The sequence below is a fragment of the Populus nigra genome, chromosome 17 (genome assembly GCF_951802175.1).
Source record: "Populus nigra chromosome 17, ddPopNigr1.1, whole genome shotgun sequence".
In the NCBI taxonomy this organism is placed as follows: Eukaryota; Viridiplantae; Streptophyta; class Magnoliopsida; order Malpighiales; family Salicaceae; genus Populus; species Populus nigra.
In genome coordinates, this window is record NC_084868.1 from 14102622 (window position 1) to 14238601 (window position 135980).

Sequence of the window (135980 nt, forward strand, 5' to 3'; positions counted from 1 at the left end):
AGGTTAAAGCTTAATTAATTATCTTTTATAGCTAGGTTAAAGATTAATTAATTAAGTAATCAATCAATCAATCACGTTAAGGGAAAAACCCGTTTACCAAATCTTTAAGCATATATGTAGAGCCACAGACACATCTCATAAAGTGGGCAGAAGAACACAAGTAACTCTCTCTCCCTCTCTCCCTCCCTCTCTCCCTCTCCCTCCCTACATTTTCAAGCCTGCCCTATCTATTCCCATCTACGATATCCAATCTCCCTTGTTTGAAATTATTGAAACAATGTTTTTTCCATTGCATCCCCTTAATTTGTTTAGGTTCGGCACGTAATCTCTATCAATCTATATATATCACTAAACTAGCAAAAGTAAATAAGCATGAGTTTAGTCCATTGATGTTAAACTCCGTTAACTTGATGGATTAACATGAAACTCAACTAATCAGCCATCAATCCAAGTCAAGTTTTAAAAAAGGTTATTATAGAGTTGACCTGATTTAAACTTGATTAACCTGACAAGTTAACCCATGATTGTATTGATCCGGTCAAAACCGATTAATTTAAAAAAAAAATATTGATCTAGTTCAACCCACAACACCCCATTTAGTTTAACTTGTGATCATATTAATCCGTAAAGAATTTAACATTATGAAGACTCCTAATCAGTTTAAGAACGATTTTGGCAGCAAATTAAGGGGTAGGATAAAGAGGGCAGAAAATAGCTCAAACGGGGTTCAAAAAATATTTTTTTTCTTCTCTGCTTTTGTCAATTCTTCATATGGGGTCCAAAAATGAGTAATAACAATTACTTTCAGATGTTGGCAGGGGAAGGGAAAACAAACAATGACTCTCCCTTTTCACATCAAATACAAAAACAATTTTCTTCAAAGTGAGCCATTCACCGATACATTTGTCATATGACGAAGGGATTCTTCTTGCGGCAACTTCATTCCATCCAACAATTTTCATTTCCAAGTTGCTGACTCAAACAACTCGACTTTAATGCAATGGTACATATAGAATTCTTTATGTGAGCGAAACTTGGGCTTCGAAAATCTCATAATCTTGTATCGTAAAGGTTTTGACCTTACAATCATTAGACCGGATTCTATAGTATCATATCGTGTCTTTGGATTCAGGATCTTTTGCCATTGTTGGATAGAAGGGTTACACATATAATAACATAGTTTATTATCTGCGCGATAAGGTAGAACTCCTTGATTTGTTAGTGACATAATATCCACATGTTCAGGAAGAAAATCAAAGGGTATTTTAGTATGAGGCTTCAAAGCGTCAGTTGAAACAAAGAAAACCTGATATTCATTCCTAATCATGCTTTGGATAAAGAAATCAGAGACAATGTTAGTTCTTTGACTGTATAGCTTTGTGAAAAGGGACTCATAGGTTAACTTATTGTACTCTTTAGAAAGAAGCCTACATTTCCCCCACAATCTCCATTGATGAGCACATTAGCAATTCACAAATGGCATCTCGGCACAAATCATCAGCTGAGTCCATTGTGAAGCAGAGAATCATATTACCACAAGCTGTGTTTCTGGATTGGAGGCTTAAGTAAATCTTCCTTGCTACTATCAAATGTCGGTAACTCTTAACTCTGGCAAGGAAAACAGAATTGCAATATAACAATAAAAGTGGTTATTATCATAGTTTTAAAACTTGACTCGGGGATCGATCCGAGACCAAGCCCGGGTTACGGATCAGGCTGATCATTGACTCAGGTCAATGTAAAATTGTTATTATAATAGTTTTAAAACCTGACTTAATGATCGACCATGGGCCAAGCTCGAGTCACAGGTTGGGTTGACCATTGACCCGAGTCAATATAAAGATAAAAATAGTTATTATCACAGTTTTAAAATCCAACTTGCGGGTCAACCCGGGGTAAGGTCCAGGTCATAGGTCTGGATGGTCAGCTTGGGTTGACCCGAGACAACATAAAAATAAAGATGATTATTATCATAGTTTTAAAATATGATTTAGAGGTCAATACAGGACAAGACCCGAGTCACAAATCGTGAGGGTCAACATAAAAATAAAAATGGTTATTATCATAATTTTAAAATTCAACTTGGGGGTCGATCCAGGATAGGGTCTGGATCATGGGTCAAAAGTCAGCCCAGTTTGACCCCAGTCAACATATAAATAAAAATGATTATTGTTATAATTTTAAAATTATTTTTTTTTATTATCAACATGAATTGATGACATTATATTAAATATATGGCTGGCAGAAAGGTAGTAAAGCATCTATTATTTTTATGACCTAAAGTATGTATAGTAACATAAAATATGGTATTTAAATATAAATTGACGAGTAAATTTATCAGAGTGTTAAATATTTGGTTGAACCCCACCATTAATCGAAGAGGCACACAAGGCTGCTATTACAAGTGTGACACCTCCATAAGCAGTCAGTCCACCTTTACAAGCCTTCAATTTCCAGATCTAACGGCCAATCAAACATCCACATCTAAGAAACTTATCAATAAATGTCGGTCCAAAACCATCCATCCCACACAATATAGCCTAACAAAACAAATAATAATAATTTGTTTATAATATATAGTATGAAAATTAAAATTAAGCTCAAACTTCCCTTTAGCCAAGCAAACTTTCCAAATTTCCTTATAACTCTCATCATCCTCTTCAAACCCTACCTAGCTAGCTAGCTTTTCTCTCTTCTTCTATATAAATTCTTCAAATTCTAACCCCAAGTTTTTAATTTTTTGTAATATTTATTTATACGGTTCATAAAATAATTAAGCCAAACCCAAACCCAAACCCAAGAGTCTTTTGGTAAGTTTAGGGTTCATGGCTGATTCAGACAATGAGTCTGGAGAGCAAAACAACAGCAATACAAACTACAGTACTGAGACTTCACCAAGAGAGCAAGACAGGCTCTTGCCTATAGCCAATGTCAGCAGGATCATGAAGAAAGCTTTACCAGCTAATGCAAAGATTTCAAAGGATGCTAAGGAGACTGTGCAAGAGTGTGTGTCCGAGTTCATTAGCTTCATCACTGGAGAGGCATCAGATAAGTGTCAAAGAGAGAAGAGGAAGACAATCAATGGTGATGATCTGTTGTGGGCCATGACAACTCTAGGGTTTGAAGATTATGTTGAACCTCTGAAGATTTACTTGCAAAAATTTAGAGAGATGGAAGGAGAGAAGACTGCGGCCATGGGAATAGTGAGGCAAGGTGATCAAAGAGATGTTAATGCCGGAGATGGTGGTGTTGTGAATAGTGGAAGTTCTGGGGGTGGGTTTGGTGGAGGTGGTGGGGGCAATATGTATGTTGGGATGCAGTCAAGTATGGCGATGATGGGACATCACCATTATCAGCACCGTCATCCAGGGAATATGTATGGTCCTGGTGGTGGAGCTTCTTCTGGTAGGCCAAGCTAGTAATTAGCTAGGGTTACAGTTGTTTTTACTACTTTATTATATTTTTCTCTTCTAATTATCATGTCAATAGTAAGGGCAAAGATAATGCTTGATGATGCTTTCCATGGTGTTGTAATTTTCTTTAATAATTAGATATTAGTGGTTGGTTTGATGGTCCATTTTGTGAAACAAGGATGGTGAAATGGGTCTAGCAGGATATGTGGAAATATAAATAAAATGTTTTTTTTCTTTTAACTGATTACTTTTTTATATATGTGTGAAAAAAACTTGATACACAAATGATAATATATATATATATATATATATATATATATATATAAGGGATAGAATATTTGTGTTTGATATTAAAAGAATAAAGAGAAAGATATAAAAATAAATCTATTTTTAAAATAATGTTTAAATGAATTTATGTTTTTTTTAAAAAAAAAAAACAAGAAAGACATAGAAACATATCTCCTTTATTTTAATTAATTATCTATGTTTGTTATGTTCTAAAATAGCAATAATGAATAAAAAAACAAACATGATTTCTTTTGGTATTTTTGTATAAGTAATAAAGGATATTGAAATTTGAAAGGAAAATGCTTTTTTTATATATTTTTTTATTCTTTGTTTTTCTACATATATAAAGGATAACATGAATTCTTTTTGTTTATCCACAATTTATCTGATTAATAGAAAGAGCCAAACCACCATTCCTTTCTCATTTGTCTCCTTTCGAATTAATTTGGCTGCTTTATAGCAGAATTATTCAACTTTTTTTCTCCACATACTCATTTTTCTTCCCTTCCTTTTCAATAAAATTACAGAATATATTAGTTTGTTGGCTATGCTAAGGTTTTTATTTTTAGATTAACATGGGTGTTCGGGTTAACTTGTATGTACCTCAACTAATCCCATTGGTTCTAAAATTAACGATCATGTAAGCTTCCAGTAGCCCTGAAAGGACTCGAATTCGTGACCATTAGGAAACAAACCCAAGACCTGACTAGTTGAACTACCTCTCAGAGTTTGGCTATGCTAAGTTTTGCATCGGATCAAAGTTTTTTCGAACATGAAAAAATAGTATGGCCACATGAAACTATTTGATATAGTTATTAAACATAACCTAGTAGTTAATCTCACAATCTCTCGACCCGATTTTTTATCTAGTCCGGGATTAAAATTAATTTGTGTAAGAGTTGCCTTGAAATGATTCAATCAATACCGTTAGTCCAAAAAAGCCTAGATGATAGGTAACATGCATGGTCTAACTTTAAAAAAATCAAAATAATATCTTTTTTTATTTTAATTTTGAAATAATGATATATTGGATTGAAATGGACTTCTAGACTTAATTTACCAAACTCATGACTCAAATCATGGACTCCACTGGTTTAATAAATTTGTTTTTTGTTTTTTCTTTGTAAATTATTTTTTATTTAATGATATAATAACAAAAATAGATATTTGTAAAACTAATCACCAATCAAATACTAGGGCATTTGTTTGAGAGTGCAATAATCTTATAAAAACAAACTAAAAAAATATGAAGATATTCAAAATCAACTAAACGATAAAAAATAAAATTGAAAAACAAAAGCTAAAAATGATCCAATCAAAAGCTAAAAAAAAATTGGAAGATGAATCTTTTTTTTTTAAAAGGCCTAACTTCGTTGGGTCAATTATAAAACCTCTCAACTCGACTCCTTACCTAACTTAGATTTAAAATCAACCCATATAAGAGTTGATATAGGTCCAAATACAACTCAGAAGATCAGGAAAAAGCAAGGATTGGCTTTAAAAAAATCTCAAGTTGACGTTTGTTTTTAATATTGAGACGATGACATATTGGATCAACCATGCATACATAAATTTAAGTTATGGCTTATTAAAAATTGAGCACCAATAAAATATTGGGAAGTCTATTTAAGACGACGATAATTTTATAGAAAATAAATCAAAATAAATTATGTAAACTAATTTAAATTTAATAAAATATTAAAGAATAAAATTTAAAAAAAAAACTAAAAATAAATAAATTGAAAAAAAAATAAAGCATAGAATTTAGCAAGAAAAAAAATAAGATATTGTTCATAAAAAAGTAAAGGAGCTAGGGTTTTTATCGTAGTTCTTTTAATAGAGTAAACAACATCCTTCTATCTGTTGTATTAATTATATATATATATATATATATATATATATATATATATATATATACATACACAGACACTGTAATCATACTCATACGTACATAGGCAAGAGCTTACTTCATTGATATGAAACTAAGTGCACTTTGTGACTGTATTCTACAGCCAACAAAACAAATAATGCGTTCCCTCTATACTAAGAAATTATATATATGAAGTAAAACTTCCAGCATCTGGCCTATTAGCTCAGTTGGTTAGAGCGTCGTGCTAATAACGCGAAGGTCGCAGGTTCGAAACCTGCATGGGCCAATTTTAACATCTTCCTTCCCCTTTTTCTTGGTGTCTAAGTTCGCATCTTCTCAAAGCCTCACCAACTCTCTGTATGCTTTCCTGCCAAGCTCGAAGAAAGACTCGTAAGATATATATTTTATTCTTTAGCATGGCCTTCTTTACTCACAAACAGATTTGGGAGTTCGAGCACGGCCATGGCTAATGTAACCAGAGATTTTTGTTTTATAAAGTGGCCTCAAAATTAATGGCTTGTAGCTTTTGAAATCTACAACTCATAGTGACAGCAGTAGTTGCTTTTGATGCCTAATAGAGGATTGTCCATAACCAAGACCAGAAGAAAAACGCCAAGCCAGCCCAGGCAATATGTAGCTCTCATTGTTCAAATTTCAGAAAGAGAGATGATGTGATGATGAACAAGGATTTTACTAATTGATAATGGCAGCCCGTAGAGCAGCAGTGTACAACTAATGGATCAAATATTGCACTAATACAATCACTAAATTACTTTTCTTTTCTAAAGAATGCATGACAATTACAACGTTATTGTTTGTTCTAAAAATAAATGAAATTACAGATATTGAATCTTCTCCTTGGTATAATTCTGAGGGTCATTCAGGCCATGCTGTTTCCTAGTATATTTCTGAGTTGTGAGAGACATTCAGACCTCACTGCCTTCCAGGTCTCGATCATTCAAGTACAGAAAGCTTTTCTGATCTGGAAGTTTTGATGCGATGGGCACCGGAGAAAAGCCAAAATAGGTTTCATCTTCTTTTGCTTTGCATATGTCAACTAACTGCTTTGAAAGTTCATGCTTTTGGACGAATGGCTGCGCTACATAATCATCCCATGGCATCCACTGCAATTGCAAGTATTAATGTGAGGGTTTCTAGCTAGAGCAGCTGGCATTCAGGTTGTTCAAACATTAAAATGCATAATATCTATTAGTATAGAATATATTCAGCTAAGTGGAACAGAATCTGCAGGGTTTTTTTTTTTTTCCTTGATTGGGGTAGGAGAGGGGTTTCTGTGGAGCTTTTGGCCACCACAACCAGTCCTCTGCTCCCTTTGACAACACTTTTGTATTGGAAAAACTTCCTTGACAAAAAGTCACCTGAGCATCCTCTATTTCTGACTCCTGCTTCTGGATGTCAAAGGAGAGGGGTCGTAACATGCATACAAAGAATAAATCTGACTTCCCAAAGAATGATTTGTGGCTTTGCCTGCAAGTTACATGAAGAGAAAAGAAGTAAATTTCAGAAAAAGACCAGTTCCAATTCCAAAAGACAAGCTTTCAAAGCGAAAAGCAAAAATATTGTTTATTCTCTGATCGAATGTTGCTTTCAGATGCATGTTCAGGCCAAAATACTCGCTAAAGGAGTTTGTTGTGCCACATGAAAACACGTTGTTTCCCTTTGCAAGTTAAACAACTATCACTGGTAATAAAACTAGCTAATACATGCTCACACAAGCCGCATCACAAAACCATGGAACCAAGGCATGGAGAAGCAAATATAAGGAGCACCTTAAATTGAAGGAATGCATTGATGTGGTTTGGATGCAGATGATAAATAATATTCTAGTAAATTGCTTACCAGAATGCTAGTACTTCCACAAATTCCGTATCAATCTGTCAAGACAAAAAGAAACATGGAATTTCGTTACATCATGTCAGGGAAAAATATGCTTCATTCATATTAGCGATAAATGTGCAACTCATTTCACTTGAGCATACAGGTTAGACAACAGTGACTTACTGCTGTCTCTTCTTTGACTTCTCTCATTGCACCTGCACATATGTCTTCTCCCTGGAGAATAGAAAGTTCTTTAGTGGTGACCCCACACGACACTGTTATATCTGTGATGGAAAAAAATTAAATCGTGAACCTACCTCGTCCACAGCTCCAGTAGGGAGCTTCCATATACCTGTCCCTCGAAATATGCCACATTTCTCTTGGACCACAAGCACCTGGGAACGAAAATTGCAATTATATTTTGAGAAAACAACATTCAGAGACCCCCACAGTATCAACTGTACTGTATTCTTTTCAAATGAGAGATCAAATAATCATTTCACACCTACTGTAGCATCGGAACTTAGATTGTAAGAACTGGACAAAGCAAAAGGTCTGAAATGTAAAAGTATGAAGCAAATGCAGGAAATGAAATCTATCAAACTTAGTAGTGGTTCCCACTCCCTCAAGCACACTTCTGATGAAGGATCAAGATTTCTTATAATACAAGGACCCCTATGTTTCCAACATAGCAGCAGCACCAGTAGCTGTAGCTATTAGTTAAGGTCAACCATATGTGGACTTTTAGGCTTTAGCAAGAAGCAAATGAAACTTTGATCACATCCACACAAAGAGCACTTCCCATGCAAACCCCTTAACTTTATTGCAACAAGTTATCAAGAAAAATAGATATGAAGAATTACCTCTCTCTTTTTGTTCATGACAAATGCACCAATACTCACACGGTGAGAGGCATTCGCTGGAAGAGTATGAGAACCTTCAGGGATCCAGAAAGCAAGCATTAAGTATTTCGGCTCTGCATGGTGGAACCAGAACCCTTCCTGAACAGTAAAAAAAAATTGGAGGTTAATTGACAAGACAGGCTAGCGATACCGGTTTTTTTTTTTTTCTCTAATCTTACTTGAGCAACTTTAGAGCATCGTGAGCTCGTGACTGCAATTTATACAGGCAGAAAAGTTACCTTGACAGCAGCTTCTACAAGATTGACCAGTTGAATAGGTACTTTGATCCAAACGCCCCTCTTACCCTGCAAAACATGTTCAAGTGCATTAAACATTAAAACCAAAACAGCGTTAGACAGAAATGCATCTAATATACACGGAAAACAGACTTCAGTTGTCCATGCAGTGCACTCTTGAGGTTTCTAAGAGCATATGCCCTATAGCCCAAATTTCGAATTGGCCTGTCTCCAATTCTAAAGAAATCTTAAATTTCACGTACACTTGACGACTCTAGTCAGATGAATGCTAAATTGACACTAGTATGCCACCCCCCGCCCCCCCCCCCCCCCCCCAAAAAAAAAAAAAAAAAAAAAAACCTTGGTGATTCATTTTACAATCCCAAAATATCTCAGATGCTTTCTGTACACTCAGTAATAAAAAGCCAGAACAGAGAAGAAACAACCCCCCAAAAACTCCAAATTCAGAATCAATAACAGCACACTGATGCTAAAACATTTATCAACAAGAACCCAACTTTAAAACGCAACAGAATTGATAAAACCAATGAATACCTGACTTCTCCATAAAGTAATTGAAGCTTTAAGCATTGAAGCAAACACCTTTAAATCCATAGCCTCGCTCAATTCCACAATGACACCTCCAAAGTCATCATTGACAGAGTCAAGCAACTTAACCTGTTGCACTTCATTCTCAAGCAACACTTGCTCCATTCCAGATTTTGAACACACCAAACCTGCCATTGAACTTGCACCAACAGCAATTCTAGCTCTAACCCAGATGCCAAAAACTAAAACGGAATGAACTTTACACACTACAACAAAAGAAAATACAAAACAAAGCAAAACCCGGTAATTAAATTCAAAAAATCAAACATTTACACAAGCTTGGACAGCTAAACACAAGAATGATTAAGATTTTTACCCGCTGACGATTGTAGGGTATTTCTTCCGAGAGGAAAAATGGCTGCTGAAGAGAGGAATGAATGAGGAGAGAAGCATCTGATCATATTTTTATAGTGGGAGGAACAAAAATCGAAGTGTTTAAACAAAAGATGGGCCTTTTCCTTTACATTTACATGATTAATATCGTGGGTTTAGGGCCTAAAGACTTTAATTTTGTATCTTTGTTGGGTATTATATGGAAAACATTGAGTGTTTGAAGGAGATAGATTATGAATATTTCATACTTTGAATATGACTCCAAACTTTATTTCAACATAAAAAAACTGCATTGCTTCCTACACCAAGTTGTTTACTTTTACTACATCATACTTCTATTTTTTTTAATAATGTTTTCTTGGACGAACTTATGTGTAAACTAATGTATGATTTCATTCGAGTTTCAGATGATTCATCTATACTTGTTCATGGAAATTACTTTGTAATCATCTCTAATTACAGGAAATAGCGTCTTATATGAGTCTCAAAGTAATTATATTATATTGTTTACAAACTAGAAATAGATAAAATAAGATATTCAAGTTGTGAGAAGTAAAATTTTTATGAATTAGTAAATTTTATGTGTATTTGATTATGTTAGAAAGATTGTTTAATCGAGAAAGTGATTGTAATTATAAGATATTTTTTGACATAATTTTTTTTAAAAAAAAAACTATAAAGATATGAAATACTATTATTTATAAATTAGAAGTATTTTTAAAAAACTTGACTAAGTGGAGTGACTCGAAATCTAGACCGGGTTGAGTTTCGATAAAAATAGAAAAAGAATTGATCCAATTAAAAATTCAAGTTGACTCGTGATTCAATCAACCCGGAAAAAACACATTCAAAATTCTTTGATTTTTTTAATTTTTTTTCAAATTAATATTATTTTTATTTTTTTATAAGATAAAAAAATTAACTTGATTTAACTCATCTGACTCGAAACTTTCCTAGATTAATCTTAAATTGATTTTAAAAAATATAATTAAAAGTGAATAACATGAGCTATTGTTTTGGAGTCATATTAAAAATATAAAGTATTGTTTAGAAATATATTTTATTATCAAACATTGAAATTTATAATGTTTAGGATAAGTAATGTTGTTTTGATTTTTTTAAAAAAAATTAATAAATTAAAAATTAAATTTTATTCTAATAACTGAGTTGTGAGTTAAAATATATTTTTAACTGGATTAAACCAAATTAATATCATAATTTATGTTTTCTTCAACGGTCAACATTCTCAGTCAAACCTCCAGGCGATAATCTATTTGAAAAGAGACCCAGGACAAAACTTGTGTAAATATGCAAAAACAAGAAGGCCAAATATATAAATTAAAAAACCCCTCCTTTTTATTTTTTTTACCTCCTCCTTTTATTTTATTTTTTACTACTGCTAAAACCTCACATTTCACCTTCTCCGCAGCCAAAAAAAAAAAAAACTGAAACGCCGCCAATTTTTTTAATCAACAGTAAAAAATGGATTTATTAATTACCGGTGACCGGCAAATACAAAACCCTAACGACTTTCCTCTTCAGATAACTCCATTCCCGCCCACCGGCAACTTTACTATCCCCACTTCAGCCGCAGCTCCTTCGGCGGCGGAGGCGGAGGCGGGGTCGAGTGAGGCTGCCAGCTTGCCTCCGCAGAAGCTCCGTCCGATTAGAAGAACTGACAGAGTTCCGTCGAGTTCTAGGGAGGACGGGGGAGAGAGTCTGAGGGGTTTGGTTAGTGGACAGCCGAGTGAAGTGGCGGCTGATGGTGGTGGTGGGTCGGGTGGAGGTTTATTTGATGATGAATTTAGGTAAAGTTTAGATTTTTTTTTTGTTAGTTAATTATTTTTTTCTTTTTTTATTTTGCTTTCTGCAAAGTTTTTTTTCATTTATTATTAATCTTTAGTCATTTTGATAATATTTAAGATTGACCCTTTTTTGAAGATATTAAGAAAAGGGTTATGGTAATTTTTAAGGTATAGTTTGCTTAGAATGTTAGGTAATGCAATAGTACATTGAGACAGTTTGATGTTTCTAATTAAGGTAAGGAAGGGGGCAATTTGTATGTTTACGTAATAGTGATTAGTTTGACGTTTCTTATTAAGGTAGGGAAGTGGGCAATGTGTATGTTTATGCAATAGTGATCAGGTTGATGTTTTCGGATGATCGTGATCCAAATGCATATGCTGTTTGTATGGGGTTGAGGATTGCTATGATGGTAGAAATTATTGGCTCTTTGATAAGTTGAGGGACAGATTGATTCAAGAGTGTAAACCAAACCCACCCGGGATTGTGTGAGTGCAGTAGTAGTCGTAGTAGTAGTCTAGATCCAACAAGTGTTATTTGGAAACTGAGTTAATGTGGTTTTGTTTGTTTTCAGCTTATGTTCGAGTGATGGAAACGATGATGATTTATCGGTTGGTGTGGGAGAATCTGTTGGTCAGAAGAGAAAGAGGAAATCCAAGATTGAGAAGTTTTTGGAGAGTTTGGTGATGAAAGTGATGGAGAAGCAGGAGGAGATGCATAAACAGTTGGTAGAGATGATAGAGAGTAGAGAAAGGGAGAGGGTGATAAGAGATGAAGCTTGGAAACAGCAAGAGATGGAAAGGATGAAAAGGGATAGTGAGGCTAGGGCTCAAGAGACTTCTCGTAACCTTGCTCTCATTTCCTTCATCCAGAACATGACGTCAGGTCATGTTATCGAAGTCCCTCAACCATCAATGACATTCTCACACATGGTGAACGATAGAGGAAATGCCGATGCCCCCATTCAAAATGATTTTATGGGTGACCAAAGTAATCAAAGATGGCCAGAAGCTGAGGTGCAAGCACTTATAATGCTTCAAACTGCTTGGGAACAGCAGTCGCAAGTTACAGGCTCCAAAGGGAATAATATTTGGGATGCAATATCTGCTGGAATGTACAATATGGGCTACAACCGCACTGCGAAGAAGTGTAAAGAGAAATGGGAAAACATCAACAAGCAATTCAAAATGTCAGCCCCAAAGAAACCATTTCAAAATAGTACAGTGAGCCCTTATTTTCCAGAATTGGACACGTTATACAATGACGATTTTGTTAATCTGGGAAATGGCTCTGCCAATACAGACAATCAAGCTAACTGCGCACTGGGTAAAGGTTGAAAATCTCAAACTGTTTCAAGTCTTTGGCTGTCTCCCAGCATCATCAAAAGAACAACCAGGGACCTGAAATTTATATTTCTCGAATCTTACCTTGATGTGATTTCTGGTCCATTTATGCATCTGTATTAACTTAGAGTAGAACTTCATTGAGATGTTATTGACTGTTCTTGCATTAGCTATGCATTGCAGGGGAAAATTATGATTGTATGAATTGTTCTTCCAACAATATTCATAGGAGCATTCTAGCCATTTGCTTCCTTGTGTTTCGAATCCTTATTCAACGAGTACTGTGATTTCTTTAGCTTTCATGGAGATTCTTTCTGCTGAATATGGTTGTGTTTTGATATTCATGGCAATAGATCTTCCATGCTATATATTCAGTGGTGATAAAAATTTTGGATTTTGCATATGTTACAAGCCAGAACCGAAAAGGTGTTTTATTTTCCAATTGATATGAAGATATCAAAACCTGACTCTTCGCTGAATAAGAGAAAATGGGCACAAAATATAATGAGAAAAAAGAGAATTAGCACATCAAAACAAAATTCACTATCTGATATCAATGTGTTGTTCAAGTGCTATCGCAAAAAGCCATAAAAAAGAAGGAAAAAATCAAGAGAAAAGGAGTCGCATCATGTCAAATGGGTTCTTTCCTTCCTTATTCAGCAAGACAATACGCAACAAGATTCACTAATTTCATCAAATGCTATAATGGATCTTCACTCTTCATGGCTGCTTGAATCTTGAAAAACTCGTGCAGTTCAATAGACTAGAATGTGACAGAATTCATCATGGCAAACCAACATCACCACACAAACAGTGCAAGGACAAAAGAATATAAGAGGGTGAAGAGAGGAATAATTGAAAATAGAAAAATCAGTATCTCAGGTGGTTCTGGCTGAATGTAATATGGAAATACCAATATGGATGATGTTATCAGTAAGGCCATGAGAAACAAAGAAAAGATTCTAGGACCATTAGCCATGCCAACAACACACCAGAAAAGAGACATACAAGTCTGGTTATACAGATGAGAGGGTTACAGATCAAACATTTAATTCACACTTCGGTTATATTTTGAGAAACAGCAATGACCCATTTAATGCACAGGCAAGAACTAAGCAAATTATCCTCTTTGGATCCTCTCATGCACCAGTTATAGGATGATGTGGGAATGTAAATCTAACCCTAATCAACATTAATGATAGTAATTATGGTAAATGAGGGAAGCACATGCAAGTAAAAACCATCCATGTATCAACCTGTTGCTAAACTCGTAATATTTGAGTCTGAAATGACATGGCTCTTGCAAAATCATAGTTTCTTGTAATTGATGTGCCAAAGCATAAAGAACAACTCTATTTTCTGATATGAACATGGGCAGGAATATAAATTAATTACTGATACAGAAGACATTTTCTTGGACACATTTTATTTCCTCTTGTCCCTTTTGTAGGAAGAATTGATGTTTCATATAACTCAGTTCGGTTTACAGGAAAAAAAAACTACGTAACTTAGAAATGCAAACATCTCACTAAATCTCATTACCTCCCCAGAGAGAATGCACAAGACTGAAACTCTAAAAGCAGAAATAATTGGTGCAGTGACTTTCTTGACTGTGTGATATCCACATCATCATTCGAGTTTTCAATGTTGATTATGGTAATTATGGTAAATGAGGGAAGCACATGCAAGTAAAAACCATCCATGTATCAACCTGTTGCTAAACTCGTAATATTTGAGTCTGAAATGACATGGCTCTTGCAAAATCATAGTTTCTTGTAATTGATGTGCCAAAGCATAAAGAACAACTCTATTTTCTGATATGAACATGGGCAGGAATATAAATTAATTACTGATACAGAAGACATTTTCTTGGACACATTTTATTTCCTCTTGTCCCTTTCGTAGGAAGAATTGATGTTTCATATAACTCAGTTCGGTTTACAGGAAAAAAAAACTACATAACTTAGAAATGCAAACATCTCACTGAATCTCATTACCTCCCCAGAGAGAATGCACAGGACTGAAACTCTAAAAGCAGAAATAATTGGTGCAGTGACTTTCTTGACTGTGTGATATCCACATCATCATTCGAGTTTTCAATGTTGATTTATCAACTCGCCTTTTCACTTCTGCATAACCATCTTCTGAGAGTTGACAGGCAAGGATTCTTCACCTTTTTCAACATCGTCTATTAGTTTGGCAAAGAGCCAGTTTCACCCAACTGTTCAGAATCTTGAGACTGTGTAGTAGAACAAATAATTATCAGCTAAGTACTTCCCTTGATTAAGGATGAAAGCAAAATACCTGATGTACAGTATGAAAGACCAAGAAAAAGTTTTATCTTTCTGGAAAGGAAACAAGTTTTGTGGTAGCTATAAAAAACAGGAAATCCGCACACTAACATATGCGTGACCATCAGCAATGACAGTTAAATAAGACTTCCTGCCATTGTTCTGATTTGCGTCCATCATTTAAATGAATTTATCACAAGCCATGCCCAACTGAAATCAGATGAAAGGGTGGTAATCAGTCTAAAAGAACCTTGGTGGGCATCCAGTTCTGTGTCTTTGGTACACAAACAGTAGACACGAATAAAATGGACAGAAAAAAAATTAGAGCCACTTTTCTCATATATCACCAAAGTAGATGATTATTTCAGGAGAGGTGGTACTAGCAGTAAGTAGACAGTAATATCTCACCTTGGGTTGCAAAACATCAGATACATCAAGTAGGATCCATGCCCAGGCTCTTTCTGACTGTGGAGAGTCATTGATGCAGAGATTATTGAAAAGGGAAAACTATATGTACTTTAGTTGTGTGTACTTCATAGTCCCCTCTGCTTCATCCACAAAGACCATTTAACAGCCTCCAAGTATTTATCATTCTGCTGCAATGCAGTAATCAGATTGGTGTAGGTTATCTTATCAGGTTCTATCCCATTTTGCCTCATTTCCTTAACCAAACACACACAATCTTCAACCGTTCCAGCAATTCCATATGCTTTTATCAGTGTGTTATAGCTACACAAATCAGGTCTCAGTCCACATTCTCTAAGTTCTGTCAGCACACCTGCAACTTCATCAATTGATCCTTGCTCTCCATAGATATTCATCATAATGTTGTATGTATAATGGTCAGCAGCACAGCCCGATTACTTCATTCTCTGAAAGACACTTCTAAAACTCTCCATATGACCTTCTTTCCCATAGGCATCCAATGTGCAGTTGTAGGCATCGAGGGAATTTGAAAAACCATCAGATTGCATAGAGTGTATGGTTTATGCCATATTCTTGAAGTCTTGATGTAAGAGAGTACATCAACCAAACCTCGTTTTCTAGCCATCATGAACAATTCCCTAGCTTTATTGAAAAGCTCAGCCTTTGCATAAACATCAAGCATGTCATTGAAGGTGATAGTATTAGGATTAAAACCACGCTGAAGCATCTCATTGAAAAGTCTGGAAAGTTCATCAACTGGAAGAGCACGAGCACAGCAGTTTATGAGACAATTATACAACTCCTGATCCCAAACAACTCCACTCTTCAAGATCTAGCAACACAGATCTTTTATCTTATTCACCATTCCACACTTTTGGTAAATGCGAAGCATGTCCCGGAACATATAATGTCTGGAACTATGTCCTTTTCCTTCTCCATTGTTTCTAGAACAGAGCGAGCATCTTTCAAAGATCCAGCCTTGACACGCATTCTTACAACACTGCTGAAAGCGATCACATCTAAAGCAATTCCAGAAGATTTTAACTTTTGATAAAGTTTTTCTCCCTCTTTAAATTGACCCATAGTAGTGTAAATGTCAATCATAGTACATGAGATGTGCAAATTTGGCCTACCATCAGATTTGGGCATCGAAGTGTATATCTTAACAGCATTCTCAAGATGGCCCAACTCCTTGCACGAGCAAATTAACAAACGATACAAGTTATCCTCAAAAACCGGATCATTCCACTTTTTGTCCTCCAGCACTTTTATAACCTCATCAGCCAATGGGTTTTTTACACAAGCAATGAATTCTGGTTAATCATAACATGTTGATAGAACGAACCTTTCAAAAGAAGAGGGATTTTAACAATCTTTCCGACCTTCTCATATGCTTTCAAAAGAGTTCCAAGGATTGAGGAATGCTGGCACACCCCATCTCCAGCATATCATCAAGAGTTCTGCAAGCACCCTCTTCATCCCCATGCTGAGCTTGCAAATTTATTAGTGTACAAGTTGGACGAATTAGGCTTGAACCCCAACCGCTTGAGCACCTTATAGTACCATTCTGCCTCCTTGTAATTGCCAACTCGACCCAACCTTCAATCATAGAACGGTAGGTTGTTTCATCAGGCTCTAATCCAGTATTTTGGATGCCTAAGAACAGCCATTGCGCAGCAAACATATTGGATACCTTTCCATAACCAGTAATCAATATATTGCATGCAACAGTGTTAGGGGAAAACTTGGCTTCTTGCATAGAAACCAACACCTGCTCGGCCTTCTCTAACTTTCCTTGCAGACTATAAGCATTAAGCAAAACCAACCAATTCTCCAAATTTAACACCACCTTATTCTCTCATCAAACCAATAACCGCTTCTGCCTTGTCAAACAAACTTAAACGGGTATAAATAGAGATCATAGCAGAGTATGCAGAGTGCAGACTGACATATTATCCCAAAACTCCTCATTTCAGAGAAAGCATATTCTGCCTCCTCAACATTCCAATCCTTTTGGCAGAGCCCCATGACCATACCAAAAGTAGCAATATTTGGCTGAACCCCAAGTTCCAACATCATACGAAACCATTTCCTACTCCACTCCACATTTCCCCGTTTCGAGCACGAGTAAATGAGAGTGTTAAAAACTCGGCAATCCAACTCAGAACCAAAACTCTCACTCATTTCCCTGATCATCCTCTCAGAAGAATCCCAATCTTCCCTCCTACCCACCACTCGAAAAACAACGTTGTAAGCGTTAACATTCTTTTCAAGCTTCCCAGTACTCCACATCCACTCAAAGAACCTCAAAGTTTTTCAATCACTGCTACACTTCTCAAGCCATTTCAAAACATCATTACATTTCTCTAAGCTCAAATTAGACCCAATAACAGAGTAACTAACATCCAAATCACCATCATGCACAAAAAGATCCTCCCTTTCTAATCTTCTACCATTCCTTTTATAACCAAACTTAAAACCCTCTTCCCTTTTAGTCCCTTTCTTATCACCCCTATACTTAATTTTCCTCTCCTGTTTAAAATCTATGTCCTTTTGCTCATTCTCATCAGCCAAACCTTCTGCAAGTGACAAAAAATGATCCTTTACAGAAAATTCAGTTTGGATTCTAGACGCCTTAACAACACTAAATCTACCCAAAGAAACATGTTTTTTTTTTTTTGTCTCCAATGTCTCTATTTCTATTTTTTGTCTCTAAATTGTAACCAAACATTACATTACAATAAAATTTAAGTATATTTATAATTAACATTTGATATTATAAAAACAACTAAAAAAACTGGGGTTGGTTCAACTATTCATATGAAGATTAAACCATGTCAATATATAGTTTTTAATTGTTTTGATAACAATTTAGTTAGTTATCGCGCAGGTTTGAACATAAAGGCCATGAGTTCAAGTGAGATGCTTGTAGCACTATTTTTTTTAGATGACAGGTATATTTTATTCTCCATTAGGCACATAACTCTTTTTTTTGTTGGCTTTTTTTTTTATCTTTTGTTTATTTTTTAATTACATATTTTAAATATAATATTTTTATTTAATTTTATCATTTAGTATTGGATAGATAATAAATCGATTTTTGTATTTTTTATTATATAACAAAATAAAAAAATTATATTGACCCAATGAAGTTCATAACCTCATGATAAATTATTTTTTATATTTTTTTATTATATAAAAAAATAAAAATAATAATTAATTTGATCCAATAAAGTTGCCCGAGTCATGCATTTGGCTACTTGATATTTTTTTTCTTTGAATTTATCCAATCAATAAGAATCATCAAAATATCATTACTTTTATTAGTGTATTTAACTTGCATTAGCAAGATTATAAGAATAAATTTAGCTTATAAAATAAAAGTTTGGTTAGAAGATATCATTCATTAACCATAGAATAAAAAAAAATGTGTCGCAAGGAACATACCATAAAAAAAAGTGAATAACATTTAATATATTGAAATCAATAAGTAAAAAAATCTTAAAATAAAAAAAAATGTTGATTAATTAATTAATAAAAAACACAAAATTGAACCAAAGAAATCTTATATTTACAAGTGGCTCAAAAGTGGTTATCTACACAGAAAATTAATGGCTCAAATCCCTTAAACAAAGAGAAGTAATTAACTGTAAATACAAAATGCATGGCAACGTGCTGCCCTACCAAGCCAACCGTTGCCTCCTTCCACCAAGAGCCACCATGCAACTCTATATATTCCTCTCCCTTTTCATCATTCGATGATATATTGCATTTACACCCACAAAACTTCTGCTCGTCCTCCTTGTTTCTACAAACTCTGCACTCTACGCAGTCTTGGTTTTGTTCTGATACAAGTTTAATGAATCTTGATGCATGTTCAACAACATGATGGAAGAAGATTATGGATGGGGAACTTGTTCGACAATGGTTCTCTTGATGGTTGCTGCTATTCTCTTGTTTGCTCCATTGGTAATGGATTCTTTGGGACCTCCTTCTGCTTTGATGATACTTCTTATTCCAGTGATTCTGGTGGCCGTCCTTTACTTCCTCCATGAAGCCTCTGATTAAGTGAAGATCAAGAGATTTCAATCACCTTTTGCTTTTTTTTTTCTCCATTTTTTTTTTTGTACATGTAAGTGTATGGGGGACCAATTTGGGTATTGAGTTATGTTTTTTCTTTTTTAATTTTATGCATTAAAAAATATAAAAATCTTGTTTGTGTAATTGATGATGATTTCTTCTTAATATACTAGATATTATTTATGTAAGCGTGATGGATTTTCTTATTTATTTCTTGTGTTGCAATTGATGTAAGTCATTGCTTAAATAATTAAGGTTGTTTTCCATAACCAATTAAAGCAACAATTTATTAGTTTTATCATTTTCAGTTTGATATGGTTTTTTTACTTATAAAAACAATCAAATTAAAATTTTTTAAAATACAAAATTTAAAACTGAAACCAAAACCAATTCCAATCGACTGATTTCGATTCTATTCAATTCAATTCTGTTATTTTTTATTAAAAACCAAAACTCAACCGACTGGTTTTGGATTTAACCAGTTCGGTTTCGATTCGGTTATTTTATATTAAAAACCAAAAACTATATTGTTTTTTGGGTTTTTTTTTACTTTCTGATGGGCTTGATTTTGGTTCAATTTGGTCTTTTTTGGTTTATTTTTAACTGAATCAGTTCAGTTCAATTGAGGTTTTTTTATTTCAGGCTTATGAAACCGAACCAAATAGTTTTTTAAATATTTTAATTGGTTTAATCGATTTTTTTCATAATTTAGTTTTTTTAATTATTTATTTATTTTTTCAGTTTAATTGGTTTTTTAGTTTTTTTTTTTTTACCTCTAATTTTAACGCTGGTAAAACACAATGCCAAGTCCCTCGGGTTGAGATCCAAGCATACGAACCCACTTTGGCTCGATTCAAAATTGAGTTGATTTTTAACTTGTATGGACATGAAGCCCTGCGCGGACCGGATCTGTTTATATCAATGAACAGGGCCAATGGCTGAAATGCAAGCGTTGAGGGAGTGAATTAATTAACAACACTAATATCCAAGCAAGCAAGCTAGCGTGCCTGTTTTTCTGGTCTGTCATCGTGGGATACCAACGTTCTGCTGTTGACAGACTAAAAGCCTGTTCCTCTCTGTCTGGTCCAAGTAAATTTAAGACTATTATAGCAATTAATTAATTGTAGCTCTAGGATCCTTCGTGTGCATCGCCCCTTTCCCAAGTGGTTCCACCCTTTGGCTCTATAAATATTGACACTTGCCCTTGTTTTTCTTTTCAATCTCATCCAATTTTCACTTTCTAAATTCCGTTAGAGCTAAAAAAAACAAGAGATTTTAAGTCCCACAGAGAAATGGACCGTGGAGGCTTTCATGGCTACCGCAAGCACCCCAACACAAGCTCGGGTAAGTTCTTATCATTCAAGAAGACAAGCTAGCTGTGACACCTATGTATATCTTGTTCGTACGCATCATCTTCGATCTTGCATGCAAAGAAAGTGTTTTTCAGTTTCTTTTTTCACTCTAAGCAAGAAGATAAATATGTATATGCACTTCGCGCGTTCATTTTCGCATGTTAATTTTGATTAGTTTATGTATCTTCTCTTTTCAAAAATTTGTTTTTCATGTGATTGCTTCTGCTTCTTCTTTTCCATAAACTATTGATCTATCAAATGACATGCAAACTCGATCTCTCAATGGCTTAATTTGATGTGTATATCCATGTGCATATATAGATATCATGTATTCTCAATCATCTATGTATGTTGATCTTCAATATATATCTTCTGTAGTGAGATAGATAGTGTACGTCATGGTCAAGGTATCTGATGCATGAGGCTCGTGATGATGTAATAGTTAGCAACAATGGTAAACGCATAGCTTTATGTACAAGTGGCACGCACTATTCATGCAACATATGAAACAAGTGGCTTCCATGCATCCTGTCTCAGGATTCAAAACGCTTGCTGCCTTTGTCTCTGTCCACTTTTATCTCGACAATAAATTAACTCCCTTGTCTCTTGGCTTGTTTGAGTTGGAAAATCCACCAATCAAGTGATAATGTATTAAAAATATATATTATTTATAGAAAAAAAAAGTTTATTTGTCCAAAAAAAATAGCAGATTAAATAGCCACACAAAAAAAAGTGGTTAAAATCTGATCAAATGGGACTATGGGAAGCTGTGCCTATAAGCCTAATGAAATTCATTAGCTAGCCATTGATTGATTGATTTCCGAGAAATATTTATTTTCTTTCATGTCTCTCTCTTGTTTTGTTGCAAAACAAATTGGGAATCATAAATCATTAATTATGGAATTGTTTGCAGTTAGCCATTGATTGATTGATTTCCAAGAAATATTTATATATATTCATTCACATCCCTTTGAAATAACTATCATCAATACAATTGGATCTGGTATCATCATCAGAGATCAACATGAGGCTAGCTGAGATCAACCACAGCACCACCAACAAGTTTCATACAACCACTGATGACATCGGTGAATGTACTGTAAGGGAGCAAGACAGGTTCATGCCAATAGCCAATGTTATCAGGATCATGCGCAAGATGCTGCCCCCACATGGGAAAATCTCTGATGATGCCAAAGAAACAATCCAAGAATGCGTGTCTGAGTTCATTAGCTTCATCACTAGTGAAGCCAATGAACGCTGCCAACGCGAGCAACGCAAGACGATAACAGCTGAGGATGTGCTTTATGCAATGAGCAAACTAGGGTTTGATGACTACATCGAACCCTTGACCATCTATCTTCACCGATACCGCGAGCTCGAGGGCGAGCGCGGCTCGATGAGAGGTGAGCCACTGATGAAGATCAGGAATAGTAATAATAATAATAATGTTGATCAGTATGGAACAGTGGCTGGGGCTGGTGCTGGTGCTGCTTATGCACCAGCATTTCATGTGAGCCATCATCACCATCCTCATCATCATGGATTCTTTGGTGGGGCTCCTATAGGAGCTGGATTCATGACTATGAGAGATGCTAATTCCAATGCTAGTTCCTCCCATTCTGCTGCATTGGCTAACGTTGAAGCATTTGCTCAGCATCAGTAAGAGATTGATCAGAAAGAGATTAACGCCACAATATTGTAAGGCTAGATGGAGCTAGAAAGCTGGGAAGGCTGCTAGAGAGGTTAGTGTTTGGAAGAAGTGGCTTAATGTATTGGTAGTTGAATTCTGTTTAGGCCGATGGTGTCTTTGATGCTCGACAGAACATGCAGTTCTAGCTAGCTAGGACCATCTTATTTATTTTGCATATTTCAATTCTTAATTAGGTGCTTGATTTCTGTTTTTACATTAATTTGATGTGTTGTTGTGTTAAATTCCGTTTTTCATCCCATTTAATATTATGAGCCCTTATATAATTTCAAATTAAGGGAAATGTCAAAGCTTAGTTAATCTCAATTAATATTTCCTAAGTTAATTAGTTAAATCTCATGAAGTCAGACCTCGTACGTACGTACATATACAAATTGTAGAGCAACGTCATGGTATTTTCAATGATATTAAATATTGCTATGATCGATTTAGCAATTCTAAAAAAATAAAATATTATATTTAGGCTCCGCCTTAACAGGTTAATACTTAATATATACCAAAGAATTTTATAGAGTTTTGAAAAAAAAAATTAAGTTGTAACTGACCTGCTTTGCTTAAATTAATACATTAACTCGTAATTTAATTAGAATTTAGTTTGTAGAAGTAAAACAATATTATTTTAACTATTTTTTAAAAAATAAAACAAATAAACTAGATTTAATGCACGTAATACATATATAATTCTGACTTTAAACCTGGTCATAAAATGAACTGGATTTAAATAAATTAGGTTTAACAACTTTGCTTGGGAGTATACGAAAAAGATGAAGGGGCATGCAATCCACAAACACCATTTTCAATGATATTCATTTGTGACTTTATTAGAGCTTAATGACCAAAAAAAAAAGGGGGTAAGTATTCATGAATCCTGAACCATTAAATTAAAATTTTAATGTGTTGACATTAAATTAAAGACAATGGTATTTTTGAGAGTAACCCAAAAAAAAATAGAATTAGAAATTAATTAACATGGGGAGGAAATGAATTTAAAAGCAAAGCTCCCAGCGAGGATCGAACTCGCGACCTTTCGCTTACGAAGCGAACGCACTACCACTATGCTATGGAAGCAAGATGCTCAAATCGTTTTTACATTATTATATCAACATTTCATACCTCTTGACTGCTTAAACCGCCAGATTCAGACGTACAAGATAACGGAGGGAGTGGCGTGGTAAGGGTTGGCGAAGGTTGATCCATCAGAAAGCTAGCAATCAACAAAGGATGGAAAAGGCTATTCCAATTGACAATTTAATAGCAGCATATGTAGTTAATGGAAAAGCAAGCAAATTTCTCATTGAAGAGATCAATTGGTATTTTGAGTTTTACAAAAGCATGACCAGTCTTCTGCAACTTTTTTTTTGGGGGGTGGGGAGCTGTCTTTTGACAATGTTAATGTCTATAAAGATTAAAACGCAACCATTCAAGTTAGTTCTGCTGTGTAGAAGAAACTTCATCGCATTGCCTTTTCTTCTCGGATGGCTCATTTTCGTCCTCCAACTCTTCTCTATCTACTCTTTCGAGTTCTTCTGGATCAATTTCACCTCTTTTCCTTTGAGGAATTACTTGAAAGAAAGAAGTTTTCCAATCTTTTGTTTCCACAAACTTGAGCAGGATCTCTACCACCTGGTTCACAGTGAGTACCTGCACTTGAATGAACAAAGAAGCAAAGAGTTAGCAGAGAAAGACCATGAATTTTGAGGGCTTGAGGTACAAATCAACGAGAAACACAACATGGGGAAAATCTCCTATCCCAAGTTGATGCCAGATAATGAATCGAAGAGTTGTCTTGGTTACTTCAGCCACAACAACATCAATTTTTGAAACAAATGCATTTCTGCGCATGTGAAGTACTTTCCTTTTTTATTGCAAAATGCCCGTAGCAATGAAAACTCTCCTAATAAATCATCTTAACTCTATGCCTGGGAGCAATGGGCTGGAAAGATAAGTGTTTTGTGCACAACTTCATATATTGAGACCCTGTCCTACACTCTTTGATAAAGCAGTCACCCCATGATCATTTAAGTCTACCCCATTGTCCTCAGGAATTGAGACACTGTCCAAAACTCTTTGGGCACCATTGCCAGACATTGGATGGCAAAGAGTACAGCTCGCCCCTTGAACATTTAAAACTAGCCCTCTTTGCATGCAATTTTGTGTAATGGCAGTGCCACATTCCCAGTCCCGGTTTGCTCTAATACATGCTCTACAATCAATGTGATTTTGATGCACAAGTGATACAAAACTAAAAGAAAAGGAAAACAAAATAAGCACAACACAATTAAACCTACATAGTCAACATTTCAGGTCTTGAAAGAAAAACAGGCACATGCCAAGACAAAGATCAGTCATACCTGAGAACTTGACATCTTCAAGTAACTGCTTATAGGAAGTTTTGCTGTTTGGATTCCTTGCTCGTTTGCTTTCTTCATGGTTAAGCCTTTCCACCGATTCCGATCCACTAACCCACCAACAATATATATTTTCTTCAGATCAAGTTCGTCTAGCACTGTTTCAGAATCTGCTGTAAGATACACCAAATTTTCCTTTTGATCTTGCAATGCTTCAATATATGATTGACTTTCCTTCTCAATACTCCATTTATCAAATCCTGGGAGCCTTTGCAATTGGTTCTCCATTTCCCCCCTGCACCCAGTCAACCAGAGGTGACCAGGGGATGCACATCTTCCATTCACAGCATAACAGTAAATGATCTGCCATTTAAATAGTGATGGTATAATAGTCAGCCATTGAAAAGCATAAGCTTGCATTTGTTAAACAACCCTATACCTTCCACCAACTACACAATTGTTCTCCAACAATGCCAATTGAACTACCCACACTCTTGCCTATTAATACAAAATCAATTAATTAACCAAATAATCTCTTCAATACAAAGTTTCTTGCAAATGGCACAGATTACTTGTAGCCAAAATTCTAGTATAAATATGCAACTTAAAAACTTCGTTGAAATGCCATAAATCTGACTTATCTATTGTATCTATTACGCGAATACTCTGACCATATTACAGGGTTAATTCATTCCTCTTAAGTCTTAAGAACGATATCACCAACCTCTTTCGAGCGGAGCTGTGTTGAAACTCAAAAATACAGAAATTCACTCATTTCTCCACCCTCATAATTCAGCCATCTAAATTTAACTGAACTGTTAGCAACAATTCTCACTTCAAATGAATCTAACACATCCTTAAGAACAAATTCGCCAACGCCATTTCTATGCATTACAGTAAAGTTCTTAACAATGTATCACAGCTCTATTCCTATACAAAGCCCTATTGAACCAACATATGAAATCAATCATTTCTCCAAATGGGTCATCCTAATTTGACCCAAAAACTCAATCCAGCAACTATCAAAACCGATCTCTACTCAAAAACCAATCCAACACTAACATTATAAAGATAAAACCATTATTAAAAACGAAAAAGTTCTAAACTTTAACACTATAAAATTAAAGCTCACCTGTTGAACAAGACTATGAATCTCAATGTTAGTCATAAGATCAGCAAACTCAAGATCAATCACAATATTCTGACCAAATTCTTTAGCTTTCCTAATCCTCTGCGTCTTCTCTTCTTTCTCTTCTGCCCTCTTCCCCATTCTCTCTTTCCTTAACTCTCTCCTTGACTCTATAAGCTTCAACCTTTCTTCTTCACTTGCACAGCTTGATAGTTTCTCTTCCCATTCTTTTCTCTTCCTCTCTCCTTCTTTCTTTTTTTGCTCCTTCATTTGTGCCTTCTTCTCTGCTTTCTTTGCTTCCCATTTTTGCTGCTTCAGGAGTTTCTTCTTTGCGTTTTTGGAGAGTGTGGTGTGCTGTGAATTGGGTTGGTTCTCTAGGGTGTTTTGGTCATTTTGCTTTGTTTCTTTCTCTTCCTCCATTGAAGCAGAAGGGGAGCGTTGAGGGTTTAGTTCAATTTTCAATTAAGGCTTTGAAGGGGAAATGGTAGAACGATGTCGTATTTGGCACCATGAGGATTATATATTGATCATGATGACTTCTTGGCTTGTTGCGGACAAAGGCCTAAGGTCTAGAGGATGTTTGATGGCTAATGCATGGTAATAAATGTGTGGCAAAAATAATCTAATTATTAAAAATTAGTTAATTGGATGCTTAATCATTATATGTTTAAATAAAATCTTGCATAAAAATATTTATTTTTTCTTATACATTTTAAAAAATTTAATGGCGAGATATGTTTTAAAGCTATTTTTTGAGTTTTTTTTTTCTAAAATACTTTTTAGAATTTTATTTGTTTGTTTTTTTGTAAAATGTTTTATAGAAGAAAACAAGTAAATATAAAATATTTTGCAACAATTAATTCATTTATTTTAAAATATTTTCAACTTAGAAACTTATGTAAAATATTTTATGCATAATAATATATTCGGGAGTTTATTAAAAAAAATTAATCCGTTTTTGAAATATATTTGAGAAAAATATCAAATTAATAATTATTTTTATTGTTTTTAATATATTAATATTAAAAATAAAAAATATATATCATTTTAATACAAATAAAAAACACTTTTATATAATACACCAAAAACTCATAAGTGATGGCTAAAAAAAGTTATTTGATTAAAAAAGTTTTTAAAAACTACAATGCACCGAAGTTAGTTAACATGTTTTTTTTATTTTAGAGACCGACATAGGCCTAACATGATATTTATAATCTTAAAACAAGTTTAAAAATAAGTTTTGTCAAGTTAGTATCATGTTTTTATTAAAATTGGATTTTAACATTTAAGTACATGTGTCTTGTAGTTTTAGAGATTGATATAAACCTAACATAATATTTTTAATTAAAAATAGAATGAAAAATAAGTCAACAAGTATTTTTAAATAAGATATGCGTGAGTCAAGCTTAATATTTTGTTCAACTTTATATAGTATAAACAAAAAATAATAATAATAATAATAATAATAATAAAAGGGTTAAGAAATATAAATAAAAAAAACTAAAATTAAAAAATCATAGAGTTGTGAGACTCTTAATTTACATGGACATGATGCTAACTTGATGAACAATCCATTAATAATAAATAACTTGCAAATAAATTTAGAAAATAATGTGAATAGTTAATGGGATGCATGAAATGAACTTATAAAAATATATAGCTAAGTTAATTTTTCATTGTAAATGAAGCGGTAAAATTGTAAATGAACTTACAAAAATATATAGTTTAGAAAATTGATGTTAGGCGTGACGAGATAAAGCACGTAAAGGGAATAAAATCAGCTGGTCTAAAAGAGACCATTGGATCAGGTAAAAAAAAGGAAGGGAATAATTTGTTTGAGAGGTGTTTTCTTTTTTTTTTTCTCTTTCTTTTTTTATCTGTAAAAATAAACAAATAATAATAAAGTTTCACATAACAATAATCTTAATTTATAAATAATTAATTCCTTCTATACTACAATGATAAAAAAAAGAAAAATAAATCCTCCGTATCATAAGAAATCATCGAATCCAAATTGAAACAACAAATAAATCCTCTTGGTTTGTGAAATAAGAAAACTAAATTAAATTCCATAATATATATATATATATATATATATATATATATATATATATATGCAAATGATTAATTTTTACCAAAACCTAAAATCTACGTACCTCCTATAAATACAAGCTTTTGAAGTTCAAATAGCATACCATTTAATTCCTCTAGCTATATCAAATTAATTTTAAAGACATGGCTAGGATCTCTTGCTTGACAATCAAAGTTCTTGTCGCTTTCCTGCTCATCACATCATGTTTGTTGATTTCTCCTTTCCCTGTCTCTTAATTATTTTTTATTTATACTTTTTAAAATTATATTTTATTTTTATCATGTGAATATATTTTATTTTTTACGGTGGAGATTCATGGGAAAAGTTTCTGCAGGTGTTTCAGTGGCGATGGTGAGGGCTGCGGTGCCATGTAGGAATTTTATTGATTGTTTTGGCAAAGTCCCCTGTGATATGCCAAAAATAATATATTGTAAAAATAACGAGTGTGTGTGTGACGATCAAGAGAAACCTCTACCAGCCAAAAGAGAGTTATCTCCTCTTGTATAACCCAAGATCATCAATGAGCTTCGTGTTTAATAAGAAAACTACCCACAATATATTTAAAAAAATTGTTTTAGGGTTTGTTTGTTATTGCTGATTAACAGAGGGATTTTTTTATTCTATTATTTTGTCTATTTTTTATATTTTATTTTATTTTATTTTTCAATAGAGGGATGTTGTTTCATTATTCCCTGAATTAGTGCAAAAATATTTACTAGCACTATTCATGAAATGTTGCTTCAAGTGATAAAAATTGATAACAAAATTAATTTGTTATAAATGTTTTGGTTTAGATGTGAATGGCTTTTTTTAAAAAAATATAATGTAGAAAAATTAAGTTAATTTATTACATATAGAAAATAAATTTCTCGCCTGTACAAATCATTAAAAACACAAGAATTCTTATTTTCATGGTTAATCATAATTACTGAATTAACCAACTTTTACTTGTTCATATTAATCAATTGTTATATGCTCACACATATAAACCTTTATAAATTAATATCATTGAAACCATTAAAATTTATTGACTAATTTATATATTATTTACATTTTAGATTCAGAGAGCAAAAATATTATTTAATTGAGGTGAGTAATTTATGGACAAATTGGGCAATTAACTCACAAAATTAAAACAAATAACAAAATAAAACCTTTTGAAAAAAGATTTGACAAAATAACACACTTTTAACTTTATCCCATTTTAAAAACACAACATTTAAATAATATCATATTTCACCATCTCTGTGACATCAGTTTTATACATACATATACACATACACATACAGAAACATGTACACATACACATACACATACAGAAACATGTATACATACATGTATGTGTGTGTATATATGATAAGGATGCTTTATATTTTGCCACAGTAGAACGACACTCCTGAAATCCCAACAGGCAACATTATAATAAAAAAAAGATGATGATTTTTTTACTTGCATACTTTAATAAATGCACATATTAGAAGGACAAGAAACTGAATATGTATTTTTAATTTAATTTACAATGGATATTTGTTTTTTCTAAAATTGGCATAAAAAATATTATTATTATTATTATTATGTAGCCAATATATCATCTGAGCTTCTCTTTAAATTATCAAGCACAAACAACGTATGTGATCTATATCGATCTTGCATGCATGAACAAAGTCAACTCTCTAAAATTAATTTTTTTGTCCATTTAGTCCTCAAGCTATTTCAGCCATCATTAATATTTGATGAAATAACCCCCGTACTCTCTGTCATCTGTCATAACCAATGAACTTGTTTTGATCTCGTCCATCTCGAACACAGATGTCCGAAAACCACAAATTTTAAAGTACATAATAATCCCACAAAATCTTTGAGATTTTGTTCTTATGTTTTAATTTTTCAATTGAAAAATTAACAAATTAATGTTTTTTTAATAATTTTAATATATAGATATTATTTTCATATATTTTTAATTATTTTCTTCTACACCGAAATACCAAACATAAACATTAAAAAAAATAAATCTTTAACGTGTGATGATGACAAGAGGAGATTTGTAAAGTCTTCAACCCAAGGCCTCGTGAGCACAGGATCTTAGATTGTATTATCAAAAAATTGATTCATAAATTAGGGTTTGGTCTGGCCTGAAGTGGAAGGACCATACAAGATTTTCACCCCACACTTGAGGTGAAAAACACAACTAGCAAAAGGAAAGAAATAGTTAAAAAAGATAAAAAGTATAGAAGAAAATGAAAATCCACACGTGAGCATCTGCGAAATACTTAGATTTGTTAATAAGGTAGCAGAAATTTATGTGATTTCACTTACATTTCGAGTTCATTTCGCCTTCTTGTCCGCAAAACACACACAAAATCAAAACCCCCCAAAATAGAAGAAAGCTTTAAACACACACATAAAAAAGACGAGCCCTTTAACCCCATCGACATGTAAGTGAGAGAGAGAGCAGCAGTTTAGTTTTGTCTGAAAAATTGAATCTTGGAAATTAAAAAAACCACCAAGCGTTTCTTTTTAGAATGGGAGAGGAGAAGAAGCTCGAAGAGAAGTTAAAGGAGGTGGGATCCAAGCTGGAAACACTTCCTTCTACTAAAGATGGTGTTGTTAAACTTTTAAAGGTAAGCCCAATTTTTGAATTTTAGTAAAGATTTACTGTCTGTTTGTTTGCCGAGAAAAACCTAGAAAGGCAATGAAAAGAAGTGAAAGTCGGTTTGTTGGAGCTGAATTGTTGCGTTGGGGTTTGTTGCATGGGAAAATTGCTTGTAAGAAGGGCTTAAAGTTTGGGGCTTTTTTAGATTAAGCTAGTCAAGTTTGAATTTTTTGAGTAAAGCAGATTGTTTAGGTGAACTTTTTTTTGTTTGTCTAGGGTTATATTCGAGGGAGTTTGGTTGAATTAGGGTTAGTAGCGCAACCATTTAAAAGGGTTCACCGCTCGTGAAAAATTTCGCTTGGTCGCTTGTTAAATTTGCCTCTTTTGGTCCTAAAGTGTATCCTGTTGTTGAGCTCTTCAGAATTTTGGTTTCTAGGACTGAATTGCTGTCCTCTGCTGAGGAAAGTGCATGCTTAGTGAAACAGAAAAGGATGACAAGGAAAAATCTGAATCTGACTAGATTTATGAAGCTTAGACGGGTGGAAACTTCCGGGCTACTCAGATTAACATGTCAAATATGAAAGAATTGTTGTTCTAACTTTCACATTGTTTGTGTGTTGAATCTTTTGAGATTAAAATTTATGGCTTTGATGCAAGATTTTGAGTATTCTGATAGAGTTAGGGAGCCTTAATATTGATTTTCTTTTACCATCAAATAAAGAAAGGAAAGAGAAACTGAATCAGGAGCTGGATTTGTGTTGTTTCATAATGTTTTGACCTGTAAGCTACTGTTTATAAGGGTTTTTTTTACTGTATTGGACCTCGGTTTGTGTTTGGAATCTATTAATGAGATGACCCTGGGATGTGTTTGGGATCTGTTATGATTTTGAGTTTTAGGCAATAGTGTCGGGTTTTTCTATTCCCTAATGCAACAGATGTACAGCCCTAGGGTTCTTGTTTGGATTTTAATGTGCTGAAAATATTTCCTTAATGGATTTACCTGCAGCAAGCTGCTACTTGTCTTTCTGAGATGGATCAGTCACCACCGGCTTCAGTGTCAGAGTCAATGCAGCCTTTTCTTGATGCAATTGTAAAGCCAGAATTGTTGAAGCATCAAGATAGGGATGTTAAGCTTCTAGTTGCAACCTGTATTTGTGAGATAACCCGGATCACTGCACCCGAAGCTCCTTACAGTGATGATGTTTTAAAGGTTTGTTTACTTTACTAGCTCAATTAATTAATAGAATTAGTTAATATACCTCATTACTGATCATAAAAGTTTGCAATTTTAATCCAATCTCAATGGTGCATATCTTTGTGCAGGATATATTCCACTTGATCGTAGGCACATTTAGTGGGTTAAGTGATACTGGTGGTCCATCATTTGGAAGGAGAGTTGTTATTTTGGAGACTCTTGCCAAGTATAGGTCTTGTGTTGTGATGCTGGATCTTGAATGTAATGATCTGGTGAATAAGATGTTCAGTACATTTTTTACTGTTGCCAGGTGTGTTTTGTTCATTTTATTTTCAGAGACAGAATAAAGGGCTTACATTTATAGTGCTTCCATCTGATTTTTCTTGATCTTGAAAATTCTTCTCTGGTTGACTTGCAAAGATGGTTCATATTTGCCGCTGAAGTTTTGAAGTCATGTTCTTTTATTTTGCACTTTCACCTTTTCCATGCACTTATAACAAGTAACACCACTGGGTTATTAACTTTAGATCACTGTTCATTGCAACAGTATAAATTACAGACAATCAGTTTATAATTCCTTTTCATTATTATTGAAATTCTTGGGTGGGTGGTGGTTGTTTCATCACCCAGTGGAGTGTGCCATTGAACTTAAAGAATAACTAGATTTCTTGTGTGTATTTGTGACACAAGGTTCTTGTAGAAAGCCCATACACTATTGTCTTTGTGTCTCGTCTTTCTTATAGTTGGGACACATTATATGACTATATAGTTTCTCTAATTTTTTTTTTCAGTCCTTTACATGGCTGTTTATTGATAGCATAAAATGATCACTACCTGGATCATTGTATTGCAAATGATACGGCTGTACGTATGTCCTAATACACAAGAGGGGATGGATATTGGCTGTTTCCCTACCCCTCTCTCGGCTTTGCCCAACCTTTTTTCTTCATTATTGTTTTCATGAATTAAAGGATTCCTTGTACCAGATTTAATGGATATTGATTAGAGAACTTTGACAAATGCAGTGATGATCATCAAGAAAGTGTATTATCATCAATGCAAACAATAATGGTTGTTCTCATAGAAGAAAGTGAGGATTTCAGAGAGGATCTTCTACTTGTTATCTTATCTGTATTAGGTCGTAACAGAAGTGTAAGTACCTCTACTCTTTGCTGGTGTATGATGTGTGCTCTATAGTTATTGTCAACATTTACTCTTGCTTAGTATTTCTTATCATGCTTTTGATGGAGCTCAGTCTGTAAAACTTGTTTTTCCAGGATATCTCTATGTCAGCAAGGAAACTTGCCATGAAAGTTATAGAGCTTTGTGCAGGAAAACTTGAAGCTGGCATAAAGCAGTTCCTCATATCATTAATGTCAGGAGATAGCAGGTTGGCAAATAGTAAAATCGACTACCATGAAGTTATATATGATGTTTACCGTTGTGCTCCTCAGATCCTATCAGGAGTCGTTCCATACCTCACAGGAGAGCTGCTGGTAATTACTAATCCAGTATAAACTTACAATTTATCAAAATTTGCTGATTAATTTCTTAATACATGAGGTTCAACATTTGCAGACCGATCAGCTAGACACTCGTTTAAAAGCAGTGGGGTTGGTTGGGGATCTATTTTCTTTACCTGGCTCTGCCATCACAGAAGCATTTCAGCCAATCTTTTCAGAGTTTTTGAAAAGATTGAGTGATAGAGTAGTTACCATCCGGATGTGTGTCCTTGAATGTGTCAAAGGCTGTCTTTTGTCAAATCCTTTTCGAGCAGAGGCAGCTCAAATCATCTGTAAGTCCTTGGATGGAGAGGCTTTGCAAGTTTATATAAACGATTCCCGGTTGATTTTGACCTGGTTCAATGTTTGCAGCTGCCCTTTGTGACCGACTGTTGGACTATGATGAGAATGTTCGAAAGCAGGTTGTTGATGTAATCTGTGATGTAGCATGCCATGCCTTGAATTCTGTCCCTGTCGAAACCATAAAGCTAGTTGCAGAACGTCTTCGAGACAAATCTGTATGTCACACCTTTCCTTTTTTTCCCTGTTCCCAAATTATTTCTTAACTATATACTAGTTGGTATGTATAGTGTTCTGACGTGTGCATTTCTTTTTGTTTGGAATTCCCAGCAACTTGTTAAAAGATATACTATGGAGAGAATGGCTGAGATATTCAGGGTTTATTGTGTAAAGTCTTCTGATGGCTCAATCAATCCTGGTGAATATGATTGGATTCCTGGAAGGATTTTGAGATGTTTGTATGACAAAGATTTCAGGCAAGATTTCTTGGCTTGTGTGCTAACCTGGATATATTAAAATATATAATATATATGCACCCACACACACACAGAATCATCTTTTTTCCCATTCATCTGCTCTATTGAAGGCCAGGTCCCTCCTTTGCTGTCTTCATGAGCTGCAATTATCTTGGACTGCTTGTCTACACTAATGTAAATAACTTAGTTGCTTTTTACAGAAAAATGTGCTACTTTATCTGATGCCATGGCGCTTTCTTAGTACCTCCTTCTCAACAGAATATCTGTTAAACATGTTTCTAACACAGTAATCTGTTCTGCAGATCAGATACAATTGAATCTGTTCTTTGTGGCTCTCTGTTTCAGACTGAATTTGCAGTAAAAGATAGATGTAAATATTGGGTAAGAATCTTCTCTGTCATAGACAAAGTTGAGGTGAAAGCTCTTGAAAAAATACTGGAGCAGAAGCAAAGGTATGTTGAAAATGCTAGATTTGACATGGCAACTCAAGCTGAAATTGCTAAATCTGTGTTTATTTGATGAATTGTGCTCTGATTTTCAGGGGATTTCCTCTTGGTTTGCAGGTTACAGCAGGAGATGCAGAGGTATCTATTACTGAGGCAGTCGCATCAGGTTTGTAAATTTTGGAGATTAGATTATTTATATTCAGCAAAGAGATTCAATTAAGAAAATGAAAATCCAACAATTGGTTCTCATTCAAATACAGGACAGAGATACTCCTGAGATCCAAAAAAAGGTTCTGTTCTGTTTTCGGATCATGTCTCGCTCCTTTGCAGAGCCTGCCAAGGCTGAGGAAAATTTTCATATAGTTGATCAATTGAAAGATGCCAATATCTGGAAGATTTTAACAAATCTACTCGATCCAAGCACGAGCTTCCATCAAGCTTGCACTGGTCGGGTAAGTGATATTATATTAAATGGTTGCGAAAAGTTTATGAGCACGGTCAATATCTGATAAGTAATCCAAGAATTCTGTGTTAGCTGTGAATGTTATGAACTGTAGTCCAATCTGTGGGGGACCTATTGAGTTGACTAAAGTGAGAGTGGCCTTGCTTTTCTTAATTAGGAGTTTTTATATGTCAAGCCAATTTTTAATTAATAGTTGATGAAGCTGCATTTGCATTTTTCTTTTCCTATTTTTTTGTTGAGAATTTACTCCATAAAGAATTTCCCTTTCTTGCAGGATGATTTACTTAAAATACTCGGCGAGAAACACCGACTCTATGATTTTTTGAGCAGTCTTTCGATGAAGTGTTCTTATTTACTTTTCAACAAGGAGCATGTGAAAGAAATTCTTTCGGACGTCAACACACATAACTCTGCTGGAAATATGCATTTTACTCGATCTTGTATGGATTTACTGGTGGTAAGAACATGTCAATTATACATCTTATTGATGAGGAGTTTTTTATCAACCATGTGATCTATGTTTGCACACTCATACATTTTTGTCACTCTTTGGTCTTTAATGCTATTTGATGCAATTGCATCCCTTCACCCACAAACTTTTTTGTTTTTACAATTATATCAAACACAGGGTCTTTTTCTATGTGTTTGCTTGTACTGTTGCAGCTGTAGTAGGAAGCTGCAGCACTTCAGCCTTCAATTTGTTTGACAATCTTATCTGAATCTTCTTTTATTTGTTTTTTGTTCACATTTTGACTTGCACATTTTACTATTTTGCTGTGAAAAAACAAACGCCATCTATAGATTTATTTTTTTATGAATTTTCAGATTCTTGCTCGCTTCAGTCCATTGCTGCTTGGTGGCTCAGGGGAAGAGCTAATAAATTTTCTGAAAGATGACAACGAAATAATAAAAGAAGGTGCTTTGCATGTTTTGGCAAAGGCTGGTGGTACAATCCGAGAACAACTTGCGGAGTCATCAAGGTGTGTTGCATGAAATTATTGACATTTAGAGCCAGATAATTGTATGTAAATGTTTATACTCTTCTTATTACTCACCTGCAGTGCAATTGACCTTATATTGGAGAGGCTTTGCTTAGAAGGTAGTCGAAGACAGGCCAAGTATGCTGTGCATGCCCTAGCAACAATCACAAAGGATGATGGGCTCAAGTCCCTCTCTGTTTTATACAAGGTTCCATTTTTGTCTTTGTTGGTGTCTGCATGCATTATCATTAGAGTTTTGGAATGCTCCATATGTATGTTAATACCAGCATTCATGGCATTTCTTTCTCAATTTGCAGAGACTCGTTGACATGCTGGAGGAGAAGAGACATTTGCCTGCTGTACTACAATCTCTGGGATGCATAGCACAGGCTGCAATGCCGGTTTTTGAAACTAGAGAAAATGAAATTGAAAAATTCATTAAGAACAAAATTCTAGAATGCAGTAGTGTATGCATTTGCAAATCCCTAACTTGTGCAATGATTTGGGTTGACTTGATAATAACTAGTCTTATTATTAGAGTTGCTTCTGTTTCGCAGAAATCAGAAGATAATACAAAAGCTTGCTGGGACGACAGAAGTGAACTTTGTTTGTTGAAGGTAGTTGGAGTTGTCCTTTTTTTTCCATCCTTTTGAAGATTAAAAACAATAGCCTTAATATCAGTATTTTACTTAATAATTTGGTCTGGATATAGATCACATTGCCTTCTTGCTCATGTAATTTTTAGAATATATATTATTCCCTGACCACTTTACAAATTGGATTCTATTAAAAAATTGCCTGCAGATATATGGAATTAAGACATTGGTCAACAGCTACTTGCCGGTTAAAGATGTTCAACTTCGTCGTGGTATTGACAGCCATCTGGAAATCCTTAGAAACATACTTCTTTTTGGAGAAATATCGAAAGATATTGAATCAAGGTATTATGTTTATTGCTTTTTTATTAGTTTATGGATAAACTGTTGTCTGTTCCCCCTTGGGCTTGTTAGGTTTGCAATTTCATATGTATTTTCTTTTTATCATACAGTTCAGTTGATAAGGCCCACTTGAGGCTTGCTTCTGCAAAGGCAGTTCTTCGTTTGTCGAAGCATTGGGATCATAAGATATCTGTTGATCTCTTGCATTTAACCTTGAGGACACCAGAGGTGGAGTTTTTTGAAGTGTTCTCTTAAAACATAACAATACAATTTCATTTCCAGGTTATATGTAATGAAATGATTTTTGCTGTTAGTAATCCCCTTCCTTTCCCTCTCTTCTTTCTTTTGGGTCATGCAGATTGCTTTCCCACAAGCTAGGAAATTATTCCTGAGTAAAGTTCACCAATACATCAAGGACCGGGTTCTGGATCCAAAGTATGCTTGTGCCTTCTTATTTAATATGACAGGATCCAAACCCCTTGATTTTGAGGAGGTATTTCTACTGTACTTGATTTTTTCAAACAATTGTTACCTATGGTCAAATTAACAGATACCATGCGTGCCGCCATGGTAAAATTTCTGAAGTTTTGTTGTCTGTTTTTGCATTTTACTTGGAATGGCAGGAGAAGCAGAACCTTGCTGATATTATTCAGATGCTCCAACAAGCTAAAACTCGACACGTCCCTGTGCAAAGTGATGCAAATCCCTTGTCAGTTTATCCTGAATATATTCTCCCATATTTGGTCCATGCTCTTGCTCATCAATCATGTCCTAATGTAGATGAGTGCAAGGATATTAAAGCATTTGAACCAATATACCGGTACATCTAATTGCACATTTTGTTGTCTTAGATGTGCTTTTTGTAGGTTATCTCATACAATGTTATTTTATAAATAAAGGCCGCCTAGATTTTATTGAGAAAGCCAGAAAACTGAGAGGGAATAACATTATTTCCACCCTTCTTTCCAGGCAACTGTACTTGATCCTTTCCATGCTGGTGCATAAAGATGAAGGTGTCAAGTTGGAAGCTGGTATCAACAAGGAGAAGGAGAAGAAGGAGAAAGAAAATGAGAAGGAGAAGGACAATGACAAAGACAAAGAGACCAACTCTCTCATAGTTTCCATCTTTCAGAGTATAAAGTGCTCAGAAGATGTAGTTGATCGAGAGAAGTCAAAGGTTGGGGAAAAATGTCTCTGAGTTTGTATTTATTGTTACCTTTTATAATCATGGGAAGGTTAAACAAAAAAACACTATCCATCAAGAACTTATAAAAATCAACTTGAAGTTCAATGAAAGCAAAATGCTAATCTTATGCATGTTGATTTTAACATTTACAGAATTCACATGCTATCTCTGAACTTGGGCTGTCAATCATCAAGCGCTTAGCTCCTAAGGAGGAAGATTTACAAACCTTGCCTTCAGCAGTTTCTTTGCCTCCACTGCTGTACAAAATATATGAATATAAAGAATGCGAAGATGCTGTGGTATGCTCTTCCAAAATATCATTTACCTTGTTGTAGTAAATGTATAACTGATATTGGTAAACATGGGTGGTGCCTCATCTTAGTATAACCTTATCCACTTCACTTGGATATTATTTATTTTAGTATCTGTCTCAATAGTCAATTATCAGCTCCATTAATGACGCTGTGTGCCTTTTCATAGGCAAATGAAGGGAAAACATGGTTGGCTGAAGAAAGTGTCTTGACCCACTTTGACTCGCTTAAGTTTGAAACTAATGGAACTGTAAGTTCTATTGCTTACAAGCATCTTCAGAGATGCTGTAAATATTTAGTGATAGTCTTTTGTGGCATATGTGACTTTTAGCATCTTATGGCAGTCCTTTTTGTCACATCAGGCTAGTTCAGATATTGCTGGGGATGAGGTTCTAAATGACAGTGAAAGAGAAGCTAATGAAGTGACTCTTGGGAAAATGATAAAGCAATTAAAATCTCAGGGAAATAAAGGTGGAAAAACAAAAAAGAACAAGTCTTCAGCAGCTAAAGTGAAAGATGCTGAAAATGATGTTGATATCTTGAAGATGGTCCGGGAGATAAATTTGGATAATATGGGGCTATCTAATATGTTTGAGTCAAGCAACGGGCACAAAGATCTAAGTGGGAAGATAAAGTCAGAATCAGAGCATCAAAAAGTGAAAAAAGGAAATGTTAGTGATATGACACCTGTGCCGGTACCTAAACGTCGAAGATCATCATCTGCTCATAATGCTTCTAGATTTCCCCGAAGTCTTTTAAAGGATCCTTCGAGAGCTTCAGAGGATGATTCAAGCCCTGATTTGAAAGGAAAAAAGTCCAAGTCCAAGAGCGCTGGACCTGAATTGTTGGTATCAAGCATTCAAAAGAAGAAAAATGTCTCATCCAAACTTAAAGGCAAAAGCTCTGAGTTGGGTGACAATGGCAAGGAAAATGAAGTTGGAGAATCTGACGAAGATAGCCTGATGGTAAGCTTTTCTCCTTGTCAGTAAACTTTTAAAGGCACACGATAATTACTTTCTTGTAGTCATTAATTCTGTGAATATACTTCTGATACGTAAGCCTGGTGTGCTAATGGAGACTGATAAGGTCAATACAACTAATAGCCCCCAGTCTTTGACTGGTTCTATGAAGAAGCGGAGAAGAAGTGTAGCAGGGTTGGCCAAGGTTAGCGTCTTTACCTCCTTTCCATTTATACCATCTTGATTTACCATTAAACATGATCGTGTTATCATGAAACTGATTTATGTTTTACAGCTACTGGATTACATGGTGATGCTAATCTAGATTCTAGACTTTGAATGGGATATTGGATGTAATCCTAAATTTACTAGCGTCCTCTAAAAGCCATTCATTACCGAATGTAATCACCTCCTTCTCTCTACTTTCTTTACTATACCCACCCTTTCCCAATCATGTAGTTTTGACCTCACTTTTTATCAAACATTCCTCTAGCTTCCTTAAAAATTTACCCATGAATGTGGTGAAAGTTTTCTTGTGTATTTGCAAGAGTTGGCGCTTCTATTTTTTTCTTAATACAGTTACCTTATAATTTATTTTTCTCCGGTTCTTTTTCACTCATTATTAAACTGGACAATTTCTCTGCTAGCAAATTATTGTATGCCCTCCCTCAACTTTTATTACCTTTCAGTGCACAACGAAGAAAAGTGGCATTAATATCGAGGAGATTATGGGTTACAGAATAAAAGTTTGGTGGCCCATGGATAAGAAGTGAGTATTCTACATTTCTCTTATTGTTGCTTCATTTCAAAGTACTCCATTCTGCTATGTTTTTTCTTGGTGGTGTTGTTCATTGTGCAGATGCACCATTATGTATAATGTATATAGTGTTAGAATACACAAGATGTTGTCGAAGGAATTTTACAATAGCAAGAGGCTGTTGCATAACAACACTTTCTCTGCTACCAATTAAGGCAGCTCCATCTAATACTTGTTAACCGTGTTTTCTCTACCTTCTGCTCTCTCTAAACCTCTCTATTATAGCTAAAAATGGGGAACATACTTCCCTATTTTCAAGTACAGTTTCTGCCAAGAATCTGCCATAATATCAGAGCTAGATCTTTAATTTTAATATGATATCAGAGTCTTGATGATCAAATGATCACGAGTTTGAATCTCTCCACTCTTATTCTCTCTTCTAATTAAAATATAATTAATAGTACAAGATAATGTGTGTCTGTACAAGTTTCAAGCCCAAAGGGCTTTAACTTGAGAGGGTGTGTTAGAGAGTAATATAAATCTATATTTTGGGGCCTCACGTAACAACTTAAGTTTTTAGATGAGATTTTTCTTTTACATATAGTAAGGGGAGGATTAGGGTTTGGCTAGATATTAAAGCTCAACTTTTCATGATGTAATACAACAGCTTTTCTTCTCTTCAAATTAAATTTAGAAAACTTGAAGATACGTTTTTGATGCATTATACTTGCTAAATTGACAGGTTTTATGAAGGCACCATCAAATCTTATGATCCTTTGAAAAGGAAACATGTGGTATGTTGTATCACTTCTCCTTTCACGTATTTTGGGACTGCTTGACTGAATTAATTTATTTCTCATTTTGTGCATTATTTTGGTGATTATAGATATTATATGATGATGGAGATATAGAAGTACTCCGTTTAGAAAAAGAGCGGTGGGAGCTCGTTGACAATGGGCCCAAGCGCACAAAGGTCTTACTCTATTCAATCTCCAACATTGTTTTTGAAGCTAAACCAACTGCACTTTTATTTCAAGAAAATCTACCAGCAGTGACTTACCTTTTCCTCTGTACCATTTTCAGAAGTCAAATTCATTTAAGCGCACCCCTTCAAAGGATGTGTAAGTATCAATGTCTCATCTTCCATTGAAAAATTAGAATATTCTTCTCATATTTAAAGGTCTCATGAAAAAAAAACCTAGTGGTGCTTCATAAGTTTGCTGCAATGTTTTGTTCTCTGGGACTTTTTTTTATGGCATTATGCAATGCCTGTATGTTTCTTACATGTTTGAATTACAAAAAAACTTGTCCCTTTGGAATATCCATGCCCCTCATTTGCCTAATATGTTTATTTTAACTGTCTTGCAGTTCACCTGCTCAGAAAAATAGAACATCCAGTAGTTTAAGTCAGAATAAGAAGTCAGTGACAATGTGAGTTGGAAATTTTTAATCATTGATGTAGTCGCTTACTTATGTTTCATTTTCATTCAAGCACTGTGAAATGGATTGAACCTTGTTTTCTAGTGTTAAAAAGAAAAGAACTCCATCAAAAAACTTAAAGCGTGTGCATAAAGAGCCAAAGAACAAAGTTGATTCTGATGTATCAAGCCCTGAACATACCATGGCATCTGGAGGAGATAAGCTGAAATCAGGTGAAGCTTTTTTCACGCTTTTCAAATTGATTTTGTTTGTTATATATGCTGTTGATGTACAATCTTGCATGGGCAGTATGTAGAGAGTTCATTTGTTTTCTTACTGATTCTCCATATTCATTTCATCCTCTTTCAGATGATTCTGAAGGGGATCATGCTGAAAGGTTGTCCCAGGGCATGATGGACGTCGATGAATCTGACAAGGAAGTGGTGTCAACTTCCAAAGGTAAACACTTGGAAGACACAGAGGAAAGATCAAATCATTCTGAGGAATCTGATGGAGAAGTGAAATCCAATTATGAAGCAGAAGTTTCTGAAGATATGGAAAGCATACCAGAAGATGATAAAAAAGGTGATCCCAGAGAGGAATCCCATTCAGAACAGAAAGACGTAGATGAATCAAGTGAAGCCTTGGGAGTGGAAGTCAATGAAGACAAATCAGATTCTGAAGGGAATCGAGATGTAGATGTCAGGAAACCTAGTAGAAAATCAAAGAAGCTCCGTAAGAAATCATCAAATCCTGTCAATGAAGAGGATGCTGAAATCTCTGACGATGAAACTCTTGTACTAGCCTCTAAACCCCAGATTATTTATGCATTACAAAATTGTGTGTTATCAAGATTCTAAGTTCACTCTTGTCAAATGCAGAGCAATTGGAAGCATAAAGTAGGGAAATCAGCATCAAGACGAGCAAGGTGAGCCATTTAGGCTGTAGATCAATCTCCAGGAAATTTGCAAAGCTTTAGTTTTCATGTCCTCCGTTTAGTTGGTGTAGCTGGTGCAGAATCAAAGAAGTTGAAAGCCATTCATCGATGTAAACACACACTAATAAAGTCTCAAGCGGTTGCCTTTGCACAGATGATTGTAAAGTAACCTAAGGCCTTCCCAATGCTAAGGTAGGAATGTTAGTGTTAGTTTCCAGGACGGTGGTAGATGATAGGTTGGTGTCTTTTGTTCACGGGTTGTAGTCCTAGTGCATGTTTTCTAACCTCCTGGATTGGTAAATTGATAGGTCACTTGTATAGTTACAGTTGGGGATACTGTTGTATGTCAGAAGGATATTTATTTTGATTCTGGGCACCCATGGAATTATAAATTGACTGCATATCTTGTTACTTGGTTTTGTATGAATGTATTCTTCTCTCCTCCCTCTTCTCCTTCGGTGATATGCTAGTTCTTGTGGTGACAACACTCAGCTGCATTGCATTAGCTTTCCTCGAAAACTTCTTGTGATGACTAATGTTAGGCAGGAGCACAGCTGATGCGAGTTGGAGTTTTACTAAAAATAGAAATGTTGAAATGGCAAGGACTATTTGTGGGCACCTTAGTTGGACATTAAGCTTAGCTTGTGTCTTGAATTTCATCTACATAAGGAGGTGGTTTTATCACTCCATTGGCATCCGCATCTTAGATTTCGTCATTTGTGGGGCATTAGTTGTATGGACATTCATCTGTGACATACAGGCCTGAAATATTAGTGTGATCTGGCTTATGCTTCTCTCTTGTGGTCATTCAAAGCATGTTAGCGGCCGACTTAGCTTTGTTTTCTGCTTTGAAGCTTCGATATCTGCTGGAGTCTCACTTTCCAATTTCATGATTGGTCCTTTATCAGTGAGCCCATTAAGATTCAATCATTACAAGCTTTAATTACAACAGCCATGTGAAACTCGTTTTACATAATAATTTGCACCGACCTTGTAATATATGTATAACCATCCCTGTACCAATTCTTTATGAAAGCTTCAATTAAGATATTTCCTCGAGATTTCGATTTTAAGAATGTAATGTTGTATTCTGTATCTCATATGGGTCATTTATCGGGATACGCTTTTTTCATGCCAGAAAAAAATTAGTTTGATGTAATAAAAAAAATATATGTTGACTCCATTTTTTAAATTTGGAAAATCAAAGAAGAGATTCATAACTTTTTAGCTATCAGGCCAGACCCTACTCTAACATTATCAATCATCAATCTCTCCAAGCTCTACCAACAAGAAGAAATATAACCAAAAAAGAAAAGAAAGAAACTTGCTACTGTAGATAACAAAAATGAAAATGCATGGAGGCCATTGATGGTCAAAGAAATAAAGGAGGAAAAATAGAGGAAAGAGCAAGAGAAGACTGGTCAAAAGGCTCACGCTGCATGCTCACTAAAAAGGTACATAGAAGACAAGACATGATGGTCACAGTAAATGAATCCAAAAGACCAAAATCCTCAAACTTGACCATAAATTAAAGCAACAAATAATATAAAAAAAGGGGGAAAACATGTATTTGAGCTGGAACAGTTGTTCTTACTAAATTCTGTTCTTAAGGTTGTTTTTGATACACTTGAAAATGAAACAGAAACCCAGCACACATGAAGAAGGATGAGCTTTCAGTTTGCTTGCATTCACTGTAGTTTCCATAAATAGAGTTGTAGCACTTCACTTTCAGTTATTGCATGGAGGAATAGGATTATCTTTGCTTAACTTTATAAGTTGTTGCTTTGTAGGATTTTGTTAGTCTGTTTAAAGTTTAAACCAGTTTAATAACCCACCAAACCACACTAAACGCTGCTGCTGCTTTTATCTTATTTACCTTTTGTATCTCTCCTTCTTTGAGATCTCAGGCTAAGCTGTTTCTGCTTCTCTTTACCCTTCTTCAACAGAGGCAAGAGGTCCCTTTTCTCTCTGGACTTTGTTCCCATGTTCAGGGCTTATGCAATTATCTTTTTTTTAAAAAAAAACTTTTCTGCCATTGGAAGCTGTCTTAAAATCGTTATTTGATTTCTATTTGGGTTTTCTTTCTATGAGAGGGTTAAACTTAAAAAAATGCTTTCTTTCTGGAATCTAGATAAGAAAGATGCGTTTTTCCAGAAACTGGGTTTTGGCCCATTGAAAAAGTTCTAGTCTTTCCTAATTTATTGTTGTTTCATGGGTTCTTTTTTCAGTTGTTTTCTCTCCTTTTGACTCTTGTAAATGCAAGAGTTTGTTTGGATTTTAATCCTTCATTTATAACTACTTTGAGGTTTTAGAGATTGTCTTCTCATTGAATTAATTTGGATTCCTTTTGTTTTGTGCTTTGCAGTGTTGTATCTTTTTGAAATTTTTGTATCTTATTACATCTAAGCAATGAGGGAGCAGTTAGGATTGCTAAAAGTTACTGTTGTGCAAGGGAAAAAATTGGTTATCAGGGATTTCAGGACTAGTGATCCTTATGTAGTCGTCAAGCTGGGCAATCAGGTGATTCTAGGCTCTATAATTCTTGTTTCTATGCAGTAAGTGGTTGTTCTATGTTTGATGATCATAAATGCACTGATATTGGTTGCTTTATGGGACACTAATTCGCTGATGTGATAAACTTCTGAAACCTCAAAGACAGAAAGTTTATGGCTTTGCCTTCTGGGTCAACTGAATTTAATAACCTATCAAGTAGATGGATGCAGTCATAGTATCCCCTGTCATTAAAATGCTGTTGATCTAGTCCCATTTTGTCTCTCCTCTCTGGTCTTTGATTGGAGTTTTATCAGCCTGATTTTTCTTTACTGAACTTATTTCTCCTCTTCAGTTTTCGTTTTTCGTTTTATCAATTTGTAGACTCAACTATGCTACCTTACTGACTATTTCCTTCCTGCATCAGACAGCAAAGACCAAGTTTATCAATAGTTGTCTTAATCCAGTATGGAACGAAGAGCTAAGTTTCTCACTCGAAGAACCCGTTGGAGTTCTAAGTTTGGTGAGTTTCTTGAATTCTTAGATATTTATGCTGCTAATACCTTCATTGTGTTCAACTTGCAAGAGTTATCTCAATCGAATAGGTTGTTTCAAGCTATAATACAATTCGGCTGTTTCTTCCTTGTCTTTGTCAAACTTCGAAATGGTTTCATGTGATGAAGGAATATCGATCACTAAGTATTAACTTCAAGCGGCAACAAACATAAGTCATTATAATCATATGGTGTTGTAAATAGGCTTCCTTGATTTTCATTTACTCTTGTCATTGAGGGGGGAAAACGTGGAGTAGGGCAAACGATAATCGATGAGTTTTCTTCTTGTCAAGCCAAAACAAAAGATGGAACTATTAGAAGTCGGTGAAAGTGATGGACTCATTCTGAGGGCAACATTTTCTCTGGGATTTAATCGCTGATTTATAACCGGTGAAGTAGCTTAAGATGCTAATTGGTAACATTGTGAATAAAAATCTCGATTTCTATAGCATATGATTAGTTACTTTCTTGCTCTTGTTGCAGGAAGTATTTGATAAAGACCGTTTCAAGTCAGATGACAAGATGGGACATGCTCACCTCAACCTTCAACCAATTGCATCTTCTGCTAGATTGAAGCAGTTTGCCAAGGTTTCCTCTGCCGAGACAATTTTAAGGAAGATTGTTCCTGATACTGACAATTGTCTTGCACGTGAAAGCTCAATTAGTTGCATAAATGGTGAAGTGGTGCAGAGTGTTTGGTTGAGGCTCTGTGCAGTCAAGTCGGGGGAGATAGAACTGAAGATTAAGTTAATTGATCCTTCTGTTGCTTGATTTAATTGCAAACCACGTAAAATCTTGAAGCCATACTGCTTGATTTACTGCTGTTGAGGCTGCAATGAAGCCTGTCTTTGTAGTAGATTGTGCTACAATATCTTTTTTCATATAATTAATAAATCCATCCCAATTACTATAATCTTAACTCTTGATATTTCAAAAAATTAACACCAAAATTGTATTAAAAATCCAATTAAGTCTTTTAATTTAATTTTCATACAGATTCATCTAATAATTATTTAAATTGATCTTAAATTTGCTTTGTCTTTTTTGTTTTGGGTATGATAGAATACGATTAGACTGACTTATAATTTTGTCCAAAACTTCATTTTAATTTTTCTATATATTTGAAATCCCTCTCAACCTATTTTTCCGAAGTTGCTAGCTTTTATTGGTGTTGTTTTTATTTTTATTATTTTGATTTTATTTTTTGATTTTTTTATTATTAAAAGAAAAAAGGGTAAATTTTTAGGGGAAAATTTAAAAATGAGTTATGACAATGTGGATGATTTTTTTATATATACATAGTAAGGGTATGGTGGAAGACTTGAGTGTTGTTGCTTTTACTATTTTTTATGTTAATTGAAGAACCTCTAAGCTTGTTGAAGTTTTGCTTTGTTTTCTTGTTTTTACCTCCATTGTTGTTTTATGATTTGGCTCTGAAAGCATCCTTTACACATTCTTCTTGCCCCGTAAACCTTTTTTGTTCAATTCTGTTAAGATATTGCTTGACATGTCTTTTAAGTTTTTTAAAGATGAAATTATAGGCTCAAATATTTCAGGAATTGTGACCAGGATCTCTCAAACAACTCTAGAATATAAAAAAAAAAATTGTATCAATGAGTCTTACATTGTTGACAATGCCAAGAAATCTTTCATTACATTCCTGGGTTGTTTTCATCTTTTGCATATCAAATTCTTTGATCAAATTTAGCACTTGCATCTCTTTGATCCTCTTATTTTCTTCGTGGTCTTGCTTTGAAAAATCCTAAATTTTCTTAGTTGTTTTTAATGTCATTATTTTAGTCAAAATGATGGGTGAGACTAAAACCTGCATAATGGCATCACATTATTGGGCCCAAAGCCCACGATGATGCCAATACTGTTTGGTCCATGGCCCAAAAAGCTACACCAAGTCTGACCCAACTAGGTTCTTTCCTCCTCTCACATCTTTCAACATGCTTTCTAATATGCACAAGCTTCAACATTTCCCAGGTTACAAGTCGCCACCACGCACCATCCATGCAAATAAGTTTTTTTTTCGTATGTTTTTATTGACAGATTATTTGCTAATACAAACTTTTATGTGGTGTTGACACCAGCCAAAGGCTAACAATATAAACACTCACTATATTCTATACAATCAAGCATTTTCTTTTTTAATCAATGATTATTTCTAGTTAATATATCACTAATAATCATAAACCTCTCCATCAATAATAATGCAAGGTTCTACAACAATAAACACCAATACTTCCATCAATCAATTGCTGTGAATTTGAAACCCTTGTGTTTAATGGTATAATTTGTCCGTGTACGTGCGTGTGCGTGAGAGACCCGTTGAGTGCTCCCTTGATCATAGGTGCATCTTGCAAGGAATTTGCCTTCTTCTTTTAGAGCTCGTTTTCCTTCGATCTTTACATATGTCAGACAATCTCTTCCGGTCTACCTTGTGTTCATTGCTATTCTTCCTCTCACAAAGGTTCACTCTCAGAAACACCAGGTACCTGCTATATATACATAGGCCCTCCGTTTGCATGTATTAATCCTGGAAACTCATCTTGATCTATATATAGCCATAGCAGATATCAGCACTGAAGTCAAGCGCATTATAATCTCTTCCTGTTAGTAGCTATATATTTCTTACTCAAGTGCTAATTAAACTTGTCAGGATTCAGGAGTGATGGGATAATTATGCATATACCTCAAATTAATATTAATTACATTCAAGTAATGTCCATGAAGGTCATTTTTTGTAATGCTATCCATTGCCTGCAGATACTGAATATATATAACCGATCTCATCTCCCTTCTCCTCATATATCCATGAAAAAACACAGAGCATATCTTAAGGAACTTGAATTGCTCAAGTACATGTCACAGTCGACATTCATGATAACATGACCCTTGCTTATCCTCGACGACACCCTTACCTAGTCAACCAGATATTGTGAAAGACTGTTCTGACCAAGGACTGCAAATTAACAGAAACAAGCACAACTAAATCACACGCTTCATGGAAAACATCATCAATTTACCAGTGCAATATTCATGGCTCCTGCTTTGAAGTTGTGATCGTATTGAGGTCCCTTTTCTCGTGACAAGTATTACCAAGGCTGGCAAACGTTGTCCTTCATTATCCATGGCCCGTGGGTCTCTCCCGTCGATTAGTATATACAAAACCAGTCAATTCTTTGACCAGCTTACTCTTAATTTTTCATGCTTAATTAACACATAAATGTAATTAATTAAGACAGCCTCCAAACAGCATAGTTGAGCTACAACTTTGACCTTCTAAAAATATGTCCCAACCCTTCAATTTCCTTTTTTTTCTTCCAATTTCTTATCTTTCTAAATATGCCCTCTTCTTAGGGGATCAGGTAAGGTTTACACAGGTGAAAGTTGGGCCAAAATTGTCTATCTGAAATAAAATTCTATTTTTGTTAGGCTGTCAACTTTGACCATTAAATCCCACGCAGAATTTGTTGTCTTTCCCACCAAAATAGTAGATGAGTCTACAATGCAAATTGCAAAATACCTGTTTTTTGCCTTTATGTTTTTTTTTCCCTTTCAAAAGAAAGAAAGAGAAGCCTGAAAATTCATTGGGGGAGGGGGTTGTTTTCTTCTTCAAGATACAACATTTTTAAGGTACCTCTTGTTTTGTTATGTGCTCATTTTAGTCCTTCTCATGTAGCATTATTGTTTTTAGCTTGGAATATTGAACATTGTTCTATGTCCTTCGATTGACATGCTGGGGTTGGATTAGTTTCCTAAAGGGTGTTAATTATGTCATCAAAGTCTTGATTTGCAAATGATATGATGAGCTTTGGTTGATCATGCAGTTAAGTTTTGAAGGACAAATTTTGAAGCAAAACGATGGTAAACATCAGGGGAGCAGATCAACAAAAAGGTTCAGCATCACCAAGGGCAGAGGTGGGAGAGATTGACACCAAGAAGCCATTTCAATCTGTAAAAGCTGCGGTTAGTTTATTTGGAGAAGTAGCTCTCAAAGGGAAACCTGCTGTCAGGAGATCAAGGCTTTCTTCAGAGGTAAAATCCAATGCCAAGTTTTGCAATGCAATTGATGATGATTCCTTATTGATAGCTTGATGGATAAAATTTTCATATTTTCTTTGTACAAGTTTAGGGTATGTTTTGATCAATGGAGAACATATAATGTCATGGTATAATATTGGGATGTTTTTGAAAATCTCTAAGCTATAGGGTGTGTGTGTGTATGAGTTTGGTAAAGGTGGTGAAGAAAAGGTTCAAATTTGTGATTGAATGTAAAATTAAACATTTGGTTTTCTAGAATGTGATTGACAAGGAGACACAGCTTCTACTGGCTCAAAGAGAAGTAAACAGGTTCAAGAGGGTGCTGCAGAGTGCCGAAACTACAAAAGCTCGAGCGAATTCTGAACTTCAAAAGGCGAAGAGAACATTGAATGATTTAACCACCAAGCTCAAAGCTGTAGATGAGTCCAAGAAATCAGCAATAGAAACTGCAGAAGCGGTAAAAGAAAAGGCTAGGCGACTTGAAGAAGCAAAATCCCAACAACTCGTGGGGAATGCAGCTCGAAAACGGGAATTGGATGAGGCAAGACAACAGTACAAGATGGCTGCTCGTGAACTTAATGCTGCAAAGCAACAAATCAACAAGATCCGACAGGATTTTGATGCAGCATTGGAGTCAAAATCATCTTCGTTCCAGCAGGCAGCAGAAACTCAGCGTTCGGCAAATATGAACAAAGAAAGGGTTAGTGAGCTTTCGAAGGAAATTGGAGCTATGCGGGAATCAGCTCAACAACTGAAGATTGCTTCTGCACAAATTCAAGAACAGCAGGAAAATTTAGTGGAAGAAAAAGATGCTCGCATACATTTTTGTAAGGCTGCCACGGCAGAAGCAGAAAAGAACTTGGAGATTTTGAAGAAAGAATATGATCCTGAGCTCACAAAGAATCTTGAGGCGAAGCTCGCAGAAACATCAGCAGAGATTGAACTCTTACAAGAAGAGATGAAAAAGGCCCATGCCTTCGAAATGGAAAAGGTAAAGGTTTTAACCATCGAGTTCAATGAAGCAACGAAGGCACTGCAAGAAATTGCCACCGAAGAGAGTTCTCTTCGACATATGTTGACATCCCTTACAGCAGAATTGGAAAACGTGAAGACAGAGAAAATTGAATTGCTGGAGAAAGAAATAGAGAAAGAATATGCTGCAATGGAAAAGGAAACTGAAAGTGCTAGAAGAGAAGCCGAAGAGTTGAAGAAGAAAGCCGAGGAGATGAGGAAGAATGCTGAAGAGCTGAAGGAAGAAACAAAAAATGCCAGATTACTGGCTCAAGATGTGGAGGGAAAGCTAGAACTTGCTCTTAAAGAGGCTAAAGAAGCCAAGGCAGCAGAAAAGAAAACTCACGAACATATGAAGACATTATCTGAAAGAGAGAGCATTCAAGATCAAGATTTCGGCAACAAGATCAAACTTGCACCGGAAGAGTTCGAGAGTTTGAAAAAGAAAGAGGAGGAATCAGGAAATATTGCAGATACAGAAGTGGATGATGCCATGGCTCAGATAGAAGTAGTGAAGGCAAGAAATAAAGAGGCAGAAAAGAAATTGGAGGCAAATTTAAAAGCAATTGAAGAAATTAAAGAAGCAACTGACATGGCTTTGAGGTCAGCAGATATGTCAGAGGCTGCAGAAAAGACCCTCGAGACTCAACTCCAGAGGTGGCGTGAGGAAGCGCAAACGATGGTGGTAGCTTAAAGTGCCTTCAAGATGGTAGAACATTCAAATGAGTCATCGGGATCGCTTCCATTAACTCTGCAACTGAAAATCAGATCTAGCAGATTATTCAGATTAGTCATTGGGATTCAAAAGTACATGTTTGGTAAATCCTCGGGGTATCATTTCCCCAAGCTGATGTGTTTACCAACCAGAAAACCTTGTCTACATGAGTTGTTGTCATGATGTATTCTCTATCATATGAAACCAATTCTGGGAGGGAAATAAATAACTAAAGATTCATTCTTGGGCAACCATATACCTGTCATCATATGCAATTTGAGCATTTCTGGGGGAAGAAAGGTATTTAGATTCAACATGTTTCTCTCTATGATTATTATCAATGTAAGACTTACAAGCTAAAAATTACAATTCTCCACTGCATTCCTACACCATGTCAGGCTGGGGCCGAGCTTTATACCGATCACCCAGCCAGAATATCAGATTACATGCATAGCTTTAAGTTTTCCCCTGCCATGTAAAGGTAACATGGTCGACTACCATTACATGAATTTCTATTGTATACTTGTAACAAAGTCCTCAGGCATCAAGAGTTAAGATCCTCTGCTTAAATCACGGGCAATGCGCAGTTCTGTGGTCAGAGTCGTCATTGATTTTGAGGCCATTCAGGGACCCAGAAACCCCATTCCTTTTCTCAAAATTATGCATCTGGGATTCAATTGTTTTAGCTATCTCCATTCCTTCGACAGCTGGTTCAGGCAGATCCACGTGGAAAGACCCTTGTTTGATTGGTTGAGAAGATTCACTCTCTAAAGATTTCTGCTTGACGTAGTTGTATAGCTGTTGATGAAAGGGATGATCCAAGGAAAAGCAGTTGTCATTTGCATACCCTGAATGTCGAGATGATCCAGACCCTTCTCTTTTACAGAAATGTGGAAGAGATGCATAATCCATTATCTACATTAAACATGCTCATCCAGCTTAGTCCATGAGATATGCTGTGTAATGATCATCGAAAAGCGTGGCCATAAAGTTGTTGAAATTTACTAAATCAACTGTAGTGAATTAAGAACAACCAGCAGTCAAGTTTCCAATATTTCAAGAATCATGGTTCACAGAGAAGCCATCGTTACCTTCAACAGCTCATCTCGCCCGTTTCCAGACAACACCTGAATTTTTTTTCTTGTCCTCTCCTGCAGCAGAGGCTTGACAACCTAGCAAAAATTCAAATGTTGAAATGGTGCTTATAACAAGGTCCTTTCAATATTTTCACAGATAACATATTCTTCTACTCAATCTTATCCGAGATGATAATTTGCACCAGCACATGAATACTTAATGGAAAAGGTTAAAAAGCAAGGATATTCAACTGCAATGAGAGAAAAAGGAGGCTTACCTTCCAACAAGCTGAAAATACATATGGGGCATTTACAATGTAATATGTATGTGTTTTCTCTGGGTAGTTCAAGTCATCAATAGTTGAAATGAGGGTCACCATCTGCAGTAACATTAAAAACAGACTCGGTCAACATGACATGATGCATAAGTATTTTTGCACTATATCCACCCTTTCAGAAATGTGATAGTGATAAAGATTCACCACAATAAACTGGTTAGAGGTTTAAAGTAAGAAAAAGTATCAGTGAGTTGGCTGAAAATCCTGGTTCAAGCAACCCACCTAACATAATAGCTGAAGTTGAATCATCCTCTGAATAAGAAAACTACATAAAATAATATAGAATGGACTGATGAAACGGGTCCTATGAACAAAACAAACTAGCCCAGAAAGTTATACCTTTATTTGGTTCAGTGCTGAAAGCTTTAGGCCAGACATATCCAAAACCTTTACGCCGGTTGTTATTGGTCGCCCATACTTTTTTGATGCGGTAGGCTACAAAAAAAAATATGCAAGTGAGAAAAATCACCTTAAGAACTCGGAAGAAGGAAGTTGCCAAACTCAAATACTCACCAAAACAATGCGGTCCCGATATTCATTGATTTGAATGTGAGACTGCACATAGTAGTGGACCTGTAATGAAATAAGACAAGTAAAATACTGAACTCTTGAACACTCATAGAATTAAGATTTAATGTCAAAAGGTTACTAATCCAAACATTAAGATTTATACAGTGAGGCATAGCTAAAGGATTTTGTAGCAATACTTACAGATGCTTTGTCATATGTGCTGAGCCCAACACCATGAGCAAATACAGGAAGCCCCTGAATAAGATGACAAAGGTTGCAAGAACATTTGAGATAAATTCTTTTGTGTGATATAAACAATATTGTTTTCTCCATTGCGCAAGATGCAGCAGGGTTTTTAAAAGGTTATAAACTAGGATTAAGAAACCATAAACAAGACAAATATAAGCATAGAATAAGCACCTCTCGGGAGTAACCCGACATTCCTATGAGATGGGAATCACGCACTGCTCTGTACAAATCAGTTGGAACTATGGGTTTCTGCATTTGGGAGCGGCATCCAGATTAGAAGTGTAATACGTAAAAGTCTTAGACACATTATGAAGAAGCCTCTAACTAATACACAAACATCAAACTTCTATTCCATCTTGAGAAAGCTAGGAAGACATAAACATAAATGTGGGACTTGATCTTAGCAAAAGCTTACCATTAATATATTGTCGATCTCATTGTGTACCCTCCAGTTCAAACAATCCAGTAACTGCAGCATCATACACATATCATCTCAGGTGAGTGAGATTAAACTATTTTTATCACATTTAAAGAACTTAACATTGAGATCCACAGGTCACTTTGACCAGAGTTGCTGCTAACCATTTTATGGGCTTTGGTAACATTCCATTCTCTAGCTTTTAGAAAACGCGCCAGCGTTTCAGCTTGATATCCTTGATGGACAGTCTGCCAGATCAAGAAACAATAATTTAGATAGTAAGAAACTGTAATTTACAGAGATTTGATAATGAAAGTGCATAACAATCCAAAGAAACCAAAACATAAACAAATCTATGCTGACACAACATAATGGCAACAGAGAATTTTCACATTCATAACATATGCCATTTATAGACTTAGTTAGGTAAAAGAAAGGAATTGTAAACAAAACCAGTAAATGAGTTTAAGCCAATTAGTTGTCAGTCAAGAAAGATTGTTTCAACCAATCCCAGATAACGGCTCGAATCAGAGCTTCTCATCAATCCAAGAAGACATCAAGCAATGAAATGCCAAATTCAACACACCCAGAAGCCCAATAAGCATCCTTTTTTCCTAGATCAAACCTTACTAGGACTGCTCACCACATTTTTTTCCTAGATTTCTTTTGAAGCTATCACCTTAATAACAACATCCAAGATTAAACATCATAGTGGCATTAAAAAAACATGAAAGATGAACATCTATGAAAGAAGAGTAAATCAAGGCTGGAAAAGGGAATAGTGGATCAGAATCACATTCTGCAGCTGATAACAACAGAATTACATGATTCACTGTTATTTACATAATTCATCTAATTTCAACATCGAAAAGACTTGAAAAATCTTGACTCCAAGTTGAAGAGACGGATCCCATAAAGAAGAAACAAAGATAAAGAGCAGAAACAGTCGCAAACCTGATAAGTTCTCTTCAATGGCTCCTCAACTGCCATCACATTTTGAAATGAATAAGCACAATTGAAAACAGTAAAGTTAAGCAATGTTTTCAAAAAAGTGAACAAGTAAAAGGAGATCAGAACTGAACCTTGATCCATCAATGCCTTAAACTGGTTGATTGCATCCTGTGAAACAGTCCCCATTCTTTCTTTCTTCTTCTCCTGACAAAATTACCAGGACAAGAAGAAAAGCACTAGCAAATAACCAAGGTTAGACAAGCACTGGCAAATAACCGTATTGTTTATCACTTCGCAAAATAAATCCTAACACTTGATTTGGAGGATTATTAACACTTGAACAAAGGTTTTTAAGGTACCGTATTGTTTCAAGTAGTATTAAAGAACAGGACTTTAGAGGTCAAGAAAGGAGGGTTTACGAGTAAAAGTCCATATCCCACCTAGAAAATGAAGCTCTGAAGGTATCTATCTCTATGGCTTCACATGGCACCACACACAAGTATGACCCAACATTTTTGTCCTTTTGTGACATTAATGACGGAAGAAAGTGAAGGGAAAGCTCCTTAAAATTCTCCTCTTTAACTCGTTTTTTGGCTTTTGATTTTTCATTTCCTCTCGAGTTACTGCTTTAATGTCACCCCCCATTGATTTGGACAGGTTTCCTCGTGTGACCATGAACACACTTCCATCTATTTTGAGCCAAGTGATTTAGCTACCTAACACCTGGTCTTAAAGAAAAATTATCGGTACAAGATCACCAAGTCCTCCAACCTTTACACTAATTTTCATTAAGGTCTCTTAAGAATCATTTTCCAACTAGGTCCCCCATCATCACAGCAGGTTAACCATGTCTTCCGTCTAGAGCATTGTTATAAAACCTGACTCAGCCTAGCAGATCAACCAGATATCTGTTGTCCTAGGATCTAATTTAGAATGATGTAGTTATTCATTAACCGGGATTAACCCATAATATGAGTCTCGGGATGAGTTACGTGTTGGGATGAATTTTATAACTTTGATAGATAGAAAGCTCGTGTGTTTATGAAAATTCACTAGAGGATAGGAGGGAGTCACTTGATGATTTATGATAGGATGAAACCTAATTGAGAGAAAAGGAGATCTTTAGGGATCAAATTGAGAAGTGGCTTATAGAATAGTGACTTTTATATAAATTTGTCAACCCCTTTTCTTTATTTGTCTTTGTGCCTGGTAGGGTTGAATCATTTATGGCTAGCTGGCGATCAACAAAGTCGGCATGGACAATCTAGTCAGTCTACCCTTGGAATCTAACTAGACTAGAATTCACAGAACCAAAGACAGGTACATGGTCTATCCTGTCTCCTGTGTTTTGGTTGCGGTATTGCATTGAAATACGTAAGACTTGTTCATTTGTCTTAAACATGTTTTTAAAGATTATCACAACCAAAATCTTAAATTTATTTTGATAGACAAAATTAAAAATTATAACAACTCTGACTAAAAAAAAAGTAAAGAAAATAAATAAAGGACCAAACTGAAATAAATATTATTATTATTAAAAAAATCATAAATTTGATTTGAAAGATAAAATTAAAAGCCATAACTACTACTACTATTATTATTATGAGAAATTATAATTGAATGACTAAATCGAAAAAAACTTTTATAAAAAAATAAAAACAAAATTAAAAATTAAAAAAATGACATATAAAATTGAAAAACAAAGACAATGATGTACTTTAACTGTTAGAAAAGGGAAAAAAAACCAAAAACAAACGACCATCGATGACAATCTGACCACCACACGCTGCGTCACACTATGTGTAAGAAAAGACGATTGCACATCTAATGAGACAACAGATGATCAGATTTGGTCACTGGGTGGCGTTACATGCGCCACCTAAACGGTGTAAAAATACCAAAACGTCTTCATGAATCTGTTAATTACATAAAATACCTGTGTAAAAATATCAAAATACCTCCAAAGACAAAACTTTTTTTTGTCTTTTATAAGGTTAAAAACATGTTTTTACTGTACATGGATCATGAAAAAACCGTAAACATCTCTATTCAGCAGCTAAATAAATTTTTGATCTTAGAGGCAAATAAATATTTTTACTGTTAAGAAGTCTGCGAAAAGAAACAAAAATTCTTAGTTAATATTTATAAATTTTGTTGATTCTGGAAATAAAAGAATATTTTAACTATATAAAAAAATATATAAAAGATACATGCACTCAAACAAAAAAAACTTGTTCATATCTCGGCATCCACACATTTCTTAAAAGGGGCATCCTTCAAAGCAAAAACAAATGGCAAGGTGCAAGCAACTTCAAAATATAAGATTTGAAGATTATTAAAAAAAAAAAAAAACATTTACTACATCTCTATTTTAGTTGTAACATGTGGAGTTAAAAGGACGTATCTGTTTTTTAGTTATAATTTGTTTTTCAAATATATTTTTTAAAATATTAAATTAGTATTTTTTTAGTTTATTTTTTTATGATTTTAATGAACTAATATAAAAAATAAAAAATATTATTTTAATATATTTTTAATTGACCTATATCATATTAATAACAAAAACACCTATAGAATATAAATAATCCTAAGCAGTTAGGTAAAAGTGTGTAATAAACAATTAACAAAAATCATTATTAGAGTAATTTAATACAGCCATACCATTGCTGATAGTAAGTCCACAAAAAAAAGCATGCGTGATTACATACTTTGAGTGTTCATTCAACTAATCTACGCATTATGTCAATATAAATATATATAATCTATGAATTTAATTACTCATACATTATTATATAGGCCATAGGTCCATTCGCTAATTATATATACAAGCTGTGTCATTGTTGACTTAATTTATGGATGAGTTGAGAAGCCTTTTTTTAGTTATTAAAGATTTTCTAACATGGAGTTTTTGTGTCATCTTGTTTTTCAGTATTAGTTTTCTTGATTTAAACCTTTATTTTCTCTCAAAATCTCTTTTAATTTAGAGTTTAAGTTCAATTCTTGAAGAGAAATAATTAAGTATTATTTTCTTAGTTGTTAGATCTTATATAAGAAATCACTAAATAAGGTGAAGATGTTGGAATTTTATGAGGTTTACTGGAGAAAGTTAGAAAAACAATAAATCTTTAAGAACAAAGAATTGATCATTGACAATAACAAAGTCTGATAAACAAATAAGTAATGTTTTTTGAATTTGGATTGGGGTTTGAATATAAATAATTCAAAACATGTGCTATGGATATTCATTTTTATCCCTAATCAAAAAGTGACTAATGATTTTCTATTCATTACTTTTTAAATTCACTTTGAAAAAAGAGATGGATATAAGAAAAGAGAATAAAATACATGACTCCCTAAGAATAATAAGAATATCTATTTCTTTTACTTATATTTATTTATTTAACATAATTCTAAAAAGTAACTAATAAAATATTATTAATTACTCTTCAACTATCAAAAAAACTTCTTGCATAATAAGTATTCAACTTAATCATCATAAAATTTATCCTTGTTCGTTACCTTACAAAATTAGTTTTAATAGTAAGTGCTATTTAATTTGCAACAGCCCGGCCCAACTTATCATATATTGTCCGTTTTGAGTCTTATCGTCCTCATGGTTTTGTTTCTGGTGACTCGAGCTCACATCTGAGTCTGACGCTTTAAAACACGTATGACAAATTGACAACCAACACTCTTAATAAAACCAGTTAACACTTTCTCACCAATATGGGATATTACATAATTAATGAACTCTCATCATTTATTTATATTTTCATGGAAGGAAAAGCAAACAAGTGGCTTAATTGATAAGATTCAAGTTGAAGGTTTTTTTCAAAAAAATAAAATAAAAATGTTCTTGTTTAGTGCAACACCGAACAAAAAAAATTGACTTATCTAAAAAGGGCTAAGATTGATAGTTCTTTTTTCACCAAAAAAAAAAAAGAAGAAGTATGTTAATGGGCATCTAATTATTATTCGCTTGGATGTACCACTTGAAAAGGAAGAAGAAAAAATTAAAAAAATAAAAAACAGTGAAAGAAGAAGAAAAAGGAAGGAATCAAATATCAATAGTACTTTATGACATCCGATAAGTTAATTGTCTTTTAGGAAAGAGGTTTGTGTTATCATCTCCTTTCCTAATCTTTTTACTAATCGATCTTAATGCTTTGAACCAAACTCTTTGACATGAGATTAAGATCAATAAGCTTGTAGTTTGATGATAATCTATGGTGGTGGATGAGATATTAAATCTTAATATAATGTTTTACCAAAATATTAATAAAATTGAAGTACATGCATAATAATAATAATATAAAAAGTAGGAGGTAATTTTCTTTTTTATTTATCAAAAATTCATTTGGTTAATTTCATTAAAAAAAAGCGGAGAAAGCATTTGTTTTTATAGTTGAACTTGTTTTTTAATCTGTTTTTTTACTTAAACGTATATCAAATTTATGTTTTTTTAAGTGTTTCTCGATAATTTTGAGATGCCGATGTTAAAAACAAAAACAAAATCTAAAAAGATATTAGTTATATGTATTTTTAATTAGAAATACTTTTAAAAATTACTATATTACCAAACATGCACTAGGTAGCAAATATAAACACAATGACTTAGATTGGACATGGAGGTCCAATGATGGAAAAGTAAATACATGAAAACTTAAGAGGGAAGCTGCTTTCTTCTGCTTAATGCCTCAATCTATATATATATATATATATATATATATATATATATATATATATATAAAAGCGTTTAATTGCTTATAGATTTTTAGATTATTTTTTACTTGGGCTTCATAGAAGTTTTGCTAAAACTCTTAATCGGTTCTTATTCCTTGGTTTGAATCAATAACACAAAGCCCAAATATGAGCTCAAGGAGATCACAATCATGGCTGCCCCCTTTACACACACAATAATAGGCCGGAATATGAAAAATATCAAACCAGCCATATGCACCGAGAAGAAGATATGAAAGAACCAGAGACAATAATGTTTCTTCTCAACACCAGCCATGGAAGCAAGTAGTGGTAGCACTACTACTACTACTACTAGCGTAAGTGAGATTGAAGAGGAGAATTCAAGTGATCTCTTGTGAGATAAATCATGGGGTGCCTTTGGAATCTATCAAAGACGACATAGAAGGAGGGTTGATTTCTTTCTTGGACGTTGAAGAATGCTATTATTGACTCCATTAATACCATGGTTTATCCCGTCCATATCTTCCCTGAGATCCACCCCATTCCTTCCTTCTCCGTGCAAGATCAATAATTGATTTTTCTTCATGTTAGTCGTAGAGAAAGATAATGTTGTTACCTGGACGGAGTTGAAAGTCAGTCGAGTTAGTGCTCACCAGGTGGAGAGTTACAGGGCCCAAGAAAGAGACGAGAGGAGAGAACTCCGTCAAAGTTCATCAACACGTGTACTGCATATCCAAGATTGCACTACGTGCTAAGAAGCACTCAACTTTTTTTGTTCATGCTTGTTAGAATAGAAGTGCGTCCTTGTTAATATTTTATGAAAAGAAAACGCAACGAAAAAGGTTCAAGGGAGGCACCATCCTCGTTGAAAGTGATATGGTTGGAAAGGCTATGACGGACCTCATTCCATTTCTCAACATGAGGAAGCTAGTTCTTGGAACCTCCAAGTCTATTAATCCAAGGCACATTTTTACCTGTAATTTATGATGTTTGACGTCCTCATGAACAACCCTTTTTTGTTATAAGCTTAAACTTGCTTTCTTTTACTTGTGTTTGCAACATTTTATGATGGATAGGAAATTGAGATCGAGCTAGGAAAGGAAATGGGATAGCTGATAAGAACTTCAAAATGCATCGGAGTCTCATGACATTAAGATCACATGCGATGAAAAGGATCGAAGTGATGAATGACCAGATGATTGGATCATCCTCACCCCTTGATAATCACAGTGCAATGTCTACAGGGCTGCAAGATCAATCCAAAACAAACAATGACGACTCTGCTTGAATATGTTTCAAATCAGAAAACGTTATTTAATTATAAAATATTGACACAGTCTGAGCCATCACAGCGGGGATAGCTCAGTTGGGAGAGCGTCAGACTGAAGATCTGAAGGTCGCGTGTTCGATCCACGCTCACCGCACTTACCTTTTACTAATTCACCATTCCTCCTACAATCTGCGTGTACATTTTTTTACCACTGTTGTATTCCATGGAACAACTTGGCTTTCTTCTATGGAAACTGCAAAATTCATAGAAACGGGAAGGATTTTATTCCGAAGGAGTTCAAGATTGATGGATGAGGATGACCTTCTAGCACCTCAATTGTGTGCTGGAATCAAGTGAAGCACATGTTCATATCCCGCTTTTCTTGGCCTGCCATTCAGTCATGGACCTTGTCCATGATTTTTTTGCCATTGTTTCAAAACCAAAGAGCATGCATGCATTCATTCATGATTTGAGGGCAAGTCAAAGATGTGAACTTACATCATGTAAATGTAATTACATATCAAACAGCAGATAGGAATCAATTCAAATCAATTTTGGACTGTATTTTCTGTTGGCCAATAAAATGATGTCAATCCACTGCTAAAGTACATTTGCCAGAGACCTATTTGCAGAACTAATAAGCAATACGACCATGAGTTCGAGGGACTTCCCTTTGCGGCAGGACTAACACGACCGCATTTCTGAACCACTGTCTAGTAATAAATGGTTGGTTCCAAGCTCCTACACTTGGAGACTCCAAGCAATAGTTATGTGATGCAGATTTGAAATTTTTTAACAGGCAACAACAAACATTACATTTCCTTATCATCTGTCAACAACGGAGAAAAACAGGAAAAAAACTTTATCCTCATCACCAACAACGCCAGAGATGTTCAGAACAATTCTTCCCCTTAAATAGAAACAATTTGCAAATTGTAATAAATATTGCTAAAAGAAATCAAACTCCAGGTAATTATCAGAACCTTTTTGACCAGGAGGAGCTGCAACTGTTGTGGCCTTTTCACTTGTTGATGCTGGGGCAGGTATCCGCTCAATCTCAACTGGCTTAGGGATCTCGGGTGGGGTAGCACAGCGTATTAATGCCCAATTCACGCCTTCAAAGAAGGGGTGTTGCTTTATTTCAGTTGCGCCTCGTTTGGATGCTAATCTATGCTGTGGTTCTTTTACAAGCAAACCCCTTATGAGATCCCTAGCTGCAAAACTGACAACTGGTGATTCTGGGAATCGAAGAGGCTGGCCAACAACATTGAACAATGTGGCTCGGTTTCCAGATCCCTTGAAGGGAGTTTTCCCGAATAAGAGTTCATATAGAAAAATTCCAAAAGTCCACCAGTCAACAGCACTTCCATGACCTTCACCCTTGATGATCTCAGGTGCCAAATACTCGTGGGTTCCAACAAAAGACATTGACCTTGCATCTGTTGGCTCTGCTATGAGCTCGGGTAATGGACTGACTTGATTTCCTAGTTCATTTTTGGGTTTCCTATCCTTCTTGGACTTGCTAGAAAAGAGGCGGGGCCCAAAGCATGTTGTAGGAGCAACACAGGATGGCTGGATGCATGAAGGCTCGATACAAGCTGGCTGAACACAGTAAACAGGGTTCTTTCGAAATGGGTCAGCCTCAAGAGATGCTGTTTTGACAAGTGTTGGGCTCACAGCACAACGGAGGGAAAGGTCGAAGTCGGAGAGCATTATATGTCCATCATCCCTCACAAGGACATTCTCTGGCTTAAGATCACGGTAAATGATCCCAAGCATATGCAAATATTCCAAAGCTAGCAGAACCTCTGCTACATAAAATCTGCAAGTTGGAAAGATTAGAGATGGTCACTTTCAACTTTCAAGTGTTTATGCAGGTATGAAGAAAAATTCAAAGTCAAACAAGTGATGAATTTCAGATTGCAAAATGAGCCACCAATGGGATAGGGGTTCTCTTTCTTTGAGAAATTCCAAATGTCCAACTTACCTGACACAGAGACCAAGATTTTTAGCTCTTTCAATCTAATGTTATCCTTCAGGGTAGTTACATCTTCTCAAAGCTTTATCATTCAGGAATGATGGTTATAATTCATCCATCACTTACTGGAATTCTCAAACATTCTAAATTTATACAAAATCTACTGTTGGTTTAAAAAGAACTGATAGTTTAAGCCTATATCAAAATTTACATCAAGAGTGCAAATGCAACTATGTATCAAACTTCCACGAAATAAATCAGTTCCAAAATGACTCTACATCTTGCTTTAGATTAGTTACCTACGCTCCATTTTGCAGTTTGAAGATGCATAAGTGTTGCTAATATGTAAACTTTGCTAACTGAGAAGAATCATCTAGGATTCGCTAAGAAGACACTAAAATGTAAACTTTGCTAATTGAGAAGAATCATCTAGGATTCACTAAGAAGACACCAGGCATAAAAGCAAGTTATCGGTCTAGATAGGGAAATCCATTTTTACATACATTAGGTTAGTCAAAGGGATGTCTCCAACGCTTAGATTCTTCAGGATAATGCATTACCTGTAAGATATAAACTGTTGGTTCAACTTGTTTTATTAATTAGCCATTGCCATGCATGAATGCCACAACTATTTAATTGTTCTATTTAATTAAAATATCAATTATTATCAGAACGATTTTAAAGACAGCAAAAACAAACATCCTATTTTTCATGGAAGATCTACCTGAGGAAGTGGCATATAGAACTTATACAGATTCTGCGGCATTAAGCTCCAAAAGATAATTATATTCTGCTCCATTTATTTTACTTCCAGTATTTAAAACACAAGTTATATTCCTGCAGCAGATCCTAAGAGTACAACCATGGATAAAATTATATGCTTTATGGTGGCACTTCCAAATTTATAAAATATAGATCCAAAAGTAGGTCAGACACTTTCTTCCCAACTATGAAAACTGTTGTCATGTTAGTAGCAAATAAAATTTCCAATTCTATGACTACTGTATAAAAATTAACACTATAAAGAATCAAAGTTCACTTATCATACTTTACTGCCTGCTCCAGAAAGTGTTTCCCTGGCTGCCTCTGCCTAAGAGTGTGCAAATCTCCTCCAGGACAGAACTCCATTACCAGACATGAAAATTTATCTGTTTCAAAGTGGGTGTAGAGCGACGGAAGGAAAGGGTGGTCCAAAGATTGCAATATTTCTCTCTCTGTCTGAGCCCGAAGCAGCTTCTTACGACTGGCAAGAGAACCTTTGTCCATTACCTTCATTGCAAAATAACACTTAGTTCCACTCAGCTCAGATAGGTATACACTACCAATATCCCCACAACCCAACCTCTTCAGCAGTCTAAAATGACTCAAACCTAAAACCCCATCTTTCGCTCTAACAGCTTGGATGGCTTCCCATCTCAAGTCATTTGCTTTGTGAGGTTTGTTGATGCTACTACTAAAGCTACTACAAGTGCTTTCATCACTAACATCGCTGCTGGTGCTTCCTCTACACAAACTCCTCTTGCCACTCTCAGCATAATCAACACGGTCACTCATTTTGGCACTTCCACTCGTCTTAGCCAGGCTGCTGGTTCCATCACTAACTTTGGCAGATACCGAGCTGTTTTTTACACTTCCATATTCTGATATTTTCTTCTCTTGATCAACAGAAACATCCTGTGCGCCTCTAGTCTCATTGACAATAGAATCCACCTCAATTGATGATTGTTCAAGACAGGGCAAGGAAGAATTGGATTCCAACGTATTACTCAAAGAATCAGAAACCCCCTCTTGATTAGAATTCGGAAGCTTTTTATTTTCAGAAGCTTCTAACAAAACCTGCTTTGGCATATTTTCTACTGAAGATTGCACCTGCTCATGATTAATCAGCTGGGGCTTGCTCGGCTTTGATCCCTGCAAAGACAAATGCCTGAGATCAGTGACATCCGCTCTTTGAAAACCAGCTGTTTTCTGGTGTTGTTTTGAGGATGCTTTGCTACCAGTTTTTGAGGCCATCAGACAACAAAGTTCCAAAACTACATCAGATTGAATGAATCCACTTTACAGCACCCGGAACTTGGAATCATATCTGCCCACTGGCAGCCCCCCAACAATGTTGTTATCCAATTTTTCCAATAGCATCAACTATTCTGTCAAAAGCATTAGAATAAGTTACATATCAAGTGCAAAATAAAACCTAAAAACCAACTCTTATACAGAAGAAAAAATATACATGCATATTTATAGATGTTCATGACACCCAAAAGACACTGATTTAGGTGCATAACCATATAGAAGACACCCAAAAGACATTATGGAACGAAATATAAGTTAGATGGAAGAATACCAATATAGAAATGATAGCATTACTAACTCTAATTTCATTTGGCCTAAACACTGCATCACAAGTCGGATCAGAAAAGACCACCTACACATTATCTATTAGGGCACTTAAGTCTACCTAAATTAGGTCAAAACACAAACTTTCAAGAAAAAAACACAGACACAAACCTAAAAAATAATCACAAAAAAATTAATTATTTCCCTGGAAGAAGAAGAGCATTCAATAAAAAAGCAGCACCCATAGTTTGATTAGATGACACTGAAGAAAAAATTGAACAAGAACAAAACTTCAAAGCTAGCAAAACCAACTCAACATGCAATCATTTCTCACCAAAAAGGAGCACAAAAACCAGGACCATCAAAAAGACAAAAATGAAAAACAAGCATAAAGGATTCAAGGACCGCAAAAAGAGAGAGTAAAGAATAAACCAATCAAGTCAGCAACTAACACAATGCATTCTCAAACAAGCCCAGTAAAACAGCATGATCAAATGTTATTTAAGCAAAGTTCAGATCTTGATCACAAAATCACTACTTTTAGCCAAACCCCACAATAGATCCAAGCCAACAGCGGAAACCCAGGTGAAGAAAAGAGCAAAAAAAATAAATGAAAAACCCATTAAAGAACATGAGAGATGAGCAGTGGAAGAAAGTACCTGGGTTGAAAGATCAGGAAAGCTGAAAGAAGATTTGAACTTTAGCAACAAAAACACTGTAGACAGAGAGCTCCTTGTAGCCTAAATAAGCTTGTCTGAAGAAAGAAAGAGAAAGAAGGAGCTGAAACTGTGTTTCTGGTGGACTATTAGGCAGAGAGAGAGAGAGAGAGAGAGTCAAAGTAAAGCTATAAAGCTAAAGTTTTTCTTTATTTTAATACAGATAGAAATACAATAATTTGATTGGGTGTTTTTTTGGAGAGAAAATGAAGGGTGGATGGATTTTTGTGTTTTCTTCCTTTCAACCTGTCTAAAGGCAATTCCACCGAAGCTGATGGATGCGGACCCAAACCTAATTAATTGAACGAGTAAGAGAATTTTGTAAAAATCAAAGGTTAAAAGGTGGATATGGATATTAATTTATCAGATCTAACTTGAAATTAATTAATTAATTAATTTCAAGTTTGTAAAAATTAAATGTATATCGAGCTAATAAAATACTAAATAATTATAAATTATAATATCTAGGTTCAGGTTATAAATGCTCGATAGTTTCTAGAAACTCTATTCTATTAAATTTGAATATAGAAATTCATATTCAATGTTAGGGTAGAATTTAAATATTTATTTTGAATTTGAATCTGAATATGAATAATATAAAACTCAATTCATAAATATTTATTTTTATGTTCATATGTTTGTGTGTTTTTTGAGGTTATGAAAATAAAATAAAAAAATAAATATATACCTTCTTTCCATCTTCATTCCATTGAAATGATAAAAAGGCCCTACGTACTCTTCTGTATCTGAAAAATGAAAAAAATACCTCTCTTTTTTCTTTTATGATAGAGTAAAACAATAAAATAAAAAAACTTCTAAAGGTCAGCGTACGTGACTGAGGAGATCTTTTTATTAGGTGTTTAGAAATGCGGGTGTGTTTTTAAAAGAATTAATTTTTTATATTTTGAATTTTTTGATATCTTGATTTAAAAAATAATTTTTTTTAAAAAAATATCATTTTAATTTATTTTGATATAAAAAACTTTTTGAAAAGCAATCACAACTACACTTTCAAACATGTCATAGTCAGGTTATGTTTGATAATTTATTTACAATTTATTTTTGCAAAAAGAATATTTTCATTAAATTGATTACAGATGCGTTTTTATAACATATCTACGTTTAATTACTTTTATTTATGAAAATATCTTAAGTTCCTATTTCAATATATATATATATATATATATATATATATATATATATAGGTGTCGTGAAATAATTAATCGACCCTTATTATATACACATAAAAAGAAAAAAAAAGATTACAAAGTCATAACGTACAAGAAAAGGAATATTGTGTGGAGAGAAATGTAATAAAGATCACAAAGTGGAATAATATATTTAAGAAAAAAAGTCGGCATATTTTGTATACTACACTATCATGAGGAATATCGTGTTCTTGTTAAGCAAGGCCTTTCCTCAATTTTTTTTTTTTGTTTTTTTGAGGTGCTGCAGGGAATTGACATCTTGTAAAAATGAAAAGTAAAAATATTGTACGTATCAAGAATTCAAGTTTATAGAAAAAAACTAGTAAAATAAATAATATATGTTTTATCTTATAAACTATTTATTTATGCTATGTACTTTAATTTTGTATTAAAATAAAAAAAATATATTCATTCGCTATATAGAAAATTTGTTTTCTAGTACGAAATATATAAAAAAGAGTTGGGATTTTAGGGTAGATGTGATATTCATTAATTAATTTTGATTATTTAGATAAATTTGTTTGGTTTCTTGTAATAATTCAAGGATCAAAATCAATCCAGAAAACAGCAGAAATCTGGGCAAGGACACAGCAGGCCAGAGAACAGCAAGCAGGGTTTGAACATTTGTAGAAAGAATGAATTCCACATGGGTAGAGCCATGATGTTGTCTTTCCCATGGTTTTTTTTATAAAAAAACAATTATGGTCGTATGGGAAAATATTTGACCCAAATACAAAGTAGGAGTACCATCATTTATGCCGACATTAGGATTGCTGGTTACCTAAAATGGGTATTAGCTTTGGTTTAACATGGACAGATAACATCATGGGAAATGGACCAATGGTCGGATGGCAAATAAAGTTGGGTGTTGTTGTTAGAAACGATCCGATTTGACGAGTTAATCTAGTTATTTGTTGATCCAGAACATGGTCCGAGTAATATTATAAATTAAATTAAATAGGAGTTGATAACCCGGTGAAAATTTAATTTAATTTGAAGTTGATATAAAACATTAAAATAATATTATTTTAAATTAATCAAAGTAAATCGTAGTTAATTTGGGCAACCAATAACCCAAGTCTTGGAATCGTAACATGAAGTCTAATAACTTCAAGGACGGGGGATGGTCAACAGGAAAGAGAGAGGGTAGTTGTTGATTACCTAAAATGGGTATTAGCTTTGGTTGCAAATAGACAAATAAAATCATGGGAGATGGACCAATGGTTGGATTAGAATGTTGGGTGGTGTTCTTAAATATGAAAAATGAGTCAATTTAATAACTTATTAATTTAGAATCTAGTCTGTATCAAATTTTATATTAAATTAAATAAAAGTTAATCCGATCAAATTAAAGATTAATATTTTTTAATTTTTTTTTAAAATAATATTATTTTAAATTAATTCAAGTAAATTTATTTAATTCATAACTCGAGCTAGTTGCCGTGATGGGATTAATAACTTTAATGATGGGGGATGGTGAGAGATAGGGTGGGGAGAGAGTGGTTGTGTTCCTCAATCACCCGGTGATGTGGTGGCCCAAATGAGAGATTGAAACAGTATTGCATTGAAGGTTTGATTGCAAGGTGGGGATTATCGAATTTAAGGTTGCCAATAGGAACCCCTTTTTTTTTTTTTTTCACTCTTCAAAAAGCAAACTAATTAATTAGCACCGGAAATTACCGAGCTGTGCCAGCATAAGCCAGGCAGGGCCCTAAATCTATACTGTCCATGTTCTGATGGGACAAGGCATCCCATGTAGATCACTCGTGTATGAGCGAGAGCACAGGGAGGGAGAGAATTAATGCTCTTGTGCTTAATCAAATGAATTACAGCATCTTTTGAGAAGATCTTGATTCCAATTCTTGCCAATATTTCTGCCTCCATGTGTTCGCTCCAATAAACAATCCATTGAGGAGGGAGAAGACCGCTTTTACTATAATTAATACCAAGCTGGTTCTTCATCAGGGCTTCACAGAACAGGAATCTCACATCCGTATATATGTATGATCAGGTCCCAGTTAGTGACCATTGATTATGATAAATACAAGTTGGTAAATGAATTGATTGCAATTCAATATCAATCCCAGCAAATAAAAACATCTTCCTCTTGCAAATGCTTTCTTCTACTGCCCTTCATTTATGTGCTAACCAAATCCTCTCTACAAATCGTACGGTAAACATCTATATAGACTGTTTTTAGTTAGTATTTCAAGATGAAAAGGATAAATATAGAAAAAAGCAAGAATATATCTTATTAAAAGGGTGAAAACAGATATATAAAATAAATATGCATGGTTTTTTAATGAATTTATGTATTTTTAAAACAAGAAATACAAGAATACGTGCCTTGCTTTGTCTGTTCGATCTAGCTAGGTATATATATATATATATCCACAAGGCGTTCAACAACAACAACAACACCAGCCAGGCAGCTTAACAAGCACCCAACCCCCCTTTTCATGTCTTGTTCCTTTCTTTTGTCCTTCCTTGTACTCCATGGAACTTGGGGAGTTTGACGTGAGGCAGCAACATCGCACTGCGTTGCTTTACCTTTTTCTTTCTCTTGATAAAAAAACAGAAAGATTTTATAAAGAAGAGAAAGCTTACAAAAATGAGCTCCCTGACAGTACCGACAGTAACAGGGTGAAAAAGAGAACAGTAGAATCTTCAGCTTGCTGATAAAGGCGCAATGCAAAGGCGTCCCAAAGAGATATTTGACCAGCAGAAATTGCCTTGGCAACTTACCTTGAGGTGTTAATCGATCCATGTAGCTACAATTAGGTTAAAAGGGGGTCGAGGCTTGAAAACATACATAATTCGGATATTTATAAAGTAAGCTAGCCAGGACAGAAAGAAATCAAGAAATCGACTTTGGCAACTTTCCCTTTTGCCAATCTTTTGTTGGCTTTCTCTTGTCTTTGGACATCTTTGCTGGCTCCAGTCCCCATCCAAAATGGTCGACGACCCACAGCCACAAGGCTCTTAGCCACGTTAAGACGAGGATGAGGGTGAATTAGTCTGTGTGGTTAATTAATCAAGGGTTACTGTGCTGCTCTTTTAAATATATATTGACACGCAGCTGATCAGTACCCTATATATCCTCACCGGCCTCCCCTTGCACTCATCATCGATGGCTTCACCAAGAAAACTACACATTCCCAGGATCGCCATGGGTGATATGGAAGGATTTGGTATTGTATTCAATAATATTCCCAAGGATAAAGCATGAATTAAGCGGGGAAGAAAACAAAGTCCTATCCATCCATCCACAAAGCTCCATGCAAGCATAGAGGTGCGAGCTGAGCACGCCACAGCACATGCATCTCCATGGTTAAATACAATATTTTTGAACCCAAAAGAAGCTGCATGCAGTGGTCCTTGTTTTTTAAATTAAATTATCATCATGTATGTATACAGTAGTCATCGGAAAAAAAAACTCAAGGCTCTGATCATATATACTGCTATGAGCAGTGCAGGGCATCAGATCCTGAAACGTGTCTTGCATGTGAAAACATGGGTCCACCAGACGACATCTGATGATCTCCATCATATAAAACAATGGTCATGTTCTTGTTTACCTCACAGATTTCTTTCTTGCTGGTCTTTCGTCACAGATGCTCGCCGTTTGATGTGCTCACTCAATTCGAAGCATGAGCTATATATATATACAGCATGTATATATAATACCCAGGAATATATATATATATATATATATAATTAAATATGCGCCGAAACTATCATAAATATTAAAATAATAAAATCAATTTAATGTGTTTTTTTTTTCTTCCTGAAATTAATACCTTGAAAGAGAACCTTTAATACTGCATTACGGAATCAATACATAATCTCCTTGTTCTTGTTAGGGAGTGCTAATCACTCGAATTTAAAATGGAAACAGCATAAATACATGTGGATTGGTGGTCAAGTTGACATGAGTACGGACATCTCATGAAAAAATTAAAAAATAATTACAGAACAAGAGAGGGACGGTGTGGTGGGCAAATGAAAGACGATGAAAGAGGGTTTGCGAAAAGGGACCTTCAGAGGAGACCACACAAATCACCACCATCCTACATATGATCAATGAAGATGAGAGCAAAGCCTATTGGGCCCAGTGCATAAGCTTAGAAGCCCATGTGTCCAAATTTAGGTGGGCCCTATTCTATAGATAGAGTTGGATTCTGACAAATCATTTGCTTTTGAAAAAGCACATTGATTATTGCCCATGGACCCTTCAATATAAATGCTTATTTTGTCCATAGCAATGAAACCTGGCCTGGCTAGTAACCTCAGTCTGGATTACGGGTTCGAAAAGACAATCCAAGTTAATTTAAATAAACTAAAAATATAAATGCTAGGCCATTGTTTGTGTATCTGAAAAATAATATATATATATATATATATATATATATAGAAACCATTTTTTAATTTTATGATGAAGTAAAAAAGAAAAAACATATCCCTAGGAGTAATCTTAGGTGACCGGTAAGATCCCGAGTCTAAGTAACGAATTGCACAGCATAACTAGAGTATTGAAAATATAGTTTTAATATTCTTAAGCTAAATCTTTATTTTAAATAAAATAAAATCAGATTAATTTTAACTTGACTTCTCTTGATTACACGACATGAGCTAGGGGCCAACTTTGTGACTTGATTTTATCAATTAAATTATTTGAATTTTACCCAAATAAGTTTGTTTGTGTGTGTTTGGTATTATGATGCACGGTATTTTTTATTTGAAAATATATTAAAATAATTTTTTTATTTTTCATATAAAAAACACTAAAAAAATATTAATTTGATATTTTCTCAAATCAAACACAGTTTTATAACATAAAAAAAAACAGAAACCACTGCACTTCCTGACTGGTTTGCCAACAGTCATTTTTTACTATAAAAACGATGGAATTTTAAAAAATTCTCATGTACCATTGCCCGCTTGTGAATGGAATAACTTGTGGGTATGCATTAGGCAAACCTGACATAGATCCATGTTTGCTAGAAGCTTGAACAACTAGCTAGGGCCCATGACAATTCTAGATGTAGGATCAAAGCAAAAGCTTGCTGTCCTGTTCGCAGCAAGAAGGATTTATGCTGGACGATTCCTGAAGACAGTGCTTCACCATGACACCATTTTTGGAGACAGACAGTCCTTCAACTTCAATCCAGTTTGTAGCAACTTAAGCATGTTTTGCCTTGCACTATTTCAGTTTTTGTTGCGACCTGGAAATTAAACACTGTCCCACTCCCTGTTTCCAAGAATTAAAACACACTGGGACTAGGCTGGCTCATCATCAACATAATCTCTTATCTAGTTTCTGTGTGTGATCGATGGTCACCTCACATGGCTGCTAGCCTGCCATGTCTTGCATGAATAAATTGAAGAATCTTTCCCTGAACATTTATTTTTGTATCAGTATTGAGTTGTTCTTAGGCTGACTGAAAATAACTAGTAAGATGGTTGACAATTTATTTCTTTGATTGGATGATTTGAAGTATTTTATATATATATATATATATATATATATATATATATATATATATCACTTTATCTTAAAAATATGACTTCTATATCGATATATAATTTGTTTAAGAAAATTAATTCTTATATAAGCTTGAATAGTTTGAAATATATAAAATAAAATAAAATAAACTCGGGTATTCTTTGTTTCTTCATTGTTTAAATGAACAAGGACCTCCCTCATTTTTGCTTCTTCCTTTTTAAATTTCATCATCAACCTTTTTTTTTTATTGAATCATTTTATAGCCTAATTAATGACACCTTAATAATAATATTGAATAGAAAAAACAAATTAGAAAAGATATTCTCTTCAAATAAAAAAAAAAGTAGAAAAACATTGTAATAAAGAATATAAAAATAAAAATAGAAAAATATCTAATTCTCTAAAAAAACTCTTACATCAATTTTCTCGAGTTGGAAGAAACTTGTTCCCCAGTTCAGTATTCAATTAAAAATTGTATTATATCAAGAACATCATTTTTTACGTGAGCCATCCCATTATCGGTCCCTCAAACCTTTATGCAGGTCATCTTATCCCTTCATACACAAATACCTTTGTATGAGTCGTTGCATTGTAGGTCCCACCACTAGAATTTTGTCTTCAAAAATTGTATTATATCAAGAACATCATTTTATACGTTAGTCATCTAATTATCGGTCCCTCAAACCTTTATGCAGGTCATCTTATCCCTTCATACACAAATACCTTTGTATGAGTCGTTGCATTGTAGGTCCCACCACTAGAATTTTGTCTTCAAAAATTGTATTATATCAAGAACATCATTTTATACGTGAGCCATCCCATTATCGGTCCCTCAAACCTTTATGCAGGTCATCTTATCCCTTCATACACAAATACCTTTGTATGAGTCGTTGCATTGTAGGTCCCACCACTAGAATTTTGTCTTCAAAAATTGTATTATATCAAGAACATCATTTTATACGTGAGCCATCTCATTATCGGTCCCTCAAACCTTTATGCAGGTCATCTTATCCCTTCATACACAAATACCTTTGTATGAGTCGTTGCATTGTAGGTCCTACCACTAGAATTTTGTCTTCAAAAATTGTATTATATCAATAACATCATTTTATACGTGAGCCATCCCATGATCGGTCCCTCAAACCTTTATGCAGGTCATCTTATCCCTTCATACACAAATACCTTTGTATGAGTCGTTGCATTGTAGGTCCCACCACTAGAATTTTGTCTTCAAAAATTGTATTATATCAAGAACATCATTTTATACGTTAGCCATCTCATTATCGGTCCCTCAAACCTTTATGCAGGTCATCTTATCCCTTCATACACAAATACCTTTGTATGAGTCGTTGCATTGTAGGTCCCACCACTAGAATTTTGTCTTCAAAAATTGTATTATATCAATAACATCATTTTATACGTGAGCCATCCCATGATCGGTCCCTCAAACCTTTATGCAGGTCATCTTATCCCTTCATACACAAATACCTTTGTATGAGTCGTTGCATTGTAGGTCCCACCACTAGAATTTTGTCTTCAAAAATTGTATTATATCAAGAACATCATTTTATACGTGAGCCATCCCATTATCGATCCCTCAAACCTTTATTCAGGTCATCTTATCCCTTCATACACAAATACCTTTGTATGAGTCGTTGCATTGTAGGTCCCACCACTAGAATTTTGTCTTCAAAAATTATATTATATCAAGAACATCATTTTATACGTGAGTCATCCCATTATCGGTCCCTCAAACCTTTATGCAGGTCATCTTATCCCTTCATACACAAATACCTTTGTATGAGTCGTTGCATTGTAGGTCCCACCACTAGAATTTTGTCTTCAAAAATTGTATTATATCAAGAACATCATTTTATACGTGAGCCATCCCATTATCGGTCCCTCAAACCTTTATGCAGGTCATCTTATCCCTTCATATACAAATACCTTTGTATGAGTCGTTGCATTGTAGGTCCCACAACTAGAATTTTGTTTTCAAAAATTGTATTATATCAAGAACATCATTTTATACGTGAGCCATCCCATTATCGATCCCTCAAACCTTTATGCAGGTCATCTTATCCCTTCATACACAAATACCTTTGTATGAGTCGTTACATTGTAGGTCTCACCACTAGAATTTTGAAAGATAATAACTAACATATACGGAAATAACATGCTAGTTTTTGAATGTGTTTTTTTCACCTCTCCCTTGTACATAAACACATCTTGCTCTATATTTTTTTTTAAATCATATTTGTTATGCAACACAAAATAAAATAAAATAACCACTAAAAAATATTAGATTTCAATACTAATGAACACAAACAAAAATAAATAATAAAAGAATTTGTTACCTGATAAAGCCCATTAAATGGGAAAAGTTTTGCTGATGATGATTGATTTATAACGTAGGATAGGACAGAACTAGTTCTATTATTGCATGGTATATATGTGGCTTGCAGTGATACACATCAAAATGCATGAGAAATTGTGATGGTAGATGCACATCACATGAAAACGAGGTTGAGATGGGACTTCAAAGCAAGCTAGACGGCATCATTTTTAAAGATTCCAATACCATCCATACATCAAGTCATTGATTTCTTTGTCACCTCTTCTTGTCCCTTCAATCCAGACACAACTCAAAACGTTGGGTAACAGCAGCTCTTGCACGACATTAACAGGCTAGCCAACTATTTACCTTTCTCAACCATGGTGTCCAAAATTTGTTGGAGCTTCGCTTGTGATGTTTCTCTTTAGCGTATAAAAATAGTTTGCAAGAGCAATATTATTGTTTCTAGCTACATGGATTGTACGTTTACCAATCTTGCCGTCAATTACATGCCTTGAATGAAGGCCTAGAGCTGTGTGTAGTATATGATGGTAGATCGATGATAACTATGACTGCTTGAAGAGTAGTTTGCATGCCGGCTTTAACAATATATTTAGATTCCATTTCTTGACATTGAATCACCAACTGTTTTCTTCTCACCAAACAATGTCAAAAAGGTGAGCTTTCTTATGGACAATGCTAGTGTGTGTTGAAAATAATGTCTTGGCATAAACAAGGCATGGCGGGTAACCTAACAAATGACTTGAGCAGATTGATTGCATTATGAGCAAGAAGTAGCACTGCTCTTACACGGGGCCTTAATTTTCACTGCGGCGTTACAGCCTACACATGAGTTATACTACCTGAGGAGATCGGGATAGGGTAGGATAAGATAAGAAGTAGCAGACACTTGGTACTTACTAGTGGGTTTGTGGGGATGTAAAGCTGGTTTGGAATTATGTTGCAGAATGTTGTTTGACGTTATGGTTGATAGCAACTTGCTAAACTCAAAGAAAGAAAACAAATTATTATGAATAAATCTAAGGTTGGAAAATGAAACAGTGCGGCATCTTCTTTTCTTATGTTTCACCATCGAAAATAGCTCATCACTTCTCTGCTTATGCCCTTTGACAGTAATTGTCCATGCCTTGTTAAATGGGAAATGGAATGTTGAATGATTCTTGCCGCCAACTATATATATGAGGTTCCAAGAATCAAATTTAACTTTCTCTGTTTGGATTTTCTTTGTGTCTCATGATGGAAACAAAGAGATAACATGAAGCCAAAAAATGACTACAAACTTGAGGCTAAGGAACCATATATACTGAAAACTTGTGCTGTTGAACTTCGAAGAATCCCCAGATCCAGTTTAGGTAGTTCAGGCATAGAAGAATGGAGCACGCAGAGACTAATGGTAAAGGGATTCCTCTTTCAAACAAGGTCGAGGTGCTTGATGAGAAAGGTAATTCAGTCTACTCACTCACTTTTCACTGCTAATGCAGGTTAATTATAACAATCTAATTCATCACTTTAAGTTGCACTTGCCAAGGATTGCAGAGTAGAGCTGACACAAAATCACTGTCTTAATGACAACTCTTAGTTCTGAACAGTCTAATGCATGATTTTCTAATAATGGCAGTCTCTGATGAAGGATTGATGGCTCCTTCTCTGTTTATTAAAACAAAATTTTCTGCAGAAGAGGCAAACGATTCGCCAATCGAGCAAGTTAGGCTCACAGTTCCGATTACAGACGATCCAACATTACCATGCTTGACTTTTCGAACATGGGTCTTGGGGATCACAAGTTGTGCTCTTCTGGCATTTGCCAATCAGTTCTTCGGTTACCGTCAAAATATACTGTCTGTAACATCAGTTTCAGCCCAGATTGTAGTGCTGCCAGTAGGGAGGCTCATGGCAGCAATTTTACCAAACAAAGTTATCCGTTTTCCAAGAACGAAATGGTCATTTTCTTTGAATCCAGGGCCTTTCAACTTAAAAGAACATGTCCTGATCACAATATTTGCAAATTCTGGATCAAATCCTGTGTATGCAGTGGGTATTATCACCATTGTCAAGGCATTTTATCATGGTAACATAGACGCAGTACCGGCTATGTTATTGTCGCAGACGACGCAGGTGAGTCTTTCCAAACTTGATAGCATGTGATGAAAATAAAGTGCCGAAATATTTCCTGGTGACTGCTTAAAGACTATTGATTAATGCCTCGATATGCTTGATAAAACAATTGTTGAAACCTTCAGCTGTTAGGATATGGATGGGCTGGAATCTTCAGGAAGTTCCTTGTTGATTCCCCTTATATGTGGTGGCCTTCCAATCTGGTTCAAGTTTCCCTCTTTAGGTGTCTCCTGCTCTGCTACTACCTGATTTTCTATAATTCTATGATTAGAATCTCTTCCTAATTCATTTTGTTTCCGAACCCTCCAGGGCATTGCATGAAGTTGAGATCAGGCGTAAGGGAGGCCTGACAAGGCTGCAGTTCTTCCTCGTGGTCCTTATATCAAGCTTCGCGTACTATATAGTTCCCGGCTATCTCTTCCAATCTATAACTGCTCTTTCCTTTGTTTGTTGGATATGGAAAGATTCAGTCACTGCCCAGCAAATTGGTTCTGGTCTTCATGGCCTTGGTGTTGGCTCGTTCGCCTTTGATTGGTCAACTGTAGCTGGTTTTTTAGGATCTCCATTGGCCACTCCAGGATTTGCTATTATCAACATATTATTTGGTTACATCATAATTCTCTACATCATAATCCCCATATCTTACTGGACAAACTCATACAACGCCAAACGTTTTCCCATTTTCTCTTCACATGTTTTCGATGCTAATGGAAAACCCTACGATGTTTCAACAGTTCTAAATGAGACAACCTTTGAATTCAATAGAGCAGGGTATGATGGCTACAGCAAAGTCAACCTAAGTATCTTCTTTGTTTACACTTATGGTCTAAGCTTTGCCATATTGGCTGCTACATTAACTCATGTAGCACTTTTCCACGGAAGGTATCTGCCAACAGATTTGAATTTTTTTTTCAATATGATGCTAATGATCTTCTGCATCTCATTAACAGATCATTATTTGTCTGCTTACCTTGTCCTTGTGTTTGCAGGGAGATTTGGTATCAAACAAAAGAAACATTGAAAGACAAGTATGCTGATGTCCACACTAGGATAATGAAGAGAAATTATGAGGCTGTTCCTCAATGGTGGTTTCATATAATCTTGATTGTAGTAACTGGACTAGCCCTGCTTACTTGTGAAGGCTTTGGTAGACAGTTACAACTTCCTTACTGGGGTGTCCTGCTAGCGATTGGCTTGGCTTTCATTTTCACTCTTCCAATTGGTGTTATTACAGCAACTACGAACCAGGTACGCATGATCTCGGCAGAGGAAATTCCCAACCTGTTACTGTTTTTTGTGCTCAATAGATGTTGGAATCGTTTTGCAGCAACCGGGACTCAACGTTATCACTGAGCTAATAATCGGTTACATGTATCCGGGGAGACCTCTTGCAAATATTACTTTCAAGACCTATGGCTACATTAGCATGTCTCAAGCAATCATGTTCCTCTCAGACTTCAAGCTGGGACATTACATGAAAATTCCCCCAAAGTCCATGTTTGTTGTCCAGGTAAATATAAATTTAAAACTGATCAGACAATCATTGTCTCATGATAGCCTTTTAGATTTTCCTTTAAGCCCACATTAGAGCTACAACTAATGCTAGTTTATGTCTATAATAGTTAGTGGGGACTGTAATTGCATCTTCAGTTTACTTCGGCACGGCCTGGTGGCTCCTTACCTCGGTGGAAAACATCTGCAATCCATCAAGATTGCCAGAAGGAAGTCCATGGACATGTCCAGGAGACGATGTTTTCTACAATGCCTCCATCATTTGGGGCGTGGTTGGACCAATGCGAATGTTCGGACGTCTTGGTTTGTACTCGAAGATGAACTATTTCTTCCTCATTGGCCTTCTCGCGCCGGTGCCAGTGTGGATACTCTCTCGCATGTTCCCCGAGAAGAAATGGATCAAACTCATTAATGTGCCTATTATCATAGGAGGCACAGGAGGCATGCCGTCAGCCAGGGCTGTTAACTATATGTGCTGGTTTGCTGTAGGCATTTTCTTCAACTTTGTTGTCTACAAGAGATATAGAGGATGGTGGGTTAGGCACAACTACATCCTATCAGCAGGGTTAGATGCTGGAGTTGCTTTCCTAGCCATTTTACTCTATTTTACACTACAAATCAAGGACATTAATGGACCAACCTGGTGGGGCTTGGAGCTGAGTGATCATTGTCCTCTGGCAACTTGTCCTACTGCCCCTGGCTTTCAGGTTGAGGGATGCCCTGTTTTCCACTAACAGCTGCTTTCATCAGAATTTCTACCTGGGTTAAGGAACAATATGTCCTTTGACACGCGAAGTTGTAACTTAATTCCATTTCTATGGCAGTCAAATGGATATATATATATATATATATATATATATATATATATATATATATATATATATATATATATATATATATATAGCATGTGTATTGAGAACTGTGAGTATAAAAAATGCAATTGAATCTCACCACTAGTCTTTTCTGATGTTAATGAGTGTTCTCGGATTAGTTTGCTTCTCTTTTCAAGCGATATTCAGACGCATCCCTATATGAATATAATTTATTGACAAGGGAAACCATAAATTATGTTTCCAAATATTCATTTCAATTTGATCGATCCATATTGTGTCATGCATCTACCTCCTGCTTAAACCCTCCTCATCTCACACAAAAAGGCACCGTTTTATTACATGATATAAGGAGTTTAGAAGAGAAATATTAACAATCCTAGACAACGACACTCATGGGAGGAATGCCTTACGATCTTGAGACCCAATTGAAAAACTTGGTGGTTTTAGGGGATCCAAATGAGAATTAGTATATAGTTAGGGGACTGATATAAGACCGGGTAAAAAAACCAGAAGGTAGTTAAGGAGATGAATCCTAATACGATACTGATTCAATCTTTAGCCAATATATATATATGATTGGCCACACATGGATTGTCTACATAAAAAATTTAGCATATCCTTATTACCGGTAAGCACTTCTCTTTACTTTCTTTGTTGTTCTACCAGCTTGCGTGCGTAGGTTTTCCTTGTAATCGATCTTAGCCATGGGGTTTAGCTATTTCTCGTACGACCAAGAATATGCTGATAGAATATTGCAAGGGAAACAAATCATACCATCTATTACTCTCTTTCATGTGTTCAACTATGATGATTTTTACGACGTCTGCAGTACTACTGATCATGGCAATGAAGAAGCATGCGAGACAGTAGTGAACAATAATGTGTTCAATTACCATGATTATTTTTATGATGTCTACGAACCATTCGAGATAGATTGGAGTTATTTCGATGAGTTGGTGGCTGAATTATGTGAGGAGCTTGAGTTAACAATACTGGAGAAACCTCTAATGAAGGATGATGGTGCTGCTGTTATCCACCATGATGATGGAGTTGACGAGGTTGAGGGTGAGGTTATTCTTTGGAGGCCTGCCGCCGGCCTGAAGTAGAAGGGTTGGTACATGTGCATGGATCACTCGCAAGTTTAAAGGGATCTCTTATAAGAACTTTTTCAGGCGATCTTCTTCCTTTTTTAAAAATTTTTGTTAGAGAAGGATTTAATCACGTGTTCGATCAAAAGTATTAATTTGCTGTAGTACATTTTTAATTGTTGTGTTTTGATATTGAGACAAGATTAGGGTTTCAGTGGTGGTTTGAGTAACCTATATATATTATTTGATGATAAATATTAGTACATGACAATTGAGAGAAAATACTGGACTGGACTTGTTCTTATTAATTGCCTATGATGTTTTTATTTTTTGTGCGCGCGTATTGGAACTTGTTTTTGTGTGTTTTGGGATCTATTTATTTCTTATAGATCTTGCGTTTCCGATTTAGAGTTATTGTGATTTTCTTAGATTAAATTGTAAGAAAAACAATTAATTAATTAGTTCACCAATTAATGCCCTAATTAAAATTTTCTTTAACATTGTATTCCCCACCATAGTTACAAAACTCGATGAAGCTTGATTCAATTAAATCAAGAAAGAGTTGATGTGATCAAACTCCAGATCTAATCTAATATTTATATTAAAGACTGAATATTCAGAGTAATAAATGCTGTTATAAGCAACACATAAACAAAGAGTAATAAACTGAAGAGAGGCCAGGCCGAGTGCCGAACCATGTGAGAATTTAATTAGACTAGAGAGAGGTGTCAGAATTAAACAATCAAGAAAATGAAACTCGTAAAAGGTAGCCAAAAGGTGGAAGTAGGACCCCATGCCACAAAAGCTGAGGTTTTGCCACCATTGGTAATACTAACCAGCCACTCCAATAAATCCCACTGGTACCAGCAGCTCTGCGGCCTCCCAAGAAACCACCGCCCCGTAAACCTCCACTGGCTTTAGCAACAGCTGATGTTACCATCAAACCAATGATTACCACTAGAAGAATTAGTATACATCTCAGCTGTTCTATACAACAGCACAACAACAACCACCCCCCCTTCGATTTCTTGTTTATGGTAATGACACAAACACTTGATCATTACAATATTTTCCTTTTCTTTTCTTGAACTATCTATAAACTTTTTCAGGGCTGCTTGTAAGAGAATTGGGACATGGGAAGGATTTACAGATTAAGGAGACGTGTGGTGTGATGGGATTACTTCGAGGAAAGAAGAGACCGTGCTGATAATATATTTGCTTTGCTATTTTTTTTATGACATTTGTGTTGGATGTTTCTTGGACATGGATGGATGGTTGAGGAAGGGAATTGCAATTCTTTTTATAGGAAATTTCTTCCTTCTTTATTACAAATAATATATAGGGACTTGCAAAAAGATTGGAGGTAGCCAGAAGGACAATTTCTTGGTGGTCGATTTTATTACAAATTAACTAATTAAATATCTTTCAATTGTCTAAACACGCTGCCTCTTCTGATCCAATGGGACTCCTAATGCTGCATCATGACAAATTATAGAGATCTTGTAGTTTTTTCTTAATTACTACTGGAAATGAAGCCCATCTTTCGTCCATTATAAAGGAAAATATGGAGGCTTCAGGGTTCGGTAATTCATAATTACATGAGTGATTCAAAATCTTTGCCTTGCTTATAACCAAATCTTCTTTTTGAATAATCTTAACAATGCATCCCTTTCCCAGTATGAATTTAATAAATTGATAAGGAAACCTTAAATTGTTTCTCCAACTATGACTTAACTCTCAATGTAACTTAACTCTCAATGTAGTATCCAAACCATTGTTTTTTTTTTTTCCAGTTTGATCCATATTATGCCGTCCATCTCTTAATTTAGAAGTTCTACTCTGTAATGTTTTGAATTAAAGGGATAGGAAAAGATTAGAAAGCCCTTGAAGGCTTAGATGTAGGAATAGATTAAATGAGGGGTAGTGTGGTAATTGAACAATAGTTGATAAATATAAATAGAGAGAAGGAAAAAAAAAACAAAAGAAGAGATCTGAAATTTAAAGAACAAACCGTGAGAGAGAAGAGAGGAAGAAGAAGAAGAAGAGAAAAGAGGGGAAAATAAGGGAAAAAGAAAAGGAGTTGGAGGAAATAAGTAAAAAGGGGTAAGATTATGCTTTAATGTGTATAATATGTTTTCTTTAGTTTTAATTTCGGTTTTGATAAATGTTAAGGTTATGAAATTTGTGTTTTGAGTTTAATTGATGAATTAAATTGAATGTCAGGGGTTGATTGTTATTGGTAATTGATTAATGAGTTGATTATGGAAGATTGTGATGATTTTGAGTTATGAATTGTGTAAATGGTGAATGTTGAGTTAGAAATTTGGCAAAAACAGTAGGTTTCTGTTAAAATTCTGGGTTGGAGGTTGAAGATGACGAAAATTCAATTTGGTCCCTCAATTTTGGAAAATTACAGTTTAGTCCCCAAACTTTGGAAAATTTGCAGAATGGTCCCTGGAGCCTATTCCGAGATTCTGAACAGAATAACATATGAATTATGGACAGAATTACTGTATAGATAATAGAATTTAACACTTTCAATTTGGTCCTCCAATTTGACAAAAAATACAATTTGACCCTAAAAATTTGGTAAAATTCCAGAATGGTCCCTGGAGTATAATGAGATGATCTGGACAGAAATGAGGATGAATTATGAACATAATTTCAGTATATTCATGGATTTATGATAAATTTTAGTTTGGTCCTCCAATTAGATGAAAATTACAATTTGGCCCTAAAAATATGATAAATTCCAGATTAGTCCCTAGCTGTAATATTATCTTTTTCAGATTGGTTTGATGAATAAATGAGGGTTATTTAGTGAATTATTATCAATTTTATTATTTGTTTTATTATGGATTAGATTTCGGGAAAACCGTTAGATTTTGAGTTTTTAGAAAAATAACTAGTTTAGTCTAAAAACATATAGGGTTATGAAATATACCCTTAGATAAGTGTATTAAATAGGTTATATATATATATATATATATATATATATATATATATATATATATATATATATATATATATTCTTTTGAGTCATTCTCAAATATGTCTCCTTTATATTTAGATAATTCTGATATTCTACCGGCGGGACGTCAGTAGAATTTTCTTCGATATCAACTTTGAGTTTTGTTGCTTTCAAGTCAGGTGAGTGGATAATTTTCCATATGCATGAGAAATATTATAAATATTTGATTTGCTAATATGAATTGGATCATGCTTCTTGATAATATATATGTTAATTATTATCCTTGTTTTGATAAAGCATGATCAATTATTGAATCTGAATTCTTGATATGAACCAGTATATATTTTGAATTGAATTCTGAATTGATAGCTTCTCATTTGATTGATGTCATGAGTTGAGCCTTGAGATATGAATATGTCTGTTTTATTATGATTATGAACCTATGATATGTCAGTTAGAATACCCATGCTAACAGGGTAGTGTTAGTCTTTGTGCACATCGTATCTGAACCCTAGTTGGTCGGGGGAGTCACCAACCTGTGTGGACTGATCATCCCACAGTACGGAGCCTCATGCTCATTGCATTTTGATTTTCTGACGAACTTTACCATTTGATCTTCTTGTTATGGCCTCTTTGAGAAACCTTCATATAAGAACCTAGAGCCATACTTGTATATATATTTCTCATTGCTGTATTACCTCGTGTGTGTATATTGAACGTTATCTACTCACTGAGTTGTTGAACTCACCCTCTCATTATTATTCTTTTCAGGCTTATAGCTTGATAGCAGGTCATTTTATTGGACCTTCAAAACCTGCTTTTTTATTGTACTTTGTACCTTTCCTTTATGTCTAGTTAGTGCTCCAAAACTCTGAACTTATATAAACTCTTGTATTAAGACCATTTAATTATATTATGAAGTTGATTTTGTTATTAATGCTGCGTTGAATTCTGATTAAGTTAGGATAAGTTTGTGTGTAAGTTTGGGTTCGCATAGGTACGGAACCTTGGAGGGGAACCTTGCCTATGTGCCGGTCATGGATCCGGGATTCGGGTCGTGACATACTCAAACCCTTCTCATTTAGTCAAATTTCACCAAAAAAGACACCATTTTATCTCATGATATATGAAATTTAGAAAAGAAACATTAAAAATCCTAGCTAGACAACTAGACTTGTTGGAGGAGTGTCTTATAACACTATTTGGTGGTATCCAATAAGAAGGTAAGTCTACACAGATATATTTGAAGAGGTTCAATGAGGAGATGCTCAAGATGGAAGAATTGCTTGATCTAGTAGCTTTAGAGACCTTGATAAAAAGGGTAAGAGAACATGTCATCTGGAGAAAACTTTATACCTTACTAGACAAAAGTTTACTCAAGATGAAACAAGTCATGAAAAATTACATACAGGTGGAAGAGACTGATTTGCTATGACGTTGGCCCCCTCCTTATTACATCGGCAACCAAGAATCTTCCAAGTGAAATCATTCTTATAGTAGAAATGATAGCTCGAGGAAGAACCATGAGGGATCGAGCCATGGTCATTTGGTGTATCTTAATGATCACTCATTTGAAGTTATTAGGGCAGTCAAAGCAAATATCTTGGCGCGCTACCCCCAAGAGATGTTACTCCTAAAGATCTCCCCTATACAAATCACATAAATCACTTTAGGATGCATAAATCTCAATAGAAATGTAAGTTTATTTTTTAAATAAAAATAATAAATCTCTGACATATATTTTCTATTTTCATATCTCTAAAGGGGGTTTTCAGATACTTTCGAATGAAGAAATTGACTTGATCTCCCTAGGAGCCTCTCGCCAATTCACTAGGGGTTGATATGAGATTCTCATTTTTAAAGTCAATTTAAGCTTTAATTGGAAGATATTGAAGTTCGGGGGTTGAATATTCTTAGGAGTTAATTTGATAAAATCAGGGGCTTAATTACATAAATATGAAAGTTTGATGGGTAATTAGAGACTTAATTGAAGAAATCTAAAACTAAAGACCAAAATGAAAAATGTGCATGAACATAGGGGTTGAAATTGACGAAATCAAAGGCCAAATGGAAGAAATTAAAATTACAAGTGTATTGGTTAATTAAGAATTAAAATATAAAAATTCAGAACCAAAAATCAAAATAAAAAATACACCTAATTAACTTAGAGCAGATAATTAAGTTTGACCGGAGCTAAATTATATAAAATTAAAATGGTGTGGTCAATTTTATTTACAGGCTTCAAGAATTCTCTTTATTCTTAGCTATTTGCCCGCTACAACACTCACTTGGTATAATGCTTGATCTACAGGGAGACCTTATTGATTGATTATACAAAAGCAATATTTACCATGAAGTTCTTTTTGTACAACGATGGAGAAATTAAGTCACCTAACCCTTTCGGCTCTTCATGACACTTGGCTAAAAAAGCAATCAGTTTGAACCCGTTTCAGGTAAGGTTTAGTCCGATTCTAAATCTTAGAAAAATAAAATTTTTGATTTAATTGGTTGTATTTTTAATTAAAAACTAAATATTTAATTAAAAATATTCATACTAAAAACAATATTTTTGTGTAGCTGAGATGTGGTTGGTTAATAAATAATTTTTTATTTTTGTTATTTTCAAACAACTTTCTCTTCTTTTTTTTTTTGAAACTTAAGAATTGAAAAATAAAAAATAAATAAAGCTTTTGATCAAAACTAAAAAGAAATATAAGTTGACAAAAGAGAATTTTTTAGAGCGAATTTCACATAAACATGATATATTTGGCCGTACGTGTTCTACACTTTAGAGCTCTAGGTTAGGTTTTAATTGTTTCTTTCAATAATAAATCATAAGAAATCTTAGATTATCAGTACTCAAACACAAAATAACAAAATCGAGATCCTGAAAAAAAATAAAAATGAAGGTAATGAATTTGAAACACGCGCACACCTCATAATTAGATTTTTCTCAACAAATACTAAATCAAGAACAATGAATTGAAGGCCAAGCAACAAAAAAATGAAGAATAAACAAAGAGAGGCCTAGCTAGTGCCAAACCATCTGGCAATTAGTGGTACTACAGATCAACGCCTATTGCTGCATCAAACTGTAGAGATCTTTATATATATATATATATATATATATATATATATATATATATATATATATATATATATATATAATTCTTAATTACTACTGGAAATAATTAAGGCCCATCCTCGGTCTATTGTCAAGGAAAATTTGGAGACTTGAAGGTTCTTGGTGATTCATAATTACGACTGGAAATAATAGAGCCTATCTCCTGTAATGTTCACGAGCTCAGATACATTTAAGAGTATAAATAAATTCTTTTAAATGTCAATTTTTTAATATAAACTAATAAAATTATTTAATTTGAATTTAAAAAACCAAGTAATGGAGTAAAACTTTTTGACAATCAGAACTATATATCTCTAATAAGTCTTAAATATTGTAACAATCTAAGGCATCTCCAATTGAGTCGCACTTGCTAAGGAACAGTCTAATAATGGCAGTCTCTGATGAAGGATTGCTGCCTTCATTTCTGTTTATTAAAATAAAATTTTCTGCAGAAGAGGCAAACAATTCGCCAATCGAGCAAGTCAGGCTCACAGTTCCGATTACAGACGAGCCAACATTACCATGCTTGACGTTCAGAACATGGGTTTTGGGGATCACAAGTTGCGCTCTTCTGGCATTTGCAAGTCAGTTCTTCGCTTACCGTCAAAATAGACTCCCTGTAACATCAGTTTCAGCTTAGATTGTCCAGGAGATGATGTTACATATGGGTAATTAATTAGGGATTTGATTGAAGAAATCTAAAATTATGAATATATGTCATATGAATTTAATAAATTGACAAGAGAAACCATAAATTATGTTTCCAAATATTCTTTTCAATTTGATCGATCCATATTGTGTCATGCATCTACCTTCTGCTTAAACCCTCCTCATCTCACACAGAAAGGCACCGTTTTATTACATGATATAAGGAGTTTAGAAGAGAAACATTAACAATCCTAGACAACGACACTCATGGGAGGAATGCCTTGCGATCTTGAGACCCAATTGAAAAATTCGGTGGTTTTAGGGGATCCAATTGAGAGTTAGTATATAGTTAGGGGACTGATATAAGACCGGGTAAAAAAACCAGAAGGTAGTTAAGGAGACGAATCCTAATACGATACTGATTCAATCTTTAGCCAATATATATATATATATGATTGGCCACACATGGATTGTCTACATAAAAAATTTAGCATATCCTTATTACCGGTAAGCACTTCTCTTTACTTTCTTTGTTGTTCTACCAGCTTGCGTGCGTAGGTTTTCCTTGTAATCGATCTTAGCCATGGGGTTTAGCTATTTCTCGTACGACCAAGAATATGCTGATAGAATATTGCAAGGGAAACAAATCATACCATCTATTACTCTCTTTCATGTGTTCAACTATGATGATTTTTACGACGTTTACAGTACTGATCATGGCAATGACGAAGCATGCGAGACAGTAGCGAACAATATTAATGTGTTCAATTACCATGATTATTTTTATGATGTCTACGAACCATTCGAGATAGATTGGAGTTATTTCGATGAGTTGGTGGCTGAATTATGTGAGGAGCTTGAGTTAACAATACTGGAGAAACCTCTAATGAAGGATGATGGTGCCGCTGTTGTCCACCATGATGATGGAGTTGACGAGGTTGAGGGTGAGGTTATTCTTTGGAGGCCTGCCGCCGGCCTGAAGTAGAAGGGTTGGCTTGCAGTTTCTCCGTGCATGCGAGAATGGATCACTCGCAAGCGATCTTGATCGATTGTTGTTGTTTTTTATTTTTACTAGAGATCTAATGATTTAATCATGCATGCGTTTTGATGTTGAGACGACAAGATTAATTAGGGTTTGACGACGTCGAGCACATATATATTAATTACACTTGTTGTTGTTATGCGTTTTGGAATCAATTTATTTCTTAATTATAGATTTCTTGATCCAAGATTTCTTGATGTTGAGACGACAAAATTAATTTTTTTTTATTTTCATACTATTTTATTATGCTAACATCTAAAAATAAATTTAAAAAAATAAAAAATTTATTTTAATACATTTATAAATAAAAAATACTAAAACAAAATAACAACTACCTATTAATAAACCCATTAATAAATGGCTCTAACAATTTATTCTCTTTGAGTTTTTGTTAATAATAAATTAATGCTCTGCGACAAAGAAATAAAGAATAAACTAAAGAGAGGCCTTTTGCCAGCCCATGTGAGAATTGAGATTAGAGAGAGGTGTGTTTTTCACAGATTGAATTAAACCATTAAGAATATGAAATTCATGAGAAGTAGCCAAGAAGTGGAAGTGGGACCCCATGTCACAGAAGCTGAGGTTTTGCCACCAGTAGTGGCTCTAGCCCCACCAATAACTCCACCGGTACCAGCAGCTCTGCTGCCTCCCAAGGTACCACCGCCTCCAAAACCTCTACCGCCTTTAGCAACAGCTGATGTTACCATCAAACCAATGATCACCACCAGAAGAAGAAGTATCTTGCTCCCTTTGCTTGCTGCAACCACCTTCATATACATATCTTAATATCTTTTCTACAACAACAATCACCCCCCTCGATTTCTTGTTTAATGGTACTAACACAAGAACTTGATTAAAATATTTTCCTTTTCTTTTCTTGAACTGCCTATAAACTCTTGCAGGGACGAGTGTAAGAAAAGGGAGACAGAGGAGGGATTTATTGATTAAGGAGACGCGTGATGTGATGATGTTACCTCCAGGAAAGTAGAGACCGTGTTGATAACATATTTGCTACTTTTGGATGACATTCGTCTTGGATGTTTCTTGGATATGGTTGAGGAAGGGAATGGCAATTTTTTTGTAGGAAATTCTTTATTATTATTATTATTAATATTATCTTCTAAAAGATTGGAGCTAGCTAGGACGACAATTTCTTCTGACCTTAGTCCAATTAGACGTCTACTGCCGCGTCAAGACAAATTATCGAGATCTTCTATATTTATTCATTTTTAATCACTACTGGAAATGAAGCCCATCTTTCATCTGTTACAAGGGAAGATTTGGAGACTCGAAGGCTTGGTGATTCATCTGTCTCTAGCTCCTTGTCCACCTAACATATACTTGTGTTCTTCTGAAGGAGATTTGGGACTTGCTGAAGGGACCAGCTGTGGGTCTTCTTGCAAACTCTCTGCCATTAATAATTCCTCAACTGCGATATACTTGTGTTTTTCATCATGAGAAGACAAGAAATGAATAGAGTATCCTTTCATCCTTGAGTCTTGAACTCTTCATTATAACTCCATCGTTTGTGTTTGATAACTTATAATTTAGTTCCTTGATTCTTGAGGGCTTGGATTTATTTTATGACAACATTCGCTGTTTCTTTCTTAAGTTCCGATTTTTCCCTTTATCTATTCAAAGTTCTAGAGAAAAACCATGGAGGCAGGATAACATTGAATGAAGAAGGGATGTATTTACAAAACACAAACTTTTGAGAAACAGATGCCTATTTTAAGACTTGTATATATATCCAACTAAGAAATCAGAAGAAGATCCAAAGAGTTACAAGAGCATGCAAAAACATGGGCGCAGCATCCCTTGCAAGAGAGGCAGAACCAGAACGTCCTCCGGCATGGGTACCACCCCTTACTATTGGCACAGCACCACCAGCTCCAACAGGGATAGTTGTACCCTTCCCTCCAGAGAGGACCCCACCGCTTTGTAATCCAGGGCTACCTCCTCTTGCTCGGGTGCCACCTCCTGCTGAGCTGCCACCTCTACTTCCACCACCAATGCTACCACCTCCGCCCCTTTTAGCTGCTGCTGATGTTATCAGTAGCGCAATGATTGTCACAATGGCAAGCATCTTGGTCTCTTTACTGAACTTCATCTTTGCCTTTTACACACGACAAAAAAGGAAAAAGCTTGCAAATTATATAGTGAAATCTTGAGAATTTATTTTTCTCCTGTGTGCTTGAGAATTCCGGAACCCTATATATAATCAAGACAGCGTATGAAGCTAACCTAATTCAGCCGTGTTCTCTCTTTACAATAGTCATCCTATTATGACCTTTGAATTGACACGTTTCTTAGTGTTTGAATGGCTTTAACAATGAATTCCGAGAAACCACAAGATTTGACCACATATTAATTAATCTTCCATGGCCACAAGAAAATTAATCCGTTATGGTGGACCAACGACATTGAGAGGGACTAGCTAGGGCCTTGGTTTCCAAATATAATCTTGTGGATAATGTTGTACGGTATCAACTTGCAGGTTGAATTGATCAAAAAATAAAATTTCTGGTTGAAGTTTTCTCTTTTTTATTTAAAAAAAAATGGAGTTAAAGGAGAAAATTGCAAGAAACCATTAGCATTATATTATTATCCATATAGGTTTTCAGGTGGGTTGATGTTTTTTTTTCTTTCTCTTTTCACAAGAAGTAGCAGAGAGAGACTTTTCTTCCCTCTCTTGATTCATACGCTTCGATCTGGTCTATTTTCTGTCTTTGTGTTATCAATCTATGCTGCAGTTTTCCCATTGTTTCACTAGCTCCTCTGTTTTGTTTTACTGAAACTGTCAGTTTTTATCCTCTGTTTTCACCAGCTTCTTTAATGGTCACTATGGATCAGGTAATGGCAGGTGAGATACACACTGTGTTCCTTTGTCACATTGTGTATGAAGAGATGGCTGCAGGGAAGGAATGTTCTTCATCCATCGATCCTTCGTCACGAAAGAAAATAATTATTGGCTATGTTAGTAACTTGTTAGGTTCCTCAAGAAATTTGTAGTGATACTTGTTAGGTTCTTTGATGTCGATAAGATTTGTAAAATCATGGATAAAATTGTTTGTGCAGTGTTGCCAAACAGTGTAAAATATTTTCTTTGACAAAGTCGAGTGCACAGGGACCCCATTGCCCACTACATTAACTACATGAGATAAGAAAAGTCATCCATAATTGTAGCCCTACCCCATGCACAGAGGAAAATATCATTTCACTTTTGAAGTTAAGAATTTTGGTCATGACAGCAAAGGAACTTGATGGGCGGTCAGGATTGATTGCTTGAATTTAAGAAATGTAAATTTGTCGTTCAGAGAAAGAGGTCCATGAGTCTCCACCCACTAGGCCAACCTTTTTAGTGGTTTACCTTCTACACTGAACGTTAGCTAGGAAGATCTGCATCATTTTCCTTATTTTCAGCCTTTACAGTAACAAAAAAATGGAAGCTCTTCTCTACCAATTCACCTTGCTCTCCAACCAAGCTTGCCAAGACAAAAACTACGATCCCTCCTCCACTGATGACCTAATGAAACTCTTTGAGATAGAGGCGTACAAGTCATGGGTAGCAATGGAACTCGAACAAGAAATGGAAGTCAAAGAAGCTGAAGTAGCTGTGCAACAAGCTGAGGATTATCTTGATTCAGACATGGAAAGTGCCATGGATGAATTTAGGAGGTTTGAAGTGGAAATGGAACGCATGGCGATGAGTGAACTGGAAAGTTTAGAAAGAACTGCTGAGAGTGCTAGGAAAATGGGAAACCTTTTGGAGAAAGCTGCTACTTTTGCTTCTAAGAAGTATATGGAGGCTGCACTTAATTCTGCCACTGCTTCCATGAAAACAGCTTGGAAGGGACTTTCCTCTAAAAAGGTTCATCCTTCATAAGAGACCTCAATTTTTTTCTTCCCATCCTTGAATATGCCCTCCTTTACCTTGTTCTAAAGAGCACATGTATGGAGCTCTTTTTTCCCTGTAATTGGGACTATGAATTTCCAGCCACATGATGAATCTATCTATAATAAATTCCTAGCATGTAAAAGTAATCGTCCATATTTACCTGAGATTAAGTGTTGATGGATAAAATGTAAGCAACATGAGTAGCTTTGGGGTTACTGAAGCCTTGCCATCATGTCTTTTTTGGATAAAGTCTTTTGCATTGAAATCGTAGTATAAACAAAATTTCCCTTGCTTTTGGAGGGCGTAAATGCAAAAATTTCAGACGAATTTCAGAATTCGGCAGCCCATTCCTCAAACAATCTGTGATTCTACATCCAACTCCACATTCAGTTCAGCATATTAACTCACAGCAGCATATCTTTAAGATTACCACTGGGAAACTGGTGTAAGATGCAAAGATTTTAATTAAGAACTTCAAGTGTTCTATGAATAAGCATTTATAAGTGTTTCTGCTACATAGCTTTGCAAGCCAGAAACAACACGGTGATAGCATTATTATTTTTCTCAAATGCTGAGAAAGTGGCATCAAAGGTGAGAAAACGCCAGTAAAAACGTTCAGTAACTCTGAGATTTAATAGAGTCAAAATAGGAATCGACTACCAGCACTGTTAACATGCTGGTACGAATGACCGTCAGGCGAATAATGAGGTTATGGTCCCAGCAAGTGAAGCAAGTCAGACACCTGGCTTGTATAATAATCTGGCTGGACACTGTTTGATGGATCTTGAAGAGTGGTTTGAGTTGTTACGCCTGCAAGTTTCAGCAGTAGCATGTTTTGAGTTAACATTCTATTTCGGAAAAGAGGAACTGCAGAAACAAGAGAAATTAGTCTACCTGAAAGAACCAGGAGAGTTTTGCAGCCAGCATTTTGTCCAAATAATATATCAGTATCTAATCTATCACCCACCATACACATTTTGGAGGTATTGATGAGAAACCTACAAAACAGAAGACGCACTATGCATATCATTTACAAAATATTTCTGGAAATAGGAGAGTAAAAATTGTTACTTAGTCTGTAATGATGTCATAGCATGAAATGGGGATCCATCGTTATGTTGCTGACTTATAGTATTTCCAGTACATCAAGGAGTTAGTTTAGACCTATGATTCTATATGGGGTTATAACCCTAGTGAGTTGTGTCTCCCATCTTTTGAGGCATCCAGACCCCCAAATAGGTGATGCATCTGTGTGATTGCCAATCTAAAGAAGCTAAAGGGTGAAGAAGAATAATGTGCAGAAGTATCCCATAAACTTACTTTTGTAATAAGAAGTCCATCATAAATGTTGATGGCTTTCCAACTACAATAGGCTCTCTTTCTGTTGAACCGCACATTGCAGCAACCATACTGCCCGCACCTGAAAACCCAGAACCAAAATTAAAGAGGCGAAACTGCAAGGCACATGATCTTACAATATAAGCTCTAATAGCTTACCAGGCCACTCCTGTAAATCAGTCATATGTCCCACCGCATCACGATTCGTAGCAATAAAAAGGCAACCAGGATTCTCACGTATGCATAAGGTTCCATACCTGCCAATTCAATATTTATCTTGAAACAATAAGGATGTAGTTTAATAAAACTCTTACTTATTGGTATTTTGCTATCTCTCAACTAAGAGGTTTCTTGTAGAATCAATTCCAGAACAACGTAAATGTGACAAAGATTTTGTATTGAATTGTCATTTCATTTTTTAACAAAGGAAATACCTAAGACCTATACCGACCTTGGCAGCTTAGCTAATGATCAATTTGCAGGAAGTGTTTTTATCCTTGAATATGAGAGAAGTTGACAAGTGAATTCATGCTCTGTTGTTGCCTTCAGATATCAATTTCAAATTGTTGTAAGGGCATCTTGTTCTAATTAAATTTGTAAAGAACATGACAGAGAATCACAAGGTAGTTAATTTAACATGGTAGATGAGGGGTTGTAGTATTTAGAATCTCGTACTGAAGCTTGTAATAGTTGATGCGTGGGTCTATTCCAACCACAACCGCTCCAACCTGAAACAGGAGTTGCACCATTACAAAACTCATACAGGCAAAACGAACTAAACTAAATAAAGAAATTGCAGGCAAGATGTTACTTTACACTCTTATCATGTTCAAAGAGGGAATTCGGTTTCAGCTCTACTCGTTTTTCACCATCTTCCTGAAATAAATCAGTGGCAAAATATTGTTTAAAACAAGAGCAAATGGTAAATTGTGGTTCTGGTTAAAGAAAAGACAAAGTTAAAAGGGTCGCTCCCTTCAAGACTAAATGTAAGCTATAAGGAAGTAACAGCAAAGACAAGATGGCTAACACTTCTATGTTAGATAAGAGGATGAACATCTGCAATGGCAAGGGATAGAACAATGTTGAAGATAAAAGTGTGGTAAGTGAACCATCTATGAGGAAAAAAAGGTAAGCCTCCTTCCAACAAGGAGAAGGTACCTTCAAAATTTTTATAGATGGTGGAAAAATTATGTCATCATTTTCAAGGAACCTAATAGTTCCTCATTGTTCTTTTGGTGAGGAAGGTTGGGTTATGTGAACTCTTTTGTTATGCTACTATTCTCCAGCATAAGATAAGTAGCTAACCACACAAGAATATAGCTTGTTCACTCTGCTGATAAGAAAACTCAGAGAGAAAGTGAAGAAGGGAAGGAGAAAGATGGTTACAAATTATACAAAGCAAATTCTAATAGAAATGATAAAAGGCTGAGAGCATGTATGCAGCCCACTGTTAAGAGACAATAGAGAGAAGCAACTTCAATGATGAAACAGTGTTTAAAAGACCACTGAGTTGTGTGTAAGATGAACTTTTTGTTCAATTTCAAACATTAGTGTTATGCTAGATGACAGCCCAAGAATGGAAAGATGTATTGAAATCAATAGCGAATATTTCGAGGACTTACAGGGCCACCAAGACCTGTATAACCAGCGAGCTGTAGCTCTTCCAATATACCTTCCCCGCCTATCACATAAACCTGTAAAAAGAACAGATGAGTAACTGCATACACAAAGCTAACTGTGCTAATTAAACACAAGAAATCATCTGTACAGCAATTTGTTATCATCCAATCAAACACAGTTTCAAAGAAAGATGCAAACCCATTGACTGGGTCGTGTAAAAATTGTGATAGCACCAACACCGAAACATTACCAGTATTAACACAATTTAAAGTCAATCCTATGAGCCAGCGAAGAATTTGTGCAGGCATAAATCAAGAACTGAAAACGTGATCAAAAGGGTGTCTAAAAGTAGCATCAAACCTTCTTTTCCTGAGGAAAGTTATTGACTTTTAAGTACATCGCCGCCGCGAAAGAGGAGGAGAATATCTCATCCTACAATCATTCCAAAAATCAAAATACACAGCAAGAAAGAGACTTAAACACAACTGTTATCAACAAAATGCCATAGAAACAGACCTCAGCAACAGAGATTCCAAGTGAATGGAACTTCTTGGCATATTGGATTCTTGATTTTAATGAATTGTTGGTCACAAAAACAAGTTTCTTTCCCTTAGAACGAAGCCAGTCCAATGTTTGAGAGACCCCGTCAATGAGTTTATCTCCTTTCCAAATAACACCTACATACATTATTAATCTCACAGATTCAAAATCAAGACAAAATCTGCTATCATAATCACCATTTCTTGCTAAAAAAAATGAAAATAAAACATTTTTTAAATTGAAGAGAAAAAAGGACTTCATTTACCATCACAGTCAAAGAGAAAGGCTTCAACAGAGTCAAAGAGGGACCTGATGTTCTGAGTTGAGAGAAGCTGAGCAGCTCTTTTTGCAGTGTTCATTCTATGAAGTTTGCAGCAGGAGCAGCAGCAGACAGAAGAGGAAGAGTAGATGTTGCAGCTTTGGAATGTGATGCTTGGAAGCCACTTTCGTGTTCCATTTTTTTTGGTGGAGTTGTGAGACTTTGACAATTGGCAGCAAGTGGTTGGATGATGGAAGTAAAGCATTCGAGTGGGTCAAACCACAAGCCTATTAGCCCAAGCCATGTAGACATCTTGCTGGCCCAAAATGTAAAGCCGAATCCACATGGAGCTAGCCCAGATGAAAATCCAATATACTCTAGGTCTAGCATTAGGATGGCAATAGAATAATAGTTATAAAATGTTTATGAATGATAAAAAATGATTTTTCATCCCTCACAAACAAGTTTATTTTAAATGTTTGTGATTATTTACCAGCCTGGAGGTAGCAATCGAATCGTTAAATCAACAATTACAATATGTTTTCCAGGGAAGCTGAACCGAGGACCCTGATTTCTGCATACGAATTCTTTTATTGCGGTTCTCCCTGACCATCTCCACCCCCTAAATGGCAAGCCAATTTATATAGGACAATTCATATTTTCCACATTGGAGATGTATCAATCAGATTTATTATCTGGCGTTCGACCATTGAATTTACTCAGGTTGCGTGTGCATTGGTCATGGCGGGTGAGAATCTAGACAACCATGTTGATGTAAAGAACATTCTTGTTGAGATGGGAACCTACTTCCAAGTACAGGTAAATTACGTTCTTTCTTTTTTTCTTTTAATTTTGGCTGCAACGTATCTTTCTTTTTTCAGATAGAGTACTTCATGCACATCATCACCTTTTTATGTTTCTTGTGCAGGATGATTGATTGGATTGCTTTGGTGATCCAGATATAATTGGTAAGGTGAGCTCATATTATGGATAAGAGATGTTGTAATGAACAAAATCCAGTGAGGAAATGAAGAAAAGAAGAAGAAGAAGAAGAAGAAGAAGAAAGAACAGGTAATCTTTTTATCTAATTGACTGCAGCTCTTATAGATATTGTTTTCTGCTATCAGATAGGAACAGATATTGAAGATTTTAAGTGCTCTTGGTTGGTTGTGAAGGCTACGGAGATTTGCAATGAAGAGCAAAAGAAACTGTTACATGTAGGAGTAGAGTATTGCTCTATTCACTTTGCTATTTTCTGATGAAAACTTTGGAAGTGAGGTAAGGTTTGTCTATTGATTGTGTTATGTCCTTCCACTTCCAGGAAAACCATGGGAAACTTGACCCAGCAAATGCAGCACAAGTGAAGGCCCTCTATAATGATCTGAACCTTCAGGTTTGAACTTGATATCAAGTAGAAAGTGCTTAAAATTTTCCAAACGATAGCATATACTACTGTACAAGTGTTTTGCTTTGCATGGATGTGTAAAGATGAAGCTTTCCTTTTATGAGTTGTTCGGCAAACTTGTTCGGATATACAGACATTATGGTATTCTGTCCTTGAGTTTTCCTTTCTCTTATAGATAATAATCTCATATTTTGACTGTATAGGGTGTATTTGCTGACTACGAGAGCAAAACCTATGAGAAGCTGATAACTTCTATTGAAGATCATCCTAGCAAAGCAGTGTTGAAGTCCTTCTCGGCTAAAATTTACCAGAGGCAGAAATAGAGAACCATCAGCAGAAGACTGGATGATGCCTAACAATGCAAGGCTTTTTACTTTTTTTCCCCCAAAATTGTATTTGTAGTTTCCTAATTGAGGATGATTGTTCTTCTTGTATCCCATCCCTCAAACCATCTTGGTATTGTTGGTGCTTACCTATCATTGAATAAACAATGGTCATCATTAACAAGAATGAAGCTGTTTGACATATCTAATTTTGCAGGGAATTTGGCTCCATTTGTTTTTGCAATGCAATCGGCATCTTGTCCTAACCGAGTATTTGAAAGTGTTTAGTTAGTCAACATATATGCAGCAATCTTAATTAAGAAAAGTCCACAATTTATATCCTTTTTAAATTTACTTTCAAACCGTAATTGCAAAAGCTACCTTTATCTTAGATTCCATATGTGATCATTAACCGTGTACAGTTCGATGAAAACTGCAATTTCAATTCATGAACTGGTAGCAGTTAATTTATTTGTTTTCCTGCTGAATTCGAGTCAATTTTCTTACCTTCAATGGTTGGAAAGCTGTGTTAATGGCTCATACTCTTTCAGCTAAACCCATTGAACTATTTCTAATTTGGCTGAAATCATATAATATAGGGTTCAGTTGACTCAATTAATAGCACATAACTAAACAAGAGGGTTCAATTACCTTGACGAAGGATATGCTTCAACTTGACCTGCGAAGATCTAGCACGCATCCTCTGCACTTCAAGGGCCCAACACTGTAGAAAGTAAGTGCTTTTTCAGAATCCCGTCTGCCAAGCCATCTGGATCCCATCCCTTAGAACTTGAAGCTCAACATTCAAGCGACGTCCAGACAAGGGAACAAAAAAGACAATGAGTCTCAAACAAAAATAAGATCAACTGCTGTAAACACTGATACCAGCTTTTCAAAAACTAACATGTGGTGTGTTCCTCAACTTGGTCCTATGAATCACTCTTCTGGCTTGTAGACACGCCAAGAAATCTTCAGCAAACTCTTCTACTCTAGCACGAGTCTTACCTTCAAAAAATCATCCTCTTCATCATCATGGACTTCCTTTTTCATTATTGTTTTTCAAGAAAGATTGCGAGAGGCATAGGATTGCAAAAACCTTCAAGGAGCAACTTATCTAATAGTCTACTTGTTTCACTATCACAACAACTTGACTGTGTCTTCTTTAACTTATCCTGATAATCATGATGATTAACATGGCCCATGCATGTTCAAAGTCTTGAAAGAATACTAGCTTTCCTGTGACAATATTCAAGATCGCAATTGCCATCCATACTCGAATTCATAATATGCTTCCTTGTTAATTAAGAGAAACAACTAGCTAGAGAGAAATTAAGAAGGTTAAAATAATCAACATCTAATCTATCTCTCCCGCTTCCATCATCAACGTTGTTGTTGTTAGCAAGAGAAGAAGATGATACATTTTTCAGTTCTTGGAATCTTGATGGTGAAGTTAGATAATATTTTTTTTTATTATCTAGCTTTTATTCCTTCAAAATTAACACATCATTAATAATGAAATCCAGGTTTGAGGGTTTTGGGGGTGTTTGGTACAATTTATGCTTTTATTTTAAGTATTTTTTAAAAGTGATTTTGACTTAAAAAATATTAAATTGATGTTTTTATTATTTTTTTATGGTTGTAATTTGGTGATGTTAAAAATAAAAAAAATATTTTTAATATATTTTCAAGTGGAAAGTTATTTTTAAAAATGTTTTGCACCATAATTTCAAAATCAATAAAAATAAAATGGATGATAAAATAAAATCCCATTAATTATATTAATAATAGAATTATTCAAGTAATCAACATCAATAGTATTATTAGATAGCATATACGTATAAAATCGACCACAGAAAGTTGAATGTGGAGAAGGGCTATACCAGCATGAATTGACGGTGCTTAACCCTTATCATTGACTGAGTGCTTTGACCCTAATGATAGGCTAACTTTCTTTGACTTTCTTGGAATTCTAACATAGTAAAAAATAATTTTAATAAAATAACACAGTGGTGATAAATAAAAAATTCTAGATATTACAATACCAATAATATCATTAAAAAATTCTTGACAAGATAAATCCAATAAAATAAACTACAAATAATAAATAAAATAGATCATATGAACCGTTCAAAAGTGTCGAGACTCATTTGTCCACTCTAGTCACCATTAGTGATATCTTTTAATATTATTGGATCATTCTCGTCAAGATCTTTCTAACGATACTAGAGATGTTGTCACTGGTGTTTTAATATATCTCCGGGGTTTTTTCTCTTTTTCTTTCTCTACTTTTTTTTAATTAAATTTTTTATTTAATAATTTAATAATTTTAAAAAATCGGATCATATAAATCACGAATTATAAATATCATTTATAACTCTTTAAACTGTGCTATTTCTCTGAATTTTTATATTATGTTATTTTATCAAATTGTTCTTACTCAACTTTATGTTTATCGCTCAGTGGTCTGATCAAATGTGGCTGCCATTTTTATTTTATTTTCTTCAATGGGAGAAGACACCAACCGGAAGTAGAATACATGATGCACCCATTTACTTGCAGTTCTTTAATTATTATTATTATTATTATTATTATTATTCTGTTTGAAAAAGTCTATGAGCTTTTAATTTTTTATTTACACACACTTTTCCTTCCAAATTAGCTCATCAATGACCAACCAAATATTATTAGTTAAGATGCCAAGACCAAGGTACTATTAGTAGCCTTTTGTTTTTAGGTATTTTTAATAAATATATTAGTGTTTTTTTTAATGATTTTGATGTATTAATCTTAAAAGTAAAAAAATCTTAAAAGAATTATTTTAATATATTTTTAAATAAAAACTTTTTTAAAAAAACCTTATATTACAATATCATATAGACATTAAGACACTATTAAAGAGTGTGGTTGGAATCCACTTTGCCAAAATTTCATTTTTTTTTAAAAAAAGCTTTAAATTAATATTTTTTTGATTATTTTAATGTGTTGATATCAAGAATAAAAAAATTATTATTTTGATGTATTTTCAAATAAAAATACTTTGAAAAACACATTGCACTACAATCTCAAACACTACCTAAATAGGTTTGGTATTATGGTAGTTTTTGTAATTACTATCTTAAAAAATATTAAAAAAAAATTTTTAGTTGGGGTTTTAAGAATATGTGTTTGATTAAAACTGTTGTGAGATAGATTTATACATAAAAAATAAATGAAAAACAAGTCTTCATGAATAAAAATCAATCATCTTAACTTCTACAAAATCAAGATTTATAGAAATTATTTGACAAACCACATAATTTTTCTTTGTGATTTGACAAAAACAGGAGCTAATACAATATCAATTTTTTTAAAAAAATAAACTAAATGCATCATTAAAATCGTTTTAAGAATAAAATTTAACTCAATTTAAAAATACTTTTGATTATATATATATTAGATGCAATTCTACATTCTCATTGTTATCTCAAGTTTAAATATGAAAAAAATTCATAAACATATTATTTTAAGTGTAAATAACTTGTGAAAACTAAATATGAGAAAAACATTACAATTAATACTCTAAACATTATTACTAGCAATGTCTGTTGATTAATTAAAGAAAGTCAACCCCTCGATCTTTAACAAAATCCTTGATTGTTTCAAAAAATAAATAAATTAGTCAGATAATTATTTTTATGATCCAACTTTATTTTATATATATATATAATATTATAAACTATATGATAAAAGAAATGGTGAGTCAATGTGATCCACCTTATGATAAAGGCCAGTCCTTGAAGTTAAAAGTCAAATATCATACGCGCAATCTTACAATAATTTAATAATAAGTAGTTAAGTCTTTAAAGGCAGACAAAGAAAGTCTTCGTCTTTCTTCTTCTTCTTTTTTGTTTTTTTTAAAAAAACATTTCCCTTTAACGATCTTCTTCTTTCTTTAATTTTCCTTTTGGGGTTTATCTTTCTTGCCAAAATAAATAATCTTTTGCTTATTTCAATTCATTTTTCTCTCCGTTTTTTTTTTCGCCATTGTTTGTTTCTGTTTTTTTTTTGTTCATTTTAATTACCCTTTTAATCTCCTTGATTTCTGGTTTTATTTTTGTTCATTTTAATTATCCTGCCAATCACATTGATTTCTCTTTGTTTCCTTATCAGATCATGGTTATCACAAGATTTCTTGAATTTCTTTTTCTTTAAGAAAACTTTCAGTCTTGATACAGTTTGCCATGTTACTTTGGAAAACAATCCAAGAAGAACCTTTTTGAAGTTTATCAATTTCGCTTCATGTAACAGCTTTTTAAGGATTTCACGTTAAAAAGATTTTGGGTTTTGTCTAAAGTTTGCTGTGGAACTTGTTTGTTGGTTCTTTCAAATAAGAAGCTCCAAGAAAGACTTGTTCGTGGTGGTGATATTGTATTTTTGGTGCAAAATATTAGTGGGTTTGATCCAGTTTTGAGTAAAGCTTAAGCCTTTTGGTTGTATACTATGGGAGGATTGAGGCTTTTTGTTCGTGTGATAGAGGCAAGGAATTTGCCACCAACGGATCCAAATGGGCTAAGTGATCCATATGCCAAGTTGCGGTTAGGGAAGCAGAAGTGTAAGACCAAAGTGGTGAAGAAGAACTTGAACCCAAGTTGGGAAGAGGAGTTCAGTTTTAAAGTGGAGGACTTGAATGAGGATCTTGTAGTGGGTGTATTAGATGAAGACAAGTTCTTTAATGACGATTTTGTTGGGCTGATTAAGGTTCCTGTATCGCGAGTTTTTGATGCGGAAGATAAGTCTCTTGGCACTGCTTGGTACTCTCTGCAACCCAAAAACAAGAAGTCCAAGATCAAGGAATGTGGTATGTTTTGATTTTCTAGTAAAACTAAAGTCTTGCTTCTTTTTTTTTTCCAGCAATTATGTGGTTGCCTTTTTTAAAGTGTATGATTTGTGAAAGCTATTTAGTCTTCTTTTAGTATTAATGCTTAGGTTGGATGTTGGTGGTTTCCATCTTAATCTGCTGTCCTTTGCTAAGACTGAATCCTGTTTGATGTTAGAGTTTTGATTGAGTTGTGTGCGTGCTTGATTCTGATTTTTTTTTATAACCTAGTATAAGATCTGGCTTTGTGATACACTTTATAGTTTACATTGTGCATTGCTTTCTCTAAATTGTTGTCCTGGCACAGTTGATGTATGACATTACTGATTGGAATTTCCATACTTCATCTTTTGTTTCTCCAACAGGTGAAATTCTTTTAAGTATATGTGTTTCTCAATCTTTTCCTGACTTGAACTGCGATGGTGTGAGGAAGAATGTGGACATAATGCAATCTCCGTCTAGGTCATTTAATGGGATGACCAACTCTTCTTCAGCTAGATCAGAAGAAACTGCTTCCTCTAAAGAAGACAAGTTTTTTGCTCAGAAAAATTTAGCTGGGAGAATTGCTCAAATATTTAACAAAAATTCAGATGCGATTTCAGCCACTACAAGTAGAAGCACTGAAATTTCAGAGCAATCAGAAACCGATGGATCTGAGGTTTGTGATGAGAAGGCTGAGGATCAGTCCTCTTCTGGCAACTTTGAAGAACTTATGAAAGAGATGAAATCTAGAGATGTAGGAAGTGAAGTTCCAAAGAACCTACCAGGAGGAGTCCTTGTAGATCAATCGTATTTGATTGCAACCCCAGATTTAAACTCTCTTTTGTTTTCACCTGATTCGAGTTTTGCCAGATCATTGTCAGACTTCCTGGGAAATTCAGAACAGCAATTTGGTCCTTGGAAATTTGAGAATGGTAGTGGGAGCTTGAAAAGAGTAATTACTTATGTTAGGGCACCATCCAAGTTAGTTGGTGCTGTGAAAGCTAGTGAGGACCAGATTTATGTGAAAGTAGATGGGAAGACATTTGCTATTTTGAATTGTGTGAGCACTCCGGATGTTATGTATGGGAGCACCTTTAAAGTCGAATTGCTTTACTACATTACACCTGGTCCTGAGTTGCCATCAGGAGAGGAAACTTCACATTTGGTTATATCCTGGCGCATGAATTTTTTACAGAGTACCATGTTTAAAAGCATGATAGAAAATGGAGCCCGTGCAGGTCTAAAGGACAGTTTTGAGCAATTTTCAACGTTTTTATCTCAAACTGTTAAGCCAGTTGATTTGAAGGACATGGGATCTAGTAAGGAACAGGTTCTGGCTTCATTGAAGGCAGAACCCCAATCAGACAGGAAGCTGGCTGTACAGTATTTTGCTAACTTTACTGTAGTTTCTGCGTTTTTTATGGGACTGTATGTGTTTGTGCACATCTGGCTAGCTGCACCAAGTGCAATTCAAGGGCTCGAGTTTCTCGGGCTTGACTTGCCAGATTCAATTGGTGAAGTCCTTGTATGTAGTGTCCTGGCTCTTCAGTGTGAAAGGGTGTTAGGGTTACTTTCACGCTTCATGCAGGCTAGAGCTCAAAAGGGTAATATTCAAACTCGTTTCTGCATGTCTTAATAAACTACTAATAACTATGCAATTCTATTTTTTGTCTTTGGCTGAATGCCTGAGGTATCTGTATATTGTTTAACTATTGTTTGTTTTGAGCACCAATTAGTTAATTGAACTTTATATTGTTAGTGTTGCTGATGCTTGACCTTTTCTTCTGTATCCAATTATAGGCACTGATCATGGAGTCAAAGCACAAGGAGATGGCTGGCTGCTTACAGTTGCCTTGATCGAGGGAAGTCATTTGCCTACTGTTGATTCAAGCGGCTTCTGTGACCCATACGTGGTATTCACCTGCAATGGGAAAACTAAAACAAGCTCAATCAAGTTTCAGAAATCTGATCCTCTGTGGAATGGTCAGTTTGTCTATCAATTTTCCATTTATAGATATGCATTTTTTTTCTTGAACTGTTTAGAAATTGTATGGATAATGCGATCCTCATATTGAAATGCTTTTTAGATTCTATGATAATTATGATTCAAACCATCTTTTAATTGATCATTGTAATGAAATGCCTTGGATGTTGCAGAAATATTCGAATTTGATGCCATGGATGACCCTCCTTCTGTGCTGGATGTGGATGTTTATGATTTTGATGGACCTTTTGATGAAGCCGTGTCCTTGGGACATACAGAGATTAATTTTGTAAAATCTAATTTATCAGATTTAGCTGATGTGTGGGTTCCTCTTCAAGGAAAGTTAGCACAAGCATGTCAATCTAAGCTGCACTTACGGATTTTCTTGAACAATACAAGAGGTAGCAATGTTGTTAAAGAGTACTTAAGTAAGATGGAGAAAGAGGTGGGGAAGAAGGTAAATGGCTGGCAATTCTGCACTAGTGTTTTACTTTGTTAATGTACTTATATATTTTGTATGTATTCTGCTTATGCTTTCTTACCCACTTAAATTGTTAATGGGATTTTTTGTAGATAAATGTGCGTTCTCCTCAAACAAATTCAGCCTTCCAAAAGGTTTTTGGGCTTCCACCAGAGGAATTCCTAATCAATGACTTCACCTGTCACTTGAAACGAAAGATGCCATTACAGGTGCTGTTCATGTAACTATGTCATCTCAAATTTGTTATCTACAAGTTTAAATGTTGTCGCCTTCTTAAGTTTTTAAGTATGACTTCTGATTGTATCTTTCAGGGTCGGCTGTTTCTGTCAGCAAGAATAATTGGATTCTATGCAAATTTATTTCGGCAAAAGACTAAATTTTTCTTTCTTTGGGAGGACATAGAGGACATTCAAATTTATACTCCTACTCTATCATCAATGGGTAGTCCAGTTATTGTTATAACTCTCCGACAAGGCAGGGGTATGGACGCCAGGCATGGAGCAAAGAATATTGATGATGAAGGGAGGCTGAAGTTCCATTTCCAATCTTTTGTATCTTTTAATGTAGCACATAGGTTAGTAACAAATGATATATAAGACCTTTGGTCTTACTGATACAGAAAACTATTTTATCATCATAAATGTGACAATAATGGATTAGAGCTGGTCATCTATGACATATATAATTTAATTTGTGCTTTTTTTTTTGTGCACTGAGCAGGACAATCATGGCTTTGTGGAAGGCCAGATCATTGAGTCTTGAACAGAAGGTGCAAATAGTTGAAGAAGATTCAGAAACCAAAATCCTTCAAACGGAGGAGAGTGGGTCTTTCTTGGGTCTTGAGGATGTCAGCATGTCTGAGGTTTATGCTGCTTCATTTTCTGTCCCTGTAAGCTCACTCTCTCCTCATTGTACGAGCTTTCATGCATATATTTGTACATGCCATGATCATTCCTGTACATTTTGGATTTGTTTATCTTAGTCTGCACATTGTGCAAATTTGTCTGTCTGATGGTGGATATTGTGTTTTAGACCAATTTCGTAATGGAGATGTTTGGTGGGGGTGAATTGGATCGTAAAGTAATGGAGAAAGCTGGTTGTCTTGGCTATTCTTACACCCAATGGGAATCGGTGAAGACTGATGTACATGAGAGGCAAATATACTACAGATTTGATAAGCGTATATCTCGTTTTGGAGGAGAGGTCACAAGTACACAGCAGAAATACCTCCTCTCTGATAGGAAAGGTTGGCTTGTCGAAGAGGTTATGACTCTTCATGGAGTTCCTCTGGGTGACTATTTTAATGTATGGCCAGAACCTTGATTACTTACACTGTGACTGTATCTTCTGTAGCTATCTTTGTTTCTGATGCTATTAATTCTGCTCCTCACTTTTGGCTTTTATTTTCTATTTGTGGTGTGTTTTAATTGACTGGTTTCTTTCATTTTTTTGAAGCTTCACCTGAGATATCAAGTTGAGGATTTTCCTTCAAGACTGAAAGGCTGTCATGTGCGTGTATCCATTGGAATTGCATGGCTGAAAAGCACCCGGCATCAAAAAAGGATTTCAAAGAACATTCTCTCAAATCTGCAAGATCGCCTGAAGGTGATATTTAGTCTAGTCGAGAAGGAGTTTGTGAATAGATAATGAATGGTTTTCAGGCTACTTCTGTGTATTTTATACGACGGGCTTAGTTGGAGATGGCTGATTGTTTGCATATATACCTTCAGCAGCAAACCAACGCACTCTGTCCATTCATCAGGGCATTGCCATCGGTCTAGAGATTGTGTGTCCAGCCATGTGTTCCTTTTTCTTCACATCGGTGCTTCTGCAGCATTTTGTTCGATCTTCTGTGCTATTGTTTGAACCCTATTTGTATGAACAAAGTTCACGCAATGGAGATTGGTTCATCTCTCCACTCTTGTAGACTTTCTAAGATGATCTCTAATTCCTCGCTATCTGTAAATGTAGTGAATCCAGAACTTTAATTGACTTGACAGATTGTGCAATATGTGTATGAAACAAGCTTTGTTGATGGAATAAGATATAAAGTAGCATACAAGCAACAAGAATGATTTTGAGCTTCAAATGTTGTGTGCGGTCAGGAATTTGTGAGCAATGCTGTCTGTCTTTCATTACTCAAAATAAAATGTTAAAAGCTGCAATCTATAGCTGTGATTGTTGCTCTTTGGCAAGGGTCAAAGCTAATCTTCTGCTCGTCTTCTTCAGCTTTGTTCAGATGCTTGAAATGTAAATTTTTTTTATATATATTATAGCACAATTATATTTATAAAATAAGATAATAAATAATGTATTAATTATAAAATGACATGGATAAATTAAATTTTATTAACTTAGTTTATAACTTTTAATAGTGATCTAAATTAATCTAATAATTTCTTGTGTTGATTTAATATAAAATAAATATTCCCATAAAAAAATATACTAAAAATTTAAGCTTGAAATTATTTTTAAATCATTGATTATCTATTTTATATCAAAGATTATTTCTTAGATCTTTAGCTAACTAAAGATCTGATTTGAGATTTTCTTTTTCTAACTAAAAATACAAATAAATAAATAAAAGAAGAATAAAAATATAGGAAGACTTCATTATCGTCATTGACATTCTACTCAATTATCAATTTCATCAATAAACAATTAATTTTATCATTTTCATCCCAAAGCTATTCACCACCTATGATAATAAATTTATGTTTGAATATGTATTTAATTTTTTAAATTATGTGCAAATTTTATAATTAATTTTAGTGGATTAACCTAAAATCTCATCAAATATATATTAAGAATTTCATTACATTCAAAGATTAAAAGTATTTTATTATATAATTAAAATTTGAGCTATTAACCCTTTTCTTAGAGAAAGGAACGACTCATCAAGGATTTATTTGGTATTAAAATAGAACATGGTAGATCTCTGTAAAATAATAAATATAATCAAGATTTTATGTAAAAAAAAAACATTAAAAAAATAAAAAAAAAGAAAGAAAGAAAGAAAGAGACAGGGAAAAGCAGGGCTTGAACCTTGAAGGAAGCAGCTTTGTTTTTCTGCCTGGGCTGGCTGCTGCTGCTGCGTCGCTCTCCTCTCCCTCTCTTTCTCCCTCCAAAGCCAACACCGTCACATCTCACTAAAAACAGCTTCAGGTAAACTCCTCAAAGTCCAACTCCTTACTTGTTTAGATTAAATTAGATTAAAAGCTTAAAAAAGACGAGTTCTTTTTTGCTCTCTCAGTTAGTATTTGATCATGGGATCAATTTGTATCCTTTTCTTTCTCTATTTTTTCCCAATTAAATACTGCTTACTGCTGTTTCTTGCAAAAGGGTCATGTAAAGTTTGCTTCTTTTGAATCCAAAATCTTTTAGTTTTGGTTTTTGAGTCAGATTTTGATGTTTATGGTAACTTTGTAAATGAAATCTGGGTGTTTTGATTGACAAGTGTAGATTTTTAGTTTCAATGTCACTGTTTTAGTTACTTTTGTTTGTAGCAAATAAGTATTTGCTACAAACTCTCCTGTATAGAATTTGGATTTAGGGTTTTGGATGCGAGGGTGTGGTGCTGCTTGAGCTTGTTGATTGTCTTCACTTGAAAAATATGCAAATTTGGATATCTTGGTCGGTTTGTTTGTCGATGATAATGCTACATTATGGTGCTGTTTAGTCCAGGAATCATATTGAGGAACTGTGTTTGATAAAGAAGGGGAACCTAGAATGTATGGTAGAGCAGGTCTTGAGCGTTTTAAAAAAGCTCAATCTACTGAACCCTTCTCAGTCCCTGTCAATTCTGCTACCAAGACCACTACCCAACCTGCTGTTAAAACTGTTTCGCAACCCTCAGTTCAGTATTCACAATCTAAGACACAATCCCAGTTCCGAGACCAACCTTATGTTGCTCAAAAACCTGCTGCGCCGGAGGCCAGACCATTGCTAGGGCATACTCAGCCGGTGACGCAGGTTGGAGGAGGGCAGTCAACTTGGCAGCCACCAGACTGGGCGATTGAGCCTCGTCCTGGAGTTTATTATCTTGAGGTTTTGAAGGACGGAGAGGTTCTTGATCGCATTAGTTTGGATAGGCGGAGGCATATCTTTGGGAGGCAAATCCACACTTGTGATTTTGTGCTTGATCATCAGTCCGTTTCACGCCAACATGCTGCTGTCATTCCTCACAAGAATGGAAGGTTAGATCTTTGCTCTAGTTTTTTATTGATGCAGTTTTACTTGGCCTCCAAGTTTTAGTTCTGTCTAATTCTGCATTGTAACCTTGTTGCAATATTTATAGGTGTCATCATAGAAGTTAAAGGCCACGATGTTCCCTGTATTAAGCATCCTTAATTAAGCTTTGATATGCTGAATTTGACAGTTTTTTCATTTAATGTTGGTTGACCAGCACTGTTATTGTCATGTAGTTACTAGGTGCAAGTATGACACGGACAAGATAATAACACTGACAAAGTAGAAACAAATAGTAATTGCTGATTTTAACTGTGAAATGGAAGCTAGATTGGTTTTTGCTATTGATATGTTTTACAGTTAATATTTTTCTCATCCAAGGATCAAGATTATGAAGTTAAAGTCAATTGTGGAGAAGGTTTATAACTAGATGATCTGGATTGGCAATGCATTAACGTTCATTATAGCTTTCTTAAGTTCACAAATTTCAAAATTCATGTGCTCTGCAGCATTTTTGTAATTGATTTGGGGTCTGCACATGGTACTTTTGTGGCAAATGAACGTTTGACTAAAGATACCCCTGTTGAACTGGAAGCGGGGCAGTCTTTGCGGTTTGCTGCATCAACACGAACTTATATCTTGAGAAAGAATGATGCAGCTCTTTTTCCTCGTCCTCCACCTCCCTCGGAAATTAACCTACCACCCCCTCCTGATCCATCTGATGAAGAAGCTGTTGTAGCATATAATACTTTTCTGAATCGTTATGGTCTAACTAAGCCTGATCAACCAACTAAATCGAGTGAATCAAGTGGCTCATTAAGCAGAAGAAATGATGACCAGCAGTTGGGGAGAGCTGCTAAGAGAATAAAAAAGACAAGGGTTGCTTTCAGGGATCAAGTTGGGGGTGAGCTGGTTCAAGTTGTTGGTTTTTCAGATGGTGCAGATGTAGAAACAGAGCCTGGTCCAATAGGTGTAAAAGAAGGAAGCCTTGTTGGAAAATACGAGTCTCTTGTACAGGTTACAGTAATACCCAAAGGTAAGGAACAATTCTCAGCAAAGGAACATAATGCTTCCCAAAAAGGAGTGACTAGTAGATTACAAGAAGTCTTGAATAAGGTCAAAACTACTACAAAAAGTGGGATGTATGATGATCTTTATGGAGAATCATTTGCTGGAAAAGTGGGCTCTTCCTGGGCATATTCTTCTGATAGTTCTGCTGGTAATCTAGCTTCTCCAACAAAAGATGGCCAGGGGAATGCTATTGGTTCTTTGAGTGGAAAACCTGAAAATAACCCGAGTGCTTATGATGACAACGATGATGATGATTTATTTGGTGACTAGTTGAAGTGAGGGAGCATGTTGCTTATTCTAATTCATTTGTTTTGTGCACTGGACAGCAGCAGTGTGTTTGACATTGGTGCCACACGATGTCCTGAGGTAACAGGTATAAGAGGCCATTGCTTCCCGGTGTAATTTGGAAATTATCAGCAATTGTTTCTTTGTAATGGCAACTGCCCATCTGGGGTTATATTTTGTAACTCACTAGCACCTTTTAGCCTTCAAGCTTGGGTTAATCTAGACAAAATGGAATAGAATTAAGCTGTGGCAAATTTTTTAGCTGGTTATCAAACTCTCTTGTGGTGATTCAGGTCCTACTTGCTGTGCTTGTACTTTGCATCCTGGTGACAAGGAAACTCATGTTAATTTGTTTAAGGTACTGACAGTAGAACAATCTCTATCTCCCGAAACAGCATGGGCTTCCTCGACTACTGTCATTTCCTCGTGTTCTCAAACTCCTTGGCGGCCCTGGAAATTGTTTTGAATGGCACAAGGTAAGATAAGATCATAGCTCCTCTTGTGATGAACACAAAATCCTGGGTTATCTAAATTCTTCCCAAGGACAGAAGACTAAAGAATTGTTTCAGAAAATAAAATTTTCTTTCCTATTCTCTTCATTCTCTCAAGTAAATTTCAAGCTCATTGTTTTCTTTTCCTCCAAATTTCATAGTAGTGATCACAAACTGAACTGAAAGAAGTTAAAAAGTAGAGGTTAGATGTTATCAAGTTCAAAAGGGTGCCCTTGTCTAGAGCATGAAAATGACGTAAGGGTAATTGCTAGGGTGTTGAAAAGCATTCTATTGACTTTACTGTGCATGTTATCATTAACTTAATTAGCTCGAGAATCCATTCAAGGGAAAAAATGATTGTGCAACACTGAAGGGTCCTTTACTTTTTGAATGCCATCATAGTTTCCACTCCAAGCATATTGGTTTGCATCATCTTCACATATATAGTGATAGATTTTCTAGCTAGTTTAGATTGCTGTTCCAAAAAATTGGGTAATTGACAGCTTTATTTTTACTGTGAAAGGAAAGGATCCCCGCAATTCTCTTTAGAGAGCCAATCCAATTATGCCAAAGTTTTTGGGCTATTGCTTAACGCAACGAGCAATAGCCCAGAGCCAGCATTCGTTTTTTAGGGCAATACACTGAGAAGGCCCCGTGGATACTGCTTATAGATGCATAGATATGACATGGGATTCAAATTTCATTGATGAAGAAAGAAATGCGAGGCCTACTTGCCACCATAGACTATAGAAGACAATGCGCGGTGGCATCAACTAATATTGACTGCCCAAATGTGGGAAGAAAGGCTACTCTACTCTTCTATGGGACAGTGTTGTAGGTCCATACGATATAGAGTAGAGATTGACTAGTGGCATTCTTAAACCCTATGTTTCTTACCTATGCCTAACCTTTCATTGAAACCTAGGTTGACACACAACTTCTTCAACAGTCTAGTTATCATGGCCTCTAAGAATGTTTTTATTTTCTTGAAGGCTTTTCTTATTGATGATACATCCATGATTGATTCATGTTAATTTGCTGTTCATGAATAAATTTTTCTTGGAATCAAGACATTTTTTTCCTGTGGATTCAGGGTATGTTTATCCACTCCGTTCAAACAATATTTGGCTTGAGAATCATCATTACTATTTAGACTATATTTATCTATTCTGGCTTGAAAAAACATAAAAAAATAATATTTTTTCAAGCTAAATACAGATTAAAATACAGCATTACCATACCACGTAGGTAAATAAAGTCTTCATGGTGAGTAGTGGCCACTTAGCATCATCTTTTTTGCGGCCGACATGGTAACCTAAAAATCAAAGGATCCAAGTTGTTGAAATGGCTAGCTTGATAGATTCTCTAGTTGGTCGGAGTTTGATTCATTACCACTTCTTTTTTCTGTAACCATGAAGGAAGCAATGAGAAAAAGACCGGTCTTTTCAACAAAACCTTTTATTCCAACTTACTTAGAAGAATGGAGTTAATTTCCCTTTCTCTTCGGTAGATCATAGCAACTTGAATATACATCCCTCCTAATAAAGCATGAGGTGACCTGATCAATCAAGGTTCATTCGCTTGTTGGCAAACAGAGAATTCAAGGATAATGACCACTCTGCTTCATATAATTATTAGCATTATACATGATAAACAAGCACATCAAGGAGTGGATGATGCAGGGCCAAGGAGATGTATTTACTTGTAGTGTAAGCGTGTCCGTTTGTCTACACCGCGTTCAAAGTTACATATTTTGCTTGAAAAAACATTATTTCTTACACCTTTTCCGTCCAGCTAAACACAATTTAAACCGGGGAAATGACCGCCTGTCTAGCAAGCTAGCTGGTCAGACTTTCTCGAAAAAAAAGAAACTAAATCAAGAGTAATGAAGGATACTGTGATGATGGTGACCACGCAATCGATTAGGGTCATATATAATGTTAATCATCAGTGTCTTGTCATGACATCATTGAGTTCGGCTGCTCTGGTCAGCAAATTAGAGACCAAAGTGTCTTGTATTTCTTAATTAGCAGTGCTTTTGTTATTAATTAAGCAGATGTAGAATCATAAAAAGCAGGTTAATTAACAGTAAACCCATCACATCATCTTCAACTTTTCTGTCCTTGTATGGACATGGGGTGGTTAATGGGGTAACAAGATGGACCCAGAAAAACACAATCTTTTTGAAATCAAAGCAACAAAAAGAAGAGGAGAGGAGAGATTGACACAAAGAAACACACGTGAGATTAAGAAACCTACACGCATGAAATTTGAAGCAGCAAATAATATCATCACATTGAAGAGAAAGGCTTGTCTGGTGTTCGGCCTTCAAAACAACCAACAATGCGAAGCAGACCAATCCCATCACCAAAGACTGGTATAGGAACTAGAGGAAACCAACGGCACAAAGACAACACACGTGGCCGACATGCAAATCAAGGTGAAGACTAGAAGAAAGAAGAGAATATCCTTAAGCTAGTGGAGAGAAGAATGATGAGGTATAGCACAGTGGATCTTTCTTGCTTTGCTTGGTCCCGCTTGATTAATTTAGGACTTCAATTTATATTTTTATTCAATCAAAAGCAAGAGAAAATGTAAATTGCATATTTGTAAGTATTTTTGTTTTGACAAAGGGGGAAGAAACCATTTATATTGGAGTAAGAAATTCATGAAAACGATTTTAATTTAAGGTTTAAGGCTTTACAATGAAGAAAAATAGTCTTAAACCATGAACAAAACCAAACCCTTTGGATTAAGGTTCCGTTTATCAACGCAGTGAGAACTAAGGTTCAAGTCAGAAAAAAAAAACATTAAAAAAATTTAAATATATGCCTTTTAACTTGAAATACAGTTGAAAACGCAGCAAACTACATAGAAAAACCATCGATAAGTTTTGAAAAAGTAATTAGAAAAGCACTCTTTTGGTAGTTTTAAGCATTAGCCTCTTGCATTTGCATGCTTTTTGTGAAATCAATCATGGAGGACCAATTTCTAGCATGTTAATTAATAAAGAGAAGGGGGGGGAGAGAGAGAGAGAGAGAGAGAGAGAGAGAGAGAGAAGGTGATTGGTGTTTGCTGCCTGCTACCTCATCTTGCTTCCTTTTTTTTCTTTTTCTAAATGTTCTATCATAATATGCCTTTGATACATTACCATGTTGACTAATCCCAACCAACCACTCCCTCTCTCTACCCTCCACTAGTCTTGGTGAGGTGAGACACAGAGAGGAAGGAAAGAGACTCATTTTCTCTTCTTTTAGTTGTCGTGAGCGTGTGTTGTCTTGCTAGTTGAGTTAACAGAAACCCACATTACCACAACCTCTTCCTCTCTCTTCAACCAGCAGGATTACATGCATGAAACCTTTTAGTCATTTCTTGAACATCACATATGTGCTTCTCATGTTCATGTACTCTGATGGGCACATGCTTGTTCCTGATTCTTAAGTTCCCACAGTGCTATATCCTTGCTGCCTTTATTATATCAGACCAAGTTCCAAGAGTAAAATTTGCAGCTTTTTCATCACTTGTAATTAATGGTTCTGCTGCTGCTTGCTTGAAATCAAACAACTGCTGGTATGTACACTCTTCTTGATATGTACTTGCACATGCTTCCTTCTTCATTATGTGAACAACTATGTTTGGTCCAGTCTCATTGATGATGATCATGATGTACAGTTGTAGATAATTAAGTTGGTAAAATAGGAAAAATTAGGGTGACTTGATTGACAGAAATCTGCTCGACTCGTTATTACTGTCCCCCACTCAATAGCCAAAACACAAAAGCTCAAGGCGCTTTTTTGTTCTGTTATATGCAGATATGAGAGATTCTGCCATGCTTTGGCTAGCTAGAGGATAAAAAAATTATGGAAAAAGAAACTTCACTGTATGCTTTTATTAAATAATTCCAATAGAGTATGGACAAGAGTATGGACAAGGAGAAAATTATAAAAAAATTCTGGGACCTTGTAGACAAGTTCCTTTATCAATTTCAAAAGGGATTGTTAACACAAGTGGTTAAGTGCAGTATAACAGTGGATGACAATTAATGATTCTGTATTGGCATAGGGACTGCTCACCTTTTTTTTTTTTTTTGATATTATATGGTGTTTAGAAGAAAGTTCTTTTAGGGCTTTTGCTTCAAGTACTTGGTGTTGTGCTACATTACCACTGTGTTTCTCTTTTACCTCCATATCTGTTGCCTGACAGACCACTAGGTTAGATTTCAACCAATCTTTAAAGGCACCTGGACCAACATCTCATTCTATCTGGACCACCAATACCTAAAGGTACAGTTTTTAATTCTTCCTAGATGAGGGATAGGGAGAACAAGTTTTTATTTTCAAGTATGATATTGAACCAAATTCAAGCCAACCTGTGACATCATTACCATGGAGGAAATCAGAAAAATTGGTCCACCTTCCATCTGTTTAGCATTAGTTTGGAAGGATATTTGGGCTACTGTAGAATAGGAAAGATCATCGAAAGCATTTCAGCTTAGATTCTGCACTAGTCATCCTGCTTAGAGAAAGTTAAATCAAAATCTCCAAGTCATAATGATGGAAGTTCGTGTCCTTTTCTTCTTAGATGTCATCCATGTTCTTATAAGATATGGTTTAAAGAGATTTGATTGCATGCAGTATCTGTCTATCTTTCTGACTTCATGCCACCAAATATATATATATATATGGCAGCATTTACTTCATATTTATGGCTTCAGTTACCGATTAAGCTAGGTAACACTGTTTATGTTGTTGCCAACAATCTATATTCCCTGAGCTATAGAGTTTAGTCCACAATACCATCCTCTTCTTGGTTTATTGTGGTATGCCCTAGAGCAATTGAGTGGTCAACTGCTGCAAGAGTAGGGTTGGAGCGGGATTTAATGTTCTGTATATGTTACTGCCCTTGACCAAAAAAGATTAACTGTAAAGAAACTAAGACCAAGAAACCGTTCATTCAATTCCAAGGTGTCAACAGATTCACAAATCTACTTCCCATTCAATTTGGTTAAATTGGAAGATCTATATGTTACTCTTCCAAGCCGATAACCCACCTGTTTTTAAGCAAGAATAAACTTTTGTTGCCTATGAAATGGCCCTTTTCAAAGAGTAAATAACCAAGACACCAATACTTTTAGATCTGTCCATACTTCCTGAAGGAAAGAAAAGGAAAGCACCGCTGAAGTGGCTAGACATACAGCTCCATTATGTATATATGGACTATATGCTTTGATTTGATTACAAACCATAAGGGGCCAAGAATCACTTTAGTTTTCCATTTCCTAAATAAGTTAGAGGACATACTTCGGCCATCTAATTGGGAGCCATCAAGCATCAACACAGTTATGGTAGGTATTAATTTGCTCATCCTTTCTTATTCCAAGCATGGATTATGAGTTGGATTTTGTCAGGTAAAATTATCAAGCATCTCCTTTTGACAAGGAATATTTGAGACTTTAGTGTTTCGTCACCAATTCTCAGGATCTTCCATTTGTAACATGACTACAATACTGAACTTGTAAAGTTTACTTGACGGGGGTGTTATCGGACCACCTTCATGCATTGAGACTACTTACACAACATCTGTTACTATAAAACAGAAATTACCTACAGATATATATATTGTCATTAATTTTATTATACTATATATATAAAGGTTGTGGACTGATGTGGTTGGTGAGGTAATTGCGGAGGCACAGCCATACATTTACTGCTTAAAGGGGTTTTGGATTCTGCCAAATCCGATACCACCGGAATATCAGGTAGTATACTTCAGTCTCTTATGAGGTATATCTGTCAAAATTTTAGCAGAAGTACAAAAATCCATGCCTAAACTTGTAAACCAGTGAGGGTTTTTGCCTTGCAAAAGAAGCATTTAATAAACTTCAACCACCAAATTAACGTTTAATACACATGTCAAAGATATAAACTAGAGACCATTTTGCATGTAGGGCGGTCAAAGAAACTGCTTTTGTTTCTGTTTCCTGTAAAGACTCTTCTTATAGCACCATCCTCTTCTCTCTTAAGAGCTTGACAGTAGAGAAAAACTGACTGAATCAACTGTGCTTTTCTTTCTTCTATTTTCTTGCAGGTAAAACTACAAAACTTCTGTTGTTAGACTTAGAGGGCTTGTCTTGTAGGGTTTTATACAGGAAATATTGAAGATGGTTGGGCCCTTGTTGGATTAAAAAGGCTAGGCGAGGTAAGGCCTACATGCCAATTACATTTTAAAAGTGATCGATTCTATGCGTTTACCACTTTTGCATGCTAAAGCTATACAGTTACGTGGGTTGACATGTCTTTCAAGAATCATGATCCCTTCTTCTTCTTCTTCCACCATTTCAGTTTCTTCTCCTTTTCTTCCCCATCTTTCTGATAATTTTGGCCATATCTGTGAAGCCACTACATGGTGATGAATTTTTTCTTCAAAATTAAATGCTGCCTCATGTGTTGATGAAGTTGTTAGATTACTGCCCTTTTGCCTTGGCAATCATTGTGAGTATGTCCTAAAAGCTCTCTCAATTTCTTCCCTTAATTGGTGACTAGAATGTATTAATTCACTTCAATATTTCTTGAGAGCTCACTCTTGTTTTTCTTTCTTTTTTCAACTAGATTTCTCCTTTTTAATTTTGACATCTTTTCCAACATTTTCTCAGGCTTTGATTTTCCAATTTAATTCCAGGCAGCACCAAGTAATTCATTTTTGTTTTTTTTTTTCGAGTGAAAAATGATGTATAAAGAGATTTTTTATTTTATTTTATTTTAGGACAAATTTCCTGGCCTTCTTCTGTATACACGCCCTTCCTTTAAATACATTTCTTTTAGAATCTGTTCTGTAAAAAAAGGAATTAGAATGATTGAATTACCATTTCTGCTGGTACTAATGGAAAAAAAAAAAGAATATATCAGATTGCATTGCTTAATATTGTCTGATACACAAAAATTCATTACAAATTTTTCTTTTTCCATGGACAAATTCAATGTCTAATTACAGAGTAGTTTTCTCAAGGTATTCCTTTTCATTTATGGTACCTCACTCACCTCTAAAATTTTGTTGATACGCCTGCCTGTTTGAATTAAACACATCCTGGATTTATTTCAGGTGAGATCTCAAAAGGGCATGCTCCAATTTTCTGAAGTTAAAATCTCTCACTATCTTTTGATCAAACGAAAAGAAAATCGCAAAAATGAAGTTTATGAAACTTGGGACACGGCCAGATACCTTCTTTACAGAAGAGGCAACCAGGTGTGTTGATCTATCACCAATTTCTGTATCACTTAAAGCTGCATATATCAGGTATGAGCTGTACCCAGTCATGTTACTTTTGCAATGCAGGTCTGTGATATCAGATATACCAAGTGACCTTGTTATACGAATCAATAACATCAATTTTCTTCTTCATCAGGTATGATTTAGCCAAGGACATAAATGAAATCTGTCCCAGATGCATCTTCACTGAGGCCAACTTGCATGCTAGACATTCATAATATGTTATAACATTGCATACAATTCATACAGCATAAAGAGATGGGGAAAAGCATATAATTTAGTTTTTTCCATGGCATGTAAAGTACAATTTCACTATTTTAATCTGCATTTCTTGATTTTTAAAACCCTAAATTCATCCAAGATGACTTAGATCCTTACTAGCTTTACTGCTCTTAGCTGCAGTTTTCACTTCTACCGAAGTGTGGCCTCTTACAGAGGCTATGTTCAGATTCTGAAGATTCAAATGCTGTTACAATAGAGCTGCATGATATCCCTGGAGGGGAAGATGCTTTTGAGCTGTGCGCTAAATATTGTTATGGAATAACAATCAACCTCAGTGCTCATAACTTTGTATTTGCATTTTGTGCTGCAAAGTTCCTTCGAATGACAGAAGCTGTCGAGAAGGGAAATTTTGTCCTTAAACTTGAGTCCTTCTTTAATTCCTGCATTCTAGAAGGTTGGAAGGACTCAATTGTCACACTACAGACAACAGTCAAGTTGACAGAGTGGTCAGAGAACCTCGGAATCGTCAGAAGATGCGTTGATTCAATTGTTGAAAAAATCCTCACACCCCCTGCAAAGGTCAACAAATCCCTTACAGAAGCAATTTCATTTTTTCATGAATTGAAAAAATATATTTAATTTAGTAAATATTTTCAGGAAAATCATCTTAAAGTCATTGTTCCTTGCAGGTAACATGGTCCTACACTTATACTAGAAAAGGGTTCAACAAGCAGCAGCAATCTGTTCCCAAGGATTGGTGGACGGAGGACATATCCGATCTTGACATAGACCTTTTCCGATGCATAATTATAGCTATTAAATCAACATATATGCTCCCACCACAGCTCATTGGTGAAGCTTTACATGTTTATGCCTGTCGTTGGTTACCGGATGCTACAAAGATTACACCTCCAGAGAGCTCAGTGTCTCAGACTGACGATGTTGCAGAAAATCATCGAAAAATTATTGAAATCATCGTGACTATGATTCCAGCAGATAAAGGGTCAGTTTCAGTTGGCTTCTTGCTAAGACTTCTTAGCATTGCAAGTCACCTAGGTGCATCTACAGCTACAAAGACAGAACTTATAAGGAGATCTAGCCTGCAATTAGAGGAGGCAACAGTTAGTGACCTGCTATTTCCTACACATTCATCCTCCAATCAGCATTATTATGATATTGACTTGGTTGCAGCAGTGCTAGACAGTTTCTTGCTGCTATGGAGAAGAACATCACCCGCACCTATCGAAAATTCCCAGTCTATGAGATCAATTAGAAAGATTGGAAAGCTTATTGACACTTACCTTCAAGTGGTCGCTAGAGACATCAACTTACCGGTATCAAAAGTTTTATCTGTTGCTGAAGCTTTGCCAGATATTGCTAGGAAAGATCATGATGACCTGTACAAGGGAATCAACATTTATCTCAAGGTAAAGAACTATATGCAGCATGTCTTAAATATAATATAAAGCTCAGGACTTGTTGAGCCCTTACAAAACTTTCCATGGCCTAATGCTCTCAGCAAGTTCTTTATCATGGTATTCTTATTTCTGATCTTCAAACCATTCATACATTCATTCATTTTCAAACAGGAGCATCCTGAACTGAGCAAGGCAGATAAGAAGCGTCTATGCAGACCTCTAGACTGCCAAAAACTCTCGCCAGAAGTCCGTACCCACGCTGTAAAGAATGAGCGCCTACCATTGAGAACAGTCGTGCAAGTCCTATTCTTTGAACAAGATAAAGGCTCGAGGGCAAATGATCAAAGAATGTCAGCACAGGAGCAACTACTCTCCAGAGGGAAACAGATACCGTTAGTGAGGGACGAGCTAAGTAAGCTACAATTAGAACAGCATGAACAAACCGCCCCACTGGAGGGAATAGGGAAAACCCCAGCACCATCCGAAAGCAGCTCAAGAAATCATCAAAAAATGAAGAGAACAGATAAAAAGATAGCGTTGGAGTCAGAGAAAAGGGTGGTGAGGGAAGAAATAGAGGAAGTAGAAACTAAAGATGGAGGAAGCTCAGGAAGCAAGATTAATGCCAAAAAGATGATGAAAAACAGAAGTGGATCAGACCATAGCCGTGATAAAAGTAGAGACAGGTAGATAAATTTAGACCATCCCGATCAATTTTCTCTTTTCTTGTTGGAATCATGTTCTTTCTATATAAAAAAGAAAAAAAGAAGGGTTAAGTTTAGCTTATCCATCTGTGTTAGTAATCTCTTATACAGAGTTGAAAGCTCTATGCAGATTGCATTTTTGTTTTTGTTTTCGATTTGATACATCAACTATATGCCATATTTGTACTGGTTAATTTGCAATGTCAAATTACTACTGATTAATCAGACAGGTCGTATGATCTATAGCTGGTTTGATGTGGTCTGATCTTGGTGAACTAGGTAAAAGAAACTTGGCTTAAGAAGCTGGCAGGCCGGCTTAAGTGAGAATTGAAGAGCAGTAGCAATTTCTTTCCCATCTTTTTTTTTTTTATCTTGAATCAAAATTAAAATCAAGATCCAAGCCCTTACAAGCCTGGCCTCTTTTTGTCATAAAGGGAAAGCTTGATCAAATTCTCAACACAGGTAGTTCACTCTCCTGGCTTCCGGTTCAGCCTTGTGCTGTATATGCTGTCATGCCCAGACAAATCCTCTTTTTGATTCCTTGACATCCAAGACCTACAAAAAGCTATCATGCGTCACTGCTGAGTGCTCCAGGTCCGTCCAGGGTCATGGCTGCCACTCGGAATCCCCCCATTTTACACGCTGTTGATTCTAGTTCATGCATTTTTCAATCCAGGAGATAATGCCATTGCCATCAGAACCAGAACCATAACCATAACCATAACCATACTCAATTCAAATGACGAATGATGATAATGCTATCAGAATCCGCAACTCCATCACCACCAGTCTAAGAGTAAGGAGGAAGCACAATCTACATTATTACCATCTAATCACTATGCTGCCAATTAGGAAACAAACATTTATTGACTTGATTGAGTGGTAGTGGTGAATGTGTGGAGAAGATCAAACTCATAACTGCAGTAAACAAGGAGAATCAAAAGAAAACGAGTAGTAGAAACTTAATTACAATTTGAAGCATGGAACTCAAGTTGCTGATTTCTTCTTCAAATTCATTGCATCCTTTATATCATTCGGTTATTCTTAACCCAATTTTATGCTTACAAGACTAGAATTTTCTCATCATAAAATCCTAGACATACCATTCACACCCAAATTCATATACTTGATTTGTATCGGAAGTGGAAACATTGAAGATAAATAACATGTGATGAACAAGTCTCTCTGATCATTCTGCCAACATCTCAAGATTCAAAGACCAACATTAAACATGGTACTTGGTTATTTGATCGGCTTCGAATTTGTCTCTTTATGCATACATAATTTACTTTAAAAAACTTGACTCAACACTATGTGCCTTGTAGCTCATAACATTCTTGGAAAAACCATTATTTTTAAGTAATTTTTTTTATAATTTTGATATATTTATGTAAAAATCATTTAAAAAGCACATATTAAAAAAAACATCATGGCAAGAATTTATTTAAAAAAAACACTTCAAAAAAACATGTGAATCCAAGTAAAACGTTGCCTAAAACATCACAATTGCAAGAAAAACATTAGCAAGTAGCCTAGACCATAGCTGAGAAAAGAGAGCCAACAACCTTGTAAATCCACGTGTGTGTGGGTGTCAAAGACCTTGTCATAAACTGAAGCCGGCTTGGTTTGGCTTCCATTTTTGGCTGCCCCATGCCTGCTCTGACCTAAATGTAACCGAGACCAAGACCATCCCCTTCCTTTCATTTTTGGTGCTTGAATTTTAATGTTTTGTCTTGCCTCTTGGGATTTATTAAATTAAATTAAAAAAATCACAATCACTCCCTTCCTCTTTGCTTAACAAAACAAAAACAAAAACACCACCTCTATCTCTCTCTCTCTAGATAATTATAAAATACTAATAAAAAAACTTAACCACAGCAAAAAAAAAAAGGAATAGGGAGAGAAATGTCTAAGAATCTTGACTTCTCCTCCTCTTTCCTTCTTTCCTCTCCTTTGTTTCCCTAAAAGGTAAAGTCTTTTTCTTTATTTTTCATTTCAACTGTTTCTTTGTTTTCTTTCCATCAATTCTTGATTGTTTCTGTTTTTTTAATTTTGGATAGTGATTTGATTTCTGTTTAAAAGTCATAATTTTTTTTCTGGGTTTTGCTTGATCTATTGTGGGATATTGATTTAATTGTTTGTTGTGTGTGGTTTGTGCCTCAAGTTTCAATTTTTATGATGGCATTGGGGTTGTCGGATCAGAAAGTATGGGTTTTTGGATCGGTTAGATGTAATACATTTGATGAATTGGTGTTTGTATCTGTTATCATGGCCTCTGCTTTTTTGGTATGTATAATTAGACGTAGTCACATCTTTTGATTCATATTAATTGAATATGGATTTTGGAATTGGATTTTGCTGTGAATCCTGATTGGTTAGTAACAATCTTCTTCTGAACTTAAAATCTTACCTGCCGAAACAAAAGTGGGAGCGCAAGATTGATTTCAAAGGATTATTGAGGTATCCTTGAAAGGTTAAGATAGTAGGTTAGCTACTTTTGTATTCCGTAATAAGTCAATCCCCCACCTAAAAAGGGCCTTTGAGTTGTTGATATGGTGAATAAATATTGATATTAGCTCTTTTAGGTTAAAGGCCCTTCAGTGAGATAGCAAGCATGGTGTTACGCTCTAGAAGTTGGCTGTTTAGTCTCTAATAGTGTTTCTTGTTAGGCAAGAGTGTATGTGTGATGCAAGCTCCCGGGATTTTAAACATATGAGTACTTTCATTTGATGTCTTACTTTTTCTAGAGATAGCTGTAGATAGGGTTTCCAAGATTGAAACATACCATTGTGTAATTTGTCTTGTTCCCAGTTAATAGAACTCAAGCGCCCATCATTGTCCTATGGTCATCAGAACTTTCCTCTGAAAAGACATTTATGGAATTTGAATTTGTTGTTGAGATACCGTGTAAATTTTGTTCAGTGCTATTCAATATTGTTGTTGGTGGTGATTTTTGCTATCATATCTGAATTCTTAATGAAAGAATTCATTCCAAGCTTGAATTCTGATCCTCCAAAACAAGAGCAGGAGTGAAGGGTTTATTCAAAGGATTGTTGAGGTACCCTTAAAAGGTTGAACTGATAGGAGCAAATTTGAACTGTTTTGTAGTCCCTAATAAATCAATCCCTCACCTTTTTAGATGGCCTTGGAATTCTTATCATGAATTATATAAGGGGTGAATAAATTTTTTTGTATTAGTTTTTTTAGGTTGTAGACACTTCATTGGGGTAGTAAGATGGAGAATGCTCTGGATGTTGGCTGTTCAGCTCAGAGTAAACATTGAGTATTTTCATATGCTGTGTTGCTCTTATTCTCTAAACATATGTGTAGATGGTGTTTCCAACATTAACAAGTTATTTTACTATATAGTCTTTGTGTCTTTTTCCAAGTGAATAGAATAGATATTAAACTCCCATTGTTGTCCTATAGTCATCTGAACTTCCCATTGAAAAAGACTTCTATGGTATTTGAATATATGGTTTCAAGCACCATGCAATTGTCGTTCTAGGTTTTTAGCTTATAATCATGCAAGTTAAGCTGGTCGATGCTGCATGTGTGCATCTTCTATGATATCAGCATCCTGAAGTTTGGGACGGTGCTCAACTTTTTGCCTGAGAGATGGGAAATGGAAAAGGTCTTTCAGATTCTTTCCAGGTTTTTAATGGTATTAGAAAATTCAAATATTTCTCTTCTTTTAATTTTCTCGGTGAGAAAAATTGAGAATATTGGTTTCATTTGTTGCATGTTAGATCAAGAGTTGAATTGGTTGTCACTTGTCCAATAAGATTATATGTTTTGTTTTAGTTAAAGGAGACATAGATAACGGAAGGAAATATCATATTCTGATTAGTCTGTGATGTTTCTGTGCCATTTGATTCACTTGGCAACAAAATTGATATTTACAGGTCATGTTGCATTTATGATTACTTGCAGCCAATACGATGCAGGTGACAGAAAAGGACCATTGGATTCTGAATTGATTGTATTTTATAATTCTGGTGTTTCCTTAATTTACTCTGTGACAAAAGAAGCAGAGCGTACTGTTTCATTGCGTGTTGGAATGCTACAATGACTTGTTGGAATGCTACAATGACTTGGTATTCTTGAATTGCACGCAGGAAAAGGGAAATAAATGAATATTAGATTCTGGCAGGTTTTCTTTTATTTATTTTTTTAAGTTGAGCATATCACAAAGGGATGCCCACTGTTTTATTTTAAACGGCAAATGTATAATATACAAAAAATTATTCATGGTTATACTTCCGTAATTATTATCCAATTTCAAAAGTCAAAGTGTTTTAAAGAATTGTGTTAAAATATATGCACATGTTTGATTACATGTTCCTAAATATATGCGCACATGTTTGATTACATGTTCCTATTTCTCTTCAATGTATCCAAAGCCTGTCAACTTGAAAGGTCAGAAAGTTTATTCTTTTTTTTATCTAAATTAGTTAACTCCCGTTAACAGATCTGAATTTCCTTTGGAAGTTCGATGAAATGCAACTTGTTTGTGTTATGGTATATCAACTCTCTAATTTCCTATACATATGATTTGGCTGGCTTGAAGTTCTCATCCACATACAAGTAAAGGGAAGTTTGTCTGCGACTATGATATGGTTATTTCCTTCTCTCAAGTTAACTGATTGTATGATACTTTTTACACACCTTCCATAATTATAGCTATGATAGAATTTGAAATACATAAAATAGTATACCTTTACAGAGTATTCTCTTTTGTTTTCTTGCTTGCTGAATCAACAGTCTTTTGAGCTAGAGTGCACAATTGAAGTAGCTCTCTCTTTGCTCCAGGTATGGAGTGTTTTGACGTCTGGAAAGGATCATGGTGCAGTGCCTAGACAGATTAAAGCATTTGTGTGCTGCTATAGCAAACTGTTGTGATGCAGATTTGTATAAGCAACCCAGAGGGCTGGAAGATCCAGAAGTTCTTGCTAGGGAAACAGTGTGTATGTTACATCTTTTAATTAAAATTTCAGCTCTGGTTTCTGGAATCGCCCTAGTATAGTTATTAGCATTTAAATGTACAACTTGATCTGTCATTCAGTTACCTTTGCTTTCTTATGACAAGTGATGGTTTTAGAATGGCTTGTCACACATTCTATGCTTCTAGTGTGTCACATGCATAACTTCATATGAATTTTATAATTTCAGTTAGGTTTAGGATTTCTAGATCAACTGCAAATGCTGATCTTTGAATTCAAAGGTTTTCCAATCATAAGATGCTTGTTCTTTCCTGATGCAGTTAGTGTGAGTGAAATAGAAGCGCTGTATGAACTGTTTAAGAAGATCAGCAGTGCAGTGATTGATGACGGGCTGATCAATAAGGTAATAAAAGTCATGGCACATTCCAATTGTTCTTATTAGGTTATGCATTTTTTTCACCTATGGAAATGATTTATCCACTTTTTTCACATATGGAAATGATTTTTTCTTATTAAAGTTATCCTTTTAAAGAGAGATTTCTTTCTTAAAGCCTAATGTGTTTCTTTATCTTTAATAGTGGATAAATGAAAAGTTTTATGAATATTGATTACAGGAAGAATTTCAACTAGCATTATTCAAGACAAATAAAAAGGAAAGCCTATTCGCAGATCGGGTATTTTATTCATTTTACTCTAAAGTCTGTTGTTTCACTTTTTGTATGCCTTTGGATGCCCTTTTTCTTGCTTTGTCATGGTACAGTTGTTCACAGTTTTCCTATATTAGTTGCAGACTTTCATTATGAAAATGCCTTCAATGAAGATTGCATATTAATGTCTCAAGTCCAAACTTTTGTAGGTATTTGACTTATTTGACACAAAGCACAATGGAATATTAGATTTTGAGGAGTTTGCACGCGCTCTCTCTGTATTTCACCCCAATGCACCAATTGATGATAAGATTGAATGTAAGTGTTGCTAATATATGTAAAATGCTTCGAGTAGAGTGAAAGTAATCTGTAATTTGTAATTGATACTTGATGAGTGCCTCCGACATCATCTTCTTTTTCTTGTTTTTTGTTGAGGGAGAAGAGATTGGTAATGCCGCTGTGGGAGAAATTTTTTGATTATGGAATAGTCTGTTTGTCCAGTTAGATTTTAATTTATTGTCTTAAGTCCTCCGTTTCCTCTAGATTTTTTAGCAAAATGCCTGTACTCCTTATATATTGATGTTTCTTGATAGGCCCCACTTTTACTTTCTTGCAGTTTCATTCCAACTGTATGATCTCAAACAGCAAGGGTTTATTGAGAGACAGGAGGTACTTGGTCTTCTCAAGTGGAGATATGAGATTTATTAACTCTGAAAACTTGCAATATTTAAGATAAATCTTGCGTATATTTGAAATGCATGTCTGGATTTTATTATTTAGTATCAAATCTTGATGTACAGGTAAAGCAAATGGTAGTGGCTACACTTGCTGAATCTGGTATGAATCTGTCGGATGATGTAATAGAGAGCATTATTGATAAGGTGTTTCCTTAATCTAGCTGACTTTTATCTTGGCTGTCATTATTGCATGGTGCCATGTCAAAAGGAGTTAAAAAGAAAATGAAAAGATGAGTGTTATATCACTGTTCTTGTTTATGTTAGACATTTGAGGAGGCTGATACTAAGCATGACGGGAAGATTGATAAAGAAGAATGGCGAAGCCTTGTTTTGCGACATCCCTCTCTTTTGAAGAATATGACTCTCCAGTATCTCAAGTGAGTCATTGCCTTATCATCAATGAATAGTACATAAAAATACAGTTTCTCTCACCAGTGTCTGAAAGTGACAATTTTTTTCATGTTTCTTGAACAGGGACATCACCACCACATTCCCAAGTTTTGTGTTTCACTCACAAGTTGATGATACCTGAGTTGTAGATGTGAACAAGTTTTACTGATGTAGTTTAAAAGAAATGTGCGGTTGTGCGTGCCAAGGTTTCCTAGATATAGGGAGAATGTCAGCTTGTGTTTTAAAGCTGCAATGACTAGAGCATGCTCTCCATTTTGCATTAGATTAGATTTCTACCTGGAACAAATCGGTTCCTGCTGTTGTTTCTTTCTTTCTTGCGTTTGAATGGGGTAAATTTCATGCTTGCAATTAAGCTTTGATTTAGTTTTTTGAGATTTTGGCCTCGGTTTTGCTTTCTGCTCAATATATAAACGATCTCTTTGGCTTGAACCTACATGACCCGAGCGAGCAGGCTTTCACGACCAAGTTACCAAAGGACGGGTTCTTTTAATAGTTCATTGTTTAAGTATGAATCCCTCTCACTTGCAATTTAAACATCGAGTTTCCGGATCTGGGTATTCTATTTCCTTCTGTACGTGCAGTTAAATAACAAAGAGTGCTCTATCAACAAATATAATGGTTGAATCTTGAGGCTAAGATTTGCAATCATCTAGTTTTCAGCTCATTCTCATTTTAGGAGAATCAGGACAGCGCTATTTCACATATCAACATGGACATCAGAGAAGATTTATCTAAAGAACACGAGAGAGGAAGGCAGCGGAGAAGAAATTGCATGTATTTGGCCAAGTTTAAATAAAAAATAGACCATGTCCTGATAAAAAAATTAAGTATTATCCTTGACAAGCCTTTAAAAAGGCCAAAAAGACGAGATTAGATTAACTGAAGGGACTTGACCACTCTAGGAGAATACAGAGCTGGTTTAGTCAACCTCCTCCATCTTGCTACCCTCAGCATCATCAGCATCTTCCAAAGGAGGCATGTCAGTGTCAGCATCAGCACTGTCTTCATCAATACTCAAGCCCAATTTCAGCATTCTGTGGATGCGACTGCCAAAGGTGTTGGGATCATCCAAGCTGAACCCGGATGTAAGCATAGCTGTCTCGAAAAGCAAGAGGACCAGGTCCTTTACTGATTTGTCATTCTTGTCAGCATCAGCTCTCTTCCTCAACTCCTCCATGATTGGGTTCTCTGGATTAATCTCCATTGTTTTCTTGCTTGACATATACCCCCCCATGCTGCTATCCCTAAGTGCTTGTGCCTTCATGATTCTCTCCATGTTTGCGCTCCAACCATACTCCCCAGTGACCAAGCAGCAGGGTGAGTCCACCACCCGATCAGACACCACAACCTTCTCCACCTTGTCACCAAGCACATCCTTGATCACCTTGCATAGACCCTCAAACTTTTCCTTCAATTCTTCTTTCTTCTTTTTCTCATCTTCAGTCTCGTCAATCTTAAGACCTTCCTTGGTTGCAGACACCAATTTCTTTCCCTCAAATTCCTTTAGCTGTCCCACAGCATATTCATCAATTGCATCAATCATATATAGGACCTCGTATCCCTTCTTCTTCAGCTTCTCAAGGAATGGGGAATTCTCAACAGCCTTCTTGCTCTCTCCTGTAATGTAATAGATATCACTCTGGCCCTCCTTCATCCTTGTTACATAATCCTTCAGACTGGTCATCTCATCACCACTCTTAGTTGAGTGATATCGAAGTAACTCAGCAATCTTGGATTTGTTCTGCGAGTCCTCGTGAATACCAAGCTTCAAATTCTTAGAGAATGCCTCATAGAATTTGTCATAATCTTCCTTGTTCTCAGCAATCTCAAAGAATAGCTCAATGCACTTCTTGACCAAGTTCTTGCGGATAACCTTGAGGATCTTGTTCTGCTGAAGCATCTCTCTTGAAATATTGAGTGGAAGATCCTCAGAATCCACTATACCCTTCACGAAGCTCAAGTATTCAGGCATCAACTCTTCACAGTTGTCCATGATGAAGACACGGCGTACATAGAGCTTGATGTTGTTCTGCTTCTTCCTTGTGTCAAAGAGGTCAAATGGTGCCCTCTTTGGGACAAAGAGAACAGCTTTGAACTCGAGCTGGCCCTCAACTGAGAAATGCTTCACTGCAAGGTGCTCCTCCCAGTCATTAGTAAGGCTCTTATAAAATGCACCATACTCCTCTTTGGTGATCTCCTCTGGCTTCCTCATCCAAATAGGCTTCTGCTTATTCACTAAAGACCACTCATGTGAAACTTCCTTTATCTTCTTCCTTTTCTTCTCCTCCTTTTCCTTCTCCTCATCAACATCCTCTACATTGCCTTCCTCGTCCTTCTTATCTTCCTCATCCTCATCATCAGAAATCTCCTTCTCAGTGGTCTTCTCAATCCAAAGGGAAATTGGGTAGCTAATAAACTCAGAATGTTTCTTAATCAGATCCTTGAGACGACGCTCCTCAAGGTACTCCAATTGGTCTTCCTTAAGGAAGAGAGTTATCTTAGTACCTCTACTAAGGTTCTCGCCAGAGGTATCCCTAGTGATTGTAAAAGAACCACCAGCCTGAGACTCCCACACATACTGCTCATCATCATTGTGTTTGGAAGTAACAACCACCTTATCAGCAACCAAGTAAGCCGAGTAAAACCCAACACCAAACTGCCCAATCATGCTTACATCAGCACCAGCAGTAACAGCTTCCATAAACTCCTTAGTTCCAGACCTTGCAATGGTACCAAGGTTGTTCACCAAGTCTGTCACAAACAAAGATAAGTTAAGCACCAACAGAAACATAACCCTAACCAATAACTGTAACAAAATTCAGACATCAACAGTTGCAAACGGAGATGCTTACCAGACTTGGTCATTCCAATGCCACTGTCGACAATAGTGAGGCTATTGGTTACTTTGTCGGGAATAATGTGAATGAAAAGCTCAGGTTGGGCATCGAGCTTGCTCTTGTCGGTCAAGCTATCAAATCGAATCTTATCCAAAGCCTATAAAACACAGAGATACAAGGACAGCATAAGCTAACGCTACCATCTGCACGTTCATACCCATTAACTCTTCCTTTATCCAATCATACCACGTAGCACAAAATTGCATTTGCATTCAATGAAAGAAGAAAATAAATAACATAATTTTGTTTCCGATTCCAAACTACTAATAAGCCATGAAAATTTTCAAACCGGATAAACGAAAGGATTAAAAAAATATATTGATTTTTGACGTGATTAAAACATAACAACAGAAGGGTTTTATCAGACGACATCAGTCTAAAAATCAGCTAAAAACACAATTAGCTGCATGCATTGATTACTCTATTCGTATAAAAACATTAAGGGAAAAAAGAGTGAAAAATATAGGGATATTTGACATCATTAAATCACAGCAACAAATGGGTTTATCAAACACAACATTAGAGTCCAGAAATTCAGCTTTATTCATAAATTGACATTTATCGAAGCATGGCAACAAAAGGGCTTATCAGACAAAACATCAGATACCCAAAATTCAGAGGAAAAAACATATTGAGCGACATACATTAGTTGCAAAGTTTGGATCCTTAACATCACTAAATCACAGCAACAAAAGGATTCATCAAACAGAACATTAGAGCCCCAAAATTCAGCCAAAGTCATACATTTATACGTTAATTAAAAAGAAACATAAAAAAAAGACAGAGAAAGAGAGTGAGGCATACATCAGAGGAGTTGCTGATGAGTTCACGGAGAAAGATCTCCTTGTTGCTGTAAAAAGTGTTGATGATCAAACTCAGCAGCTGATTGATCTCAGCCTGGAAAGCGAACGTCTCAGTATCCGCCATTGTGATTGCTCTGCTCACAAGGAAAGAAACAAACCAGAACGACACCGCAAAAGGGAGATATTGAGTAGGGAGATCTCGGGATTCGGAAGAAAACCAAGAAATGAGAAAGGGAGGAGTGTTGGGTGTGGTTTTATAGAGAAGTCCTAGTTCCAGATCCTTCTTCTCCTTGTTGACGTTAACGTACTAGAATCTTCTTTTGCGTGACTGGCCATAGGGGATTACCCAAGCCGAGTAAATTATATATTGGTCCCTCTAGTTTGTATAACCAAATCGAATAATCCATTCAATTTTACAAACTGATTAATTAACCCTTTAATCAATGTTGATCATCTTGATTTGGAAGCTTAGAAAAAATACAATGGTCCCTTTATTTTTAAAAAAACTGATGAATTGATCCTTTAAACAGTGTTGATCATGCTGGATTTTCAAAAATTGTCTTATTGTTTTGTTAATTTTTATAGAATTAATTAAAAAATATATGTTATATTTGCTATTTAGTGGTAGTAGTGTTTACACCATTTCAATCGTGTCCTTCCTTCCTTTTCCTTCTTGCTTTTACATCCTTTATATATTACAGAATATGTTAAATATTAAAAAAAAAAAATGATGAAAATGTAGATTTAATCTTCAAAATGAATTCTGAAATTGAGAAGATGTATAAAAAGTAGAGCTACGCAATTAGCAAAGACATACAATTACCGAATATGGTATAAAACACACAAAATATATAAATATAAATATAAATTTGATTTTCGAATAAATATTGAATACAATAAATTATGTAAAGAATAAAGTTATATAATTAGCTTTTTTTTAATTTTTTTAAAACTTGTTTCTGAGGTTATAATATATTTTTATTTAAAAAGTAATGGTTAAAAAAAGTGAGGTTGTTAATTAGGGTTATTTTTTTAGGTCATGAGATGATCGGGTTATCCTAATTTAACTTGATCAATTTAAATCATTGTTGTTTTAATATATTTTTTTTATTAAAAACTATTAAATTTATAGTATTTTAATTTTAATTAAAAAAGGTAAACTTGGTTTGGATAGACTGTAGTGAGTCAAGATTAATTTAAAACTAATTAGGTCCCAAACGAAGTCGCCATGTTGACTAGCTAGCACACACTTGGTTTAATGACACTGACAAAAGTTCCTCGTGATGACAAACTTGGGTACTGACAGATGAATTAGTTAGAGGAACTATTATATTATATTATATTATATTATTTCTCACGTTAGAAATATTAATTAATTCCTTTTAATAGCTACCAAGATTAATTTATAATTAACTTTTCTAATAATACCATAAAATTATCAAATAGCAACGGAATTCCTAATGTAGAATATTTAGCTGGTAACATCAGATAACAATAATGACAAAAAAATATATGTCGAACATCACCACCATAATTATTAATGAAATATGTTTTGTCCGTAATTTCTAATTGAATAATAAAAATAATTAATAAAAATGATTTTATGCTTGTTTTCTTGTTAGTTTTAGATTTTTATTTTTGTTTTCTAGTTAAGGTAGAATTTCTAACTTATTTAAAGTTTTGTAAACCTCCTCCAAAATAGAATTTATTATTATATATTATTATTAATTTTAAAAAATAAACTTGTGAGTTTGGAGTTCATGTTTGCAATCTATTTCTCTCATGAAGAATTATATATTCTTTATTTGTTGTTATTTTTAGCTTTATATATATAGTTCTTTTATATATATATATATATATATATATATATATATATATATATATATATATATATATTTTCTGAATGAAGATTATCCAAATTCTAGGTGGAGGAGATAATCAACAAGGAAAGAAAAAAACTATGTTAATACAGTAGATGTGTTTAAAAATATTTCTTTTATTTAGAAATATATAAAAATAATATTTTTTATTATTTTTTAAAATTTATTTTTGATACCAATATTTTAAAACGATGTAAAAACAATAAAAAAATAATTTTAAATAAAATCAATTTTGAACTTTTTAAAAACAACATTTTAGCCGCCATCCTCCAGTTCACGATGAATTCCATTCCATCTAAACTCATTTTCTTCCAATAATTTCTTTTTATTATTTATTTTTTTTTCCTGGCCAGGGCAGGTGCATGTCTTCTGAGGACTGGAGTCGATGCTTGTTTTTATTTTGAATGAAAAGGGGCCGGGAATAGCTAAAACTTGAAGAACATATGATATTTTGGTATTTATTTTTATACGGGTATTTTGTATAACTAATTAACAGGTTCATGGGATATTCTTAAATCTATTGACGCGTGTTTCAAACACTAAGTGGGTGGATGATGTCTGCGCCATTTAGATGGTGTTTATGACGCCACTCAGTTGATTTTTTTTTTTTTAAAAAAAAAAACTCCTGAAAGAGGTAATAAATGAGGCAGTAGTGCTGGATTTGCAGGACGTCTTCCATGCTGCATATTTACAAATTCTATTTTTCTTCTTAATGAAGGAATTAATTCACCTTGACAAATAGAATTTACCTAAAAGCAGTGGCCTTCTCTTTCGGACTGGATGGACAATCCACAGTACTCTTCTGCTATTTTAAACTCCAGTACTGGTATCATGCATGCATGTTTAAAATTCCAATGGTGTAAAATGCACTGCATGTCCTCTAATTAATGAAACTGTTGAAACATGCATAGGGTTAACTTCTCTCAGATGTTTCATTGCCATCCATGCATGTACTGTGTTTATAAGGAAAACGCATGCAATTTTCCAAGCCATTAATTAGTTTCTCTGATACACATAATTAATTGGCCAGGAAAAATTAGAGCCACCTAGCTAGTGCAAGAAATGGAAGAAGTGGCAGTAATTATTGTAGGAGCTGGCCCTTCAGGCATAGCAACCTCCGCATGTCTTAATCGACTTGAGATCCCAAACATTGTGTTAGAAAGGGAGGGTTGTTGTGGCTCTCTATGGAAGAAAAGAGCATATGACCGCTTGACGCTGCACATCCCTAAGCAATATTGCGAGCTGCCCTACATGTCCTACCCTTCTAACGCACCAACATTTGTTCCCAGGAACGGCTTCATTGCTTACTTGGATGAATATTTGTCACATTTTGGCGTTACCCCGCGATTCAATAGGTCGGTGGGACTTGCATTTTACGATGTTGATGCTGGGAAGTGGCGCCTTGAGGTGACAAATGTTTGCTCTCATGTAAAGGAAGTTTACGTCGCGCAGTTTCTCGTGGTGGCAACCGGTGAAAATGCTGAAGGTGTTATTCCTGATATCCCCGGCCTTGGTGGCTTTGCAGGGGAATACATGCATGCTAGCCAGTTTTCTAATGGAAGAAAATACAGAGGAAAAGATGTTTTAGTTGTTGGGTGTGGGAATTCTGGCATGGAGATTTCATATGATCTGTGTCAATCAAATGCCAGGACCTCCATTGTTAATCGCAGCCCGGTAGCCAATTTCTCCAAAGAATTCAATACTGTTCATAAGATTTATTGACTCAAACTGTTTCTCTCCTGACATGTCCAGGTACATGTGGTCACTAAGGAAATGGTCAGTCTGGCAATGTTTTTGCTGAAATTTCTCTCTGTCACATCAGTGGACAAAATCCTCGCAAAGCTTTGCAAATTAAGGTTTGATGATCTATCCGAATACGGGATTCAAAGACCAAAAGAGGGTCCATTTTATCTTAAAACAACGCAAGGTCGATCTCCCACTATCGATGTTGGGTGTGTGGACAGAATCAAGCAAGGAAAAATCGTTGAGGAGATTAATTCTATGATCGATCAAGCAGGGTGGTGAGGAGCTCTTCGATGACAATGGATTCCCCAAACAAGAATTGGTCAACAAGTGGAAAGGATCAAATGGTCTTTACTGTGTTGGATTTGCAAGAAACGGCTTGCTGGCTATTTCAAGCGATGCCAAAAACGTATCGCAAGACATCAGTACTCTGATTCTGAATTGACAAATCTGCTGAGAAATCCTTCTGTGACGAGTCTCAGGCTCCTTTTGCTTTTTAACCTGATTTTCATCGAAAAACAGGAGCAATAGCTTAGACAAACGAGTTCTAATTAATACTTTTGTTTGTGGTAGAGGGTGAACAACTATTTAGTTTTTCCTTTGATCACTATTTTTTTTCATTGGAATAATAAATATACCATTTTGGTTTAGCTAGCCAATCTCATTTGTGTTCATTTTATTTTTATTTAATAATCCTTTTTGTGGTGAAAAAAATTAAGTGCCACTAGAATCTTCTATCCTAATTCTAGTTTTTGACTTTTTAGAGTAATCTAAAAAAATCATAGTTTTAAAACTCGATCCGGTCATCGACCCGGTCCAGTGACCGGGTCACGGGTCAGATGGGTTGACTCGGGTTGACCCGAGTCAACAAAAAAAAAACACCTAACTAATTACAAATTTACAATAATTAAAGTTCATTTCTATACTAATTACTAATTACTACCAAATTACTAATTACTACCATAATTAAAGTTTCAATTCATTTTTATAACAAAATTCTGATTTCATGCTACTGCCAAAATAAAATCTTTCAGTGGGGAATTCATAAGATTTTTTTTTCATATCACAGAGGAACAAGGCAGAAATGTCAATCATTTTAAAAGCATACACAAATTGTTAGACACCTATTTGGGTGATAGGCCAACGCATACACAAATTGTTAGAAGGCAGGTATTCCATTCTGGATAAATTACAATATCAAAGCAACACGTTCATACAGTTCGTAAAATTTCTTCTCGAGTCAACTCAAGTTTGATAAACCTTACTTGACATGGCAACAGGACAAGGTACGTAATGCATTG

The 135980-nt window shown here is 35.1% G+C and overlaps 19 protein-coding genes, 3 non-coding genes and 3 pseudogenes across 40 annotated transcripts; 16 read left to right on the forward strand and 9 right to left on the reverse strand.

Moving 5' to 3' along the window:
• Positions 1 to 2580: 2580 nt before the first annotated feature.
• Positions 2581 to 3655, forward strand: LOC133677163 (nuclear transcription factor Y subunit B-3-like). Its single transcript, XM_062099017.1, has one exon. The coding sequence runs from the start codon at positions 2826 to 2828 to the stop codon at positions 3417 to 3419; it is 594 nt and encodes a 197-aa protein (XP_061955001.1). The 5' UTR covers positions 2581 to 2825; the 3' UTR covers positions 3420 to 3655.
• Positions 3656 to 5783: 2128 nt separating this feature from the next.
• On the forward strand, positions 5784 to 5857 carry TRNAI-AAU (transfer RNA isoleucine (anticodon AAU)). Its single transcript has one exon. It is a non-coding gene; the product is annotated as a tRNA-Ile (tRNA).
• A 386-nt stretch (positions 5858 to 6243) lies between these two features.
• LOC133677015 (nudix hydrolase 2-like) lies at positions 6244 to 9756 on the reverse strand. The gene is made up of 9 exons (XM_062098835.1): positions 9474 to 9756; positions 9104 to 9363; positions 8552 to 8617; positions 8274 to 8411; positions 7728 to 7805; positions 7594 to 7644; positions 7432 to 7466; positions 6951 to 7059; positions 6244 to 6695 (listed from the first exon to the last, which is right to left on the reverse strand). Exons 1-9 carry the CDS (start codon positions 9556 to 9558, stop codon positions 6498 to 6500), a joined length of 1020 nt encoding a protein of 339 aa, XP_061954819.1. The 5' UTR covers positions 9559 to 9756; the 3' UTR covers positions 6244 to 6497.
• Positions 9757 to 10879: 1123 nt separating this feature from the next.
• On the forward strand, positions 10880 to 12938 carry LOC133677083 (trihelix transcription factor GTL1). The gene is made up of 2 exons (XM_062098921.1): positions 10880 to 11298; positions 11868 to 12938. The coding sequence occupies exons 1-2, from the start codon at positions 10973 to 10975 to the stop codon at positions 12628 to 12630; spliced, it is 1089 nt and encodes a 362-aa protein (XP_061954905.1). The 5' UTR covers positions 10880 to 10972; the 3' UTR covers positions 12631 to 12938.
• Positions 12939 to 15460: 2522 nt separating this feature from the next.
• Positions 15461 to 19406, reverse strand: LOC133677011 (pentatricopeptide repeat-containing protein At4g30825, chloroplastic-like; annotated as a pseudogene).
• A 1319-nt stretch (positions 19407 to 20725) lies between these two features.
• On the forward strand, positions 20726 to 22448 carry LOC133676686 (nuclear transcription factor Y subunit B-1-like). Its single transcript, XM_062098405.1, has 2 exons — positions 20726 to 20777; positions 21802 to 22448. Exons 1-2 carry the CDS (start codon positions 20726 to 20728, stop codon positions 22446 to 22448), a joined length of 699 nt encoding a protein of 232 aa, XP_061954389.1.
• A 1041-nt stretch (positions 22449 to 23489) lies between these two features.
• Positions 23490 to 23561, reverse strand: TRNAT-CGU (transfer RNA threonine (anticodon CGU)). The gene has a single exon. It is a non-coding gene; the product is annotated as a tRNA-Thr (tRNA).
• A 199-nt stretch (positions 23562 to 23760) lies between these two features.
• LOC133676871 (tRNA (guanine(9)-N1)-methyltransferase-like) lies at positions 23761 to 26465 on the reverse strand. 2 transcript variants are annotated; one of them, XM_062098650.1, is made up of 3 exons: positions 25974 to 26464; positions 24845 to 25204; positions 23761 to 24134 (listed from the first exon to the last, which is right to left on the reverse strand). In XM_062098650.1, the coding sequence occupies exons 1-3, from the start codon at positions 26388 to 26390 to the stop codon at positions 23919 to 23921; spliced, it is 993 nt and encodes a 330-aa protein (XP_061954634.1). In that variant the 5' UTR covers positions 26391 to 26464; the 3' UTR covers positions 23761 to 23918. The 2 variants fall into 2 exon arrangements, with proteins under 2 accessions (XP_061954634.1, XP_061954636.1); XM_062098652.1 differs by having other exon boundaries at positions 23977 to 24139; positions 25974 to 26465.
• A 3757-nt stretch (positions 26466 to 30222) lies between these two features.
• On the forward strand, positions 30223 to 42935 carry LOC133676707 (sister chromatid cohesion protein PDS5 homolog A). Of its 3 annotated transcripts, none has more exons than XM_062098429.1 (33): positions 30223 to 30683; positions 31662 to 31865; positions 31979 to 32160; positions 32876 to 33002; positions 33128 to 33346; positions 33429 to 33645; positions 33725 to 33870; positions 33983 to 34128; positions 34431 to 34580; positions 34692 to 34740; positions 34835 to 35026; positions 35312 to 35494; positions 35863 to 36017; positions 36099 to 36225; positions 36335 to 36484; positions 36575 to 36634; positions 36822 to 36958; positions 37066 to 37183; positions 37314 to 37448; positions 37579 to 37775; positions 37925 to 38132; positions 38294 to 38440; positions 38622 to 38702; positions 38797 to 39417; positions 39512 to 39616; positions 40101 to 40180; positions 40911 to 40962; positions 41055 to 41141; positions 41252 to 41289; positions 41537 to 41599; positions 41693 to 41820; positions 41957 to 42384; positions 42469 to 42935. In XM_062098429.1, exons 1-33 carry the CDS (start codon positions 30585 to 30587, stop codon positions 42517 to 42519), a joined length of 5082 nt encoding a protein of 1693 aa, XP_061954413.1. In that variant the 5' UTR covers positions 30223 to 30584; the 3' UTR covers positions 42520 to 42935. The 3 variants fall into 3 exon arrangements, with proteins under 3 accessions (XP_061954413.1, XP_061954415.1, XP_061954414.1); XM_062098431.1 differs by having other exon boundaries at positions 30224 to 30683; positions 39530 to 39616; XM_062098430.1 differs by having other exon boundaries at positions 30227 to 30683; positions 38815 to 39417.
• Positions 42936 to 44050: 1115 nt separating this feature from the next.
• LOC133677030 (protein C2-DOMAIN ABA-RELATED 11-like) lies at positions 44051 to 46481 on the forward strand. Of its 2 annotated transcripts, none has more exons than XM_062098859.1 (4): positions 44051 to 44472; positions 44890 to 45044; positions 45442 to 45537; positions 46052 to 46481. In XM_062098859.1, exons 2-4 carry the CDS (start codon positions 44934 to 44936, stop codon positions 46337 to 46339), a joined length of 495 nt encoding a protein of 164 aa, XP_061954843.1. In that variant the 5' UTR covers positions 44051 to 44472; positions 44890 to 44933; the 3' UTR covers positions 46340 to 46481. The 2 variants fall into 2 exon arrangements, with proteins under 2 accessions (XP_061954843.1, XP_061954842.1); XM_062098858.1 differs by having other exon boundaries at positions 44052 to 44479.
• Positions 46482 to 48953: 2472 nt separating this feature from the next.
• LOC133677555 (WEB family protein At1g12150) lies at positions 48954 to 51598 on the forward strand. The gene is made up of 3 exons (XM_062099634.1): positions 48954 to 49210; positions 49405 to 49612; positions 49875 to 51598. Exons 2-3 carry the CDS (start codon positions 49439 to 49441, stop codon positions 51321 to 51323), a joined length of 1623 nt encoding a protein of 540 aa, XP_061955618.1. The 5' UTR covers positions 48954 to 49210; positions 49405 to 49438; the 3' UTR covers positions 51324 to 51598.
• Positions 51599 to 51647: 49 nt separating this feature from the next.
• On the reverse strand, positions 51648 to 55504 carry LOC133677554 (phosphatidylinositol/phosphatidylcholine transfer protein SFH9-like). Its single transcript, XM_062099633.1, has 11 exons — positions 55018 to 55504; positions 54890 to 54918; positions 54100 to 54183; positions 53933 to 53986; positions 53689 to 53766; positions 53470 to 53523; positions 53272 to 53331; positions 53098 to 53193; positions 52699 to 52800; positions 52436 to 52516; positions 51648 to 52259 (listed from the first exon to the last, which is right to left on the reverse strand). The coding sequence occupies exons 1-11, from the start codon at positions 55070 to 55072 to the stop codon at positions 51915 to 51917; spliced, it is 1038 nt and encodes a 345-aa protein (XP_061955617.1). The 5' UTR covers positions 55073 to 55504; the 3' UTR covers positions 51648 to 51914.
• A 5434-nt stretch (positions 55505 to 60938) lies between these two features.
• On the forward strand, positions 60939 to 61011 carry TRNAF-GAA (transfer RNA phenylalanine (anticodon GAA)). Its single transcript has one exon. It is a non-coding gene; the product is annotated as a tRNA-Phe (tRNA).
• Positions 61012 to 61397: 386 nt separating this feature from the next.
• Positions 61398 to 66011, reverse strand: LOC133676597 (serine/threonine-protein kinase D6PKL2). Of its 3 annotated transcripts, XM_062098292.1 has the most exons (4): positions 65832 to 66010; positions 64833 to 64982; positions 63884 to 64746; positions 61398 to 62679 (listed from the first exon to the last, which is right to left on the reverse strand). In XM_062098292.1, the coding sequence occupies exons 3-4, from the start codon at positions 64681 to 64683 to the stop codon at positions 61806 to 61808; spliced, it is 1674 nt and encodes a 557-aa protein (XP_061954276.1). In that variant the 5' UTR covers positions 64684 to 64746; positions 64833 to 64982; positions 65832 to 66010; the 3' UTR covers positions 61398 to 61805. The 3 variants fall into 3 exon arrangements, with proteins under 3 accessions (XP_061954276.1, XP_061954275.1, XP_061954274.1); XM_062098291.1 differs by having other exon boundaries at positions 63884 to 64977; positions 65832 to 66011; XM_062098290.1 differs by having other exon boundaries at positions 63884 to 64982; positions 65832 to 66011.
• Positions 66012 to 75927: 9916 nt separating this feature from the next.
• LOC133676702 (oligopeptide transporter 1-like) lies at positions 75928 to 79675 on the forward strand. Of its 2 annotated transcripts, none has more exons than XM_062098424.1 (7): positions 75928 to 76399; positions 76577 to 77073; positions 77199 to 77296; positions 77383 to 77955; positions 78063 to 78321; positions 78401 to 78583; positions 78696 to 79675. In XM_062098424.1, the coding sequence occupies exons 1-7, from the start codon at positions 76330 to 76332 to the stop codon at positions 79317 to 79319; spliced, it is 2304 nt and encodes a 767-aa protein (XP_061954408.1). In that variant the 5' UTR covers positions 75928 to 76329; the 3' UTR covers positions 79320 to 79675. The 2 variants fall into 2 exon arrangements, with proteins under 2 accessions (XP_061954408.1, XP_061954409.1); XM_062098425.1 differs by having other exon boundaries at positions 75938 to 76399; positions 76634 to 77073.
• Positions 79676 to 88797: 9122 nt separating this feature from the next.
• LOC133677012 (glycine-rich cell wall structural protein-like) lies at positions 88798 to 90401 on the reverse strand. Its single transcript, XM_062098833.1, has 2 exons — positions 90078 to 90401; positions 88798 to 89058 (listed from the first exon to the last, which is right to left on the reverse strand). The coding sequence occupies exons 1-2, from the start codon at positions 90399 to 90401 to the stop codon at positions 88798 to 88800; spliced, it is 585 nt and encodes a 194-aa protein (XP_061954817.1).
• A 544-nt stretch (positions 90402 to 90945) lies between these two features.
• On the forward strand, positions 90946 to 92404 carry LOC133677369 (uncharacterized). Its single transcript, XM_062099386.1, has one exon. It carries the CDS (start codon positions 91734 to 91736, stop codon positions 92175 to 92177), a length of 444 nt encoding a protein of 147 aa, XP_061955370.1. The 5' UTR covers positions 90946 to 91733; the 3' UTR covers positions 92178 to 92404.
• Positions 92405 to 92630: 226 nt separating this feature from the next.
• On the reverse strand, positions 92631 to 96151 carry LOC133677368 (phosphoglycolate phosphatase 2). The gene is made up of 10 exons (XM_062099385.1): positions 95953 to 96151; positions 95664 to 95824; positions 95508 to 95579; positions 95150 to 95221; positions 94344 to 94403; positions 94203 to 94255; positions 93687 to 93784; positions 93510 to 93609; positions 93084 to 93187; positions 92631 to 92999 (listed from the first exon to the last, which is right to left on the reverse strand). Exons 1-10 carry the CDS (start codon positions 96044 to 96046, stop codon positions 92899 to 92901), a joined length of 915 nt encoding a protein of 304 aa, XP_061955369.1. The 5' UTR covers positions 96047 to 96151; the 3' UTR covers positions 92631 to 92898.
• A 404-nt stretch (positions 96152 to 96555) lies between these two features.
• LOC133677013 (farnesyl pyrophosphate synthase 2-like) lies at positions 96556 to 97796 on the forward strand (annotated as a pseudogene).
• A 3742-nt stretch (positions 97797 to 101538) lies between these two features.
• Positions 101539 to 107065, forward strand: LOC133677290 (C2 and GRAM domain-containing protein At1g03370-like). The gene is made up of 9 exons (XM_062099228.1): positions 101539 to 102511; positions 102895 to 104115; positions 104312 to 104494; positions 104669 to 104952; positions 105069 to 105185; positions 105288 to 105550; positions 105697 to 105865; positions 106009 to 106281; positions 106432 to 107065. The coding sequence occupies exons 1-9, from the start codon at positions 102154 to 102156 to the stop codon at positions 106621 to 106623; spliced, it is 3060 nt and encodes a 1019-aa protein (XP_061955212.1). The 5' UTR covers positions 101539 to 102153; the 3' UTR covers positions 106624 to 107065.
• A 903-nt stretch (positions 107066 to 107968) lies between these two features.
• On the forward strand, positions 107969 to 110794 carry LOC133677603 (protein phosphatase 1 regulatory inhibitor subunit PPP1R8 homolog). Of its 2 annotated transcripts, none has more exons than XM_062099693.1 (3): positions 107969 to 108141; positions 108656 to 109172; positions 109674 to 110794. In XM_062099693.1, the coding sequence occupies exons 2-3, from the start codon at positions 108706 to 108708 to the stop codon at positions 110503 to 110505; spliced, it is 1299 nt and encodes a 432-aa protein (XP_061955677.1). In that variant the 5' UTR covers positions 107969 to 108141; positions 108656 to 108705; the 3' UTR covers positions 110506 to 110794. The 2 variants fall into 2 exon arrangements, with proteins under 2 accessions (XP_061955677.1, XP_061955678.1); XM_062099694.1 differs by having other exon boundaries at positions 108661 to 109172.
• Positions 110795 to 113190: 2396 nt separating this feature from the next.
• LOC133677478 (BTB/POZ domain-containing protein At5g47800) lies at positions 113191 to 120843 on the forward strand. Of its 9 annotated transcripts, none has more exons than XM_062099563.1 (8): positions 113191 to 113509; positions 116664 to 116769; positions 117099 to 117209; positions 118110 to 118253; positions 118344 to 118413; positions 118674 to 119078; positions 119189 to 119926; positions 120089 to 120843. In XM_062099563.1, the coding sequence occupies exons 4-8, from the start codon at positions 118195 to 118197 to the stop codon at positions 120602 to 120604; spliced, it is 1788 nt and encodes a 595-aa protein (XP_061955547.1). In that variant the 5' UTR covers positions 113191 to 113509; positions 116664 to 116769; positions 117099 to 117209; positions 118110 to 118194; the 3' UTR covers positions 120605 to 120843. The 9 variants fall into 9 exon arrangements, with proteins under 9 accessions (XP_061955547.1, XP_061955551.1, XP_061955545.1 ...); XM_062099567.1 differs by lacking the exon at positions 116664 to 116769 and adding an exon at positions 117353 to 117502; XM_062099562.1 differs by lacking the exon at positions 113191 to 113509 and adding an exon at positions 113532 to 114581.
• Positions 120844 to 122288: 1445 nt separating this feature from the next.
• On the forward strand, positions 122289 to 127728 carry LOC133677306 (calcineurin B-like protein 3). 3 transcript variants are annotated; one of them, XM_062099251.1, is made up of 9 exons: positions 122294 to 122586; positions 125431 to 125585; positions 125882 to 125964; positions 126176 to 126235; positions 126418 to 126526; positions 126825 to 126877; positions 127009 to 127089; positions 127210 to 127322; positions 127420 to 127728. In XM_062099251.1, the coding sequence occupies exons 2-9, from the start codon at positions 125462 to 125464 to the stop codon at positions 127475 to 127477; spliced, it is 681 nt and encodes a 226-aa protein (XP_061955235.1). In that variant the 5' UTR covers positions 122294 to 122586; positions 125431 to 125461; the 3' UTR covers positions 127478 to 127728. The 3 variants fall into 3 exon arrangements, with proteins under 3 accessions (XP_061955237.1, XP_061955235.1, XP_061955236.1); XM_062099252.1 differs by lacking the exon at positions 122294 to 122586 and adding an exon at positions 122608 to 125237; XM_062099253.1 differs by lacking the exon at positions 126176 to 126235 and having other exon boundaries at positions 122289 to 122586.
• Positions 127729 to 128115: 387 nt separating this feature from the next.
• LOC133677305 (heat shock protein 81-1-like) lies at positions 128116 to 131356 on the reverse strand. The gene is made up of 3 exons (XM_062099250.1): positions 131058 to 131356; positions 130209 to 130350; positions 128116 to 130107 (listed from the first exon to the last, which is right to left on the reverse strand). The coding sequence occupies exons 1-3, from the start codon at positions 131178 to 131180 to the stop codon at positions 128276 to 128278; spliced, it is 2097 nt and encodes a 698-aa protein (XP_061955234.1). The 5' UTR covers positions 131181 to 131356; the 3' UTR covers positions 128116 to 128275.
• Positions 131357 to 133998: 2642 nt separating this feature from the next.
• On the forward strand, positions 133999 to 135329 carry LOC133677075 (probable indole-3-pyruvate monooxygenase YUCCA11; annotated as a pseudogene).
• Positions 135330 to 135980: the final 651 nt, after the last annotated feature.

What these genes read in the sequence shown, in the direction of transcription:
- LOC133677163 (XM_062099017.1), top strand. Translation starts at nt 2,826, where the DNA reads ATGGCTGATTCAGACAATGAGTCTGGAGAGCAAAACAACAGCAATACA.
- LOC133677015 (XM_062098835.1), bottom strand. Translation starts at nt 9,558, where the DNA reads ATGATCAGATGCTTCTCTCCTCATTCATTCCTCTCTTCAGCAGCCATT. An exon ending in TACCCTACAATCGTCAGCGG is followed by an intron (nt 9,364 to 9,473) that starts GTAAAAATCTTA and finishes CTTTTGTTGTAG; the next exon opens with TGTGTAAAGTTCATTCCGTT. An exon ending in TTGTAGAAGCTGCTGTCAAG is followed by an intron (nt 8,412 to 8,551) that starts GTAACTTTTCTG and finishes TTTACTGTTCAG; the next exon opens with GAAGGGTTCTGGTTCCACCA.
- LOC133677083 (XM_062098921.1), top strand. Translation starts at nt 10,973, where the DNA reads ATGGATTTATTAATTACCGGTGACCGGCAAATACAAAACCCTAACGAC. An exon ending in TTATTTGATGATGAATTTAG is followed by an intron (nt 11,299 to 11,867) that starts GTAAAGTTTAGA and finishes GTTTGTTTTCAG; the next exon opens with CTTATGTTCGAGTGATGGAA.
- LOC133676686 (XM_062098405.1), top strand. Translation starts at nt 20,726, where the DNA reads ATGGACCGTGGAGGCTTTCATGGCTACCGCAAGCACCCCAACACAAGC. An exon ending in GCACCCCAACACAAGCTCGG is followed by an intron (nt 20,778 to 21,801) that starts GTAAGTTCTTAT and finishes TATCATCATCAG; the next exon opens with AGATCAACATGAGGCTAGCT.
- LOC133676871 (XM_062098650.1), bottom strand. Translation starts at nt 26,390, where the DNA reads ATGGAGGAAGAGAAAGAAACAAAGCAAAATGACCAAAACACCCTAGAG. An exon ending in TTCATAGTCTTGTTCAACAG is followed by an intron (nt 25,205 to 25,973) that starts GTGAGCTTTAAT and finishes TTTAAATGGCAG; the next exon opens with ATCATTTACTGTTATGCTGT. An exon ending in TGAAGATGTCAAGTTCTCAG is followed by an intron (nt 24,135 to 24,844) that starts GTATGACTGATC and finishes ATTCAAGTGCAG; the next exon opens with GTACTCACTGTGAACCAGGT.
- LOC133676707 (XM_062098429.1), top strand. Translation starts at nt 30,585, where the DNA reads ATGGGAGAGGAGAAGAAGCTCGAAGAGAAGTTAAAGGAGGTGGGATCC. An exon ending in AGAGGCAGCTCAAATCATCT is followed by an intron (nt 33,646 to 33,724) that starts GTAAGTCCTTGG and finishes CAATGTTTGCAG; the next exon opens with CTGCCCTTTGTGACCGACTG. An exon ending in AGTTTGAAACTAATGGAACT is followed by an intron (nt 38,703 to 38,796) that starts GTAAGTTCTATT and finishes ATCTTATGGCAG; the next exon opens with TCCTTTTTGTCACATCAGGC.
- LOC133677030 (XM_062098859.1), top strand. Translation starts at nt 44,934, where the DNA reads ATGAGGGAGCAGTTAGGATTGCTAAAAGTTACTGTTGTGCAAGGGAAA. An exon ending in TCGTCAAGCTGGGCAATCAG is followed by an intron (nt 45,045 to 45,441) that starts GTGATTCTAGGC and finishes TTCCTGCATCAG; the next exon opens with ACAGCAAAGACCAAGTTTAT. An exon ending in CCGTTGGAGTTCTAAGTTTG is followed by an intron (nt 45,538 to 46,051) that starts GTGAGTTTCTTG and finishes CTCTTGTTGCAG; the next exon opens with GAAGTATTTGATAAAGACCG.
- LOC133677555 (XM_062099634.1), top strand. Translation starts at nt 49,439, where the DNA reads ATGGTAAACATCAGGGGAGCAGATCAACAAAAAGGTTCAGCATCACCA. An exon ending in GATCAAGGCTTTCTTCAGAG is followed by an intron (nt 49,613 to 49,874) that starts GTAAAATCCAAT and finishes TTGGTTTTCTAG; the next exon opens with AATGTGATTGACAAGGAGAC.
- LOC133677554 (XM_062099633.1), bottom strand. Translation starts at nt 55,072, where the DNA reads ATGGGGACTGTTTCACAGGATGCAATCAACCAGTTTAAGGCATTGATG. An exon ending in TAAGGCATTGATGGATCAAG is followed by an intron (nt 54,919 to 55,017) that starts GTTCAGTTCTGA and finishes ATGTGATGGCAG; the next exon opens with TTGAGGAGCCATTGAAGAGA. An exon ending in TTACCAAAGCCCATAAAATG is followed by an intron (nt 53,987 to 54,099) that starts GTTAGCAGCAAC and finishes ATGATGCTGCAG; the next exon opens with TTACTGGATTGTTTGAACTG.
- LOC133676597 (XM_062098291.1), bottom strand. Translation starts at nt 64,848, where the DNA reads ATGGCCTCAAAAACTGGTAGCAAAGCATCCTCAAAACAACACCAGAAA. An exon ending in TTTCTGGAGCAGGCAGTAAA is followed by an intron (nt 62,680 to 63,883) that starts GTATGATAAGTG and finishes TCCAACTTGCAG; the next exon opens with ATTTTATGTAGCAGAGGTTC.
- LOC133676702 (XM_062098424.1), top strand. Translation starts at nt 76,330, where the DNA reads ATGGAGCACGCAGAGACTAATGGTAAAGGGATTCCTCTTTCAAACAAG. An exon ending in TTACAGCAACTACGAACCAG is followed by an intron (nt 78,322 to 78,400) that starts GTACGCATGATC and finishes ATCGTTTTGCAG; the next exon opens with CAACCGGGACTCAACGTTAT. An exon ending in AGTCCATGTTTGTTGTCCAG is followed by an intron (nt 78,584 to 78,695) that starts GTAAATATAAAT and finishes TGTCTATAATAG; the next exon opens with TTAGTGGGGACTGTAATTGC.
- LOC133677012 (XM_062098833.1), bottom strand. Translation starts at nt 90,401, where the DNA reads ATGAAGTTCAGTAAAGAGACCAAGATGCTTGCCATTGTGACAATCATT. An exon ending in CCATGTTTTTGCATGCTCTT is followed by an intron (nt 89,059 to 90,077) that starts GTAACTCTTTGG and finishes ATGTATATGAAG; the next exon opens with GTGGTTGCAGCAAGCAAAGG.
- LOC133677369 (XM_062099386.1), top strand. Translation starts at nt 91,734, where the DNA reads ATGGAAGCTCTTCTCTACCAATTCACCTTGCTCTCCAACCAAGCTTGC.
- LOC133677368 (XM_062099385.1), bottom strand. Translation starts at nt 96,046, where the DNA reads ATGAACACTGCAAAAAGAGCTGCTCAGCTTCTCTCAACTCAGAACATC. An exon ending in ACTTTCCTCAGGAAAAGAAG is followed by an intron (nt 95,222 to 95,507) that starts GTTTGATGCTAC and finishes TTCTTTTTACAG; the next exon opens with GTTTATGTGATAGGCGGGGA. An exon ending in TCTTTGAACATGATAAGAGT is followed by an intron (nt 94,256 to 94,343) that starts GTAAAGTAACAT and finishes CTCCTGTTTCAG; the next exon opens with GTTGGAGCGGTTGTGGTTGG.
- LOC133677290 (XM_062099228.1), top strand. Translation starts at nt 102,154, where the DNA reads ATGGGAGGATTGAGGCTTTTTGTTCGTGTGATAGAGGCAAGGAATTTG. An exon ending in GCAGGCTAGAGCTCAAAAGG is followed by an intron (nt 104,116 to 104,311) that starts GTAATATTCAAA and finishes ATCCAATTATAG; the next exon opens with GCACTGATCATGGAGTCAAA. An exon ending in CTCTGGGTGACTATTTTAAT is followed by an intron (nt 106,282 to 106,431) that starts GTATGGCCAGAA and finishes ATTTTTTTGAAG; the next exon opens with CTTCACCTGAGATATCAAGT.
- LOC133677603 (XM_062099693.1), top strand. Translation starts at nt 108,706, where the DNA reads ATGTATGGTAGAGCAGGTCTTGAGCGTTTTAAAAAAGCTCAATCTACT. An exon ending in ATTCCTCACAAGAATGGAAG is followed by an intron (nt 109,173 to 109,673) that starts GTTAGATCTTTG and finishes TGTGCTCTGCAG; the next exon opens with CATTTTTGTAATTGATTTGG.
- LOC133677478 (XM_062099563.1), top strand. Translation starts at nt 118,195, where the DNA reads ATGAAGTTTATGAAACTTGGGACACGGCCAGATACCTTCTTTACAGAA. An exon ending in TTTACAGAAGAGGCAACCAG is followed by an intron (nt 118,254 to 118,343) that starts GTGTGTTGATCT and finishes TTTGCAATGCAG; the next exon opens with GTCTGTGATATCAGATATAC. An exon ending in GAATCAACATTTATCTCAAG is followed by an intron (nt 119,927 to 120,088) that starts GTAAAGAACTAT and finishes ATTTTCAAACAG; the next exon opens with GAGCATCCTGAACTGAGCAA.
- LOC133677306 (XM_062099251.1), top strand. Translation starts at nt 125,462, where the DNA reads ATGGTGCAGTGCCTAGACAGATTAAAGCATTTGTGTGCTGCTATAGCA. An exon ending in TAGAGAGCATTATTGATAAG is followed by an intron (nt 127,090 to 127,209) that starts GTGTTTCCTTAA and finishes TGTTTATGTTAG; the next exon opens with ACATTTGAGGAGGCTGATAC. An exon ending in ATGACTCTCCAGTATCTCAA is followed by an intron (nt 127,323 to 127,419) that starts GTGAGTCATTGC and finishes TTTCTTGAACAG; the next exon opens with GGACATCACCACCACATTCC.
- LOC133677305 (XM_062099250.1), bottom strand. Translation starts at nt 131,180, where the DNA reads ATGGCGGATACTGAGACGTTCGCTTTCCAGGCTGAGATCAATCAGCTG. An exon ending in TCATCAGCAACTCCTCTGAT is followed by an intron (nt 130,351 to 131,057) that starts GTATGCCTCACT and finishes TGTGTTTTATAG; the next exon opens with GCTTTGGATAAGATTCGATT. An exon ending in CATTGGAATGACCAAGTCTG is followed by an intron (nt 130,108 to 130,208) that starts GTAAGCATCTCC and finishes TGTTTGTGACAG; the next exon opens with ACTTGGTGAACAACCTTGGT.